The sequence below is a fragment of the Coturnix japonica genome, chromosome 7 (genome assembly GCF_001577835.2).
Source record: "Coturnix japonica isolate 7356 chromosome 7, Coturnix japonica 2.1, whole genome shotgun sequence".
NCBI classification, from domain to species: domain Eukaryota; kingdom Metazoa; phylum Chordata; class Aves; order Galliformes; family Phasianidae; genus Coturnix; species Coturnix japonica.
Window position 1 is genome coordinate 18,619,304 of NC_029522.1, and position 132,623 is coordinate 18,751,926.

Sequence of the window (132,623 nt, forward strand, 5' to 3'; positions counted from 1 at the left end):
GGGCTTAGAAATTTATACATCGATTCATCAAGAGGAGAAAGAAGAAATCTCCATCAAGAAAAGATGCCCATTGAAGGACATTGTCAGAAAGCTGAGAATTACAATGTCCTGATCATATCACTTCGCTTTTACCCTGGAAAAAGGCACGTGTAACACAGAGAAACAAGGACATAAACCTTAGTGAGAAGTTCCCATCAGTTCACATTCATGCCTATGTCACGAGTTTTATGAAAGACATCATGAAGTTGGCTTGCTATGTCAAGACCAGTATGTTAAAAGAAATCTCTGGGCTTTTTTGCTTTTGTTAATGAAGGAATAAAGTTCTCATTAGTTTTAGCTTGCTAATACTACAGGTACATTCGTTGTCAGGAAACTGAGGTAATTTTGCCTTCAGCTATTAAAAGCAATAGTAAGGTGTATCATGTGCTTTGTAAAAAAAAAACAATGCTGAAATAGTGGCAAAACAAGAAGCCAGTGTAAGCAAATGGATGAGGCAACAAAAACTGAATGAGTCGTTTTCAAACATTTAATGATTACATGTCAAAGCACAATTTAAATGTCACAGTATCTTATGTGTTCATGAACAGGGAAACAAAATGACTGAGAACTCCTGGCTAAAATAGTCTTGTTCCTGGCACTGATTGATAATCTTGAATGGAGGACATGATGGATTATGATTTTTGCAAGAGAATCATTACACGCCAGGTGCACAAATAGAGAAGTACAGCTTGTTGACACTTCTGTGCAAAATAAAGCCATTCTAGGAATTTTGATTCATTATGTCTCTATTAGGAATCAATCCACCTGACCTAAATTTTGCATCATAAATCAGATGAAGAACCCTGACTGGAACTCAGCAAAGGCTGCACATCCCTGGTTTAACATCACTCCACTATATCCAGTGCACCATTATTATTCTAAATTCAATAATCTATGCCATATAATTTAGGCCAACTTGATCTCAAAGTAGAGACAAGAACATTTCTACCAACTCACCTGCATAGGAATTTAATAATTTTAGGGTCATTATTAGGCTTTCTGAGCATGGGTTATTTTCTCTTTATTTTGATGCTTACTGCTGAAGATATAAAAAAGACACCCAACCTCACTCATAAAAATAGAAGAGGATGATCATAAAACAGTATGGGAGACCTTTAAAGTAGAGACATATCATTTTCTTCTTGGGGTACTCTGCAATTACAGTAAATGGGATTTGCTCAGCTGAGTTAGAGGCACCAATTTTCACTGGTTGGCCACAGCCCTGAAGAGGAGCCAGGCAGGTTTGTGTGATGCTGCCTGAAAGGCTCTGACAACTGAAAACTTCCCTAGGAAAATATCTAGGAGCACGTAGGTCTTGCTGAAAGTCAAAGGGATTTGCATCCACGTCTGAGGTGTTTTTGAAATTAGCCCTATTGGCATCAACCTGGAATTTGGTGTCAGTTTTAAAAGAAAAGATGGCAGCATTTGCTGCATACAATTAGACAAGTTCATTAACTGTGAGGATTTTTTGTTTAACTTTGAGGAGCCGCGTCGCTTGGTCCTCTTTGAGCTGCAAAAGCAAACCCAGGGGTATGGCCTCAGCCTTTGAGCTACGCACAGAAACAAAATGGGCTTTTGAAAGCTTCAAGCCCATGACAGCTGCGAGAGAGCAATAATTCAGGAAATGTCTTGGGTAAAATCAGCTCAAATGACTCAATGCTTTGTTTTATCATTATGAACATAAAGGAGTTTATTTTAGTTATCAACTGCAAATTCTCGAGGGGCTCCCCGCAAGATTTGATAATAACATGCCTTGAATAGGAATGGCTGCAAGTGGTAGGAGAGTAGCAGTAGAAAAGGGACGTTTTACTCATCAGTGTCAGTTCTGCCACTAACACATGAGATTCCTGGCACAGCATTCACAATCTATTCCCAGCCCTCTCTCCATCCCCAGCAGGACAAGTCTCTTCCGGCCTTCAGTGCTCTCATCCCTAAATGTCAAGGCTGGTTATTTACCTTCCTATGGAAAATTCCTCTCCCCGTAGCGTAAATGCATCTGAATGGTAACATAAAGGCACCTGGTTCCTTCCTGACCTACTCTTCTATCTGGCATTGTGGTGTGGATGGAGTAAGTGAGCACTATTAATCTTACCTATTCTGTATTCTATGAAATAATACCCTACCAACTTCCTTCTTATCTTCTAACACAAGACAATGAATTCTCTTTGGACTTTTCTGATCTTTTCCAAGTTCTCATGCGTACTTTCTGAACAAAGAAAACTAAGTCTTTCTACCAAAACTTTTGGAATAAATGACAAGATCGGATAACAGATCATTCATAAAATTTATTTTCATCTCCCTTCAGCATACACCTACTCACTGACTACCCATGGGAGGAAGAAGATATAAGCTTTAGAAAGCTATAACAACATTTTTGCACCAGGAAGAGGCAAAGAGGAGCAGACATTAAGCTGCAATGGGTGGTCTGGGGATGCTCTGCAAGCACTGCACCAGTGACACCTAATATTCTCATATTAAACACTGTACCATGTCCTGATCACCAGCAATATCAACGGGTATTTCACAGAAAGTAAAGACTTTGCGATAGACACGATTTAAATAATACAGTTTTGGCTTTTTAAAAGGGAAGGAAACAAGCCATTCAAATGTGGCATGATTTCTTTCTCAGAATATTTCAAAGTCATGTCAGCCTATCTATTACCCAAGACAAATTACTTTGACAGCGCTATCTACTCTTGACATCTGAGTTGTCTCTCCAGCCTATTATATTTTAGCACAGGCATAAAATATTGTTCAGACAGTACGGTTAGTCTAAAAGAGTAAATCTAACTGCTTTGAAATGGCCTATTAGGAGATGAACTCTCAGTTTGGCTGCAGGCAGAGAATTAATCCAGTGCTTTTCTTAGTTCTTCAATGGCAGTCTTTTCTTCCCCACTAACTACACGCTCTTTATTCTGAGGGATGTAAAAAGGGAGTAATCTTCAGAAGGAAAGGGGGAAGCAAATTAAACAGAAATTAGAGAGGAAAGCATCATTAAGAAATCCTGATAGATGAGATAGTTAGAGGACACGAATCTGGGCTCACCTATTATTGGAGAAATAGAGAGGAGGGTCAAGTTTAGACTTCAGTCCCAAGAGCAATCATGCATGCAGCTTTCTCAGCTCTGTGCATGCCTAAATATTGCAGTCTGTCTCTGCTCCCTGGCAAGGTGCATCTTGAGTGCTTAGGAGCACAGAGGGAGATCCTTGGGGACCCCTTCACAGGAGGCAGATACAGCCCCAGACCTTGTCCCCCCTGCATCAGCACAGCAGAGGGATGCTGCTCAGCTCAGCAAGGCTTTTGGCTGTGTCACAGCTTAACCTTCAGCTGTGAGACTGGTGCGAGCTTGTGTTTGGGCACAGCATCCTCCCAGGCATATCTGTGTATGTGTTTTTAATAAACAAACAGTCCCAGCTGCTTCAGCACAACTCATTTCAATTCTCCCCTGGAGCTGCTCCTCTCTGTAGCACCTGCCTTCTCAGTGCTTCCCTTTGTATGTTTGCTGTTTGGCTAGCCAGGGCGATTCAGCTGCTTTTATTGTAGCTAATACATCCCTGGGCAGCTTCTCCAGGAAAGGATCTGAAAGTAGAGCCATACACGCATCCACAAAGCCCAGTTAAACATATCCCAGAAGTTCATGTGTGTGATGGCATCTCACAGGCCTAGTGGATTGTCCCCACATCCCCACGGAGCTCACTGGCTGTGATGGAATGGGCTGTGCAGATGAAGGCAGGCATTGCCACCCTGTGGAGAGAGAAGGGGAGCAGCCTGCTCTGCTGGGGAACTACTGTGCCCCTCTCCAGCCAACCACCCCATTGCTGAGCCCACAGCTATCCCAAAATGCCAGCATGTAGGGGACTTTGGGGGAACTGGCTCCATTCCTGCCAGATCCCAGGTGGCAAGTTTTCCCTATTGTATCTACTTGGTCACCCACCACATTCACTGGCTCAGAGGTGTCATAGAGGAGACACAGTCAAAAGCCCCACCTGGTCCAGAGAACTTGGGAATCAGCCACCTACCAACAGCACCCAACCTCAGTGAAGCAGCACCCAGAACCCCTAGTTGCCACCTTCAAGGCATCCCCTATAGTATGTGGTGAAACTGTCTTCAGCCCCCTTGCTCCAGGGGGGTGGTGAGGCTTAAACTCTGCAGTGCTTCCCACACCACAAAGTCACTTCTTGTTAAAACACATTTATTGCCATAACAGCTTCACTTTGTGTAATTATCTGTTGATCAGCCTACTCCTACTAACAAGCTTAGCTCTCTTCTTTTTTATTCATTGCCCCTAATTAGTCTTGAAGATAAATGATAACAGGTGAAACAAGCTTCCTGGACCAATCAATCAGCCCTGAAGATAGTGTCTTGCCTTGCTCAATGAAAGCCCCCAGTAGCCCTCCCTGTTCAGGGTGATTGCCTCTCCTTCTCCTGGGACTGCAGCAAAAGGATCCTGGAGGCATTTGTTTTGCTTTTTTTAATTGAAAAGTGAAATTTCTCCTAATTAATGATCCACCTACTAGGCCTCATTGTGTCATTACTCCTTATTGATGAAAAAGGAATAACAGTCATGGGATAAATTAGGGTAGGCAGGCACTCTAGGACCTACGCAGTTCTTCTAAATGGCATGTGCTCTGTTGTGAAGGACAAAGTAGCATGAAGGGCACTTGGTAAGAATAGGTGGGAGACAGGAAGGGATACCCCAGAACTACTGCTATTGTGTGTGTCTGAGGTACAAACCCCATTCATAAACCAGGAGGAGCTTGCACTCATCCTCACATTCCCTTGGGAGCTGAACCAGAAGCTCTTGTGCTGGTAAGTGGATAAATGAAGTGCTTTGGGCCATTAAGGAAGCAGCATTTAAAAAAATCTGCCCCATGACCTACCTTTGAGAAGTATCTTCATTAAGATCCATCCAGCCTGATACTTCTCCTTTCAAAGTTCCCTACAGTTGTCCATCTATAAACTGATTCTCTATTGACCTTATTTTATTCTCCTGTTTAGAAGCAACTTTCCTAATTTCACCAAAGCCTTCTCATAAAGTACTTTCTATGGAGTGTATTTCCATGAAAGATATTTACTGCACTTGTGTTGAAGGTGTTTGTTGGCTAAGCCAATGTGTGAGAGAAGTCAGATTAATCTGGTGCAAAGTTTTTTGGCAAAACCTTGCAGGATTTTGCCTTGCCAAACCACTTTTAAACTGCTTGGGACTCTGATCCTTTGTCTTCATAAATCAAAGCAACCTTGCCTACTGTCTCCACAGTCCACAGATCAAACCTGTCTCTGAAATGTCAAATGACTTGCCATGGTCAAATCTTCCCCACATCTCTACCCTGTGAGGTGCTACCTCCCATTTCAGCTTTGTACTCCCCTGAAAGATGGAGAGGACACTCAACCCCTCCAAAGTTAGGAAGAAGAAGTAGGAGAATAATACCTGCCTTTCAAAATATGTACTGAGAGACTTTCTCCGGTCGCACAAAACCAACCTTCATACAGAAAACTGGGGAGCTGAAAGACTTGTGTGGCTCTGTGCTGATTCTGCCCCAGCTCAGTGAACGGTGTGTGCTACAGCAGAAATGGTACAGGAGAGGCTACAGCAAAGTTGGACCTAAACTTGGCTCAGATGAAGATGGCATCTCATACAGTAGCGAACAAAAGGCAGATTAGAAGCTTCACTGGAGCACAAACAGTAATCATGAAGGTGTCTTCAGGGCACATGAGCTGTATATGCACACACTGCTATTTAATTGCATTATAAAATGTCTCACCTCCTGAACCACTCCAAACAAGCCATGGGAATTCTGCAAGCCCAGCAACTGTAAAGGAGAGAGACCCATGAAAGACTGGCATTTTTATATAGGCAATAAATCCTACTTCGTGAAGAAACATGTTGAGGTAAAATTGCCAGTGGCTGTTTTAATAAGTATTTATGATACATAAAGGGATTTGATTCATAAATGCAGTAATTATGTCCTTACTACAAAGCAGTACAAATATAAAGCCTCCTACCTATTACACTGAAACTGTAATTGCATCTCATTAAAGAATATAAGCAAATCAAAATTAAAATCTTGGGGGGGAGGGGGCGGGAAGAAGTGTTACCCAAAGTCTTGATGGTTAGACATTATGGGCTTTCTGTTGTGTCATTCAATCTGTCTAAATACCTCATAAAGTTCAGTGAAGCCCTGAAGATCTGGGTGGTATTTATGCAACTTAGAAGAAAGCTTTGCTCACCTTGGACTGAAGTTTCCAAAGAGACATGTGCACTTGAAAGGCTTAAAAGAAATCTTGGCTTTAACCTCAGACAAGTGGGAACTCCACTATGGCTTTCCATGCAGCCTCAACAGAATGGCTCCAGCCATGCCAGAGCCACAAAGGGTGGTTAAGGCCTTCCTCATCCAAACACATCTGATAGACTGAAACAAGCATTCAGCTTTTTTAATCATGTTTAGGTACACACATCTGAAGAGAGAATTGTTTGCACTGCAGTAACAGAGAGGTGTAACAACACTGTGTTTCCATACTGTAGGCACCAGGTGGGTAGAGGGTAAAATAATGTCATGTAGAGGAATAACATAATTGGGGATCAGGTGTGGGTTGCAAGAGTACAAGAGGATATCTCAGGTTGGATATATGGAAAATTTTCTTCTCAGAAAGAGTGCTAAGGCATTGGGACAGGCTGCCTAGGGAGGTGGTGGAGTCACCATACCTGGAGGTTCTCTACATATAGATGTGGCACTGAGGACCTGTGTTAGTGGAACATCATCAGTTGAACCCCTGATCAGTCAGCTGCAAGCACGTGTCCGGGTCCGCTGCCTGAGCACAGTGAGAGTATCTAACTGTGCTCGCCTGAAGGGGTGGCTCTTCGCGACTTCCACTTCCCTGAGACCCTGCAATTAGGGCCTGACCACCACCTGAGCAGCATCTCTTGGCGATTGCTTTCCCAGTGGAGGACTGCCTCATTATCTGTCAAAGTGATTGCTATTGGTCGAGTTTCCTTACTGGTAAACTTATCTATTTATTACCGATCTGTCAATCATCCTTTATAATTTCGCCCCTTTACACCATGTTAGTGGGGATGGGGGGATTCGGTTGGGTTGGACTAGATGATCTTAGAGGTCTTTGCCAACTTTAATGATTCCATGATACTACAATTCTAAGAGTCTGGTGAAATCCCTGATGCTTTTGTTCCCCTCCGAGATAACTTCATCCCACACAGCCCTCACCAGGATTCCTGTGGCTCCTTGTTGTATCAGTATCTCAGTTACTTTCACTTAAGCAGTGTGATTTTGGGGCGAGGAGTTCTCTATCTCACGTACACTTAATTCCTGGCCAATGAGAGTCTCTGAAGGTATCAGACTCCACTTAGGTTTTAAGGTGATCTCCTTATGACCCATGGCAGCTTTTGTTGTTCCATACCAGAGACTAGCCTTGATACAGGAGCACCTCTGCAGCGTGTGGGAGCAATGCTGGACTTATTGATGCAACTTCCCTACCAAATGTTCTTTGGTCTAATCGCTTTCTTAAACTACACAAACACAATCTCTGCACCATGATCAATTATTTAACAGAAAATGATGCTTCAAGTTAGAAACTAAATACCATTTAATATGCTCTAGGAATTCCAATTGAGAGATTTTGCTGTATTGCTAATGAAAACTTTAACTTTGCGGTATTTTTAAATCTTCCTTGCATACAGATAAGCCAATATCTATATGCTTTCTTTTAATGTCTGGAATTATTTTGGTATTTTAATGTAATCAGTCTTTCTATTTTGAAGAGAGTGCCCTTGCAGGTTATTTGTTTTCTTTCTGTTTTGCAAATTGTTCCCTTTTCAAGACTGTTTGTTTAGTGTCAAGAGGTTATTAAACAAACCAAGCACAGTCCTTAAACTAATCAGCTAGAAGTGACGATAGAGATCAGGGATAATTCAATATTAAAGAGGTTACTTTTAAAACCGATCTGAAAGTGTAACGTGTATGGGGGGAGGGGGAGGCACACACACATCCCTACGAAAGTTGAAAGGATGAGCTGGAGAGGATGCTTGGCAGCACAAGCTGGGAGACCCCGGCTCATTGCCTCACATTCTGCCCAACCAGAATGGCTCAAGCAAAACCATCAGGGGCTTTACAAAGAGGCAAGAGCTGCCTTTCCACTCCTTTCTTCAGGAGTGCCACTTCCACGCAGTTTTCTCAACAGCCCCTTGAAGTGCAGGCAAGCCTTGGGCACAGTGGTATTCCCCTTGGTTTGCTCACTTTCTCCCCTCTCCTTCCACTTTCTTGCAGCTGGCCAAAACCAAGAAAGGGAAGGAGAAGGAAGCTGCCCACTAATGGGACTTTTTGAAGGACTTTTACTCATTTTGGCAGGGTGCTGATCCTTACACTGTAAATGCCTCTGTGAGGACCCAGCCACCTGCTGATGATGTATGTTTGACTTGGATTGTTCAGTTTTTAGAAGAGGAGGCTCAGGGAAGATCTTATTCACTCACTACAACTGTCTGAAAGGAGGTTGTGGTGAGGTGGGAGTTGGCCTCTTCTCCCAGGTAACAGTGATAGGATGAGAGGTGATGGCCTCAAGTTGTGCCAGGGGAGGTTCAGCTTGGATGTTAGGAAGCATTTCTTCTGCAGAAGAGTGATCAGGCTCTGGTACAGGCTGCCCAGGAAAGGGGTGGAGTCACTGTCCCCGGAGTTGCTCAGGAAACAGAAATGTACTGAAAGACGAGGTTTAGTGGCAATGTTGGTGGTAGGTGGATGGCTGCACTAGATGATTTTAGAGTTTTTTTCCCACCTTAGTGATTCTATGATTTGAACTGGCTCTTGACACACTAAGCACACCATGAAGCACAAAGGAGCTGCACACAACAGCACTGCATGCAATCAAGCATGTCCAGGTGCTCACATAGATAAGGAGGGAGGAGACTGCTGCTGCCTTGAGCAGTAGTTGATGAAAAGCCAACAAGTGAAGTTTTGCCACCAGGAGGTTGAGAGGCCACACTTCTCCACTTTCTCAGTGTTTTTCCTTCTAACTTTCATAGATGAAGCAGCATTTTCATTGGGGTCTAATCCAGGCAGAGGTTAAAGCTGCCTCTGTGCATAAAGCACACATCTGTCTCCAAAAATATCAAGCCAGACCACAACCTGGGCCACAGAAGGGACTGATTCACCCTTCAGAGGAGCACAGCTCCCAGCCTTTGTGTCCTTTGAGCAGCCACAAGCAGCCCTTGATCAGTTCCATCAGCACAGTGCTGCTGACAGAGGCAGAGCTGAATGCACTGGGGTCCTTGCTTGGAGAGATGGCTCATGGAAAAGCTGACATGTTGAATTAATGTAAAAACTCCCTCCCATCAGCATTTTGGGCAAAAGAACCCACAGCCAGACTATTTATACCAGGGATATGCATGGCACTTGTCTTCTGTCTGGGATGCTTAGCCACTTTTTCATCTTTAATAATGAGGAAACACCTCTGGAGGTCAGGAGAGGTGGTCAGGGTGGGATACCACCAACCCAAGTGCAGGAGCTGCTGCCCAGGTCCTTCTGCTCTAATGGGTCTGTGTTGGCTTTTCTTCTTCTTGATGCTGCTTGAAATCAATTTTAAGCTGAAATGAATGAAATAAGCTGCTCCTCTGCATGGATCTGGTGGGTTTACTGGTCTCATTGTAAGGTACAACTTCCCTGTCTATTTTTTTTTTTTTCCTGAGGGGAAGGAAGGAAGGGTGGGAGGCAAAATCTGGCAAGAAAACTGCTGCTGTCAGCCTGAGTGGGGGATGCTGTTGTCTTTACCACAGAGGGGGGATCCGAAAAGCAGAAATGATATTACCACTGGGCCAGCCATCAAGTAAGTGCCACTTTCCTTTCTTAAGCTATTCTTGTTACCACTGTCTTCACAAAGGGGAAATAAAATATTCAATCAAAAATCACAAATGAGGAATAAAACATTGCAAAGAAGACAAACTTTCTTTCTTTGTGACAATCCTGGAATAAACAAAGTTTCTTTATAAATATTTATATTGTTTGCTTATCCTGCCTTTGGAAATAACAGAATGATTCTTTCACCTCTTTCCCTCTCTGGACAGATTTCAAGCTCAGCACCCCAGTATCATTATTCAGAGAGAGCTGGAAAATAAATCCACACAACCACAGAAAAATCCATTATGGTGTTTTCAAGTGTTTAGCTGATAACACTCATTCCTCAGTTGTAATACCTGGGAAAAATCAAGGTTTTCCATGCAGAATAGACAAAGTGACTCAAGTCGGTACCAGGTTTTTGCCCAAGAGGTGACCTCAGCTTCAGCTTATTAAACACATGTGTATGTAAATACTGAAGCAAAGCTGCAGTGTAGGGTGTCCCTTGTGGTCAGCAGATCGCCCCACTGGGAGCTGTGACATGAGTGTCTCTCACAGTGCATTCACAAGCACACAGAAGCCACCACAACGATGGCCAGGGCACAGTTAAATCACCCCCTGGCTTCCCTCCTCCTGCCGTCAGGAGCCATTAAGCCAGACTTAACTCCAGCCAGCATCTCCAACCCACTGCCTGCAGCCACCACTTCTTTCCCTCTTGTCTCCACAGGCAAGGACGATGCTCCCAGCACCAAGGGTACCATTGTCACGTCAAGCGGCTGGCTGCCAGCTGGATTCTGTTCTCAGCACTCTGCTCCTCAACTCTTTCCAACAGGGGACATCTTGCTGGCTCTGGTTTTGCAGGTTTCTACCATCATGACTCTGAAGATCTTTCTTCCAGCCCAGAACTTCAAGGATGTAAAATGAATGTGACCCTGTCCAAGGCTATTGTCCCAGGAAGTGGTGAAATGATGAGGATGTCCCAGGTCAGCTGCAGTACAGCACCACAGAGATAAGGAGTGGTGATCAATAGGGTTGGTTTCCTCCTTGCTGGAGGAGGCAGGGAGGTTTGGAGCTGGCTGCCATGAGTTGTTCGGCTATTTTGAGTCTTACCCAGGGCTTGCAGCACTGGAGCTGAATTTTCTCTCCTTGTTGTTGTCGTGAGGTTGAATTTGAGAGCAAAACATGTCACAGAAGGAGGCACCTCCCACTCTGGCAGGTCCCAGCACAATCCAAATCCCCCACCTTGACGTCTGCTCATGTCACCAGGAGCTGGAGGCAGCTCCATCACCAATCCACCACAACTTCATTTGAAATAACATTATTTTTCCCCTTGAAATATCTCTACTTCTCCAGGGAGGACCTGAATTTGTTAGAGAAGAGGCAAAAAAAACAAATCCTGATCCAGAATAGATAAGGACAAAGGTTTCCCTGCACATCCAAAGCACTCTGAGTTGAGCCCTAGGACATCCATATGATCTACAAGGCTCAGGCCAAGGTGAGGATAATCCATTACAAAATCCCAGCAGAAGCTAATGCTAAACAGTCCCTGTGGCACCCAACCCTGTCAAGGCTTTGCCAAATGCTGGAGGAACTGACCACCCCATCCTTTCACACCAGGGCTGAGATGAGGAGTAATTCATGAAGCTTCTCTGTTCTCCCTCCATATAATTTTTTAGTGCTTGCCACACTTGTTTGCTTTCTCCAGTAGTCAGATGATGACACAAACCACTAAATAACATCCTTAAAAATGTGCTTGTTTCTCTTTAACTCTCTTTAAACTACACAGAAGAGTTTAATTATGACTTAGCTCTAGCAGTTGCTGCTACTGGCTGTGTATCTTATAGTAAATATGTCAGTGCTTGGTGAGGAACTGAGTGCATACCCGGCCAGTGGATGCACGATCTCTGCTCTGTACCCTCTCCTGCTCTGCACCTCCGATATCACAGAGAGATGTGCATTAAGAACATTGAGATTGCTTAGCACCATTTATTCTGCATAATTTTTCCCACCAGCTCACCATCTTCTCCAGCGGTGGAGAGCCACATTGCATTTCGCAGCCAAGCAAAAATTAACATTCAGATGCAGGTAGTACAAGAGGTAGGAGATAACACAACAATATTTGTTCTCATGCTGGCCATGCATCATCCCTCCCCAGGCTGCTGTCTGAGACAGCACAGATTTCCTCTGGAGCAGCAGCCGGCGTGAAACCATCATGCATGGTCACTGCCTGCACAGAGCACCACGCAAGCATGGGGCATGAGCTCATTAGCAGGCACTGCTTGTTGCACCCCCATCCCCATCCCTGCTCCTCAGCACTCTTTGCACACAGTAATATCTACTTTCAGCCCTAGTTTCTTGCAGGTCACAGACCCCAGTGCTCTGATCCCTCTGGATCATGCTGGTTCACTTCACTCTTGATGTGCTTGTTATCCTTCTAATTTTGGGGTGAGATCAAGGATGAAATTGCACCTGAGATACCCAACATGAAGGATAACACTGAACAGAGGGGTGGGTGTTTTTCTGTTTTAGTTTAGCTGGCCAAAAGCCTACTGGGAATATTGCAAAAAAAAAGCTTTACCCTGAGGATTGCTATCAGCAGGTGATTCTCCACTCTGCAGCAGAACTAGAGAATCACAAGACTAAAAACACAGCATCAAATCCTTACCTTTCGTCTCCCTCCCTGCTCTGTGAAATGAGGAACAGGCTTGTGTTGGTCTGAATTAAAATCATTTTAACTAACACATCACGCAGACCACTTTTGCTGTCAGTGGGGTTCTGCCCATGCACCATCTCTGTGCCCACTTCAGCACCTGCTGAAACAATGTTGCTCCATGGGATCACACCCATTAGCTGTTCCTGGACGTCTGAGACTGCACCAAAAATGCAAATTCCCAGCGTGGTTATTTGGGGTGAAGTTGCTTTCAGTTCCCTATTTCAGACAGGCTTAGCCTATAGGAACTGTAGCACTGTAACCACACTGGTGACTGGTGTTGCTCTGCAGGTCCAGGCTCACAGTACCCTTTTCTGCATGGAGTTGGAAGAGGAGGGAGAAGGAGCAAGTCAAGAAAGCCCCAAGGCACCAACACTACATGTAGCCAGGGAAACAGACAAATTCCTGCAGAAAAACCAAGCAGAAAGTCACTTGCTCAGGCTCAGGAAGAGTGATCCCCATCACAGCAGGCTGGGAGCAGATTTGGGTTAGGGTTGCTGGATGAAGAGCTACGAGATATGGTTTAGTAGCTTGTGGTACCAATGGTAATGGGAGGGTGGTTAGACTAGATGATGTCGTAGGTCCTTTCCAACCCTGTGATTCTATGATTCTGTGCATCTAACAGGAGTATGCCCCCTGTATATCTAACAGTGATGCCCCCATGGCATCACTGCAGGCAGAGCTGTCCCAACCCCAGGCTGTCAACCAGTGTCATACAGGAGCAGAGAATCCCATGCCCCAACCCCATGTCTCTGTCCCTGTCACCTGCCCCAACACCATCCCTGAGCAAGTATGGGAAACACAAAACAAAGGGACCCAACACACGTTCTCTCCCTTCTCTTTTATATTCCAAAGCCTTTCTTTCACTGAACACCTAGAAAAGCACAAGGACCAGGACATGCAGCTCACACTAGTTTGCCATTTCTTCAGTCCTACCTCTGTCTCTATCTCTTTTTCTTTGTTTGTTTCTTTTTTGGGGGGGAGAGGGAAGAATAGTAGCGGGAAAGGAAAGAGGAAATTTGAATTGCAGTTCCCAGAAAACATCAACCACAAATTAATTCAGCAGCTATTTATCTGATTTGTGCTATTCTGGAGTAAAAGCACATCCATCCCACACTCTGCTCTGCCAGCTTCAAGGAGCGTGTATATCAATACAAAGGCCTATTGATTATGCCAAGACCAAATCAAATAACTTCATGAGATCTGAGAAGAGTAACAAAAACCACTACTACCATAAAATCCCATCCAGAGATTAAGCCTAACCTTGACCCTGCCCCATTAAAGGCCTGAGAGCCTGCCCACTAGCTCTCATGGGGATCGGATCAACCACATGGAGGACGTGGTCCACCTGCTGCACGTCTTCCCTTGGGTCCTGCCACCAATGGAGTACAGCTCCTTCAGACATGGGGAAGCTCACTGATCAAAAGGTGGGTCAAATGGCAACAAAATCTCATTCTAAAGTGTTTTGAGACTGAGAGGCGATTATTTCATATAATGACCTCCCAGAACTGCCACTTTAGGGAAAGATACTGGAAAAGATTGGAGCTGAAGTATTTTTTCAGGCTCAGCTGGTGTACCTTTCCTCTCTGCCACCTTAGTCCTCAAAGCAATGCAATGTGCAAATGTATCCTCAGCAGTGACACACTTCTTCATGGTCTTCTCATCCCCATGCCAGCAGCCTAGGCGGTGGTAGAGCAGGTGCAGCATGGTGACTGGGAACACAGTGGTGTCTTTTGGAGGCTTTATGGTGCATGCTAGCAATGCTTAGTACCAATATGTACTAAGACTGTGCAATGTGAGTTATAGAGTTGCTGGAATCTATGAGATTTTGCATATTAATTGCAAACCTCCCCCCCTCCCAGTGCTTCAACTTCCCCCCAGAAAAATGACTTAAAAGGGTTTTATTGGCTTGATTAGTGTTTCAGCTTTAATAAAGTTCAAGTTTCATCTTCATACAATTGACAAAGTGCAGCAGTGTTACTGCTCCAGGATGCTCAGCCTTCTCAAAGGGAATGCTGAAGCCTGCGACAGCTCCAAGCTCTTGGCTGCAGCGAGTGCTCAGTGAGGACTCAGAGGGGTTGAGCTCTGCAAATATTTGATACCTCTCTGAAGGAGGTTTGCTAGAGGCTGGCAAAAGGAGCTGCTTGACCCTCTCACAGATGCTGACAGTGTTTTCCCAGTGAGGTGTTTACACAGTGACACTTACTGGGCAAGGACACAAAATGGACCATTTCTACCACTAGGTACAAAGGGTGATAATTGTTATGGCCAGCCCCAAATACTGCCTAAGAGGAACACTGCTGTTGCACCGTATGGTGGCTACATGAACTAAAGGACAGAGCAAAATTCGGCTTGAGAATGGTTAGACTGATGTATCTGGAAACAGAATTTGTGCCTTGGGCTCCCAGAGTCCAGGAAGGAAAGATGCATGGAAAATAATGTACCAGAAGACAAGAAGCAAACTTCAGGAATTCAACTGTACACCAAAACAAAACAGAGGGAACCCCACTAAGGATCTGATCCCCATCACCTCACACATTGACATGCTGCAGCACAGCACTATTAATGCAACGTTTCAGAAGGAACGATCTGTAATGAGGGAAGATCAGGAGGATACCTGAAGAGCAGCTCCCTCCCCAAGGAGTTAAAACATTTTCTGCATTATCATACCATAAATATTGCATCCTCAAACTAAGATTGGACAAAGACTCACTGTTCATGAAGCCTGCTCAGAGGGGAGCTCATGTCTGCAAACACGTTATCCTCGCAAGCATGCTTCCCCCCTCCTCAGAGGCAGATCTCCTCTTTGGGATGGCAATCACAATCCAACACTCAGGCAATAAGCAATTTGTTGACAAAGAGAAATGCCAAAAAGGAAACATTTCAGCTGCATTCAAGACAGTATTTTTTATTATTTGCTTTTCTGGACATGATTTGGCAGCTGTGAGCAAAAAGAGGAAGCAGGATGCTGCATGTGCCCTCTCCCCATGAGAAGCACAGACAATGCTGCAGGTGAGCCATGCTCCCATGTCACCGTGCTCACAGTGCACTGGAGGAAATAACCCTGCATTAGCAGGGCAGCAGATCACAGGGATCAGGCAGGTCTTTTCTGGTTCTGACCTAGCCAATGCCAAAAAGCACAGAACAGGAGCAAATGAAACAGCCCTCTGCTGTGGGCTGATTGCCACTGTATGGAAGTTGCTAAGTCAGAGCCTGAACCAATGATTGAACACCTGGTGAAGGGACACAGCCAGCCATGGGAGCACAGGTGAATTGCTTTCACCTGTGTAACCAGAAGGGCTGGAACCAGGTTCCACCCCTCCCTAAGCCTCATTTAAGGGCTGGCTGCCACAAGGGAAGCATCTCTATCTGGGGAGCCTTCCTTTTGGAGTGTTTAGCAAGTCTTGGACCTTGGGATGGGTAAGCAAGTATTTCTTTCTTTAACTAGATTGTGATTAACTAGATTGTGACCATCAACCTTTTTTGAATAATTTAGAGCAGGCTATCTGTGGTTTTTGTTCCCTCTGGTCACTCACCAGTTCAGGCTGCCTAGGGCCCCATCCAACCCAACCTTGAGCACCTACAGAGACAGGGCACCCACCCACAGCTCTCTGGGCAGCCTGTGCCTGTGACTCATCACCCTCTGAGTAAAAAGTTTCTTCCCTGCATCTAACCTAGATCTCCTGTCTCTTAATTTAAAGACATTCCCCCTTGTCTTATCACCATGTAATCATAAAAACAAAAAGCCTGATTTTTCTCCAGTTTGTAAGCTCCCCTCAAGTGCTAGAAGATAACAATGAGATCTCCATGGAGCTTTCCCCTATCCAAGCTAAACAAGCCCACCTCCCTCAACCTCTCTTTATAGAAGAGGTGCTCCAGCCCTTTGGTCATCTTTGTGGCCCTCCTCTGGACCTTCTCTAATAGCCCCTCATCCCTCCTATGCTGGGAGCCCCAGTCCTGGATACAGTGCTCTGTATGGGGCATTGCGGTAGATATTCAAGTCTAGGTTACCAAATCACATAGGGTGTTTGCAGACAACCAGCATTGCCCTCTGCTGGCCTCCTCATAATGCTTTGATGACCTGTGACAAACAAGCTGCCCAAGAGGATCAGGACAGAGCCTTGTATCAGTTCCTCTGGTTTGTGATGCTTGCTGGGTGGAGTGTGGTGACCTCCAGGGAAAACCAAGAGGTGACCAAGGAACATGTATTAGAATCAGCATAGACCTGGCCTACAGAAACAGATCTGGCTGAGAGAAGCAGGCCCTGTTGGCATGTTAGCCATAGCTTGCCATCAAGCTGCTCATCTTGGAGCTCAGACATGGAACAGCCCTAGAGGCGGCTCTCACCACTGTGCCAGTGCCCATGCGGCTGCCATTTGTCTCCCATCATCAATCTTCCCCATCTCTGTACAGTAAAAAAGGACCAAACTCTTTGGAGCCTCAAAGTCAGTGAAGATGCATTTAGTCTTTATTTCATTCTGACAGGCTCCTTTATCCCAGAGATAATACCGAGACATGGGATCTTAGCTGGAGTTCTTCCCAGAGTCCAATCCAATAAAAGCAGGGGGAAAAAAAAAAAGCCATGTGTTAGGAAAAAAAAAAGGTATTTAATAGGAACATAAATAGATTTACATGCCTTTTTTGTATTAGTCCTACACAGATTTTGTTAATGTGTGAAAAGAAAGAGGCCATGCGAAGGCTCAACAAACCCAGCCTCCCTGCTTTGTGCGTTCACAGATTGAGCTCATCAGGCACTGGGAGCCCTGAAGGAGACAAGCAAGGAGATGAGCAAGCATTAAATCTCTGAGAAAAATGGCCACGGTGAGTTCCAACAGTGGGAAGCCTGAGAGCAACGTGTGGCTCAGTGCACGTGTGTAAAGCCACAAGGCACATAAAGCAGCACCAGCAAATGGAAGGGAAGAGGAGCCAGGTCAGGGTCTCTCCTGCTCCACTCTGCAAGAGAACGATTGAGGAGGAACCTGTGGAAACCTTCCCTTCCACAGCACAGGGTAAGGGATTCCCACCAGGGGCACAAAGATCCAGGATTTCTTTCTGCAATGCCTTGCTGTGAGAGCGCAAATACCTACTTTTTTAATTATTATCTGAACTGCTTTTATCATTATTTTGAGTACACAGCTGGTTACAAAATGAGAGGTAAGGACTCTACGTTATACCAGGGAGGTTCAGGTAGGATATTAAGAAAAAATCCTTCTCAGAAGGAGTGGTGACGCAGTGGCACAGCTGCCCAGGGAGATGGGGGAGCCACCGTCCCTGGAGGTGTCCAAGAACCGTGGAGATGTGGCACTGAGGGACGTGGCTAATGGGTATGATGGGGATGGGTTGGGACTGAACCAGGTGATCTTGCAGATCTTTTCCAGCCACAATGATCCTATAATTCTATGGATGAAGGTGGGAAAAAAAAACACAACCTGCACCTCGAGGTGCCACTAGGAGATCTCTGTCCCAACAGTTGTGGTGGGAACAGCTTCCACACCCCCCGAGCCATCGCAGAGCTCTGCCAGGAGGAAAGGAGTGGAAAAACACACGAGCAGCCAGGAGATGATCCTTCCATCGATTGTGTAAACTGTCAGTGGAGTGGCAAGGAGCATTTCTTTTTTTGTTTCTATCCCAGGGAATAATCCAGCCCGATAATTAGTACATAAGAGATAAGTGGAAAATGAGACATCTTAGCGAGGGTGGTTCGAGGCTCCTCATGACATTGATAATGTGCAGATACATAGATCACTGTCGGGGCAAACCGCCACCACGAGCCTGTGTCTTCCTATTGCCTCATCAATCCATCATCTGCTTAGCTGCTGACACCTTGGCAGGCACACACCACCAGCCCCGCATTAGAATTGCAAGGAGCGGGCTTCACCGGGGAATACAGATTTAAAAATCTAAGATTCAAATTTGTTTAAGTATTGTGAACAGCAATTCCCTTGCAAGGCATCTTCATTGCCCTTTTGCCAAGGGGGAACAGTCGGGTCTTTGTTAGAAGTACAAATTGCTTCTTAATGCAAAGGATAAAGCGGAGCCCGGGCACCTCCTTAGAATTCCTCCTGGCTCCTGCTAATGCTGCTGCATGTCAATTTTAATTTTTTGAAATTTAAACCGAGGGCTTTGTGTCTAAGCTCCATTTCGTCGGGAGGAGGGGAGGGAGGAATAGTCAAAAAGGATTACAGATCCAGAGGGAATTGGGGATCCATAGCAATTATACTTCATTTGGGTCTGAGACACTGCTTTTAATCATATTCTAAATGGTACAAATCGACAAGGCGTCGGAGATTGATAATTGTCAGATGTGTGTACCTGGTTATGAACTCTGCTCCCCTTGGCCGGGGGAGGCTGGAGGACGGGATGAAGGCAGGAACTGCATCCTCCCTCCTGGAACGGGACACGCTGTGGCCCTTTGCACTGCCAATGAGGGGACGCATCCCACCAAGGGCTGATAGGGGACTGTGAGAGCACAGCCATCGCTGGACTGCCCAGTGTGGAGCTGGAGCGAGCCCATCCCAGATGTGAGTCTGGACAGGGATACCACAGTTGGTGGAAGTGAGAGCAAGCAGGGAGTAAGCTTCTGTAACTCATTTAACTCCCTTGCAGTTAAGAGATCCCATTTTACTCAATCAGGGCAGTTCACCCATTGTTCATGGAAGAGCCCAGGGCTACTCATGCCATTACACACCTTTACAACAACATGCTGTGCCCAGGATTCACCAATGTAAGCAGTGTGAGTTGGGTCCCATTGAGCTTCCCTTGTCCCCATCCTGGAGCTGACTGTCAGTGGGGCTGAGCCTCACATCTGCACTGATCTGAGGGGCTCACCTCTCCCCCCCACACACACATTTGCACTTGTCTAACACAGTGCTGGAACACAGCTTTCCCTCACTACCAACAAAATGATTTTTCTGTTCCTCAGCTCCTGTGGGTCGGGCTCTGCCCCTGTGTGTGTTCAGGAGATCCGCTCTGCACACCCACCTCCACCCCTTACTGATGCTGTGCCTTTTTTACAAAACTACATAAAGGTAAAGAGCTTTTTTCCTCTTTCTCCTTTTCTTCCCAGACCTCTTGAGCCACAATCGTGACCTAGACTAGGTGTCCCATCCGAACTTTTAACATCACTGCAAACCTAAAGGGCTGAAGCAGCATCTCCCACCCCCTGCCACCAGCACAAGGCTCCTCTGCAGCATGAGAAGAGACACACAGCGAGAAGCCATTGTCTAAAAACATAATTTAATGTGATATTTCGGTGAGTGTGGTCAACGACTTGAGTTCTTTTGCAGACAGGAACAGGTTTGACGTTAGTGACATCATCATTCACACGAGCATCGCATTGCACAGAAAAGTTTACATTTGACCCCATATGAATGAAGTAGCAGAGGGAAAAAACATGGTCCAGTGCCACATCATGAATAATCCATCTGAAAATTCATCATTGTAATTAATCTTCATTGACAAAAAAAAAAAAAAATCGAGCAGTTCAAATGCTGTGTATGGCACAGGCGGAACTCTGAATCTCTGATACAGTGTAGGAACCGCTTGGGTTTCTGGCTGTGGGTTTCTGGCTGTGGGTTCCTGGTGTGACACAGAACACTGACATGGGGACGGGGGGTCAGGGGAAGGGGGCAGCCAGGGAGGGGTCGCGTTGTTCACGTGTATTTTGTTTCCACGGGAAAATTAGAAAGAAAAACACAGAAACCGATAACGAAGCTGAAGTGACCCGCGGAGAGCAGCAGGGAACCGCGGCACAACGGGGGTCTGAGCGGATGCGCTGGTTCGGCTGAGCCACGTCGCTCACCGCGCTTTAATCGGGGTATAAAAGAAAGCCAGAGAAAGTGCTGTACTTATTGTTGTTGCCCCCGTGCGCCTTGCCTCCGTCCAGCTTGACGTACACCTCGTCACCCGCGTCCAGGTGCAGGATGACGCTGTTGCTGGCGTAGTCGTAGTTCTGATCCGCGTCCTGCGCGATGGCGCTGGCCCGAACCTGCGGCACAGCTCTGTCAGCCCCATCCGTGCCCCCACCGTTCCCCGCCCGCTTCCCCCTTCCCCCCATCGCGGTCGTCGGTGCGCGCCGGCCCCGACGGCGGGGGCCGCTCGGTGGGAGCGCGGCGGGGCCGGGACGCGAGCACCCACCTGCCCGTTCTTGCATGAGGTCAGCCCACATGCTGGTGCCGTCTCCGCCTCGCATGAGGACGTGGTAGGTGAAGAAGTAGATGCCGGGGAGCGGGCAGGTGAACTTGCCACTCGATGGCTCGTAGTAGTTGCCCACGTTGGTCACCACGTCGTCGAAGCGCAGCACCTCGTAGCCCTCGTGGGGACTCTTCAGCCCCACATAGAAGGCGATGCGCGGCCCCCCGAAGGCAGCGCTCAGCCCGCCCGCCGCCTCGCCGCCTGCAGCCGCCCCTCCGCCGCTGCCGCCGCCGCCCGTCCCCGCCAGCGGCAGCCCGGGCAGCCCCGGCTTCCCCGCGTCCCCTCGCTCCCCCGGCGGCCCCCGAGGGCCCGGCGGTCCCGGCTCTCCGGGGGGGCCGCGGGGTCCGGGCTTGCCCGGCCGGCCCGGCTCCCCCTTGGGTCCCTGCGCGAAGGGCGGCGGGGGGTTTGCCCCCAGGTCCTGCAGGGCCTCCACGGCGGCGGTGCTGCCGGGGCCGGGCGGGCGGGCGCCGCTGTAGGGGTCGCAGATCATGCGGCAGGTGCCCATCATCTCGTAGTGGGCACCGCTCTCGGCGGGCGCCTGCAGCAGCAGCAGGGGCACGGCGACGAGCAGAGCGACGGCCATGGCCAGGGCGAGCCCGGCGGCGGCCAGCAGCCGCCTCCTCCTCTGCCAGAGCCGGGCGGCGAGAGCTAGCAGGTCCTCCTTGCCTCCGTGCGAGGTAATGGTGGCGCGGGGGCCGGCCGCTCCCTGCGGGGGGGGACGGCGAGAGAAGGCGGTGAGCCCCCCGCCGCCGGCGCCTCCCCGCTCAGCCCGCTCGCCCCGCCATGCCGAAAGCCGCCGCCCCGCTCCGCTCCGCTCCGTTCCTTCCGAGGGGGCGCGGAGCCCGGGGCGCCCGGCGGGGCAGGGCCGGAGCGGGGGCGTCGCGGAACGGCCGCCCCTCGTCGCCGCCCCGACGTGCGGGGGGAGCGGAGCTGACCCACCTGCGGGGCCAGCACCGCTCGCCGGGGCCGCGTGCGGTCAGCTGCCCCCGCGTGGGGCGGGCCGAGGCAGGGGAGGGGCGGCGGGACGCTCCCCGATGCCCCCCTGCTGCCCCCCCGGATCCCTCTCTCGTCCGCCCCGTCCCGCCCGCCCCTCGCGGCTCTATTCGGGGATTCTCAGGCGCAGCCAACGAGCGGCCGTCTTACGCGCGGTGACATCGTCCCCTCGGCTCCCGCTGCTCCTCCCGTCCGGTCGCGGCCGCGCAGAGCCGCGCGGAGAGCAGCGCAGCGGCACCGCACGCCCCTTCCAGCTCAGCACCCCCCCCCACCTGCCGGCTGCCTGGTGGGAGAGAGGCGCTGCGAGGAAATACCTTCCGCAGGATTCACGTTGTGTGGGTTTCCCTCTGTGTGTTGGCTCCAAACCAAGCGCTCGTGGGATTTTTGTGGTTTTTTTCCCACCTCCCTTCCCATAAATTGTAATTCGTTGCCTTTGATTTTCTGATTAAGTGGTGGTAGTGCGGTGGGAACTCTCCCAGCATTGCGTTCCTCCAGGGATCTGGAGTATGCATCGTGCACAGCAGCGGGGCCAAGGTGGGGGCATGGGGACCGTGTGAGGTCCAGTGAGACCTCTGCACTTGGGTGGGAGATGGGGGAGTTCAGAATGGGTGCTGCACGGCTGAACACAGCGCTGGGACCATTCTGTGGGCTCTCCTTGGAGTTAAGGAGGGGACAGTAGGGCTCTCCTAGCAGGCATGAACCTGAGGATTGCATCTCTCGCTCTCCCTAGTGTTATCTTGGAGTCTCTCAGGTTTCGCTGCACTGCTGCTGAGGTTAGGATTAAGCCCGGGCCCTTCAGAACTGTCTGAATCTTCCATGTCTATATATGTAAAGCTGGAAGGGGAATTAATCCCACAAATGCAAAGCCTTTCCCCGTGTGTCGTACTGGTAGTCTATGCTGGACTAAGGGTGTCTATTACACAGCACAATGCCGCTTAGTGTTTCAAGAGGCAAAGTTGTGACAAAGCTGTAAATCCTCTTCCTCTCTTCTGAATTAACAGTTGCATCCTACAGTGTTATTATCAGCTTGTCCAAAGCCTCATAACGTGACTTCTAATCAGTGTTTGTGTTTCAGCCTTAGTCTAATTTTCCATATATTAACGGCATTAAATACAAATACATCCGCCAACAAATCGCACTGCTTTGTTGATCATCCCTACTGATGCATCTGCTAATTTCCCTTTTGTTCAGGAATTTGTCACTAGCTCGGCTCTCCCTGTGTACGTGAACCCTCCCTGTCCCCCCCACAGTGTTCTGCAGCCCTCACCAACATCTCTAATCTCCTGTTTTCCAAAGGCAGCTTCCACACTGTCGTTTTGCTAAACCTTTTTCTGAATAATTAAGTTCCCATATCATTTTGGCTGTGGTGCGACTTCCCTGTTTCCATCGGCTCCCTCCTCTAATGAGGTGGCCGGTGCTGAGAACTTTATTCCGAGCGGAGCTCACAGGTCCCTCTGCAAAGCCGCAGTAATTTGTAGAGCAGCATCTGCTTTGCCTGTGGATCAGCACGGGCGGAAGCAGAAATGTGCTCCAACTTCCAGCAGAACAGTTCTTAATAAGGGAAGTTAAGCACGCAAACAAGCAGGCAGAGGAGATTACGAAGATATCGGCGCTGAGGTGTCCGATTCCAGCAGTTTTGTTTAGGAATAATTTAATCACTGCTCTGTAATGCAGTGAGAGGGACTGAGCACCTCGTTAATCCCACTGTCAGATTGCTTTAAGGTAAAGAGTGACTTCAGCATTGTCTCCGGAAGAATCTGTTTCAGCCCTAACGCAGCAGGTGCCCTCAAGGTAGCCCTGTAGTGGTGAGGTGGTTGCTGCCATCAGTCCTACACTGTGATGTATCAGGGGTAAAAGCACTGTGATCTGGAGATCCATTTTTCCACCTGGAACTGCTGCTTCATTGGGTCCGTGTCCTTCCCACAGCAGCTGGCTTTGTGTGGCTTTCTGCAGCCACAACTGATGAAGGTTTTTGGGTGACATTGCCCTCTGACCTCCTGAAGTGCTTCATTCTTCCCCTTTCTCATATCACAAGACTCACAGGTTTTTGTCATCGACTGAATAAACTGTCTGAAACTTTGGTAACACATAATGTATGCACTCCTGATGCTAAAGTGCTCAGATCTCACTAGAACTAGATTCAGGGTGTGTATGATATGATTTCCATTCGCAGCGTATAGAATGCAAAGATACTAATTGCTTCTACTTGATAACATGAATAAGTTTATTTATCACCTGCTGCCATCCATCCCCACAAACATCACTCTCTTGGTTTTGACCCACCCTGGGGTTTCTGGCAGCAGCACGGTGCTGAACTGAATGCCACTGAATGTGGAGGTACCCTTAGGGGAGGTCTGGGTACCCATGCCCTAAACAGACTCAGAGTGAGGGCAAATTCAGCCCTCCTTCCCTAGTCCTCTGCTTCTCAGCGTGCTCTCACAAACTGCTTGAGAAGCAGGTTGGCCCTAGATTTGTCTTGTTCAATTTGTCTCCTTGGATAACTAACGCTTTTCCAGTGTGACTGCTGGGATAACTCCGCACTGACGATACAACCAAGCATCTGTTTCTGTAATTGAGCTGGGGCCTTCTGTACAACATACAAATGATGAAAGCACATTTCTGGTAAACATCAGATTAACTCCAAGCGGTGAAGACTGACATTTTAACAGGCAGTTGGATATCAGGGAATTTGGAGATCTAGCAGGAGGGAAAGATCCTCCCGTGCCTTCTGAATGTAACACGTGCACATTTGGTCAGTGTGCAGGTGGATGAGACCAAATCCATGGCAGAGTCTCTTGCTGAGCATCTCATGAGCAGTGCTTCGAGCCTCTGTGACTTCTGAAGAGGGAATGGGAAAGCTGGAAGGTCGGAGAGCTAAAATCAGCCCCTTTATGCATATCCCTTGTCTTCATTTAGCAACGTTTCCACACCCAACCATTAGGCTAATTATTTCTATTCTGTGAAGGGAAAAATTGCTGCGGGGATTTGATGTGCAAGGGCAGCTGGTTTAACCGGGATGAAAGACAGACATTATAAACACTTCTGAAGCGCATTTGGGCTTCCCTCTGGGAGTCAACTAAACCTGCAGTCAGGTACCAGAGAGAATTCATCCCCTCAAGACAAAGACAAGAATAAAATTAGGAAGGAATAATAGCCAAATCCGCAGGTGTGACAGATGGCATTGAGCGGACATCTGTGGCATCACGTTCTGCATCCACCATCAACTTTTCCCATACATCCCTCAAAAATTAAATGCATCCCTCTGTTAATCGGGTAGCATAAAAAGGGAGATGTGAGGGTCAGAGAGCCAAAGCCAAGCATGTTGGGACACATGCCTTTGGGATGCTCAGCCATCAATAAGCAGGCTAACAGAGGCAGATATATTTGAAAAAGCCTGGTTAACTCAAGAGAAAGGTTCATAAAGATGGCTCCATGAGACTTAAAGGTTTGATTAAAGCGTAGTAAAATTATCCCAATATATGTAGTCATCAATGATGATTGATCCGATATGAACGCAAATTAAAAGCATGACAATGGGCTTTATTTAGAAGCATTCTGACCTTTCTCGTATGACTTGTGTCCTGCCGTCTCGTTACTTGTCACTCTCAGTCACTGTATCTCGCTTAAATGAGAAGTGTAAGCTCTCCAGGGCATAGGACTGCATCTTTTTTTCATCTGCTCTGTACAACAATGCGGCAGGGAGACTCCTAAAACTGTTACACAAAACACAAACAGAACATTTTAGTTCCAGCTTTGCACTTGAGTGAATTCATTCCTTTGCCAGGAAAGAAAAATACAAACCTCTTGTGTGGGTATCAGCAGGAAGTTCTTTGTTCACGTAAGCCAAACGTAGACTAAATCACAACCATGGAATAAGCAGAGATCTCCTTGGCGATGAGGTTTATTAGATTCTGGTGTGTTTCCTGAGGGAGAGCAGTGGAGGCTGCAGCGCTTGGGGTTCAGAGGGCAAGGCTGGGCAGAGCCAGTGATTGCACTGCAGGGCTCCATCCCCACTGGCAGGAAGATGGATGCAAAACCCAAATGGTCTTTTCTGTTTTGCTCCTCTATGATCCTTATAAGAGAGATTGATGCTGACAGCATCCAGGTGGCGTGCCCATGACTCAGCTGTCACGTCACTGCTTACAGCTTAAAGCCAGTGAGTCAAGGAATGAAAAACAGGTGGAAGGAGGAGGAGAGCCCTCCTAATGTGCTCACCTCCAGCCATCTCTCATCGAGCAAATGGAGCCAATTGCAGACCACGGAGGCGAGGAAGAAGGAGAGGCAACGACAGAAGGAGCGGCTGGTCACCTTGCTCCAATGTTAGCAAGCATCCTCCGTGCCCTGTATGGTGTGGAAGATAAGCCTGGAGTGAGTTAATGTGCTTCTCTGAACCAGAAGTGCCCAAGTTATGTGGTTGGTCTGGGGCCTGCTGAGACTTGTGAGCATACTGTGGCTGAAACAAGTATTAAATCCATCAAGTTCAGCTCAAGTTAGGCAGGAAAGGTAACCTCATGGATGTCTGGCTATGTTTTTTCATCAACACAAGGATTAATGCTACATGTCTGACTTCAAATAACACCCTCAGTTCTTTCTGAGAACGTGTCCTCAATGCACTAGTGATAGCAATGACGCTTTCTCCAAAAAGACAGCAACAAGACTCCTTGGAAGCAAACTCTTAGGTTCACGTGTGCTTCTGAGACATGGCTGTGCCCAAGTTCTATACGTGGGCCTGATTTTTCACTGCTGCCTTGCCTACAAGGCATCCCTTTTGTAATTCATGGCAGCAGAAGGTCACTAACATCTCTAGAGGTGGGTACTCCCCACTGTCACTGCTGTGGGCAAGATCAATGACTAACACATGGGAATCTCTGCAGGAATGGAAACTCCTCAACTTCCCCAAACCATCTGTCCTCCCCAAAAAAGCCATTTCACAATGTTTGATTTTAATTTTCCCACTGCAGGTAACCTCTGATTCCTTGTCTTATCCATTATGAAGAGACAGCACAGGTGATTCCCAACACACACACACAAAAATGCCAGCTCCATCCATGTTGAACTTCCCATTGAAACACCCAGGAAAGGGCAAGTCTTCACTCTGCTAACCCCTTTTATCACAAAACAAGGCAACTACTTCCTCCTGAGGAGCTGCAAACAAGTGGAATATCGGATTCCTGGCATCATCAAGAGTCCTAGCTGCATCTCGATTTAACCACATTAAGCCTTGCTGGAGGCTAAAAGACATCATCTGTCTGCATGCCCCTCGCTGCCTGCTCACTCACTGTCTGTGCCACCTAGGATGCAAGTCAGGCGGTTCTTTGGTTTTCAAACCTGACTGCTTCCAGTATGAATGACACATCGTGTGGTGACACAACTGCTACAGGGTCTGCAGGAATTGTCTGAAAGCCAAGAGCTCTGTCCAAAGGAAGGAAAAGTGGCAAGGATATAGTTATGTGAAGTGAATGTGTAAAAGACATGGACTCTGAGTCTGCAAGGCACAGGAACTGAAAACGTGTACATTTTGTACTGTCCCTGCCAAGTAAGCCCATTTTAAAAGTGCTAAATCATGGCACTGGTTGTGGTGAGTAATGAATCTCGATCTTATTGTGCAGAGCTGTGATGTGCAGAGGAACAAGGAGAGGAGCTTTCAGGCTCAGCTCAGTTTGCATGGCACTTGGGACAGCAAAATGTGAACCAAGGCTTAGCACCAGTGAACGCTGCTTACAAATGAGAAGTGTTTGCAATTAATTACAGCTTCATTCTCTATTCAAGTGTATTTAAAATTACTGTTTATTAATGTAAAGTGGACCATCTTCTTTCCAGCAATTCAGAGGACATTCAGAATATCTGGAAACCAAGGTTATTAGTGCAAGTTTTAACACTTCCAGAGAATATATCTCATAAGCAGCAGAAATATTCCAGGCAATGGCCGAGGCATCCAGCATGAAACAGATGACATGGGGACCTCAGTGCTGTGAAAATGGCTTGATGTGAACATCTCCGTTCTGCAGACAGCCATGGACTGCTGCTTGGCCTCATGTGTTTCAACACAGGTTCTCAGAGGCCCAAACGGGCCAAATGCTGATTGAATCAGGAAGTAAAATTGGATGCCAGTGATTTATGGGGCGTGCAGGTGGTTTCCCACTTTAATATATGGCACGTATGGCATGAGAGTGTTAATTGAACCTACACTGTAAAAAATTATCTCTATCCAAAGTATGGAATTACCTGGGAGGATTTATGCAACAGACATAAAATCCACTGGAAACAGTCTAACCTTTGTAAGGCTTAATAAGTTTTCCACTTATTTACAGAAGTGTCTTAATTTATGCAAAATGAATGCCAGAGAAAATGCTATAGATTTAGTTGGAACCAATCTCTTGCTATTTATAGACCCACATGGTCTTATTCTGCTCTGGTTTACATCAGGAGTAAAATCATTTGATTGGTTCCCATTCAACCTCTTTTACATTCTTCATCCATCAGCACATCTTACTCGGTGCACCTACAGCCCACACAACATCACCCTGTCGTTTTCCACAGCTGTATCACTGAAGCATCTCAGTTTCTGCCATATGCTCATGAATGCAACCTTAAAATAACCCCCAAAACTCATGTGGGGTTGTTAACTGCAGGTGCTCAATAAATGAACTCCAGCAAATCTTGCTGGACATCTTTCAGATGCCGTCATCCCATCCACCTGCTTCTCCCCAATGTCACAGAATCATAGAATCATTCGAGTTGGAAGGGACTCTTTAAAGGTCATCTGGTTCAACTCCTACTGCACATTTGGCAGAGGGAAACTGGGGCTCCTCCAGTTCCCAGCCCACATTCCCCAAGCAGGCAAAATAATGCAACATCAAATCCTACTGCTTCTCCAGAGGTGGGTATATATACTGTGTATCCCCAGCAAAGGTGCCAGTGACCTGTGATGTTGGGAAGGCTCAGGCCTGGTGCAAAGCATGTGCTGGCACCCAGGAAGCCATCCTGTATCCCAAACCATGTAGCCATTTGCATTTTTTGCTCTCCCTTCTTCATTTGTTCATCACATATCTCTCAACTTCCTTCACAAGCCAGAGCTACTGCTGTCTCAAAGGGTGACACAAAGGACTTCAAGTGCTCCCTGGCAAGGAACAGCCCTCACCTTATGGGCAAGTGAGAGCACAGGGTGGGGGGAGCGGGCAGGAAGGGGACTGGAGATGCGGCCGTTCCGGGCTGCAGGCCAGCATAAAGCACTCCTTGTGCAGCCCCTAGAGGGAGTCCCTGTCCCAAGCTTTCTCTGCCAAGAGACTCAAGGTCAGTACCAACCTTTTGGAGGAGAGTCCTCTACCACGTCGTGGACTATCTCATCTCCTCACCTTCACCAGCATTTCTGCTTTTTTTTTTTTTCCTTTTAATACTGCTGGTGTCATTTTCCCCACCTGAGCTGTGTTTCATTCCTCCTGTCCTCCCTTCTCTCCATCCCCTGTTCCAGCTCCACCAGGGTTCCCTCACATCCCCAGATCCTAACCCAGAACTTCTGGGCCCTGCTGGGTCCTCCTGGTGCTCAGTGGTGTGACAGATTTACCAGGGCTCAGAACATCACCCAATCCAACTTATGAGATAGGGCCTGCAGAGCTCCGCTATCAAATTAGAGCTTCACTCCAAAGCGTGGGGCTTCTTCCACCCGAAACAATTTGTCTAATATAGATAAATCATCTGCTTTTCTATAAAATTATTCCCAAGTGTGACTGCTTTCTTTCAGCTGAAAATTTACATTGGTACATATGAGCAAATCTATGTGACCATCTGTACACATCAGCCACGGGATGGAAATCTTTGAAGCGCTGATGTTTGACAAAGTCCTCATCAACTGGAAACTCGAATCTCATCATGGAAACCCTTCAGAAATCTCAACTGTAGACATTGCAGTCTGTATTACTTAGGATGGTAAAAGGACTAATTTGGACATCGTTCTGAATCACAGAGAAATTTGATAGCAATAATATTTCATTTACTCTTCACTCTACCAAAACTCCCTTTCAAAGCAAAGTGGCATTAGCTGAAAGCAATGTTTTACAGTTAAAGAATAATAACAATAATAAAAAGATCTTTGGGTTTATTTTCTCAACCAAATGGCACAGATCTGGGCTGTGTTTTGAACCACACCAAAGCCTACCCTACTGTATGGGAAATCACAGCTTGAACCACTGATTAATCAGCTGAGGCAAGTGTCGGGTCAGCTGCGGGAGCACAGGTGAGAGTAATCTAGCTGTGCTCCTGGAAGGGGTGAACTTCGACTCCACCTCCTCTGAGACCTCATTTAAGGGCCGACCACCACTGAGGCAGTATCTCTTGGAGATTGCTTCCCTGTGGAGACTGTCTCAGCTGTCCAGTCCAGGCATTGACATTGGTGAGTTTTCTTTACTAATAACCTTTGACTATTAATGTGGTGTAGGGAGCCTGCTTTGGCAGGGGGGTTGAACTTGATGATCTCTAGAGGTCCCTCCAACCCATACAATTCTGTGATTTATCACCATCTTGGTCAACATCTTTATATTAGCCACCTTTACACCTACACCCTGTGCAGCACTGGGGTGTCACATTGTCCTTACAGGACAGCAGCCTACTGGGGCTGTGCCACACCTGTGCAGCAGAAACCAGAAAAATCCAAGTATTCAGGTCCTTCCCTGTGCCTTCCTGCCAAACTGGCATTTGGGGACCTCAGCATCAAGCAGTTTCAATACTGCCAAGTTTATGCAGCATCTCAGTTATCCTTTAATGGTGTACTTACTTTTTCTCAGAAGAGAGTAGTGTCTAATCATGTCAGGATTTTCTTAAGCAATTCTGCCTCGGGGTGAAGACTGTTTTTTTGTACCACAGCAATAGATCTGTATGGCTTTAAGAGGCAGATTCTCCTAACACTCAGGGCCTGGCTTAGAGGAGGCTCCTGAACTGATTCTGTCAAGAAGGGTTTGCATTTTCTCCAGGGCTAGTTAGGAAAGGGGAAAATCTAAATGCGTTTTGACATTTGTATTTCGAGTGTTATCTGTCAAATATGCCAGGGCCAGATCACAAATTTCCTGAAGATTGCTGTGGTTCTCCACAATATCAATAGCAACCTGGAGCTCAGGCATGACCCGAGCACAGGGCACATTTGCCAAGTGAAGGGATAGATGCTCCCTGGATTGAATCCCTCAGGTCTGTTATTGATTCCTCCTGTGACATCAGGCAGAAGTCCCCATCGACCACAGAACAATGGGGGAGGATTTCTGGTAATCCAGCAGCACCTGATTAGATCTGCCTTGAGATCTGCCCACTTCATAACACTGCCATTTCCAAAGCACCGTGCCCTAGCGCTTGGGTTTAATGTCATGCAAAATCCTAGTGTTATATGACATTAAAATTCATTGTGTTGGATGCATTTCTAGGTTTGATGTATTGGCACTGCTGGCAAAACAGGGAGAGCTCACTGAACGCAAGATGTGTTTAGCTACATTGTATTAGCTACATTGATTTGTAGACAGGCAGCACACAAATTGATGGCACACTGTACTTGAACATTGTAAGTAAAGCACCAATGAAACGTAATGCTGTGCAGAGCTGTGAGTTGTTACCGGTATATTAATAGCCAGGCTGGACTGGGGTGAAGAGATGTTTGTGCTTGCTGCTGAGTGCTCTTGGGCTCCTATGCAGCAAGGTGACACTGCTCTGTCCAACCAGGGGGGACAGTTGATGTGTGCTCATCCCAGGGTTGTCCAAGGATCGTCAGTTCCCTAAGCCTTGTTGTAAATGCCATCAGCCATTTAATTAGGGATAATTAGTCACTGCCCCTCATCTCCTCTAAATTTGTGTGGGCTGCAAAACCAAAGGTTTCCAGCCTGTGCATTGAGCTCCTGGGTAGCTTGGATTACCCATAAGTACTCTTGCCCAATGAAAACCTTCACATCGCATCCAGGTCTTCTCCCTCCTTGTTTAATCTCAATCAGTCCCAGCACCTCCCACTCCCCAGCCTGTAATTTACCCTGCATAGAAGCACTGAGCCACTGTGATCCTTCCTCCCCAGGGGTCACAGCATTCATCACTGCCACTGTGAGCAGGAGGCATTGGCCACCACAAGATTGATGGAGTCCCTGGAGTGTAGGTGGGACAGCGAGGTGGCACACAGCACGACTCTGAAAACATTGCTACCATCCATTTCATGGCACTGATGGATCTGAATACTGGCTGTGTTCCTGTTATGAATAGTCTACTAAATTTATGGGACTTTTAAGATCCATGTTTTAGCTATAATCCCCCTTTCCTACCAAAATCAAATGCCTTCTGAATCCTCTGTCATTGCAGACATCACAAATAGCTAAAATAACCCATCAATAATAAGGAAATACAAGGGGTAGATTCATTTTTTTTTTTTTAGCATCAGCAGGATGCCAGGATGCAGAAGCAGCTGCGAGTGCTGCACAGTGACCCCATGCCTGCACTGCTGGAGGCATTGCTGCAGAGCCAGATGGAAGCAGTCCTCTTTTCTAAACTCGGGATCAGAAGGTTTGTGCATCCCAGACACTGCAGATGAGCCATGAGGGACACGAGGCAGCAAGGGTGTAGGAACCTCCCTTGTAGAACAGCAGGGATGTTCCTGGAGGCAGATCATCTCAGCACACAGACCTGAAAAATAAAACAAATGGCATTCCTGCACCAGAAATGCTCCCAGCACATGGCAACACAGTCAGCAGCCCCTTGACAGCCCCAGTTTCAGCCCAGGGTCATGAACAGACCCAAGATGGATGCATGCCCACTTCGTAGAATCACCAAGGTTAGAAGAGCAGTGAAGTATAGTGGTTTGCTTTAGCTACGGTAATGGGAGGACGGTTGGACTAGATGATCTTGTAGGTCCTTTCCAACCTTGTGATTCTATGTGTCTGCGATTCTAAGTGTCAGCTATGGGATGTGTACCAACAGACTGAAAGAAAATTAGAGCTGAGGGTCTGGGACTCTCACTCACTGTCACTGTATCCAAATACCATTTGCAGAACTTGTCCTTCATCTGAGATCCTAGAATGCAAACTCATAACTTCAGACATTCCCTTCCATCAGAGTATCTCCAAGCAGAAATGAAGTCATAATCCCTGGAGGTGTTCAAGAAATATGTAGTTGTGGCACTGGGTGACATGGTTAGTGGGCACACTGGGGGTGGGTTGGGGTTGGACTAGATGATCTTACAGGACTTTTCCAACCTTAATGATTCTACAGTTCAAGTGTAGCTGGGATTTAACACCTTCCTGTCAGGGCTTGTGATGCCAAGGCCACAGTGCCTGGCATGGTGAGAGATGCTCAGCACTGCTGGACCAGCCCTGGAGGGCAGCTGGGATATGGCAGGGACAGTTGGTACATGGCTGTGATATGGTGGGACACGATGGGGACATGGCTGGCACACAACTGGAACACAGCTGGGACACCCTGTTGGCTCCTCTGCCTCCACTGGCTACAGCCAGAGACTCACTGAGGAGTATTGCTCTTTGCCTGTAAATACCTCAAAGCATTTCCCCTTGATGGACGCATTTGCGGTATAAATAGTCATGTCCTCTTTATTTCACTCCAAGGTTTAATTAATATATAAATCAAATGCTTATAAAACTCACAAATGCTTGGGAAGATGTAAAATTTAATTAGTTTGCCCACACAACTCCATATGTCAACTGTTAGCTCAATTACTCTTCACCATGAAATACTGACTGCGCTTTCCCATATTAGTAATTTCCTTCTATCTCCGAGTCATGCTTAATCAACACCCTGAACCCAACACACACACTCCTGTTAAATTAAATATTGAGCACAAGGAGCGGGAGCCTCCTTAATGAAATCACAGCTGGATTTTGTTCTGCAAACTGCTCACAATATTGGAGCAGATCATGGTCCTAAGGGCATAGGGCCCGTCCTCCCCAACCCCAGCTTAAAGTGCTCCCAAAGTCCCTTCCCCTGGACACCATGGGACATTGTCCTGCCTTCTGGGGGGGCACAGGGATGGGGATGGGGACAGGAATGGGGATGGGGACAACAGGCACCAGGATGGGGATGAAGATGGGGACGGAGGTGAGGATGAGAATGAGAATGGGAATGGGGATGGAGGGAAGGATGGGAACAGGGATGGGGATGGGAATGAGGACTGGGATGGGGACAGGGATGAGGATGGGTAGATGGGGATGTGCCCATGGCCTCGTGGCCAGCAAGAGACACAGCCTGAGCCACTGGGAGGAGGACACTGGTCACTGGATGTGCTGTAGAAAAGGGTGTAGCTGCCAAGAGGAAATTAGGAAACCTGGAGAAAGCGCTTGAACTTCAGCCTTTCGTTTCCTATTAGTGCTATGAATAAGAACTATTCATTTTTCCTAAAACTATTCCCTTACCAACTGTGCTTTCAGTAGCTGGTGCATAAACTGCCAGCATCACCTGCCCCATGCACAGCACAAAGACCCCAGCCCCAGCCTGCTGCACCAAAACACCCAATTCTGACACTCTCTGGACAAATTAACGTCCTTCTGTCAGCAGCAATAATGCTGGGAACATAAAAACACTTTATGAAGCTCTCGCATTTTCCTATACATGGGCTAAATAAACTCATCAGATTGGATCAGGGCCCCATTTCTCTATGGTTTGCAACCCTCTTCCAGAAAGGTTACAGTTTCAATGGGAATCACTTTGGGTAGTTGTTACTCTATTATTTATTTATTTATTTATTTAACTGTCCTGATATAAACAGAACTGGAACCCAGATACAAAATAATATGATTTTCACCCTCCAGTTTCTTTCTCCAGGCAACTAGCTTGTTTCTTTAATCCAAATTAGCTCTTCATATTTGAGTCTCACTTTATTTAATCTTCTTTTTCAATTAAATTCAATTGTCTGTGATCTTCTTAACTTCCTATGCTTCCCTGCATTGCTAATACAGACAAATTCTGCATTTGTGCCTTTCACTTCCCTTTTATTTTTTGCAGTTTTCTTTCAGCCTGGTGATGTGCTGCTGAACAACAGCTCTTCCTCTCCCTGATGCCAGCCAGAGCAATGGCACACCTATGCCATCCACACGTATGGAATGGTTGCTACATTGGAGGTATTTGGAGGTGGGATGCCTTTTTGCACCAGACAAGCTCCTCTGACCCAATGTGGCACCAATGCCAAAGGAGAAGACGTGTCCCACTGCTTCTTGAGGAGTCCCAGGCAAGTCTCCAGGCTCAGCTGGTTGGCCAAGGGTGGATAAGGGATAAGGTACGAGCTGGTTGCCTCTATGGAAAGGCACTGATGTTGCTTTTTGCCTTTCTAGATGATAAAAGGAAGTGTCTTATGTAAAGCATGGTTTGAACCATTGGTTACCAGTACTGATGAACTTCAGGCAAGATGATGCTCTGGACTTTGGGTGTCTAATATGTAAAACACTGAATGCTGAATGCACCATGGCACAGCTCCGTGCCATTTGTACTTGTTCTTAAGAAACCCTTTTCTTTGGAGTGCTCCATGACAGTCAGCACAGGAGCACAGCCACCATCCCACATCAGCTCCACACCTACTGCAAACATACACCACCCTACAGCCCCCAGGGATCCCCACCTGGATAGGGACCTCAGGGCTCATGGAAACTATGACAGAAAGATAGAAGCGACTCCCATGTGCATTTCAAAGACCAAAAGACCAGAATGCAAAGAAGCAAAGCCCACAGTTTTGTTATAAGCAGAATATATAGGAAAGCAGATGCTGTCCATAGCTTGCTGCCATCAGGGATCGTAGATTTCCAATAAGAAATCCATGGGGGAATCAGACATCACTTTGATGGTTCACAGGGATGCACCCACAGTCAGACCCATACCCTGAGCCACCACCTTCACCAGGAGCAGGAAATTTGGGCACACTCTGTAAATCCCTGCAAAAAACAGGTCTGCATGGGAAGAACAGCCCCTTCATTACTGCAGCACTTGTGGAAGCTCTGATGATTAGGAGGTTCTGGTGTTCTGGAAATCAAAGTGATTTCTATTCTTTTCTTTAATTAATTCAGGCTTTTATCTGTGAAAGTGAAGTTGAATCAAGGCTCCGCTCCGGGCAAAGAGCAGCAATGTGCTGTTCTGGGCATGGGGAGTCAGCCACAAAGAGAGCTGGTTCAAAAACAGCGGTCCAAGCCATGTATTATAATTCACCCACACAGGTAATTAACAGAAAACAGCCCCAACACTGTTGGCAAGGAGCTGCCTGGAAATGATGCTCATGAAAGTAAAGCTCTTTTCAACTTCCATGTTTTATTCTCAGTGTTTTCTCTTTTCCCTACTAGATGGCGCCTGCAGACAGGCAGCTCCGGGCTGAACATCGTACAGGGTCCACCAGGAAGGGCTGATTGGTAACATACTTTTTTCCTCCAAAAAGCCACGCAGCTGCCATAGTGATAACTGGAGCAGAGCCACTTAGTGGCAGGAGTCCATTCTCTGGCAGTGCTGCATTCATTAACTGTGTTCTCCCACTGACCTCTCCGAGGGATGCCAGAAGCCCCTGGCTGAGGATGGAGGGTGACACAAAACAGAGCAGAGTGGGGATGGTCGTAGCACTCCTTAAGCTACAAAGTGGTGCCAGGGATGAATGAAGGGGCACCTAGGTGTGTGTTATCCTGTTGGGCACTTCTAGATCAGGCATCCCCCCAGGTACCACTTGGGTGCACTCAATGATGCTGAATCTCTGGATGGTTCACCCAGAGCTAAAAGGACACCCAGAGCAAAATGAAGAGCATGTCCCTGAGCGATGTGCTCATCAATGTGCCCCTGGTCCTGGAGACAGGGAGCAGCAGAGGGGAGGATGAAGCGTGCATTATCTCTTGTATGTGGATTTGGGGAAGGTGGAAAATTGGATGATACTTTGGGGACACAAAGGAAAAAAAAAGAAGAAGAAAAGTTTACTGTTTTATGAAAAGGGAGTGAAATTGCAGAAGTCAGAGGATCTCAGCACTTTGGGATAAAGGAATGTCAGAGGAGAGGGTGCTGCTAAAGGCAAAGATGGGAATTCACTGCAGCCCTGAAAGTAGAAAGGAACCAGGTAAAGGGAATCTCAGTGACTGAGGGAGGGAATGGCACTGACTGAGGGTTCTATAAATAAACTAAAAGGGCGAGAAAAGGGCAAATGTGTCCTTTATATGATCATAGAATCATAGAACAGCCTGAATTGAAAAGAACCACAATGATCACCTAGTTTCAACCCCCTTGCTATATGCTGGGTTGCCAACCACCAGAGCAGGATGCCCAGAGCCACATCCAGCCTGGCCTTGAATGCATCCAGGGATGGGGCATCCACAACCTCGTTCCAGCAATGATGCAGGAGGACAGATAACAAAATCCTAAAGGTGCGACCGATTTCAACGATTTCTTCCCTCGAATCCGCGCCAAACGCCGGCTGTAGCACGGCAGTCACATCACCAAGACACGCAGGACAGCTGGCCACCTTTACCTGCTGCTGGAGAGTCCCACAGCCCGCACCGTCACCTGTGCTACCGCCGCAGGACGGCAGGGGCCTCCGAGATCAGTTTGAAAAGCATCAGAGCGGCGGATAAAGACATAAATAAAGAACCTCCCGGGGAAGGGGCTCCAGAGGGGTCTGTGTTAAATCCCCGAGGATTAATAACGCTCTGACCGCGTTATTCGCCCTCTCTCTCCCGGTAGCGTGGCACTGCGCTGCCGCAGGGAGCTCTGCGCCGTCGGGGCGAGGCCGGTTATCAGCCCCGCTCCCCGCTCACAGCCCCACGAGCAGGTGCACGGCCCCTGATAGCACGGCCACGGCCGCACCGAGCCGCACCCTCCATTAAAACGAAACGCTCGCCGGCTCCGAAACGCCCTTAAACGTGGAGAATTAAGGAGTCCTGCCCCGAACGGGTCCCACGTCCGCCGCGGTGCCCGGCGCTTGACCTCGGCGCGGGGGCTGCAGCGGGGACGGGGCTGGAGGGCGTGCGTTCCGCATCCCCCTCTGCTGTGCCGAGCAGCGGCACACCGAGCCGTGCCCCCGGGGCGGGCCGGGCCGGGCCGGGCCGTGCCGTGCCGGCTGATCCGCTCCGCCGGCGGCACATGGGCAGGAGGGCGGAGCCGCGGGCTGACATCAGCGCGCCTCGCTCGCCGCCAGCGGCCGCTCCGCTCGCCCTCCCGCTGCCCGCACGGCGCAGAGGTGAGTGACGGACGGAGCCGTGCCGTGCCGTGCCGGGGGGCTGCAGCTCCGGGTCCTGCCGTGCGCCTCAGCCCGGCGTAGGTGGGGGGGGGGACGGCCCGGTGTCGGAGCTGGGCGCCGGATCGGGGCGAGGGGCCGGCCTGGCGGCGTGGCGGTGCGGTGCGGGGCTGGGGGCTGTGCGCGCACAAGCATGGTGGGGAACGGGGCTGCAGGTGGCTGCTAAGCGGGAGCATTGCAGACGCTTCATGGATATGAATGACTTCTTCCGGCCCGGGAAAAATCGGGCAGTGAGGTATTAAAAGAGACAACATCCTGGCCGGGGCCCGCAGGGGCGAGCAGCGGGCAGCTCTGCTGCTTCAGTGCCCCCGGGGGCTGCTATAAGGAAAAAGAGTCGGATGCGCTGCGCTCTGTGTGCTCCGTGTGGCTGTGCCGCAGAGTGACAGCTGTGACGGACTTGGAGGGGTGAATTTGGAGCAGGGCTGCCCCATAGGTGGGGTGGTTCGACGCGTGCTGTGCCCGTCGGTGGGACGGCCTGGGAGTGGGGACGGCTGCGGGCAGAGCACCGAGAGCCCCACAGCAGCAGCCCAGAGCTGCAGGCTGAAACGGTGCGTTGGAAAGTGCTTCGTGGGGAGAGAAACCAGAAACCAGAGACAGGAGATGGGGAACGCCACTCCTCCGGTATCAGTGTTCCTGCAGGCTGAGGAGATGGAGAGCTAACAAGATTGAGCTACTTTAAATACTTTAGATTTTAAATCAGGCTTTCGTTTTCTCCTCTTTTAAAATCCCATTTACTATAAAACAAACGTAAGGTAATAGGGGATCCAATACTCAGTGCGCGGATTCGATTTCCTTCATAATTGTGGAGCAGAAAACGTTGGTGACTCAACAAGTCTTTGTTTAAAAAGAAAACGCAGCAAGCCCCAGGACAACGTGCTTCTTGAAAGCAAGATGTGTGTTTGCTTTGCTTTTTACTTTTGCTTTTGTTTGGTTTACTTCTTATTGTTAGGAGCTCTGATTTGGCTGCGACCTTGCAGCGCTACAGCCATAAATGAAAGCAGCTTTAGGTTCAGGGGAAACACATTTTATCCGGTGGTGGACGAAGTAGAGCAGCAGAGGAGCTCTGAGGTGATGGGGTGGATGGCTGTGGCTGTGAGATATCGCATTATGGGATTGAAGCCCACCAATTTGTTATCCAGATGTTTACCATCACTGATTAGAATGAGGTTTCCTGACAGTGTCACAAAGGAGGGCAGATTTCCAAACTTTAAGTTAGTGCTTCTCCATAGGGTGCTTCCCGTCTTCAACTAAGTGGATGTAGCTTTAACTGAATGGCTAAAACATTTGGAAAGCAGTAATGTTTGAGCCAGCATCCCATCTCAAAAGCCCTTGGGTTCTCCAGAGCCCAAATCAATGGAAGATTTTGAAAAATTTAGCTCAGGTTTCAGGAATTCTGGGACTCCTTCCATCTTTTTCCAGATCCTCTGACTTCCAGAAAGTCTGAAGCCTGGATTTGGTAACACTTGCATTTCAGTTTAGTTCACAGAATGGCCTGGGTTGGAAGGGACCTGTTCCAGCACCTCACCACTCTCATAGTAAGGAGCTTCCCCCTCAAATCCAACCTATATCTTCCATCTGTCAGCTTAAAGCCACTTCCCTGTGTCCTGCTACTGTCTGCTCTTGTAAAGAGTTGACTCCCCTCCTGTTTGTGGGCTCCCTTTAGGTGTTGGAAGGCTGCAATGAGGTCACTCCACAGCCTTCTCTGGGCTGAACAAGCTGACCTCCCTCAGCCTGTCTGTGTAGAAGAGGTGCTCCAGCCCTCTGATCATCATCATGGCCCTCCTCTGGACCCTCTCCAACAGCTCCCTGTCTTTCTTGTACTGGGGGCCCCAGACCTGGACACAATACTCCATATGGGGCCTCACAAGGGCAGAATAGAGAGGGACAATCATCTCTGCAGCCTTTGCAAATTGTCCTAAGAGCTCCCCACAGACCATGGTCTGCCAGTATGGGTCTGTAGCTAATGCACCCGCAGTGGTGTGCTGATACCAACCACTGCCCATCACTAACAGGTACCTGCTTGAGTCAGGCGGCGTCAATGAGCTCCTTACTGCAGGGATGGGAGGCAGCTGGGGCCCTGTGTACACCGTGCATGCCTGGACCAGATTTCTCTCATGCTGCAGAACTCACCAGGCAGTTGTTATGTGCTGCTGCCTTAACCGGAGGCATTTCCTCCCCAGAAACTTCTGTGCCCATTGCAGCTGCTCAGTACAGAGGTGTGTCTGTGGCATAGCATGGATGTGCCTGAAGGGCACGCAGTGTGTTCAGGCAAAGCAAGGGCTGCACTCAGGAGTCACCATATGATCTCTGTGGGCACTATCCTTCATGCTCCTTTCCCTGTGAAGCTGCTTACCGCCTTCTTGGGCTACCCTCTGCCCCACAGGGCTCTGTGCATCTCCTGAGTTGTTGTGAGAGGCAAAACTAGAGGGCATGCTGATCTTGGAGGCCCTTCTAACAGGCAGCAGCAGCCAACCCAAATATTTTCCTGTACAGGCAGTGCAATTCCTCTGCGTCCTTTCTGGAAAGAAAGAAGTTTTTGAACAGCAGGGTCTGGCAGCTCCCTGGGGGGCTGCTGGACTTAGGGCTCACCCTGCTGCTCTGCTGCAGGAAGGGGAGAGCTCAGAAGTGAGCGAGTCACTGCGAGGTAGTAGCTAGCATGGTAAAAGCAGCAAGTAAACAAAGATCCCAGTAGAAAGGAATAAAAGCCATGCAGGATTCTGCTACAGCACTTAAAGTTCTTGTCACCTGTTCCTTGATGCTATGTCAGCATCAGCACTGCTCCACCAGCACCTCATGGTGTTTCAGGTTTGTGCTCTCCATGGCCTTAGGGTGAGACCTCCAGGCTTCCCAAACCTCAGATTCCCAATTAAGTTCTGTCCCAGTCTAAGTCCCTGTCAGGCCTCTCCGCACTGTATCAGTGTGGTGGGCACCAGCAGCGTGGTCTCTTGGTATGCCAAAAGTTTGTTTTCCAGGTTGGTCAAGCCCCAGCCAGTACTTTGGATGGGTGATTTTTCTGCCCAGCATCAGTGTTACTTGTGTAGCCTCACCAGGCACCCACGGGCTGGTGCATCTCTATGGGAAAACTGTGGCCAGGATGTCTGAGTTGGTGTGGGAAAAGCAGAGCATGGAAAATTCTGGGAAAGCCTCCACTTTCCCCTGTTTTGAAACATGTTTTTGAGTTCTGATCACGGTGAAGAACATCCTGTGGTCAGGGACATGCCTTTGGCTTCCAAAGCCAACATCCTCAGTATTTATCAATGATTAAACTGGAGGGGTTATGGAGTGGGGAGGGGGCTGGCAGCTGTGTTGTCATCAGTGGGCAGTGGTGCAGGGAGGGATATGCTCACCTTGTGGGTGACATAGGAGAAATGATTGAGAGAGGGGCTCATTAAAGACTGAGACAAATTGGAGTGGAGGTGAGAGAGAGCAGGGCATGCGCTGTTTCCCATTTGGCTGGACTGACTGACCGCATGGACAGCAGGTGAGGGACCGGCCAGGCACCACAGGGATGGGGTTAGGGGCATGGCACAGCAAGTCAACAGTGCTGTGGTTGTGCAAAAGCAAACAGCGTGCTGGGAGGTAGGAACAAGGAGAGGGATGAGGGTGAAGCACGGTGCAATGGTGGGGGCACACTGCAGTGCTGGGGCCCCTCAGCAGCTCTGTTCCCACCATGTGGCCAGGGACAGCCTCAGCACCCAGCAGAGGGGGACCTGGGGCTGTCTCAGGGCTCTGCTGTTGGCATTTCCTCATTCTCACAGCCTGGTTGGCATCCTAGGGAGGTTTGCGACATCGCTGTTGTGGCTGAAGCAATACAGACGGTTGGTTTATGGCTTTTGCTGGTTCCTGGTTTGCAGTGGTGGGGAGCTAGCTCTATTTGCTTCAGGAGAAAAAGGGAAAGAGGTAGCAAGCCTGTTTTCTCCTTCCCTCACCTGTGAGCTATCTGCAGGGCAGACGTGTTATTTCCAGTCAGCCTGGGCAAGACTGGGGGAATTCCTGAAGTGTGAGCAGAGCTGAGATTGACTGGCTTTGGATAAGCCCTTTTCTTGCTTAAATCTGTGCCAACCTCAGCAGGTACATGGTACTGGCTGTGCTTTTTGGAGGGCCTCTCTGGGTACAGCAGAGACTTAACGTGCTTTATTTCCCCTGGAAACAAAGCAGCTGTAGCCAAGACATTAGTATTTCTGTGCACAGCAAGACCTGAGCAGAGACTTCAGGTGCTGAGTGCATCTCTCCAGCTGAGACTAGTTGGTGCATCAACTCCATGGAGAGCACCAGGCTCTGCAAACAGGAGCTCCAGGGCTTCAGTGTCACGGGCAGCACAGGAGGTGCAAAGGTCTCTGAGTGCAGATAGATGGCCTGGGGGCAGAGATCACCCCCATCCATAGAATACAGGGGGGAACCATACTCCATGGCATACAGGAACTGTCTTGGTGCACACAGTGGGACATTCCCCTCATTCCACCCTGGTGCCCATCTGAGGATGCAGATAATCTTTATCTCAGATAACTCCCAACACCGAAACTGAAGCCCTGATGTGGCTCTGTAAGGACGTGCACCACAGCTATTCAAGGCTCAGTTGTGGTCAGTCTAACTAAAACCTGACCCCAGGGTAAGACACCGAGTGGTTATTCTGGCAGGTGCTGCCTGCTAAGTCTATATATGAGCTGAGCTCATAGATGAGGTTTGGGGCAAACAGGAGCCAGTCTCATTGTGCTGCACAGCACTGTGGCGAGGAGCTCATTATGAGATTGCTGCCATGTTCTTCAGCACAATTTGACTCGGTGATATGCTTAAGACACTTCAGTTATTGGACCTATTACAAAACCAAGTTGTCTTTTATCTGATAAACCTGAATACTAAGGCACAGAAATGGATCTTGATTATTTTTGGTCCAGAACTGAAGCAGAGCCTGTGCCATGCCTCCATAGGGACAACTTTATTCAGGGTTTATATGCCAAGCACCAACTGCAAGTTACAGGAACCACGAGGCTGTAGTCCTCTGCCCAGAATAACTGACAGGGTCCTGTAAAGATGGTCTCGTTGTTAAACAAGTGGTCAGGGATATCTGTCTTCCCAGGCAAACTTTCTGGAGCCCCGTTATCACTGGTATCTCCTTCCCTGTGTCTGTGGAAGGAGGATAACGATGGCACCAGCTTCCCAGATAATGCATTATCTGAGTGCAGATTGACGGTGCAGGGAGTGCAGCCGCACCTGGAGGGGCTCCTGCAGCAGCTCAGCCCAGAACGGCCGTCCTGCTGGAAACCACTCTGAAAGCTGTGTTTGCTTGGCACCCAGCCTAAGCTAACAGCCTGCCAAGCCTCAGGTGCAAAACATGTAGAGTTATCCCTGCTTTTCTTCTGCAGAGCCCTCCCACCCTCTGCCTGTGCAGCAGAGATTTGACTGCTTCGGTTCACCCAGCTTTTGTCTGTTTGATCCCATTCTGCCTTCTGTTTTGGTGTGGTGCCTGATCTTGCTCGCTGCTATTGTACTGCAAATAATACAGCCACTGAGATGGCAATAGGTGAACCACACAGCAACAGGCACGCTGGATGTGGACATAGCATCCCTGTGCAGTGATATAAAGGTGTCATTAACCATCAGTCTGAAGGGCAGCTTCACATTGCACTTGGTATTTTAATTATGGAACTGCAGCCCACTTAGGGTTGAAACTAGTTTACTTCCACTGTGCTGGGCTTTAAATCATTGTGCAGCTTCCTTGCTAAGACACTGCTCTCCTTGAACTTGGTGTGCTGTAGCTCAGCAGGGGTACAGTTTCCTTGACAGGGAAGATCGATAAATGAGGTTTACCCAATGCTGCAGTGCTTGGGCTGTGTCTGGCCTCTGCAGTCTTCCCCGTGCTGATGGCTTCTCTGCCTCAGGGTGACATGGCAGTAGCATGGCCCCCTGGAGGGGCTGGTGGGGCCTTGGGGAACAAGTGGATGCCCCAGCCCTGGAGACACTCAAAGTGAGGCTAGTTGGGGCTCTAAGCACTTGACAGAGCTGTAGGTGTCCCTGCTCATTGCAGGGGGATTGGACTAGATGGTCATTAAGGGTCTCTTCCAACTCAAAAGATTCCACGTTTCTATGAAATCTTGTCACTCTGAGCTTTGCTTTCTGTCCCAGTGGCCGGGAGCCAGAGACATCTCTTTATTGCAAGACAACATTTCATGCTTACAGGTTGCTGAAAAGCAGAGGGTTGTGTAGGCAAGAGAGGTGGTTAAGCTAAACAATAGTGTGGGCCCTAGAACAAATCGCTGTGGGCATGAATACACCTGGGTGGAGTAAGGAGGTTTCTTAAAAGTAAAGCAGTGTTTTTGATAAAGCGTGTGATAAGCAGGGGCCAAAAAAGAAAACCCAACATCTCTTCAGATAGAGCTGGAGTATTTACAGTGGGATTTTGCAGCCTAGCTGGTTATAGCTTCACTGCACTGTTCTTCAGCCTGGATGGGATGAGGGCACAAGGCTTGGCATGGACCTGAGCTCCACCTGTGGGCTTGCTTCTCATTTGGGGAAGTCCCAAGTGATCTTACCTTCATCCTCATCTAAGTGTTTCTGTTCTGTGTTCAATTTATGTGTTTATAGTGTTATACTTGTGTTGTTTTGCAGCGTCTGTGATCTGTATGGTCTATACCTAATGTAGGGGTGTGTGCACAGGTAGTAGCCTTGATTAGACCACTGACATAGGTGCAGAACCAAATCTGCCTTTGGGCACACAAGCCCTTCCACAGGTCTGGAGCAGACGCAGAAACCTTCAGGGTAAAATCTGAGTAATTCTCTTACCAAGCCCATGAGAGGAAGCTGTATGATATGAGTTATAGCTCATTAAAGTGTACTCGTAGTACTTCTTATGCCCATATGCAGCCCATGGCATTTTCCAGTAGTAATTTTGGTGCTCAGGCACTTTGCATGAGGATTGCAAACTGCTCGCAGTAAAGACTGGCTGTTCTAAACAGTTATCACACCCAAGCTTGATCTTCTCTTTGTCTTTCCTAAATCTCTTATAGCCTGTTGGAAAAACACAGATCCGTGGGGAAATCCCATGACAACCCATTCTTATTATGAAAATTATTTGTGCCATTATTGCTTCAATCCCAGAAAAGCATCGGATAAAGAGCATTTCCAAAAACCTATGATAAACAAAGCCCTGTGACTAGGTCACCCTGTCCGACTGGTCACCCTCACTTCACCAGCTATAAAGCAAGTCTGTACTCAGCCAAGACCAACCTCTTTCTTTTCTAAATGTATTGCCCATCTGCTAATGCTGGTCTTTATTACCATTTCTATTAGTGTGCCCAAATCAAAAGCCAGGTGTCCTGATGTATGAGCTCCCCGGGCCACCTCCTGAGCCCTTTAAAAGTCTGGTGTCCCTTTAGCCATCTGCCATTCTTTAAGCAGGTTTGAGCCGTAGGTGACACATCACAGAAACAGCCTGGCAGTTCCCTGATTGAGCTCCTCCAGAGCTCCAGGCTCAGCTGGTGTGGTGCTGTTCGTTTTATTGATTTGCTTAAAGCCTCTTTGTGGCCTCAATATCTGATCTGCTATGGAGAGCAGAGTGTTACAGGGCAAAATTCATTAATGTTTGTAAAGCTCATCAAGATCAATCGTGAGCAAATCCCATCATATTTTAATACCTTGTTTGTTTTTTTTTAATGTCACGAGAAAGTTCTCCTTGAAAAGATGAAGCAAACAGACCCAAATATTGGAACAGGCAAAGGCCACAGCTCTCTTCATTTACCACTCAGAGGACACTTTCATTCCACCTCAAACTCCCTGCTTTGATGCTGCTCCCACAAATCAAAAGACCCCCCCCAGCTCTCCCAGTTGTGTGCCCAGAGATCCCCACACATAATGGGGCTTTTCAAAAGATCTCCCCTGTTCCTATAGGGCTCCAAGAGCTCCCGTTGCTGGTGGCTGTGAGGACTGCTCTGGCTTTGCAGTGTGAAATGCAAGTAAGAACAGCAGAGGATGGCTGAGTGCAGGTGTTTGATCACACAAACCTGTGAAACTTGTCCCTAAAACCATTTCTGTGTTGATGTCTTGTCCCCCTCCAATGGTGGCTGGACGTCACTGCACTCATGCTGGTGGGTTTAGTAGGTGGGTCTGGGCTACATGGACCCAGCACTGTACATTTACAGGTAGGCATCAGGGAATTCCCTCCTTCCCAGAATCTCATGCACTTCTATTCATGTGGTGTTAAGTGGCATTTTCCCCATGACTGCAGATGTGGTCTGAGTTTCAGTGAGAGCTTCACAATGAACTTGCATTTCCCCTTTTTTTTCCAACCAGGATGTCTGGAGGAGACATGGCCAAGCCTCTCCTTGGCCACAGGAGCACAGAGGGTGAGCCCAGCGTGGTGCCTGCAGCCGGCCGCACCATCGGCGTGCTGGGGAGTGGGGACTTTGCACGCTCGTTGGCCATCCGCCTGGTGTGCTCCGGCTTCAAGGTGGTGGTGGGCAGTCGCAACCCAAAGCGCAAAGCCTGCCTCTTCCCTTCTGCAGCAGAGGTCACCTTCCAGGCTGAGGCGGTGAAGAAGACAGATGTCATTTTTGTGGCGGTTTTCAGGGAACATTACTCCACACTCTGTGACCTGGCTGATGTGCTGGCGGGCAAGATCTTGGTGGATGTCAGTAACAACACCGAAATCAACCACCACAAAGAATCCAACGCTGAATACTTGGCCTCTTTGTTCCCAGCCTGCACTGTGGTCAAAGGCTTTAATGTGGTTTCTGCGTGGACGCTGCAGTCCGGTGCCAGGGATGGCAATAAGCAGGTACCGCTTTCTCCTGATACGTGCCACATATCAGCTATTTCAGCAGCTGAGGTCTGACATTAGTAAATGGCCTTAGGCTCATGAAGAAGGGGCATCAGTACTGGTTTTGGCATCATCAGTACTGGTTTTGGCATCCAGAAACCATCACACAGCTTGCACATTTCTTTGATCAGAAAAGAAATACCTCTCTTACTCCATGCCCTGTAGTCTCTGTGTAAGTGAAAGACATCATTTAATTGCGTCTCTATCTAAACACAGCCAATAAAGCAAAGTGGTGGTACACATAAGAAAGAAAACCTGTCCAGGAGGGAGGTCTTTGGCAACCACAGTAAATCCCCATCAGAAAGTCTGCCAGAACACATGATGCTCTGCCATAACGTAGGCTTCCTTCAGTGCAGCATCCCTCCTGCTGCATTTGTTCCCACCACTTAATCTCTTTGCCCAATGTGTATCTTTCCATTTGTTGCAGGTTCTGATCTGCTCCAATAGCCAAGAAGCCAAGCGTACAGTTGCAGAAATTGCTCAGGTCATGGGATTCACCCCTGTAGACATGGGCTGCATGTCCTCAGCCTGTGAGATTGAGAACATTCCCCTGCGCCTCTTGCCAGCCTGGAAGATCCCCATCTTTTTGGCTCTGGGGCTCTTTCTTTGCTTTTTCACTTACAACCTGGTACGTCAGGTCATCCACCCTTATATCAGGGAGCAGCAGAAGAAGTTTTATAAGATCCCCGTCGAGGTGGTCAACACTACGCTGCCATGCGTGTCCTACGTCATGCTGTCTCTTGTCTACCTGCCCGGCGTGCTGGCAGCCTGCTCACAGCTCTACTATGGCACCAAATACAGGCGCTTTCCAGACTGGCTTGACCAGTGGCTGCAGCACAGAAAGCAGATCGGCCTCCTCAGCTTCTTCTGCGCAGCCCTGCATGCTGTGTACAGCCTGTGCCTGCCCATGCGTCGCTCCCACCGCTATCAGCTGATTGAGACGGCTGTCAAGCAGGTAATGTTGGCACCCTTCGGTTGGCACCTGTAATGATCTTGCAGGCGCATCTAGAAGTTGGGTAAGAGGGCTTTGATGCCTTTGTGTTCGCTTTCCAAAGGATTTGTTTGCATAGGAGGTGTGTCCTCACCACAATGTGCCTCCAGTGCTGTAACAAAATAATGCTGAAGAGCTGGGCATAGTCTAGGGGAACAAGGAAATGGGAAAGCACCCTACTGCCCTATTGAGGCTTTCAGCGGTGTTTATCCAGTGGTTATATTCAGAGATTGCTACACCTTCAGGCAATTCAGCTCTGTATCTCAGCAGTGCCATGGAAGAGTGTGATTCTGCCTTTCTTTGTCCCTGGCTTCTTGCTGCTCCTCTCTGCCTCTGGTGCAAGAAGCTCTGTGCAGCCCAGAGGTGAACCAGATCAAGGAACTGTCCCCAGATCTGTCTGCTTTCTGTGCTGGGATGTTTCTCAAGTGCTCCTCACTGCAGTCACCCAAGCACTTTGTCCGTGCACAGAGGCATGGAGGCAGCTGGGAGCAGGACAGATGGTTCTGGGAGCAGTGCCTGCTCAAAGCGTCCATCAGATGACATCCCCAGCCTCTCAGTTCCAGCCTGGCACAGCCCCTTCTCAATTGCTACAGTCACACATTAATCTCAGGAAAGCATCCTGTGTCCATTTCCCCTCTACCTCCTGTTTTCTAGCAACATCTTTGTTTAGTAAATTAAGCCCACTTAATGGGCTAAAGAAGATGGTTCTAAATGTTGTTCTCTGCCATGAAGCCTAAAACCCATCTTCCTTTCCATTAGCATGAACAATTTCCCCCACTAAATGCACTTAAAACGAAGGTTATTAGGAGACTACAGCATATTCAAGCATCTGTATTTGTTTTCATGGCTTTGAACTGACTTCTCATCCAATTATCTTTCCAAATGCAACTGTGGGGCTTGCTGCTGTGGTTACAGGCTATGGGAGCTGCGAGCATCGAGCAGCTCTTCCCAGCAGGCTGCAGATCTGATCCAACTGGGACAAATGGCAGTGGCACCTCCCAAAGGCAGAGGCCAGTAGCACTGAAGGTGGGATTAGGAACCAGTGTTCATCCAGGAAATCTGCTTCCAAAACCAAAGTGAATACACATAAAATTCAATTCCTCTATTACTACGCGCTCCATTTTAACAAAACTTCATTGTCATGCCAGGCTATGGAGAAGAAGAAGAGTATCTGGGTAGAGGAGGAAGTCTGGAGGATGGAGATTTATATCTCTGTTGGAATAATAGCCCTGGGCTTGCTGTCGTTACTTGCCATCACCTCACTTCCATCCATCGCAAACTCTCTCAACTGGAGGGAATTCAGTTTCATCCAGGTAAGGTTGACATGTGCCAATGCCAGAGAGTGGTTCTGCAGTCAGCTGGTGTTAGGAACACTGCCACTTGCCCTGGAGGACATCTCAGGGCAGTGGGACAGTGGTGCTTCCAGGGAGTCACGCTGGACTCATGCTCTGCTGTGTCTCAGGGAAAGGAAAATGTAATGCATCATGTGCATCCACGTGGAGCTTAGTGGCAAGCTTTGCATGAATGAGTCTTTAATGTGCTGGTGGAATTTCTTTCTCACCCTGCTCTTAATGGTACTAGCTAGAGATCCTGAGCAGAACCAGTACGGGTTTGCTTGTGTGATGCCCCCTGCAGAATTCTCTGGGATTTTTCCCCCTCAGCCTGCACCCATGAGCAGTGCTGTATTCATGCCTGAAGCCACACAAGGTAGAAAGCTGTGTGGCCATTTAGAGAAGGCAGGGTTATTCTCTTCTGTAAGGGAGTTGCTAAGTCAGGGCCTGAACCAATGATTGAGCACCTAGTAAAGAGACACAGCCAGACCTGGGAGCACAGGTGAATTGCTTTCACCTGTGCAACCAAAAGGCATAGAACTAGGTTCCACCCCTCCCTAAACCTCATTTAAGGGCTGGCTGCCCCCAGGGAAGAATCTATGCTTGAGAGATCCTTCTTTTTTGGGGTATTTGGCAAGGCCCGATCCTTGGGATAGGTGAGAACGTTGTTTTTTTCTTTAATTTGATTGTGACCTTCACCTTGTGTTGAGTAATTCAGAATTCGTTATCTGCCATTGCTTTTCCCTATACCTTAAATGTTCATGGTCCCCCTGGGAGCTAGCTGTTATGGGGATGTCATGGGGAGGCTGCAGAAGGTGGATGGATAACCTATGGGGACAGCCAGTGCAGGATTCAGATCTGAATAATCAGTGAGGGGCATGTCTTCTAAAAAGAGGGTTAGGAGTGTCTGGGTAGCTTTTATTTCTCTCGGGTTGCCCAGTGGCTTAGGAGCAGACTTCCCACTTGCAGGGACGTCTAGGCTCATGAGGACAGATCTCCACAGCAACCCAAGTAGAGATCCCAGACCCTCAGCCCAAGGGCTGCTACTCTCATTGATACATACAGAGCAAGACTTAGGGCTAACAGGGACAGCAGGGAAAAACTTCAAGTAGCCCCTGCACTTCAGAGCTCATTTTGAGGCCAGATTCCCTGAAAGACACTCGCCTGTTGTATCACATAATCCCATCATTAACTGTGCTTCCTACAAGGCTTCTGCTTAGCTTGCACCAGGCTCCCAGTGATGCTGCAGTGCCACCCAGCATGCACAAACCCCGTGGGTTCCCCCACAACTCCTCTGTACACTCAGGGGTTGGAGCATGCAGAATTAGGGCATGCAAAGGTGGATATCCATCACTCATTCTCCCTTGCTGAAGCTCTTCAGCTGCACATAAATAATTCAATATTCATTAGAGAGCCTGCTCTCCCACAAGTGCCCTGATCTCCAAGCTAGTAAGTCAGTTCATCTCTTTTTTTCTCTTCTCTTGCTGTAAGCTGTTGAGTAGTTATTTACAATGCATAAAGAAGCCTCACCTGGAGAGCCTGACCCCAGGAGATTCTCCCTTGGGGAGAAGGGAGACCTGGCTTTAAATCTCTCTTTCAGATCAGACAGCAGGAGCATATTAATTCTCAGCTCCACATCTCAGGGGAGCACTGCAGCCACTGGGACATCAGATAAATTCCTGTCCTGGCTTAGGCATTTCATACCAGGAATCTGAAATAAAGGGAAATACTTCCTTATTGCCTGGAACGAGGCTCTGAAACCTCCCTGCATCTCTTTCTGCCTCCCCAGGCAGCTTTCCTGGTGGGTGTTGTTGTTGTGTCATGCAACACATATGGTATCTTCCACCAGCACACATTCCATGACTGTCTCTTCTGCCCTTTAACATCTTTCCCTGGGTCTTTCCAATGATATGTCAGCTCTGGCACCAACTACGTGACACTCTACTCCAAAATAGCTCCTGGCTGCCCCATAGAGCTGCTGGCTGGCTTAGGGCATGGAAAAATCACTCCTACCTATTTCTGTAGATGTGAGGAGAGGCAGCACAGCACCAGCTCCCAGTTGATGGCATGCAGGAGGTGTACAAGTGGCATGGTGCCCAAGGAGAGGATTAGAGGCTCTTAGCATGTTAGCTTCCAGGTCAGGTATAGCTTGTTTGGTTTTTTAATGAGGAGTGTTTTAGATGATTTTCTTCAATAAGTTGCTAATGCCAACTTGAAGAAATGAGTTACAGATACATCTGCTGTTCCCAGGTGCTGGAGGGTAACATTCACATACAGCAACTCAACTCTCCTTAAATTAATGCACTGCGACACTGTAATGTAAATACAAGGGATGAAGAATGAGGCTGTACTCTCAAGCCCTGGGGGTGTCTGGCATTTGACCCTATTACAGTATATGAGAGATGTCATGGCTAGTTGTGAAAAAGGAAAGACCTGGAAAATGCAGAGCACAGCAGTCCCTGATGAGTATCTCCCCAAAACTGCATCTGTTTGCTGCCATCTCTGTTGAAGAGGCTGCTGTGTTTGAGAGGGGTTGCACCAACAGCCACATTTGAGCAAGGGCTGGGGCTTGCTAAAAGCCAGGAGCCACTCTGATCCACTCCTTACCTGGAGTTTCCCACACCTCACATTTTCCAGCAGCACAATGGGCACCTCTCAGCACTGTGGGGTAGTGCCATTCTCTTAAAATACACATCTGTTGCTTGACAGGCCAAAAATCACACCTGAGGTATTGCTGAGGTTTTAGAATGAAATCACATATGTGATTTTGGGCTCCCAAATACAGCTAGCTGAAATCCAGCATCCAGGTTTTGACTAATAAAAATATATACAGGATCTAGACACTGGATAACAGGAACAATTCATATGCAGTTCAAATTACAGGAGAGATTTTTAATGTTCCCCAGTGATTTATAAATCAAATCTAATTGGCGGAGAAGTGAAAGTGCATATGATTCCCTTTATCTGCCCACCCTGAAAAATCCTCTTGGAATTTGAAGGTTGGGTTGACCTGATTTCCTTCTTAGCTCTTATACTGCGGGATACAGAGTATCTGTCATTAGTCACTTGTAGCCCTCCTGATGATGAAGCGAGAGAGAGCTACCACACAGCTAACAACTCTACAGGACTAATGGCGGAAGTCTGAAACCTGTATGGGTTAGGAAGGTGCCTTTTGCCTTGGATGCTGCACAGGCATTTATAAATGAGCCGCTTGTGACAGAGTCACCTTCACTGATGCATTGCAGTACATCTCCTGGATGCTGAGGAGAGGTGGGGGAGAGAAAAATCAATCCAGAATGGGCAGTGCAAGCTAAACCTGCATTAGAAAGATCCCATCTTCACAGAGCCAACTCTCAGGGGGCTTTACCAACTTACCTTGGCAGTAGCCCTGCATTCTCCATGCTGTAACAGTGTAAAAGCCCTGCTGGCCCCAGGGAGTCCTGGTTTTCCTCACTGCAGCGCTCTGAGGAGCTGCCAGCACTGTGTCCAGCTGCCACCTGTTCACCTGCACATTTATTGCCAATTATCCCTTTGTTCTGTGTGCCCTGCTGCTGAGCACAAAGGTGGGTCACTGCACAGCTCTGATGTTTGGTTGTCTTTTGTCCTACTAATTTCCACTTCTGCTTTTCCCTGGTGCCAGCAGCAGTTGAAAGAGAAACTGTAGAGGAACAAACTAATTATCTCCAGCCCTGACACCTCTGCCATCTGTGGAGCCCCATCTGGACTATATCTGAAGGCACCCTGCACCCAGTGCCAAAAGCACTTGCCGCTCTCAGCCATCACTCCTCACCTTTTCCCCAGCCCTGCCTTACAGCTGTGCTGTGCTGCACAGCTTCCTGCTGGCATCCCTGGCCTCATCCCACCCAGGGATGTTCTACCTGTTGGAGGGGAGCTGAGAGTTGATAAATGATGGGTGAGCCATGGGTTGGTGCCCATTGTTAAGAGCATTGTCTCCTTCAGCTGCATGGTGTATCCCAGCAAACACCTTCATTTTCCAAGTGAAGTAAATTTTTACCCATTTAGGCTTGTTTTGGGCTGAGGAACCAGATATGGCTTTCGGGTGGATATGAGCTTCAGCTGATGGGGTTGCAGCTGGCTCTGGGAGTGACCTTGAGCATTGCTGGTGCAACACAGAGAGAAGAGCTCCCTAACTTGGCAGGGCTTACGGATACCCATATGATGGCTGGAGAGGTGCTGTAAAAATGAAGTGCATAGATATGGGGTGTATTTTAGAGATCTTTCCTTGTCTGCTCAGTCCACTCATCTGCTCCAGTAATTCACTCTGAAGGGTAGAGGAGCCTTGATCTAGTTTGTTGTTAACAACACAGTATGCATTGAAAAGTTATCTGGGTTTTAAAATGGTTTGTTAGCCATCAAAACCAGGAGGGGGTGTTTTGAAGGAAGTAGTTGTCCAGCTGACAATGTGGATGACAATGTACTACATCCACTGTTCTCTCTGAAAATACAGCTGGTAGCCTCTGGGGAGGGCTCGTGATTGGAAGGAGCTCAGTCACCACCTCTGATGCAGGTAGGAAACCATAGTTTCACTTGTAAACCAGCACCCATCTCTAGGATAGAGAAGAGAAAGAAACTCATCAGGGCTGTTGCTCACCTCCAACCTGAGTGCTTCTATCTTGGCACACTGCAGTTTTCCTGTAGGTGACAGTAGGTCTCCAGTTGCGTTTTATTCTATAGGAGAAACACAGGAATACTCACTGCTTTCTCTGCACTGCATACTCTTACAGGGGAAAACAGGTACAAGGTCCTCTGCTGACTGCTTTGTGTTTCTCTTCCTTTTAGTCTACCCTGGGATTTATTGCCTTGGTCGTCAGCACCCTACACACCCTCACATACGGCTGGTCGAGGGCCTTTGATGAGAACCAATACAAGTTCTACCTGCCTCCTACCTACACCCTCACGCTGCTCGTCCCATGTACTGTGATCCTAGCAAAAGTCGCCTTCAGTTTGCCCTGCATCCAGCATAGACTCCTGCGAATCAGGAGAGGCTGGGAGAAGGGGAGGTATGTCAAGTTTGTTCTGCCCAGTGCAACAGGAGAGTATTCAAGTGGGGAGACTTCCAGCAACGTCTGATGGAACCCCAGGGGTGGCAGAGGATTTAAAAGCACTATCAACATTTCTATAAAGGTGTTTCTTTTTCTTAAATATATGTATGTTTTGGAATAATTATATTGTGGGTAAATAATAAAATCTGGTGACTTTAGAAAATGGACTACCATGAAACTAGTTTAGGCAGTGGTATTTATATTGCTGGTTTGCTAGGCCAAATATTGCCTTAAAAATCACTGTGAAAGCTGAGCTAGCAACACAAATATACAGGAAAGAGTGATGGATTCTGTCACTGGAGATGCGGGTTGGCAACTCTACAGCAGCACTTCTCTGTTGTTTCCTGATCTACTCTCATGAATGTCAGTGGTTTTGTTCTTTTTTTAAATATGAAGAAGCACAGATTTTTCTGGGCTTTTTGACAGTGAAGACATCCTGCTTCTTGAGCATCTCGATCAACATGAGCAGTGAGCTTTAGAAAGACAACTTGTCCCTGGCTTTGGTCTCCTTACTGAAGTAGCCACGTAAGCAGAACAATGTCCCTGTTATGTAGTGTCTGCTCGTTTTACTAAAGGTGTCCAAACTTGACAGCAAATCCAAGTATCTGCTTTCTCAAATACAGGCAGCAGTTCTGGTCCTGTAGACTATACTTGGTGCACATTTATAGGCTGCAGAAATAAACCACCTTTGCTACCAGTGTGAAAGCATTTGGAGAGAGGGATGACCCTAACACCCACACTCCCCATCTGCGCTGCTGTCTCTGAGATGACAACTACTGCTGCTGTACGTTCTCTGTTTTACTAAATCCTTTTCAGGCAGTATTTGATGGAAATAGAATGAAGAGAAAAAAAAATAATGTGCCACTTCACAAAATTTTACAAAGAAAACCAAAGCCCTACATCAAATAAGAGTTTGAAGCTCTTAGAAATCATTGTCACCTGAATGCATGTGTGTAGACAACAAAACAGCAGCTCTAAAACTACTGGCTTCACCAGCAGTGATGAGGTCTTTGAACTGTCTTGCAAAAGGGACTGGTGAGTCTTGACCACAGCTTGAGAATACAGGAATTGTACACGTGGGGCACCACCCCACACTGCCTTGCACTTTTAAAAGTCACTTACTAGACCACAAAGCACATATCAAATGCTTTTCTTCCAACTTCACACATGCTTTGGATGAGGTCCAGGGCAAGAATTCTGCCCTACTTTCCTTTGCTACCTTTCACTTTCCCATATTCCTTCAAGCTTTCGCTCTTTATCAAAATGATTCTTTAGGTTTTGGAGATCCAAGCCATCCATATAGAGAATGGACAGCCATTCACAAAAGCTCATTTAAAAGCAAGCAATTGAGATGATACAAGAAGACTACCTCAGCAAGACCAGACACAAGGATATGGGTGGGATAGCCTAATTTCCGTTAAGTAAAAGTCACTACTCAGCATACTGCTTTGCTTTGAAAAACATGTCAACAAATGAAATGTTGTTTGTGGGACCAAAAAGCACCTTTTAAAAGACCAGTTAATACAAATGGGAAAACATGGATCAACTTCAGGGCATATAAGCCCTTCTATGAGCCAGTACTGCTCTTGTAGACTGGGTGATTTTAGGCAGAGGAACTTCAGAGCTCCCTGTTTAGCCTTAAACGACAACGGTGAGTAATACTCTCCAAGTACTGCTCGAGCTGCCAGTAATAATATTGAGGGGTTTTAGGTTTTGCATAAGGCTTACAGTAAAGTCTCCAACCACCACCTCCTTTCACTAAGCAAAAGGAAATCGACGCGAGGGAAATGCCAGCTTTGCATAATCATCTGGTTGTTATTTTTTTTTGCAACGGAGGGAAAGGGACACTGTGAAAGTGACCCTTTCCAAAAGCTGCTGTTACTCAGGTTTCCCCATCCACCTTCACAGCCTCACCCAGGTCAGCACCTCATTGAATCACTCACCAAGCAGATTGATTGTGCAGCACTATTTAGTTGTGGATGAATGGTAGGCTAAGTTTCCATGTCGATCTGATGCACTTCCACATGAGTATGATTCCACCCACTCCAACGTAACTCATGCTTGAGGGAAAATTGGCTTCAGCAAGCTTCTCTTCTGTTTCATCATCAAGCAAAGTCAACATAAAAGCACAAGTTTGCACATTTTATGTTTACAATAAAGTATTCCAATGTCTTTTTTTAAAGAAAGCTAAGCTGCTTTTCATGTCCTTAGGTCAGGCAAGACAACTGCCTGTTGGCCAAACACAGAACAGGAAGGAACAAGCATTACAGAGGCTTGCAGGCTTTGTATTCAGTGGGGAAGGTGTGGTTTTACTGTGGGATGCTTCAAGGCTAAAGACTCACCATTTAGCCCAGCAGAACAAAGGTTGCACTTCAGCTTTATACACACAACTTTCACACCTACCACACCTACACATCCTATTGATGGCAAAGTGGCAGTTTTCACAAGCAGAAGTAGAGCTGGGCATTGGATATACTCATGAAGCAGCACAGTTCTTTCCAGTTTGATGCCAACCTGTGACAGATGAGCCAGCTCAACAACCCCCAGCTCCACAGCATCTATTAAAAGATCCATCACACTGCTCCAGGTAACGCCTGTGCCAACATACTGACCAACTGGTATCTTTTGAAGACTGAAACCAATTGATTTCTAAACACAGAACCACATTTCAGATGGTGCCCTATGTACACACCCAGTCTCTAAAACCTTTGACATAGGAGTTTGGATCATTTATTTTGATTCTGGAAGACTGAAAAGGAATTTGAGGTGGTTTTGAATGCTCATTCCCCTAGGCAATTTTGTGGAGAGGGGATTCTGTGAGGTTAGCTTAAAATTCCTCAATGAATTGTTTTTATACCTAGAAATTCTCTGCATATATGCACATACACAAACATATATATTATTGCAGAGTATGTAGCTGGAATGTAAATTCTTATATTTTCTGTACTGCCTACAGTGTGCCTCTGTGATTTGTAAGAACCAACTGAAGAGCTGTAAGGCCAGTTTTACTGGTCTCTATAGTTACATAAAAGATATTCTGAACAAGTCTATAAAACTGAACTCGTTTGCATGTTTTCACCCCCTCCAACTAAACAAGAATTTATTTCAATGGCAGAGAGCAAGGGGATTATGTGCAATGTAACAACCCAGAGATAAAACACACCAGCAGGTAGGTTCTTGCTATCAAGCCAAGTGAAGATGATCCTTGCTGTGACCCAACATGCCAAGGCCTGTATTACAGAGCTGCTATGGACACTGGAGGCCACAAGTGCATACAGACCATTTCATGACATAATGCTGGAGGTATTACACAGCAATTGCAGCACTGGAACAAAAATAGCTTCATTCAGTAAACTGAAAGTGCTGTTGATACAGAGTTCAAGGAAGAGGGACATCCCAATGAGGTTTATGGGACTGGAAACTTAAAAAAGGAGTTTTAACACTATCATTTTGTTCTCCATTTCTTAAATCACTTCCTCACAGAAGTGGGATGCCAGATCAACCAACTTCTGGATCTGCAGCACTGCATTTTAATGAGCTAATTTGTAAGTTGATTTTAATGAGTTCATTTAAATTCCTGTGCAGAAGCTTAACCTCTGCAGGTACAGCTCCCTCACTCCTCCTGGTTTATAATGGAAGGCTTTTAACAGTGCAATTGGTTTCTTGCTCTTTGGGGATTTACTTACAAAGTGATATATCAAACTCCAGTTAAATCTTTAGAGGAATGCAGCTGCTTCAGCACCTCTATACAACGTGTTTCCTCCAGGATGTCCAAGATGGCTTCCACCCCTGTGTGAACTGCTATGAGCAAGCAGCAAAATACCGGTAAATCCCTGAGCTCAAAATGTCCTGCAATAAGCTAGTGGGATCATGCTTCAGCTTTGAGATTTGTTAAAAGGGCACCATTTTCCTTCACCTGTTTATTGCACCTGAATAAGAAGCATCAGTTTTTGAGAGTTTCTGCACAGGCACTCAGGCCCACTCTAAAGCTGAGCGGGCAATGCACAGCAGGAAGGTGCCATCTGTGACAAGAGACAGCTCTTGTTGGCAGAGTGCACAAAGGAGTTTATTATTCAAAGCCTAAAAATAACTTGTGTACAGCCAGCCAGAAGGATCACATAATACAAGCCACAGTATTAGAGGAATCTTTCAAAGACTTGAAGTAGAACTACAGCCATTCCCCTAGAAAGATAATCTGCTTTAGATTTAGAAACCTCAGCAGTGGGAGATCTACCACAGCTGCTGTTCAGCTGGTTAGTTATTCTTGTTATCTGTTTCCCGTACGTGATCTGCAATTAGCTAGCTTCAGCTGCTGCTGCTGCGTGCCAACCTGCTGGCTTACGGAGCCATCCACAACCAGAAAGCTGCTTTCTCACAGCGGTCTCAAAACAAAGACACTGGGTGAGAATCAAGTCTGCTTTCTGGAAGACCAGGTTCCTTCCATTTGATGATGGGGAAGCATGGAGAAATTGCCACAGTACTGTTAGGGTATGAGGCTGACACTTCTAGATTGCTGCCTTGACTCTAAAAGCAACAGATGTGCTCCAGTTGGTTGGATGCCAAATGCATGCACAGAGCCAAAGGTGTGACCTCAAAGTCTGGTCAAAAACAGACTGCTGCCATACCTTCCACTTAAATCATCTAGATCCATAAAAGCAAAGAGGCTTCCCAAACTGGCCTTAAAGATTATGTTTGAAGCATAGAAAAGACAAAGACAAAAGTAACATACTCTGAACGTGATTTCTTATGCTGTGCCATTGGCCCTACTGACTCTCTGGATAGCAGAATTAAACCTTCCTGTGATGCGAAATGAGAGCAGACAGACATGCTCTTGCAGTCCTTGCTGACATTCCTGGTACACAGCAGTACGTCACCTGCCAGAGGGCAGAAATGGACACACAAAGATAAATTCTATTCTTAACCTACACTGTCATACTGAGCTCCTGAATGTGTTCACCACCCACAGAAACTCTCACTTCTGGCATGCTTTTGGCCTGCCATAAAGAGAACAACCTATTGCTAGAAGAGAAAGAAGAAGTCAGCAAACAAAAAATACAATTCATTATCTGATCACGAATATCCTACCTACAGGCAGACACGAGTTTTATGGTCCATACTCCCCCCCCACCGCTGCATCACCAGCCCAAACACCCACCCACCTCTCCTCTCAGCCATCTGCCAGGCTTCAAGGGGAGCTCTCAGCAAAGCACAACCAGGTGCTGTGCAGGAGGATAAGTGGGAAAAACACCTCCCAGGCAGGCTGCACCGCACACACAGCAGGCACCCTTGCAGCCAGGCAGCATCTATGCACGCTTCAGTCATCCAAAGCATAAAACTCTGAACAGTGCTTGGGTTTGGGCTCCAAAACTCATCTCCCATCTCAGCTCATCACAGCTCAGAAAGCGTGGCACAGTGCGAAGTTCTCTTCCTCCCTTGCCCTACAAGGAATAGTAGGAGCTTAGAGTCAGGAGCATGGAGGGCACATTTGTTGTGTGCTTAAGCTGTGTCGCTGAAGGTTTTTTGCTCTGTTTTGCATGTGTGTCTGTTCCAGGTGGTTTTCCTTCTGTTTAAAAAATAAATAAATAAAAATGACATATTTAAAGTCTACTTTACAAAATCTCAGCAAATTAACACTGATCTTTTCCAGACAATTCCTCAAATGAATGTTCAGCAAATGCCTCCTCGCAGCATGCAAAGATTTAGACACGCTGGAACCGGCTCTGCAAAGGATGCTCTCTAACAAGAGGAATTTAAGCACTGATACCAGTTCAATTTGCCGCTCTTTGATTTTAATATAAAAAGAAACACTTTCCGCAAGGAAAGCCTCGGCTTTCATCACCCCGAGCCCTAGCACAGACTTTTGCAGGCTAAACCAATTCACAGATAAGCACTCTTCCTAAATATTCACCGTCTCTTGGCTTACACGGGTTCTGGAGAATGAAAGAACAGACTATGCTGACATCTGGTGGCTTTGCCTGCAGTCAGAGATGGTTTATGGCAACAGGCTTTTCACTGGAGTTTTGCATCTCTCATGCAACCTCTCTCCTGTTTCCTTCTAAAATACAAAGCATTATAATAAAAACATTTTTGTTTTCACTGATCAGTGGACAGTGCTGCCCTGTGCAAGTCCTTTCATAAAGCAACAGAAGATCCTTTGTTATGCAGAATTGGCTACATCATAGAGAAGGTCTCTTCTTCATTTCAAAGGATATTCTTCCACTAATCTAAAAAAGTGCATTCACTTCCACAGAAAACACTGCTATTGCATAGCACTAAACCACTAACGTACTGTAACTATCAGAGATGGTAGCACAAAGGAAGGGGAAGTGGCAGGGAAAGCAGGCAGCAGGAAAAATATATCAGTGTCTTCTTAACGTGAAGAGTGGCAAAATTATCTGCTGGCCATATTTGGTTGATTCATTACTCATTTGCAAATCCTTGCCCTGTTGTACTACAAGAAGGAAATCCTGGAAGGAAGATCTGGTGCCAAGTGGTGCCAGTCAGCAAGGCTGAGCTCAGTCCAACAAACTGTTCAATAAGCAGAAGCGTGCACTTGCCTTAAGCATTTTTAATGCCTCCAGCCAGCTGCCAGTGCCTCTAAAGCCAAGATTGTATCAGTCTTACGAGACCAAAAATGAGTATCAGATGTTCTGTTTTCTCATTCTTGTTCTTTGAACATTCAGGATTTCTTAGCTCCCAAGGACAGAGCCCACAAATGTCCTGTCATCGCTGTGTCAAATGATGGACTGTGACCTGCAAGTTCATTTCTAAGTGAACGATCCATGGGGATGTGCTGAATACTCGGAATGAAAGAGAAACATCACAGCTGATCTCTGGATCAACTCTAAGAATGTTTTCATCAGATAAAGCAGTTCCCCAACTTTAATGGTGGTGATCTCTGAGGACTCTTCCATGTCACTGGCAGCATTTCATTCCTTATTAACCCCACAGTGTCTAAGAATAACAGTAAAACTATATAATCCATCCCATTATATATTGTGGAGAAGTCACCTTTGATCAACAGCAATTGTGAACTGTTTATGGCATCTGCCAAGTTAACAAAGCACAGTATCAGCTATTTGGGTGGTTTCCTTTAATATACAGAGGATTTCATAACAACCAGAAAGAGAAAGGAGGCCTGGACTGAAAGAAGAGGGATGTATTAAACTCTCTCCATAAATTCATCAGAGCACACACATCAGTATTTAAATACCAAGAGTACACAGTGACGTGAGTCTGCTTACAAGATAGATCTACAATCTCCCTTTTAATAACAAACAACAACACGGCAGATCTCTTTCACAAGAGAATAACACAGTTTGAAGCAAAGCTGTTGGTAAGTGTGGTAGAAACACTGTCACAGCTTGAACCAGTGATTGAGCACCTGGTGGGAAGGAAGGGTGAAACCAGGGGAGCTCAGGTGCATGCAATGTACTGAGTGACTGGAAGGGGTGGATCCTGGCTCCATCCCTTCCCAGACCTCATTTAAGGGTCAGCAGGGGGAAGGTAGGATTATTTTGTTTGGAGACCCCTGCCTATCTGAGGACCTTACAGGCCTTCTGAAGGTAAGCAGCTTCTTTCTCTTATTTTTGTGCTTACTGCTGTTGTGTCTGAGTGGATCCTTGCTTGCTGTGGCCTGGGATCTTGTTGCTCTGCTGTCTTGTTGCACTTTCCATTGCTTTACAGTAAGTAATAGCAGCTACCTGAAAGGTCTCCAGTCTAAGCCACAGAGTTGTCAGGAAGTATGAAGAAAATGAAGTGGGAACAATGCATTGGCCCTACATCTAAAGCAAAAAGAACTTTTGTTTAGAAGCTTTGGTAATCATACATCTGCTTTCACTGTCACATCAATAAAAACGTAACAATCAAAGTTCTAGGAAACTGTAAGTTTACTTCTCTGGAGAGTCCCTAGTGGAAATGGTGTTGTCAGCTCTGACCCAGAACTGAGGGTAGATGCATGGGCTTAAAGCAATTGCACAAGGTCTCATTTGATTTAGCAGAGCAAAGGCAGAGAGCCAGAATCATTTCTATTTCAGTGAAGAGAGGCTTAAAGACACAGTCCCAACTTGGCAAATGCCTAGAAAACAGTTTTGTAACTGTCTTTCAAAACTAGAAGTATGACTATTTCTTCTTGTTCTTAATTTAGTTATTGTTTTTAATTTGGTTAATTCCAGGAAGGTCTGGAATTACCAAGAACTACCAGATAGCAACAGAATATTTGGCGCTTGGAAAGCAGGCAAGAATCAATCCCAGTCTTATGGACATCTGTTGTGCAGACTGGGCCTTTCTTTGCACAAAAAAAAAAAAAAAAAGTTGTTTTTTGGTTTTATTCTTAAAACCTTGATCCTTGAGACTACTTGGAACAATGCCCAACTGTTATTTGCTGAACACTGCACAGTGAAGACCTGGCAGAACTCAGGTTGCTACCTTGGATTAGAAGGTGTCCTCATGAAGCAGTGTAGTAACAAGCAAGCTTGTCCTGAAACACAAAAGCCTCCAAACAGTCATTTTCTGTTTCAGCATGCTAAAGAGGGCTGGGAGAAAGTATAAAAGAAAGCTTTCACCAACAGAGAGCCTGAAACACTTGCCAGTCTGTACCATTCAAACAAAAGAGCCTAAACAAAGTGAGTGGAGTAAATCTGCTACTTGAAACACAGAATTTCTCTTGTCAAGCTCTCTACAACAGTCACAAAAAGATTCCATTTTCATTAGAAGTTACTACCGGGAGGGGTTTTTACTGTGCGGTGTATAAGCTCAATATGGAGCTGACATAATACTGCTGTGGGATCATACTGGGAATGTGTGCCACAGGTCAGAGCATTTGCACTGCCTCCATTGTGAAAGGCAAGCAAAGGGAAAAGAAATGTGAGAGCAAGGGGGGAGGATAGGGGGGGAACCACGCATGTCCCCCAGCCTTCCCTCTCTCAGTCTCAGCATATTGGCAGAAATTAATTTCTATAGGAAGGGAATTGCACTGTTTGCAAAGCAATCCTCAAGGATTTATTGATCTTTTAAAGAAAAAGTCATTAAGCAGGGCAAGGAAGATTTACAACAAGTATGGGAAAACAAAACAATCTCTTGGGATCTTCACCAGGCCGAAACAGGATTAGCTTTGTAGTTTCTGTAATCTTCCTCACAGAAGAATGCTAATTCGGTCTCGTTTGCTAGAACAAATAAGAAATTGAAGATTTAGCACATCAGACAATGAACCACCACCAACAAGCAGCAATTTGGAGCCTTAGAAGACAACTGGTGACTTGTTGGTCAAAGACAATTATAAATCACCAAACATTTCCTCCCACCACCTCATATTTTTGCTAAAGGGATTCGAGTACTAAATGTGCAGCTTCACTGTGTCATAAGAACAAGAACCTGAATACATCTAAGTACATAAACAAGATTCCTCAAGATTAGTTTAATGCAGACTACAGAATTGTCTGTGTTGCATTCAGCAAATGAAGTGATTGCATTTCAAATGCCAGAAAAATAATGAAGCGTAACTTTCTCTTTTTTGTGCATTTGTCTTTTAGGGAAGGAAAAGGAACTATTTTCTTCCATGAAATTAGCCCGTAGGTATAATAATCTAATACTTAGAGGATCAGTAGAATATTTTACAGATCACTTTACATTCTCCCTCATGACCCATCAAAATATGTGTCTGAAGAAGTTAATTTTTTGCCCTGCTGATGATTAATTCATGAGGCTTCAACAATATGCAAAGTGAAAGACACAAATTGGCTTCTCCAGCAATACCTTCAAATACCTCTAATTATTCACAGGGGATATGGCAGAGCTAAAGGACCCGCAAAGGTTCAGAGCAGTCACAATTCTTTCAACCCAGTAGGTCAAGGACTTCCTCTTCTAAAACAGTAAGTCAGCAACATTACTAATTCAGAACAGAGACAAATCTGATGGAAAGCCTTCACAATTATTAAATGTGGATTTCTTTAAGGTGCTGAGCCAATAAGTTCCACGCTTGTTTTTTAAATTAAACCTGAAGTTAATGAAGACTGCCTGCCTTGTAAAAAAAGGTGGAGGGAAAAGGAGCAGAAGGGGTTTTAGAAACTCAACTAGAAAACAGACAAGACTGTTAGTAGTGAATACTGAATGCTTTATTACATAAACCCTACTTGGGAAAAAAAGGCAAGCACCAACTTTGCTGACTATATCATAGCTGTAATAATTAATAACCAGGGCCACAGAGGCTTTTCCAAGGATACTTATCTAATGTCCTCATAACTTATAACTCTCCTAACCTAACCCTGTAAAGTGCCAAGGGTGATCAATTGCAGCTTAGAAATAACAATCTGCAGGTGTCCAAATTTCTCAGGTTTTCTAACAGGGATTTTTTTATTCTAGAAAATCTTACCCAGACTAGATAATGGAAAAAACATAATACGCTCATAGGAGGTTTCAAGTCTAACCAATGTAAGTGTATGAAATGACAACTAATGGTATGTGCTATCATGCTTCACGTTGTTCATTTCCCATTCTTCCACTTCTTGTGGAAGGATTGCTTCAAGATTTTAATATGAAGACCCAATGCCTAACTTAGCTAATTTTCTGGTCTAGGTATGCTGGAACATATCAAAATTGTATAGTAGTCTAAATTGTTTCCTTAATAAGCCACCAAGCTCTCTATACATAGGCACAGAGCAGTCAGTTTTCCTCTAATTTTCTTTCACTACAATATTTACCTTGATGTTCTGATGCTTGTTTTGAGATCACACTGAACTGTTTCACTGCTGTAGATGCAGCTATGGATAATGCCAGCTCCAATGTAACACTTGGTGCTGTCATCACTCCCTTGCCTGAGCTATATTGCCTCTTACATCTTAGAATAAGATAGATAAGAATCATGTTAGAATGAAGCTTCTGCTAACTACAAATCTACAAGGGTGGGGTGCCAACAGTCCTCCTTCCTGAGGAATTATTTTTCTCCCACCTGAAAAGGTCTGGGTTAGTTTAAAGATAGCCAAAGAAGATGACAATGTTTGGGAAAGGCATACTGAGGCAGGTGTGGTACATCCCAGAGAAAAGCATTGAAGAGATCATTCCCCCCCATATCGCTAAAAGTCAAAGAGTAAATGGCCAAATGGCAGAAGCTCCACAATTTGGAACCTTTCAGACTATATGAGGCAAAAGAGCCAAGAAACCCATGAGGAAAAAAATGTAGGTATTATTTCTGGGAAGCAATCAGAGGGCTTCAGGAGCAGGAGGGAGCTTTCTTTGACTCCTCTGTACTTAGAGTGCAGGGAGTTATGCACCACAGCTAGGCAAAGCACAATCAAATGTGTGTGTGTCCATGTCAAGGTGGAATGCGACTACATTCCCTGAAGTGCCCTGCTGCCACAAAGTCATTCAGCCACATTTATGAGAAGCCCAAAGGACATCCAGGGACCATCAATTTCATCATGACAGATATTTCTTTACATTATTACCAAATGACATGCCCTATATGCAATCCCCTGTCAAAATGTGAGAAATCAGGTCAAGCTTCAACTTCATGCTACGTTCAGCACATTCTCTAAATGACGTTACTTGAGCTTTCCCATTCAATCCGACTATCAAGAACTGTATGTTGCACACTAAACAAATCTAATTTTATTTCATTATTCCAGATTGGTTCCACTACTTACATTACTAACCAAAACAACAGTTTAAATGTTACCGATAAGACTAAGCAGGCATTGTACTAATAACCTATCTGCCAATCATTTAAAATTGCTCTCTGCAGAATTATAAGTGTACCCTCTAAAATCACAATTTGCATTCTGAACATTTGGAGCACAGATACCTGCTGCCCCCAGTTCAATGATTTGAATGTATATTATCCTGCCTTCTTCCCAGAATAATTATCAAGTAGTGTAAAGAGCATCAGGAATACCATTTACTTTTCAGCAGGCTATCCAAACATAATCAGCCAGTTATCAGTTTAATGACAACCACAATGAACAGCACCTTCAGTCAATATAAGCGTCCTCATACCTACTCCAGCTGCTTTCAGAGTGCTGTCTTCTTTCAAAATCAGTTTGTCATCATCTTCCAAACTCACTACTAGATCGCCAGTCTACAAATTAGAGAACCAGAATGCAAAGATAAGAATTTGCTGTCTCTGCTCCAGTCTTGTTGTATAGCGCAGAGGTCTGCCTGCATTGAAGTATGTAAAAGGGAAGAAAGTAGCAAAGGGCCATACCTTAGATTTGTGAGCTTGGTGAATAATCTTCATTGTATCTGAAAGAAAATACAATGTTTTCCTAAAATAAGGCTTAATATGCAGGTGATGCTGGAAGTTACACTTAGGGAAGAAAAAAAGTAACAAAAAAGTAACAAAGTAACAAGATTGAAAATTTCTTTATTATTAACAATTGCACGTATTCAGTCTGAAAGAGAAAACCTTTTGCTTTCCCAATCTTGCAGCCAGTCATAATCCAGTCATTCTAGTGTTAAGGCGCAACAATTTGAGGGGCTTCTGCCTACTGCCTGAATTTTAATAACTAAGTAACCATCCTAACAAGCAGTGAAATTACATATGTTGAAATGTCAGTTGGGGTGTTCTAACCAAACAGGTTTTACACATACAACTGGGGCAGGACAAACAGCATTAATGTGCTGTCAGCTACTACAGCTAAGTGGACAAGAAGCAAGTGATGAAGACAGTAACCTGATGGCTTCAGACCATTCCTCAAAACCTTGATCTTGCAGTTCAAAAACTGCAGCTTCTTCTCATCATAGCTGCATCCTTTCAATTGCTTTTGTTGTTTCATCTCAATTTCGTTCCAGTCAATTGTGTTCCCAGGTTTTTTTTCTTTTCCTTTTTTTGGAAGTGGATCCTTCATGGCGATAGATAGGAGGTGGCCTTCTGTCAGTGTAATATTTACCATACCATTCCATGTTTATGGGAGGAAAAAGTGAAGAAGCCATCTATGAGACAAGATTGCACTCAGACCAGCACTGTCAGCAAAAAGGAGGCAATGGCAAGGTAGAAAGTTGAGAAGATGGCCCAGACCTCTTCTCAGGCTAAAGACAAGAATGGTGTGTACCAAGACGTAAGAGGAAATTTTAAAGTCATAAGCTTAGAGATCCAAGTTAGAGCACCAGCCATGAGGAAAAAAGTGACGACTGAATATATGAAATCAAAGGAATGAAGAGCTGCTGGATTCTGGAGGGATGGAAGCCAAAGCAGACAAGATGTTTCTCACAGCCAGGTCCAACTGAGACTGGCACTACTAAACAAAGAAGATAAAAAAACCCTAGCTCCTACTAGCACTGTTCATGCAGAAGTCTTACTGCCCTTTCATCACCAAATACAATAGAGACAGCAGAACACACAAGAGATGCCAGAATCACGAGCCTGGAGGGATGACTCACAGCCTATGGGGAAGGTGAGGAACTTGGGCTTGATTTTTTTTTTTTCTGTGTGAAAGTTTCAGCGTAGCTGGCGCCATCCCACAGAAATAGGCCCCCTCTGACTCGCCTAACAGGTTATAAAGTTCTGTAATGTTTTCTACCTGCATTATGCACAGTCCTACGCAACACAATCAGGTGCTCAGCCACAACACATGCTCTGGGCAAAACTAAAAGTGATGAAAGAACTAACACCAGGGACGGGCAGCATCAGGCATGTAACTGCAGTCCTAGATGGGACTCCCTCATCCACGCAAAGCAAGAGATATCAGGGAGAGGAAGGGCACCTCCAAATTCATACTATTAGGACATCAAGTATTACATGAAAAACAATAATATTCAACTCCTTGTTGCTGACAATTGTAAATCTTAACCCCTAACTTCTGTTTTCATCTCACACCATCTGCTATGAGCAAGAACACAATTATGTGCTTGGCCTTTTCTCTTTTTAATAGGCCAAAATAGTCAACTATTTGCATGTATTAAATAGGTTTCTCAGTCAGTTCTTAGAATCACTGAAGAGAAAGAAGCTTGTAACTCCAGCACATGGGAGACAGGTGAGCACTTGTAGCAAATCTCCAAGGGAGCTTCCAGAACTGTTGAACTGTGGAGAAGGTACGTGACTGATGTCTGAGTTACCACACTCCAAGAACTGAAATAACTCAGTTTATTTTGAAAGCATGTTCTGTCCCAAACAGATAATAGCATACAATCATGCAAAGCTTCATATAAAGAAACACGAGTGTTGTTTTACATTAGAAAATAGACTGAGCCTAAATTTGATACCAGGCTATTTCACTCTGTCAGCTGTTACTGAAGAGCTTTCTTATCTACTTTGAGCAATGTTCCCCTGCTCCTCTCATATTATGTTAAGTATTTAAGAATATGAGCCTTATGCATTTTCCTTCTACTGCCTAAAGCTCCTGCTTCACGATCCTTTTTGACCTCGCAGCTAGTAAAAAGACACTGAAATACACATGCACAAACAGAACTACAATTTCAAAGTGTTTGAGGTCACAAGCTGCTCTGTAAAGTAAAAACAATGACCAAAGAACACATAGCATTCAGCCTAGTTCAAATGAATAAAGAAGCTCAAAATAATGGTCAGGTTCTGCAGGTCCTGGAGGGATGATTCCAACTTCAAGTGCTGCAGATACAGGCAGGTGCTGTAACCAGTGTGATCATGCTAAAATAGTTGTCTCCTAAATTGTCTAAACTGGTATAAAAGATTACAGCTGCATTTTGATGGGACAAATTAAGAGAAAATACCTACCGTACTTGTAAGTTTTAAAAGGAGGAGGAAGTCCTGTTCTTGAAGGGACATCTGTTTAAAATAAAATCACAAAATTAACATGAAGTTATCCTTCTAAATTTCTGGTAATGAACATGAGTGCAATGCACACACACTGGACAGCAAAGTAAATCCTCAGCATAGAAGAGTACTGAATATGGTTTGAATATTAAATACTGAAATATGGCCTTTGGCTCAGATTCTGCAGTTAGTCCATAATGGCTTAAATTCACTCAAGCATGAAGTTCCTCTGAACTGAACGATCCATGCAGACAGCAATTCAGTGCAATTAGGTTATGATCACAGGAGTCTGATCCATCAGAAATCTGCCAGAAACATCCTGTTAATGGTTCATACAGTTCAAAGTTCAGCATCTCTCACTACTTTACACCTCCAGCATCCTAACAACTATCATTCCTAACTGAATTGTTCAGTAAACGCAGCTTTGCTAACCAGTCACAACAAGGAAGCCAAACAGAAAATTAACTCTTCGGGTATATGCAGTACACAGCCTCCCTGGTGCCAGTGTCCCCTGTGACATCTAGGTATTTAACCAGGCATTGTGAGGCCCAGCTGCTATCAGTTAGTTGGCAGCAATGTGGCTGAAAGCAAAAATCCAGCAGTTTAGAAACTTATCTCAAACTCCTCCTTCAAAACAGATTACAGAAAAGGAAGGAAACATGGATTTTGGACCAGGAACGGTACTACCCGTCTGTGAAATACAGCTGGCTCAAGACAACAGTTTTGTCTCAAGTAACAATGAATTACAATACTGCACACATCAAAAGCAAGAGGGTTTGGGGTTTTTTGGTTTTGGTGGGGTTTTATTTTTTTGCATTTTTCTTTTTCATAACTGTAGCTGTACCATATGTTCTGAAAGTGCTTGTAGTTTTCTTTCTTTTCTAAGATCTAGCCATGTCAATCACTGTCTACTAGAAAGGAAGTTGCTGAAAACACAATACAGCTGTGACGCCCAGGGCAACATCCCAGAAGTTGCTCAAATGTGATCAGTTGCAACAGTTCCAGACTTGTTTAAGCTGACATCATGCAAAAATCAAAGCCTGTTGATCTGCACACTTTGAATGTCTCCATTTAGATGTGAAGAAATATACCTGCAAGATTAGTTAACACCCTAACTAATGAGTTGCTACATGGGCTGGTCTGCATCTATTAACCTTTAGATACACTGTCGCTTTCAGCCAGGCTCTGGAAACAAGGTCTATAGAGGAGTAAATCTGCACCACAAAGCTCAAGACAGGACAGAAACTCAGAAGCAAGCATGCAGACCTCACTGTGTCAAAAACAATTTTTCACATTCCCCTCTCCTTTCACAAATAGCAAACAGAATTTCATTCCCACATCCCACACAGTGGTACAACTCCTACGGATCAAAAGCTCCTTAAAATCTATTGATTTCCTCCAGTTAATTTCTGAATAGCTGCCTGACAGCACCGCTCAAGGAGCCCGAGGCATGGAGCCAAGTGTAGCAATGCCCTTGTCTGGCAGTCAAAAAGGACGGAGGATTTAGGCAGACAGAGCAGTACACTCAAATGTGAGCATGGAACACCGACCATGGAAGCTCTCATTAGGGACAGACCTCTCATCCAAGGGAGGAAAGCACAGGGGACAAAATACAGATCTGGCACCTCTACCAAAGCCACGGAATTCCCACATTTTTTCCACTTTGCTTTCTAATGTAGGGACGACATCAAGAAGGACAAGCAAATAAATAACAATCCCTTACCCTTCTGCACAAAAGCAATGAACTGCTTCACTGTCTGATCCAAGTTAACTCCATGATAAACCACAGGCCTGAAATTCCGGTGCTCAAAAGAGCGAACAAGACGAACTGTGACGGTTGAGTTTTCTGCTGACATGAGAATCAATTTTAAATGACCTGGGAAACATCAAAGAGATGAACTATTTACTTTCCTCTGTGCATTAGCACAGCTGGAAAACAAGGTGTGGGTAAGCCTTGGTGAAAGACTCAAACATGGGGAGACATTGAATAGAAGCACGACTCTCAGGACTTGGATCTTAGTGATTCTATAGAAGCAGCAATGGAATCTCAAGCAGTAACCCAGGATTTTATTGGCACTGCACGTGAAGCAGCCCAGTACGTGTGAGCACTGCCTACTACAGCACAAGAATGTGTTAAACAGACAAGAATGCTAGAGCTAAATGTCCTATGTGTGACCTATATGTGACCTGTTTGTTGCTTAGGTGATTTTACTGGCTGTACCCTTGTGCTCTAAAGGTACATACCCATTTAAAGCCCTTTTAAATGGATTCATGTTCTGTTGATCCCTGGGCCGTTACACAGTGTTCCTTCTCACATCCTTTTCAGGGACTGAAAACCAACCCCAACATCATGTCAATAATGATCCCGGCATACTAGCAGCACAATGAATGGGGTTAATTTATAACGATAGGTGGACAACATGGCTCTACGTGCTTCACACTCCTTGGATACAGAGCAGACCTTTCACTGGCTCTGTTTTACCAGCCCAGTCCGTCTCTGGACATGCCGCCCCCCCCCTCCCCTCACACACCCACGGACAAATGGCGCCTGCCCCGGTCCCCAACCTTACCGCAAGGCCGCACTCGGTACTTCCGGGTTTCGCCCTCCGTCCCGCCCCCTTCGCACAATCTAACCAATCACATCCGAGAAATGATACTGAGCCTGACCAACCGAGCCGCGTGATTGGCTGCGAGGCGCCTTGTCCCCGCCCCTCACTCGGGCAATGTCCGAGCCCCGTGCCGAGGTGGGAGGCCTCCCGCGCGGCGCTGCTTTTCCATTGGCTGTTTTCTCGATTCTCCCCGCCCACCGCGAGCTCCGATTGGCTCAGTGCTAGCCGCGGCGCCGGGATTGGCCAGCGGGCCGGGTGGCGAGGGCTGAGGCGGCAGAGCGGCCGGGGCGGCGCAGCAGTTGCGGTGCGCGGCGTTACGGGCTCGTCGCCATGTCTGAGGTAGGGGCGGCCGCAGGGCGGGCGTGCCTTGATTCCCCCCTTCCTTCATTCCTTCCTTCTCGGTGCTGACCGTGGGGTCTTTTTCCCCCCAGGCCGCGTTCCAGAAGGCAGCTGAGGAGGTGAAGCAGCTCAAGTCTCAGCCTACGGACCAAGAGATGCTCGACGTGTACAGCCACTACAAGCAGGCCACGGTGGGCGACGTGAACACGGGTACGGGCCGGGCGCTCCGTCAGACGAACCCGGCCCTGGGAGCCGGGGCTCAGGGCCGTGACTTAGGGCCGTGACTTAGGGCCCACTTGGCGGGGGGTTGTGTGCACGCGGGGCCGAGCTGACCCGCAGGGCTGCAGATAAAGGCTTGTGCAACGCGGGGCTGGATGTGCAAAGCAAACTGCAGCTGGATGAGCTGCCTGGGAAGGGCTGCGAGGCCTTCGTGGTACCGTATGGCTTTGGGAGTATTTGGGCATCTCTGAAATGCTGAGGTCTGTAGCTGAAGTACTAAGAGGGAGTAGGGTTCGACAGGCTGAGGGAGTTGGGTTTGTTCAGCCTGGAGAAGGGAAGGTTGCGGGGTGACCTCATTGCAGCCTTTCAATACCTGAAGGGAACTTACTCCCAGGAGGGGAGTAAACTCTTGGAAAGGGCTGACAATAGCAGGACACGGGGAAATGGTTTTAAGTTAAAAGAGGGAAGATTTAGGTTGGATGTTAGGGGGAAGTTCTTCACTAGGAGAGTGGTTAGGCCCTGGAACAGGCTGCCCAGGGAGGTTGTGGATGCCCCATCCTTGGAGGTGTTCAAGACCAGGTTGGACGGGGCCCTGGGCAACCTGATCTAGTAAAGGTGTATGTTTGGTGGCCCTGCCAGGCAGGGGGGTTGGAACTACATGATCCTTGAGGTCCCTTCCAACCCAGGTCATTCTGTGATTCTGTGTGATTCTGTAAGAGGAAGGTTGATAAACTAGAGTGCTGAAAGTAGTACTAAAATGGGAAAATAACACAGGGTGTGTACGCGAGGAAGAAGACTCGGGAAAGCTGCAATCAGATGTTATGCAATCAAATATCAAGCTGCAATCAAATATCATGGAAAAGCTGCAGCAGAAATTCCTCTGCGGAAGCGCTGTGCCAAATCCTCGCTGCTGCTTGTGGTGCTGCTTCAGCTCAGATGGTGATCAGCGTTTAGAATGAACCCTGTCTCTAGTGACCTTGTGTAGCACTTGAGAAAGCAGAGCTAGGAAGAAAAGGGGCGTTTGGTTGGAGCTCTGGCCTTCTGAACTGGTTGCTTCCAAAGGTTACTGGGTGTTGATTGAATCTAAAGCAGGCAAGGAAATGTACTGGAAATGGCAAGTGTGGGTGTATGTAGTTGTTTATTCCCCCTTTGGCAGACAGCATCGGGGACTGAGCTTGATTTCAAGATGTAAACCTTTCAGTGCGGTTGGATCTCAGTGCTTTTGTTTACCAAAGTGAAGTGGTGCTGCAGAGCTGTTGGTGCACTGACATGTCTGTAAGTCATTGCATCACAGTGGAGCAGTAGCTGAGTTGGCTGGGGAAAGTGGTCTGAGTAGGAGTAAGCTGATAGGTTTTTGTGCTGGAGGAAAGTACAGCTGCCAGCTATTGCTGTGCACAGCACAAAAGGAGCACTGTGGCTAATGGTTAGGCTACTTACAAGTCCTGTTCAATTGATAATCCCAGACACTGTATTTACTGAGACAGAGGAGGTAAAGACAGAATAGATGTCAAATGAAGACTGATTATATACACATCCACACCTAACCCTGTTCTTCTCTATTTGGCTACAGTGTGGCTTGTAATTGAGTTAGAATTCAGTGCCTATACCCATAGGATAACAGAACAAAGCAAGTACTTTGTTAGAAATATACCATTAACTTGATGATGATATGTTCTAAGCTGTATATTACTGGCTGTTGATTTCTTGTCTTTGGGCATTTTATGACCTTAGGACATTGCTACTTCACTTTAGAGCTGGTGTTTTTTAATCAGCTTGTTTTCATGCCACAGTATTCTTTTCAAAAAGTGCAGTGAGAAACCAAATGGCACCATTTGATGCTTTTCTGTTCAAATGCTGCTGTCTTAAGGGAATTTGACAAGAGCTTTTCCATTGCTGTCAGTGGCAGGTGGGCTTCTGACTGCAGGTTAAGAAGTGGTAGCTGCTAAGGTGAAACAGAGTACTTTATCATGGTTAAGAGTTAAATAGCCTTCAGGAGAAGAGTCAGTATTGTCTACAGCCAGGCCACATAAACTATTTGTGCTGCTTCTTCTTTCTCTTAGATCGCCCTGGTATGCTTGACTTCAAAGGCAAAGCAAAGTGGGACGCCTGGAATGCATTGAAAGGTAAGTATCTACTTAAAAATTAAAAGTGAATAAATAAAACTAAGGGAAGCCAATCAGAAAACCACGTGGTTCAACAAGAAATCAAACTAAACTTTGCCTTCTCATATCTGTTGAACGGTTTTGTTCAAAACTTTGATACTGGCTTCATAGCCACGTGACCCTATTAAGCTTCTCTGCTTTGTGTTACTATGCTGCAAAGTGGTATAGCAGGGAGCTGTGACTTGCGTGTAAGTAATATCTTAATGCTGAGGACTATTTTAATTCCAAACTCAGAACCGAGTGACTCTACACTTGTGCAAGGTACTTTAACAAAGGCTCAGGGATCCTTTATGTAATGTAATGTAATTGTACAGGTGCAGACTGAGATACTGTAAAAGATGCCTGCTGAGGGAGTTATTCTATTGCTGATCATGTTTCTTCTGTCCAGCTACAGCAGGGAGTTCTTTTATTGAGCGTGGAGAACTTGGCAGTGATTCTAGCTGAGAGAAAGGCAAAACACGAGCACTGTAGTAAGTAACATGTCAGAAAGTTGTTCCTTTAATAGTAACTTGAGGATGCATTTGTATATCAGCAACATCCATATAGAAGAGAGTAAAAACCAAAAAATGTTCAGGTATGTGTCTCAATAGTCAACAGAACTGTGCATAGACATCAGGCAAATAAACAGTGATGAGGAACATAGCGTGGATGTATTTGTAGATGAGCAGGCTCATGAATCTTGCAGGGGAGAGGAACAAGAAGTTACAGCTGTTGTGAATCAAGCTCTTAACTGATGAAGCTGATAAACTGTTGTCACCAGGCTTCAGCTGTCACTGCATTTGCGTGTACCTGCGCAAATAAAAGCTACCTCAGGGCGTTTTGTTGAACTTCTGTATATGTTCTGACTGCTTCCTGTGTTTATCTTCCAGGAATGTCCAAAGAAGATGCAATGAAAGCTTACATAGCAAAAGTGGAAGAGCTAAAGGGCAAATATGGTATCTGAGGACTGGATAGAGCAGCTGTTTGCACACCTGAAACATGCCTTATTCCTAATACTGTGGAAAACTGATTGATGATGATGATGGTTTTAAATATGAAGTATACTGTAGCCTGTTCTCGTAATGCCTGTAGTTCAGGGGGAGGTCACGTACCTGCCTAATGTACTGACACCATTTGAATTGTGAGAACAAAATAATCTGGAACTCATTAAAGTGCATTTGATACTTTAGCTGTTGTGATGGTCATCCTCTAGGAATTATCCTGAGCTCATTCACACGTGGCTGTGTTGCAGCTTTTCAATTCTTAAGGTTAAAGCAGTGGTTAGCACTCACCTCTCCAGTCGTGCCGCCAGGGGGCCTTAGTAATCTGTTTCACTTAGTACAAGCTTGCCTCCGCACAGTAATGCCTGGCACTCCTTACACTGGGAGTTTCTTGTGTGGATAAATGAGAACTCAGAAAAGCCGGAGCACAGAGATTATCACTGATGCTGTGTCTAATGCTGTGTATGCTCACAACGCGGTGCTTGGTCGTTGTTGCCTGAGGTGAGATGTTGTCCCTGAACAGCAGTGTTAGATATGGCAGATACTCAGGATCTGAACACAAAACTTTATCTGTGAAAGAGAGAGTTCTGCAGACAGATGAGCTGTTGATGCCCACAGTGCCTTACCACTGCAATAGAAATGCTTCCACTTTCCCTCATTTGTTGGAAGCTTATGTATTTGAACGTGCTTTGCCAACATGCTTTCTATCAAAACTAGTATTTGACTTTTTCAGAAACACTGACTTCTGAGGACAGTAACATCAGTGGTCTTTGTATCTAGTCTGCCCGCTGGCTATCAGCTGTACAACTCAGGAGCTGCAGAGTCGCAATAAGAGGTGGAAGGTACTGATGTCTGTATGTAGTGTTGGGATGAGAAGCAGCATCACAAATATTGATTGCACGGCCTTTAACTTGGGAAATCATTACTGAATGAAGTGCTGAGTGCTGTTCCTGAGCTGACCTGCTGCAGGCGCTCTCTCTCCAGGAATGCTGTATTGTCTGTGGATGCTGCAGCTTGGAAAAGGCTGTGAACTCAGTCGAGGTGCTGGTGGTTTGGCAGCAGGGTGAATGTCTTGTAGACGTGTGGGCTGTGCGGCTGTTCTAAATATACTGCTGACTTACAGAGTGCGTAGTGTGTGCTGGCAAGAGGGGGTAGGATATAATGCCTTGGCAATAGCAGTGCCACAGCAGGAGTGGTTTCAGGACATGTGAAGACAAATTTGTGGATAGAGGTAATTGCTTTTATTAAACTAACACAGTGGTAAAAATAGACAACTGTAAAGGAATGTAGCCCTTCTTGATATTGAAACAGAAGCAGCAGCAAGTCTCAAACCAAAATATAACTTCAGAATCACTGCTCTGCCTGAAATAAGACATTCTTGGATATTTCTGGGCAGTGCTGCAAAACGGGGGGTTGTTCTGACACCCATTCAGGCAGCTGCTGCTATTTCATCTGTGTTAGACAAAAGAAAGGACAACAACACCCCAATCCTTGCTGTGTTTGTGGAAGGAAAAGACAAGCTTTGGAACAAGCTGAACACACGGCAGGTCAGAGGCCAGCTGGCACACATGCTCTCAGGTCTGCTTTGCTGAGTTTGCAGAGCATGCAGAACGGAATCTGGACTTTGGATAAGGCAATAATAAATGCTAACTCGCATGTGTGATAAGACTTCTGTCTGTTGCACTTCTACTGGTAGTTCTTGCATAGAGAAATCAGTTGACTGGTACCCAATGCAATTAAAGAAACTATAAGGGGGAGGTGTTTGTTTTCACTTTGGTTGTTTTTTTTTTTTTCTCCTAAGTTTTGCTTGCTTTTCCCAAAGACTTGAAGATGTAACCCTCCTTCTGTAGCTCTAACAATTCCCTATCGTTATGCTTCGAGCCCATAACAGATTGTTCATCCTGAGAAGCAATTTCCTATTTGATTGAAAGGCAGTCTGAGGGGAAGTGCAGAACGTGACCATCTTTCTATCAAAACTCTCCAGTCCTATTCTGGAGTGACCGTGTTTCCTAATACCACTCTTTTAACCTTTGAACTTATTTGACCCTGGTGATAGTGCTAAAAATAAGTGACAGTTGTGTTTGCTGTTTCAAATACAGGCAGCTATCTAGAGCGTGCCCAGAGCTGGCAATACTGGGCAACACCAGTTTGAAGCGAGTATCTGAGCTATATGGACCATGTTTGTGGGATTGATTATTAATGGAAGGCTTGGATAGGTTTCTGAACACCACAGCTAATTTCTGAAGTTACTCTGTCTTGCAAGTTGTCAGTGCTGTGAACTAAGACCAGTTGATATCACATAGACACCTTGCAGTCCTGGAACCTCTGGTCCAAATACCTCGAGCTCAATAAGTCTGTGAAAGCAGTGATATGAAAAACAGCCTGAACGTGGAACTGGTGGCTCAGCAGCTCCTTTCTGCAATAGTCTTTGTGTGAGTAAAGATTCTTGTCGCTCCAAGATCAGGCACTGCAGTGAGAAGTTCCTTATTGTCGTGAAATAGAGCCCAAAGTCCTGACAAATTGGGATGTTGTATAATCTCTGCCCATTGGATTCTAAGTCACACACTTGTTCTGTTTGCAAGTCTGGACTGCCTCAGGCAGGTGATTCCACACCCTGACAAGCATCAAAATGACATTGCTTAACTGCCATAGCCAGAGACACCTTGCTCATCTCCACCCAAGAGTGCAAGACATGGTGTTCCCCACATAGCAGTGCTGGGAGGAGAAGGCACGCTGCTCATCTGAACTGAGCTCTGAATCAGAAAGGTATGCCCACTACTTCAGTGTACTTGGTATTTATAACTTTGAATATGTAGATGTAGTGAAATGAGTTTTGCAGCGTGTCCTAAGCCAGTGAGTTATTGGTAGAGGTCCCCACAAAGAGCTGAATGCAAAGGAGAACAAGCAGGCCCTTGATGTTGGGTCTCTGTAGTGTAACTCAGTGGTAGGTTCTGTAATACAAAGTGCCTCCTTTAAGTCAGTCCTGTTTAAAATAGTGTTTTCCAACCTTGATAATTCTGTGATTCTGTGAAAATATCTCCTCTTGTTTTTCACTAGATTTAGTCATAGAGGGATGTGGGAGTCGCTGTGATGGGCAGCACATTAACAACATTTTCCTACAAGTGATGAGAGCCTCAACAGCTGCTGTATCATTTGGATGAGCGATCCCAAAGCTCTGCAGCGGGATGTTGGCAATGCGTGATGGCCTCTGGCTGGGTGTGTGCCGTAAGGACGTTGGCAGCAGGGAGGCATACAGCCAGGAGGCAAAGCGAAACCATCTGGCCCAGGAGCCATCTCCTCTTTACACGCTCCACTACGTCCCTGTGCATGTGAGGGCTGCCCTGTCAGTTGCAGGGGCTTGCAGCCATGTGAGGAAAACTGTGAGCTGAAGCCTTTGTGACAAGGGGTTGGTATGAGCTGTAGGGCCCTGGTACAGCCCCAAACCCCCTCCTGATATGTTGGTCACCTGGGGCATGTTTTGCTGAGTATAACTGTGCTGAGTTCCCAGAAGCTGCAGGACTCGAGCACTTCTGCCAGCAACTAGCTGACTTGTTACCCTGTTCCAGAAGTTGGGTTTGGGTTGAACCCAGCCTGAGCTGGACACAGCTTCTCAAACTTGGATTTTTTACCTAATGGAAGGGAAAAAAAACAACACGATGAAGCAAGACAGCTTCTTCCTCCTTATAAAACTGCCTATGTTCACGTTTTTGGGCAGATGTGAAGAAAACCATCTTGTCCTTCATACAGCCCTTTAATCTCCCAGAGTGTCAGCATACAAGGTGTCGAGGACCAGATTGTCTCCAAGATCAGCTCAAGTTCTGTCTGGGAACTCAGCTTGAGATAGAAATCTGATAGAAACAAAGACTGAAATTCCTACCCAGGTCAGTTGCCACCTCAAGAGTTATAAAGAATTAATAGGAAAGGATTTTTCTTTTCAATGGACTTAGAAGTATCTTTGAGCTGCAGTGTATGTTCTTTGTGCTCCTGCAGGAGAAAAGCTGGATAAAGCTCTTTGGTGTTTGAGTCATTAAGCTGACGGAGCCAGATGAAGCTATTCCCATGTTTTACAATGAGCTCTGGTAATTTCCATTATTTATGAACACGTTTCCCTGAAAATTTTCTCTCCAGGGAGAGGATGTGAAATACCCACTCAAACAATGGAGAAATGGGACTTTATAAACAGAATAATGAAACTGGCTCTGTCCCAAGCCTGAGTGAATTAACACAGCTGAAACAAAAATACATTGAAAGTGTTTTAAAGGTCGTTTGCCATACTGTTGTGATGCAGTTAACATCTCCGCAAGCAAAACTATCAATTTCTTCTTTTCCTTCTTTAGGTATAGATCTCTTGTTGTTGCAAAATGCTTTTCGTGCAGAGCTTTCCAAAGCGATCATCCTGAGATGCTTTCCCACAGTCTGTCTTTTGAGGAGCCCCGATGTTTTATCTGGAAAAGGCAGAAAGTAGAATCGGTTCCCTTTGTTCCAAGGGGAAAATTGTTCTTCTGCATGAGAAAGATGCGCAGTTCCGGCAAGTTGATAAATCCCACATCTCTACCAGCAGGAATCTCCGGCCTCACAACGAGGAGAGATGCTGCTGGTAACTAATTAACACACCACTATTATCTGCATCCTCCTTTTGGCAACTTCTGCAAAGAGCGAATCCAAAAGGACGAATTTCATCCCGCTGTTAATTGCATTGCAAGTTTCTTTCTGGTTTGCAGTTTGTATTTGGGGGAAACCAAATTAAAGGCAGGACTTGAAACTGACTTTGTGTTTGCACGGCCACCACCCCCAGCCAGTCCTTTTCCCTGCTGAACCAACATGACACATAACACTGTCTGCTCAAGGACCCACGCATGCAATGGAACATTTTGGTTTCCAAACTAGCTGCTGTAAGTTCCTCCTTCTGCGAAGATGATGCATGTGTTCACTCACGTGCGCCTTCCCGCTGCTGCTCCCTGATGTGCGCTTGCTCAGCAGGACACGCCTCTCATCACAAAATAGATGGCTGAAGCCATTAGGGAAACACAAGTGTAAAAGTCAGATCTAAGCTTAATTATTTTGTTAATTAGGAGTCCAAGTGTTTTGCAGGACTGAGCCTTGTGGTACAGAAGCATCAGTCCTGCAGGGTGTTTGCTACTGAGTGTGGCTGCATTCCGCCTGGCTGCAGCCTGCGTTTGTGTGCACCCTCATGTGCAAGCAGGGTTTGTCTATTTCATGCAGCAAAGCATGCAGTATCCCAGGTCCAAGAGGGCCCATGAGTCCTACTACAGGCTCCAGAATGGACCTCCCTTATGAGACAGCACAGCCTGTGTGAGATTCCAATCCCCAGAAAGCCTTGTTAAATCTAGAACTCTAAAGCTGGAAATACAGCAGCAAGTCTCAGTACAGCTGGGGAAATACTGCTTAACTTGTATAACAAATAGCACGCTCACAGTGAACCTGAAATGAAAGGGACGCAGCAAGCATCAGCTTTGCTTGGAAACAAGCTCAGGAAGCAAAAACTGGCACAGAACACAAGGCCACAGAGGAAGCTTTAACAGCAGACCCTGCACAAATCCACTGAGTGTTGCAGAAGAGGAAAATCCCAAAGCAGTGTTTGATAGAAACATAATGCAATCGTGTATAAGGCTTGGAAGAGAAACTGCTTTTGTAGGACAAGAGGAAGAAAAAGGTCAGAATTATCATTCAAATGTGAACTGCAAAACCCAGCGTAAACATGTTTTTCAGAATGCTTTTCCCTAGAAGAAAAATACAAGAAATAATGCTCCAGGGAACTGCCCGAGCCAAATCCCGGCAGCGAGAGACACCTATTGCCTGTGTCCAGCCGACACCATCAGCACAGGATGGCTGCCTTGCTCTGCCAAGGACCTGGAGCGTGCAGTCACTCCTACACCCATCGGTGGTGGAGTGGGCTGCAGAAAGGGATCGGTAATTCATCACAAGATAGCAAAAACACGAGTAAGAAAAAGAGCCAGGGCATAAAACTTTACGAGCAGAGCCTTTTTGCTGACAGCACAGGTGGAGACAGGTAACGAGAAGTGCACTGGGAACCGATAAGAGCGAGCACAGCCACAGGTTGCGTGTGGTGCCAGGGCGGCTCTTGGAGCGGGGACGCGGGGCACAGCGCGGAGCTGCGGCCCCGGAGCGCTCAGCTGAGCTCCGCCCGCGCTGACTCAGCCGCGGGAGGGCCCGGAGGGCGCCCCGGCCCCGCGGGCGTGGCGGAGCGGGCGGGCAGCCCACCGCCCCCGGGGCCATAAAGAGCCGCGGCCGCAGCCCGGCCCAGCGACTTGGAGGCGAGCGGTGCAGGCAGCATGACGGCCATAGGGGCGCAGGTAGGGCTGGGCGGGGGGAAGGCGGGCGGGGACGGCAGGGTGCAGCGCTCGTTGCCCCGACGGCGGGCTCTTACTCCGGGCGGACCTCTGTGTGCTCCCCGGATTCGGTACTGCTTCCGTTGGTGGGGCTGCTTGGGGTTCCCAAGTCCCTTGGTGGGATTCGATGAGCAGTGTGCTGGAGCAGAGACCCAAACCCGGGGGTGCAGAGCCAGGCTTAGAGCCGACAACTCTCAGCCATCACTTTCTGTCCTCCCGTGGACTCTCTGCTCCCCCAGTCCTGCCAGGAGGCAGCTCAGTGTGGGACAAGGCATGCAAAGCTGGGCCCTGGCGTGCAAGCAGCCTTGGTGATGCCAGGGAGCCTAAAGGGCAGCCCCACTGTCTTATGCCTCGGGCACAACCCATCACTGCTTTGTGGCATGGTGTGGCCAACCTACAGTGCTTCAAACACTGGCATTATTTCTATGAATCCCCCAACCTCATCCATCTGGCCTCATTTCAGCTTAACACAGCTCTCATAACTGCCACTTTGCTCCTTCCCTTCCTCCCCTCAGGCACAGAGGCTGCTGGCACACAGGAGGCCCCAAAAAGCCTTCTTTGAAACCTTCATCCGGAGCCTGATCATCCTGTGCGTGGCCATCGCTGTGGTCCTCTCGTCCATCTCTGTCTGTGACGGCCGCTGGCTCTTGGCGAGGGGGGAGCTCTTTGGGCTGTGGCACTTCTGTGCCATCGGCAATGACAGTGCCCCACGGTGCGTCACCGACCTGCGCCTGGCCCGTGTGGAGGGGCTCAACGTGGGCATGATCCTCATCCGCAGCATGGTGTCCTCCGCCGTGGCCGTGGCTATCTTCGGCCTGGAGCTCCTGATGGTCTCCCAAGTCTGCGAAGACGCCAGCTCAAGAAAGAAGTGGTCCATGGGCTCGGTGCTTATCCTTGGCTCATTTCTACTGTCAGCCACGGGGGTTCTGAGCTTCCTGATCCTCATGAAGGATCATCTCACCTTCACCGGCTTCACGCTGACGTACTGGTGTGAGTTCATTGCTGCCTTCCTCTTCTTCCTCAACGGGATCAGTGGGCTCCACATCAACAGCATAACGCACCCCCGGAATGGGGCAGGGAAGATCTAGGTGCAAAGGGTGTGCTCTGCCTTTGCGCAATCAGCTTTGCCAATTAGACTGGAAGAAAAGGGAGCCTAATGAAGTTTGAAAAGGACACGGTGCCTTAGGTTGCATGAGCAGCATGGTAGGCACAGACTACAGCTGGCTGCATGTGGCTCTCTGGAAGGATGAACAGAGGAGGAGACCTCCACTGAGTGTGCCGAGGGATGGTAGGCTGCTGCCTACACCAGCAGGCTCAGCCCTGGGCCTTACCCAGCCTGTGCTGCTGTGGTTTGGTACCACCAGGCTTTTCCCCACACTCTGGAGCCCATGTGTGGTCCAATTCCAGTGTACCTCATGGCTTTGTTATATCTCAGGGATGGGTTACGTGTGCCTGGCTGTGTGTACTGGCACAGCTTACTGAAAATCTCTGCTGGGTCCTACTCCTTCTTTCTCTTTGAAAGTGAAGGCATGCAGACTTCAATCTGATCCCATGTTGTGTCCTGCTGCTGTGTTCCCTGCATCTGTCCCATTCTCAGTGGCCACCCCACAGCCCCTTTATATAGTTTGCTGTGATGGGACTTTACTCATCCTGGGTTCTTTTCCATCCCCCTGCGACAAGAGGAGCATGGTTGGGTGGGCACACTGGCTGGGCAGGCCATGTCCTGTCTCACGCCACTTGGCTGGGATGTTTCAGTCATCAGAGTCACTGTGCAATGAGCTCATCCTCTAGGTGAGTCTCCTGTTATGTTTCTACTGGGTAGAGAGAACTGTAGGTCCTCCTGATCAGAACAAACCCTTGATTAACCTGGGAGGAAGAGCTGATGGGAGGAGCTCTTGACCTGCTGCAGCTGGTGGAAGTCCGTGGAGGTTGGTCACTCCCTGCCAGTGTCCCAGTTAACCTCTGAAACTTCTGCAGCTTTGAAGTTCTGCGTGGTGTCTGATGAAGACCTCAGCAAAAGACCTCGTCGGTTGTTTGTCCCAAATGCAGTCAGCCCTTCCCACGTACACTGCTGTTGACCCAGAGCACATTTATCTCATGGTATTTGAGGGCTCCTGGTTGAATGACTCTTGTATCTGCTGCTAGAACAGCTTGTATTTCATTCTAGGACAAGTGATTCTGTGTGTTTCATCTCTGTAGTCTGATAGTTATTGAGCAAGATTCTCAATTCCCATGCAATCAAACTCAATTTTTCACCTGAGATAAAAGCACTACAGCAGGAAGGCCAAGAGAGACACAAGTGAGCAGCTTCAAATTGGGACTGTTAGGAAACAGCTTTAAGCCTTGGGGCTTGATCAGGGTTCCTGCCCTGAAGTCCATAAGGTCTGGTCCCAGATGGCTGCCCCTTGCTGTTATGGGATGGCTGAATGCCTGAAGGCACAGTGCACCAGTTCTGGGGTGCCTGTTGTGGGCAGGACAATCCTCCCTTGCTCAAAAACCTGGGTGTGTCCTCACTGAATGCCTTCCTGGTGGCATTTGCTATTAGAACTGAGCTGCTTGTGGGATGCTGCCTGCAGCTCTAGCCCTGGGGAAGGGTGCAGTGTGCCCCAGCGGGTGCCTCCTGCCCTGCAGGGGAGGCAGATGACAATTAGCCTTTATGTTCTTGCAAGACTTTTTGCAATTGAGAATGATTTGAGGATGCCCTCTGCTCGCTGCAGAAGAGCTCTTTTGTTGGGGGTAGGAGTCCTCAAGGGAAAACACCGAGCCTTTTTTTCTGACTGGTTTTGTATTGTACTGCTTGACTTACCAATGCAGGGTGAACGTGACTGTTCATTTTCCGAATCCTGTGGAAGTGCCGAGCAATATTCCTGAATGTTGTTTAATAAATGCCTTTGAAATAATGGAATTGTCATTCCCTCTTTATAGTTAGAGGTTGAAATGCAGGTTTAAGGGGTGGGGGTGAGCAGGGCTAATGTAGCCCCCAGGCACAGCTCTGTGTGTTTACCCAGCTGGATAGGAAACATGTCAGCCTAAGGCTTTGCTGAGCTCCCCAGAAGGAGATGTGGCTGCACAGCCACTGAACACCCCTTTCCATTCCCCTCCATCCCAAACACCAACCCACTCAGCCTTCTCGCTTGTGTTATGAAACAAGGGGAGGTCAGCCGTGTTTTGTGGGAAACAGAGATAACCTCGCAGGCCTGAATGATTTCCTGCTGCATGTGGTATGTTTACCAGCTAAAGAGCTCTTTCCTGTGTCCTCTTGTTTCCCTTTTCCCACACCGCACCCTGTGTCTGGAGCATCCTCCTTCTTTCTCCAGCTGTGCTCATTTGGCCTGGAGAAGTAGTGTCTGAGTATAGATGTATTTACATAGGTTTTGTTTAAGGCTTGCAGTGCTAATAGGTTTAGCTAAATGCAAGGATCGTACACTTCCAGCATCACCACTGCATTGCTTTATGTAATCTCAAGCAAGTTAATTATCACCTGATGCTGTCCTGATGGGAGAGGCCGTTGGTCTGTCTCATAAGGTTTAGTATCTTCTAAAAGCAAGGCAATGAACACCGCCTCCTGTTAATGAGCTGTTCTGACTTGCCGTGTTTCCAGCTTTAGTTGGAAACTTGTGCACAAACCATTGGTAGCAGATAAGAACAAAGAAATAATAGTCTAGGCCACACCAGCTAGGAATGAATGTATCCTGGACTGCTAATACCACTTTCATTTTCAGCCCATATCAGCTCTGTGGGCTGTGCTTTGAGGGATGCTTTGTTTGCAGGCTGAGCATTGCTTGGCTTTGTGACTCTGGAGAACACGTCACAGGAAAGTTGCTACCCATTACTTGGGTTTTCTTTCCCAGTGCTGAGCATGTAGAAGCCCTTCTAACCCCTCTCCTTCATTTGGTTTCACTTGTTTTCCAGCCAGGGCTCCAACCCCTGTGAACTGGCACAACCCCTCTTCTGAAACAGTTGGCTGCAGCTCCCTCAGTGCTCAGCAAAACATTGTGCAACTCACTGCAAAGCAGTACTGCTTCTTTTCTTTATTTTGCTTCTGATGGTTTTGTTGGGAACTTCCTTGTTGTTGCGCTGGGAGAAAAAAAAAATCATCAGTCACTTCCTCTTAAATTCAACCTTACGTTTCACTGCGCTGGTGTTAGGGCTGAAGGAGCTGCTGTCTGCAGAGCTGCACGATCTCTTAGGTGACTTGGAGTGAGTAGCCACAGATTGTCACAGGTTTTGCACCAGCATCCTAGGAGGATGTTAAGCTGCTTGTCTGAAAGAGTGCATGTTAATAACAAATGCCTTCTGTGCACTGAATATGGAGGACTAAGTATTGAGAAGGGGAAAATTGGTGAATGCTGAGTATGGAGTTCACGCTCAGCCTTTGTGTTGGTAATTTCAGGGCGTTGAAGCTGGAGTCTTTGTGCTCTGAACCCAAATGGGTGTTTTTTTACCTCTTGGTTTTTGCATTGCTGAGATTTACTTTCCTGTTACTCTTCATCTATGTGTAGGCATCTCAGAGGTGGGTGTCATAGATCAGTACCTCTTTTCTTTCCTGTTTATAGAATAATGGACTCTGGAAGAGACCTCTAAAATCACACAGTCCAACTGCTGACCCATCATAGCAGAAATGCTAAGTCACAGCTTGAAGCAGTGATTGAGCACCTGGTGGGAAGGCAGGGCCAGCCCAGGAGAGCTCAGGTGAAAGCAATGCACTGAGTGACCAGAGTGGAGCCAGGTGGAACCAGGGTGGAGCCAGGATGCATGCACCCCTTCCCAGACTACATTTAAGGGTTGGCAGCAGAGGGAAGGGTGTTTTGCTGTAGATCCCTGCCTGCTGGAGGCCTTCCAAAGGTAAGTAGATTTTTCTTCCTTTATTTTTACAGCTGGTTCTGTTTGGGCTCATCCTCATTAGCTGCAGTCTAAGACTGTTACCTCACTATTATGGCTGTGCTTTCCACCACATTATAGCATTACACTGACCCCCACCATGGTACAAATTAAGACCATTACCACTCATCTGTCATTAGTGCAGTTCATCACACTGTACAAAGTTGTACAAAAAAAACCTCGCAAACTGGACCACTGTTATTTTCAAGATCAACATTGTTAGAAGGGCTAAAGAAAGAAAACTTTGCCATCACTGGAGCATACCCAAGCAATGCGTGTATAGACACAGCTGAAGCAAAAGCTTGACCATGGTTTCTATTTACTGTGTCCATCATTGTCCTCCATAACTGAAGGACCTGGAACCCTGGTAAATTCTAAGCATGAATTGACTTTGCATATGAAACCCAAGGGCTTTACCAAAGGATGGTTTGTAACTAACATCTTGCAAAGCTGAATATCCTTCTAGCTTCAACATCAGAAGATAAAACATCTGAAACCCACCAGCCTGGCCTAGGATTGGGAGGGAGCCACACAGAAAACAAGGAGCTACATTTGAGGTACAAACAGCAACTTAAAAAAATCAGCGTGGACAGAAACGTAAATAACTGTGGTCAGAAACCCAAGGAAGAAAATAGTGTTTTGGCCCACTTTGCCTTGTAAAACAACACCGGTGCTACGCAGCATATAGATGAACAGATGTGCTTCAAGAAGTGCTGGTCTACAGCCAAGTCCTGCTGTGGGATATATACACAAGGCTCCCAGCACAGTCCATGAGATTTAACCATGTGTATCTGAGCATGGAGGCATCCCTTAAGTGCAGTGTTAAAGCACACTTGACCTTTGGGGAGTTGCTTTCCTGTCCTGTGGTGGGCTTGCCTTGGTCACCTGCATCTCTTGAGTTATGCCACTTCCTCCATTACTCGCTGAGGTGCTGAGCTGCTGGCGCAGGTGTTTGCTTAAGTGCCACTGCCTCCATTTTCTCTGAACTTCCAGCTGAACCTAAGTAGAAAGATCACAAAATGCTTAGCTTGGCTGGTTTGTCTTGGAGCCCTGCATGGAGGAGAGCAGTATAACAGGAAAGGGAGAGACTGTCACCTTTGCCAAGGTCTGGCTTTGTTTATTTAAGCCCCACGTAAGGGATGAGGGTAGGGCCTGTATCTTGTCACTTCTGGAGATAGCGCTGCTGCAGCTATGCAATTTTATGTCAACCTGTTTTTTTGTTTAATTATTAGTGAAGCTGTTTACTGAGACTAGCTGGCCTTATGAGAGTCCTAATAAATCAAGACCTGATACAGCTTTTTCTAAACTCCCTCCCAAAGATCAAGCAGAGGAAATACATGGTATGATAGATGATGACATCATATGTGAGGATTGGGCTCTGATTTTCAGTGTGACAGTGGGTGGGGTGGTACTCCCATCCTCCACCACCTAACAACGCCATCTGATTTAAGAAAGGGCTGCAATAGTTAAGCAGTGAAGTTTGCATGTGGCATAAGATGACCTAGGTTTGCCAGGTCTGGGAGGCATTTCAGGGGTGATGTTAAGTATCCAGGAAGAAAATCCCCAGATAAAATGTGTAACCTATCCTTACTAATTCATGAGATGTCCTTGAGCAACAGAAAAGAATGTTATCTATACAGAACTCACCTCACCGTTAAGAAAACAATACAGTACAGCCACGACAAAACCCTGAAAGATAAAAAGAACTGCGGTCACAGAATTAGAACTGCAATTTCAGCTTTTAAATTTGGAGGAGATATCTGAAAGGAAATCAGGCAGCTTGTTATTGCCACTAGGGCTCTGTTCTGTGCACAGCTACGTGTTGCTCATCTTATTGCCTTAAGAAGAGTAGCATGTCAAATATTACCTGGAATGATCCAAGAGCCAACTCAAAAAACAGCTGGATTTCCATTGTGCCGCTACTCGCATCTTCGGGGAAGAAAGCAAAGATGATATAGTGAACCCCAAAGAGTGGGATGAGGAGAAGTGTGGACTTGGCAAGTCTCCTGAGAGCAGAAACAAAGGGGAAACCTGGTGTAGAAGGGGCAGGAGGAGCCCAGAAGAGCTAAGATAGCATAAAGTCGCAGTGTGCAGGACTTACTTGTACTGGTTGAAATCACTGCTCCGTCCTTCAGGTGAGCTGAGCTTCCTCATCAGGATCCTTAAAATGTCAATAAAGAGAATGAAATTAACCTGGAGAGAGGAAAAAATAATAATTAAAAAAATAATTTAAAAAATATATATTATTAAGAAAGACAAGCAAACGATAATGCCCCATGACTACAAGTGCAGCTGCCAGGCCTCAGCAGAGCCACTGGGTGTGTTGTGGTTGAGCAGGGAGAATGGAGGGGCTGGCCTGTAGGTTAGTAGCTGTGTCTGTCTCCATCTTGTCCCAGCCTCCCTGGCCCCTCAGGGATTCCCCAGTGTTGGTTATCTGTGGCCACAAAGGAAAGGCAGGGAAATTCAGTGGGGGTTCAGGCCTGAGGATTCTATTGAGGGTGGCGGTGGTTGTTGCTTGGTTGGTTGGTTTTTTTAACCCAGAAGGTCCGATGTCAGCCGTGTAGGCTTTTTACTGATTAAAATCTGCTGGGAATGGGAGGATTCCTGCTGGAAGGAATTGCCAGGGAGCAGCACAGCAATGCACCTTAGTCAGGGAGCACAAAGGAGCTTATCAGTGTTGATTTTCTGCCCTTTGAACTGCTAAGGACCGTGTGCTGAGAGGAATAAAGAGATTAGATCTGAATTCTCAAGGACTGGCTGTTTGTTTGCTTATGTGGCTTATGGGCTTGAGAAAAGCCTCTGCTAGACGAGCAGGCAGGAGCATGCAGACGGCTCCGCCCGAGGCAGAACAGGGCTTCGAGGGGATGGGGGTGAACTCCAAGAGATGAACGAGGACTGGGGTTTCACCTTGCAGTCATTAGGAAAAGTAAATGCACAGTTGACCCCTGTGTGCTCCGCAGTTTTTGTGGGGTTGAAGGGACTGCTTAGTGGTAAATGAGCACGGGGTCAAACCCACCACTTCGAGTGTGTAAGTGTTGCAGTTTGTGTTTTGAAAACATAGTGGAGCCTGCTGGCAACATGGAAACCTCAGCAAAGCCCTGGGTTCTGGCTTGGGGTGCCAGAAGGCTGCTAGACTAGCAGCTCTCACCTTTCTCTAACGCAGCTTCAGATGAATCATTGCAGACCCCCAGGCACCACACTTGGGAGAACAACTATCTCCAAGAAGCAGTTCCAGTGCCTCGGTACCCACAGCTGCAAAGGTGAGCACCAGCAAATGCTCACACCATAGACGTAAGGTATTATTCGTGCCAAAGTGTTCTTTACATCAGCTCTGCCTTTCACCCGGCAGGTTCACACTGACTTTCAATGCCTGTATCTCATTTCAGTGAGTAATGCCTTAACAGTTTAATTGCAGTCTACTGACCTACAGTGTGTGAAACCTGTGAGCTGCTTTCATTGCCGAAAACAGAAGTTAATGGTCGTGTAAGGCACGTTGTTTTTGGCTTTGCTAAGAGGGGCAGTGACCAGGAGGCACACAGGCTATTGTACTGAAATGTACAGCATCTCGGTTTCTCCTCCTTCCTTGAAACAGTCCAAAACAAGCTTCCACAAGCCAGCCAAGTTCATATGAATTCAACAGGATGTGGAAACCTGATCTTCAGGCTCTTGCTTCTTGGGAGGACAATCTAGCGTTCCCTTGCAACTTAGCTTCAGGGCATTGGTTACTGACTAATCCCTGCTGTGCAGTAGTTGCTTAAGCAGTAATTCATGTGCCACACCAGTTTGAGCACATGTCTAAGACTGCTTCATTAACAAACTTCTAAATTATGTCGAGTAGATGATGTCTAACTTGACAATATTTGAAAATACACTTTGAATGCACTCGTTCCAGAAAAGACTTACAAAAATAGATGCAACTATGGGGCCTCTGATGATCCACCAGGTATTGGCATTCGTGTTAACATCCCAACACCTGCAAAAACAGAAGAGAAGGTGCATTCAGCTATCAAAACACTGGGTGTGTTTTCAAAGGGATTTAGTCTGTATTGTACTTGAGGTAGGTCCCTACTCCCTCTTCTGCAATGTGAATTTTCTGTCCCCACTTGTATGGTACGACATTTTGAGGAAAGCAGAAAACTACCCACTTGCACTGGACAAGAAGTGTATCCTGCCCTTGAGGCAGGATGTTTTTCCTGCTTCTAAATTTTATGAGGGAGAAAAGAGCAAAGCTTCACTGATGAAGCACAGGTGTTTAAAACTTCACAAGATGAATTCATACTTTAAAGTCATCTCCTGCCCCTAGAAATGCTCTAATGAAATTTGAACCTCCCTCTCAGCTTGCTCAGCTGGACTTTTCCTCTCCCCCTGTGCTTGGATCCAGTCATGCACCACAATTAAGTGGCAATTGATTTGCTTGGCTGCCAGTGGTGGGGAACGAGCAGGAAATCCCCACAGCAGTTGGCACAGGTTGGCCCTTTCCAAGCAGCTTACCCCACATTTTCACTGAGCTGTCTCGCAGTCGCCCATGCAGCAACAAAGACGGTTGGGGCACCTGCAATTGAAAAAGCCAGTTACTGCTCCACAAATCCATCCCAGAGGCACAATGGACTGACAACTATTCTTACAAAAAGGAGAACCATTACCCCATCCCAGGGCGATGAACCACCAAAGGAACTTCCTTTCTGAGAAGAAGGAAATGACCAGGAGAGAGTGGAGGTACAGACCCTCCACGAGGAGCCAGCTGTAGTTAGACATGATGCAGTACTGAAAGAAGACCATGGTAAGCTTACAGCCAGCCTGAGGAAACAGAGGGTAATTAAATCTTGCTGTCATTCGTATCTGTTTTCAAGAGAGTTTAAAGCACTGAACTTGTTTTCCAGGACACTGATCCCAAATACCTTCAAGATATTTTGCTGTCGCTTAAAAGAAGAGGAAAAACACATTTCCAAACTTATGCGGGCCTTTTCCAGATCCCGAAGCTGCAAACCTATATCTTACTACCAGCTCTCTGTAAGTCAGCAGTATTTAATGCGTTCTCCTATTTTCCCCCTGAGTACCATTTACCAGGATCTATGAGCCATGTAGGGATCTCCACCCTGGTGGTGTATCCCATGTTCATGGACTGTGGCACCCACATTTAGGTGCCTCTGTGTCCATGTACTGAACTCTGGGTGCCTTCTGTGGACACTAGTCACTGCTGTCCAGCAGATGAATGCAGACACCTACTTCTGAGCAGCCTGGAAGTCCTCTGCTCCAACACTTGGTGGGCTCCTAGATACCTGCAAATGGTTATCTGCAGCCATGAGGAAGCACACCTGAGTTTGTGTGTTTGCTCCAGCCTGGGCTCCTTTTTCATCCTCGTACCTCCCCCAGTATGATAAACAGAAAGCTAGGACAGAGATTTCATTCCCTGCATGCTAACTACAGATGGGATCCTGCTTGGAAGCTGAAGCATGGAGCAAGCAGGAAGGCAGGGGATTACCGTGTATGCCTCACAATAGTTTGTGTCTTCAGAGGAAAACAGAACATTATCTTTGATGAAATTTGATGAGGCTCGCAAAATGAACGATGTGAAGAGATGCATGTGGATGTAGTTCCTTGTACAGCGAAGTCTCCTGTAACAATGAGAGAACTCCTGTGAAGTTATTTCCTAGGAATATTACATTCCTAGACAAAGCATATCTGTTTTTTAATGCTGAGCTGACAAAACACTGGGTTTTGGGTTTTTTTTGTCTCTGGAAGGAAGGTTTGTGCATTTCCAAAGAAGGACACCCTAAAGAAGGCCTTGAAAAGCTAAAGTCACATCTGCTCTGCTCAGGTACTAAGAAAAGGCAAACACTGCCAGAAGAACTAGGACTTCATTCCAATATGCTTGGTCTAGCATACTGGTCACTGAATAAGGACTAAAGTGCAAATTCCAGGTTATAAAAAAGCATTAAGATAAGCTCTGTGTCAGGTCACTGCTGTAAACATGCAGTTCTTTTCCAGAAGTCAATACAGCAGTGCTTAGAGCAAAGTTTTAGTCTCATGTGAGGAGAAGAACAGCAGGAGGAAAGGGAGCCTGCCCCAGAGACACTGACATCATGGCAAAATCTCAGCATGGAGATGATGCAAACTTCAGCTTGCAAACTATGTTCAGCTACATTTTGGAGAAGACAGAAGGACATAAGATGAGGAAAATCTCTTACATGTTTTGGGAAACAGAACTGAGCTCATTCCTATCACTGATTTATGTGATTTATGTCACACTTACAATGTTTAATCTGCTGTGAAAGACACCAGAAGTGTTTGTGTTTGCAGAGATGACCAGAGGTCTTGATCAAACCCAATCAGTCATGCTTCTCCTCACCTTAAAGAGGCCAGGACCACCAAGGCTATTGTCAGCGTCACCAGGGAGGTGCAGTACCCAACGGTGTACATTGTCTTCAGGGTCATGAAGTAGGAACGCTGCAGGAGAACAGATATTCTCATCTTCACCTTTGATCATCTGTTAGAAATCAGCCTGCAGCAAGAGAAGGCTGTCCCTCCTTTCTTAACAAGTAGATTTTCTTGTAAAATCAGCTGCTGAAGTTTTAATGTCAGCAAGCCTTTGAAGAAACATTTGTGCTGAAGAAAACCCATACACACAATCCTACCTGGGGTAAATTACATTATTCAGTCTCTATTTATCAGATTGATCACATCCCTCCCCCAGGGCTCTAAAGAAACAGGCACTCAGACTTACTCTCGCCTCGTTTGTTGTGTCATTGACGTTGTAGCCACAAGCAATATCTGGTCTTGGATATGGATCGGACCAACCCTCGCTGGTACAGTTTCGATAGACGAAACCTGTATGTTAACAACAAAAAAGGTAAAACCAGGTATAACCATTTCCAATTGTACCTTTGTTAGACAGTCACCAATGTGTAGGGTTGCTTCAAGAGCAATGGGACACTTTCTCCCCGGGCAGTGCTCTCTGCATAGCTGGAGGTGAAATGCAGCTGAGCTGATTCTGTTGATACTTGCCCAGTGTGTTTGTGTGGGTCATAATATTGTTTGCCAACTGAGGGATGACTGTGATAGATGTGTTTTTATTAATTGCAACATAAATAATAGTGTTCGGTACATCTGGTATTTCTTGGCCAGTGTTCCAAGATCAGCAAACATACGACTTGTTCAATCATGGATTCATACTCCATACAAATTACTCAGATGTTCCCAACTCAGATTTGTATCGTGTTTTGTCACAGTCTGAAAAGAATGCAAAAGGTTAGAGGGGCACAGCTCTTATTGGTGAGATTTAGATAGAATAGATGCCCCCACAGTGATGTCCAGGCATTACCTTATGCTTAATGGAAATCAGAGGCTAGGCTAAGTCAGTGAAGTTAGACTTCTGAAAGCAAAACATTTAGGTTCACTGAGTCCTTTGTGGCTGTCTTCCCAGCCCCTGGAGTAAAAGAGGCTTTTGCAGAATTCATCTTGCTTTCAGACAGATGTCCTCAGACGGCACTTTTCTCACCTATTTGGGCATCCAACTTCCCAAATCAAGTGAGACTTGAGCCACCAAGTTGCACATGATTAAGCAGGACCGGTTTGAACGTGCCCACATTCATGTCCTGCACTAATTGTGAAAGCAGGTAGTCCTGCCCTGAACATCTTGCAATCTCTATGGCAGAAAATGGCCCTACCATGCAGGTATAGGCTATAGGCTGAAGAGAAGCTTTCACAAAGAAATAACACCACTGCCTGCTGTCCTAATCACATACATCTGTCCAGCAGGAGACACCCTTTACAGTACCCTGTTTCACTGCTGTTGGGAATGAAAACCTGAATTTGGCAGCCCTTCTTAGTGGAAACCTTGATAGAAGATGCTTTAAAAGTCTATTTTTGTGTACACAATTAGCCACAGGGACTCTGAGGCATCCAGTTTCTGCAAAACATCCCTGCAGCGTTCAGAGAACAGAGAGAGATATGCACACAGCGGTGTTTGACAGTGGTTTATGCTTTTTGGAGCCCTGCCGGGGCTGTCAGGACAGTCAGGGGCTCCTGCTGCCTCTGAACTAATCCTGGTGACCTGAGAGTGATCACGCTTGGTTTGCACCCACCTCTGTACAACTGCAAAGCACTGCAAACGTGCTCAGATTGTCGTGTGGGAAGAGCTCAGGGTGTGTCAGTACCACATTATTAATCTGATGCTTTTATGAACATCTTGTTCCAGCTTAGCATCACCGGAAGGGCCAGAACTGTTTTTCAAACTAGGTTTTCCATATTCTGCTGCAGTACAGCAACAACAAAAGGAAGAGAATGAGCTCTCCCAAACATCTATCCCCTCTGTTCTGTCTAATGTGGGGCTGTAAAGGTGACCAAGAGACAGGAGAAGTTTTTATATGAGAAAGCTGGGACTGCTCAGCCTGGAGTAGTTCTGTTTTGAGCTCTGTCGCTTTGATTAGTGCTTATCAGAAGTGGCTCAGCTCTCAGCTTCTCAGTCAGGAGGGCATCTAAAGTTGAAAGCTGTTAGCCTATCTGTCTCCAAGATAATGCAGTGCTCATTTGACATGTAGCTATGACCTTTGGATGTCCAAATTCCTGTTTTCCTCCCGTGCCGATGCTGGCTGCTCGGGCAGAGGCAGGGAGCGGATCCCTCTAGTGGCTGCACCAGCACGAATTGCTCTGAAGGTATTTAAGGCTCAGTATCGCCGGGCTGAAGATTTGTGAGCCCGTGCCCGACAGATGATTTTTCTCAGCAATCTGTGGCTTTGTATAGTGTTTCCTCTGTCCTTGTGGAAGATTATAGGATTCAGTGGGCAGCTGCTGTTGGCGAGTGCAGAAAGCAACATAGTATTTCTTTTGATTCAAGCAGTTTGTGTCTGATTGTATTTAAAGAGCATTAAATGCTTATCCTCCTAGATATCTAAACCCTATTAGACAATTTAATATGTTGTCTCCTGTTTCTCCTTCCACAAAATCAATGTCTGCTTTTCTGTAAGCACTGGACATCATTAATCCACGTCCTATAACCAAAGAAAGCCGAGCTCTCCTCCTGGTTTGAATCATTAACTCATAAAGAGAAATGGAAGCACGTTTCTCAGACGTTGTTCAAAAGCAGAACTGAGCAGAAAGCAGGCAGAAACTACTGCTTAATGGCTCAAGATTACTGTATTGTACTGGGACACTCGTACACTTCTTTGTATGGAGACTGTCACAGCTAGTGGGTGAACCCCAGAGCAGATTGCTTATTGAGGAAGGCACAGAAGGGATCCTTTCCCCCTGCCTGGCGGGTTGGTTCTGCCAAAGCATGCATGAGCTTAATGCTGTGTGAAATTCTGCTCTCTTGTCAGGCTTGGTTGAGACCAGCCAAAGAGTTATTTGAAATGGAAAGACAGACAGACTGAAGAAAGCTTTGTTCCCTTAAGAAATTAAGTGATAAAGCTGCTTTACATGATAGCATTTATTTCCTATGCTTTTCTTTGTCTGGCTAAGAAAAACAATCTCTTGCAACATCTTACTACTTTAACTCCAGGCTTTCTCACCTTCAGCTTAGTGATGGAAATGGAGCTGCTAAGTGGTCATCCAGCTTTGAAGGGACAGAATTTTCTTTAAGTTCAGACCTGATGATGACATCTCTCTAAACACCCACACTGAACAAACACCACTCAGGAAAAAAATGTACTTTTTGGTGTTACCTTGTTTCCCAGTCAGCATCTGGAAGAATTTGGGGCAGTGAGCACTGACAGTGTATCCCACAGCAGACGTAGGCCAGCAGCTCATGTTATCCCACATTCCTGCACATCTGCCTGAAGACAACAGTGAAATACTGTGGAGCTTCTCCCAGCAATGAGACACCATACAACATCTCACACCAACGAAACACCGTGCTACATCTCCCAGCAATGAAGCACCGTGCAGCATCACCCGAGGACCAAAGCAGCTACAGGAATAGGGATGTTCTGCTGGGTGAGGTGGAGTCCTTCCAGGAGCTGCTGAGAACTGGATGGGACAGAGCAGGTCCTGCTGGCTACAAACCAACCCCAGCATCCCATTCTGGTCCTTGACAGCTCTGATCTACGGCAGCCAGACACAGAGCAAACTGGGCTGTGCTGAGCCTACATCAGGCCCTCCTCAGCTCCCAGTCCTCCCAGTCTGGGAACAATTGAATGGTGCTGGAAAGGTAAAGGAAAACAGAGGTGAAAAATTTAGCTCACATTTCAACTTTTCTAAAGCTTCCACTTTGAATCAGCCTGGTGTTTTCTTTGCATAATCCTTGTGTAAACATAAAGAGGCACAGCGTGGCAAAGAGTTTAAACAGCTTCAGAATGATACTGGGCAAAGCCGCTCTCTTTCCCTGCGTGGTACACCGAAAACAGGCACGAGATCCACAGAGCTTTGGTTTTCTTCTCCTGCAGGATTTCTTTCTCCTGCAGGATTATCTCCACACAGAACTCAGACATGCAGATAATTAAAGGATGAAGAAATCTGCAGACTAAAAGCATTATTTCCCGGAATAAAACCATTATTTTATAATTCACCAAGGTAACAGATCCTCATCGAATAAAGACCAGCAGAAGGAAATTCCTCTGCTTCTCTTCAGAAACCATTGCATGAGGGCAGCTGTGCACCCTGTCCTTGTTTATTTGGTGGGAGTTTCTCTGCCAAGAGAAGGTGTGTTTGCAGAGAGGAAGGCTTTGAAACTAAGCAAAAGCCTCAAGTCTTGATCCAAACAGAGCACATCTCATGGAGCACTGTCACCGCTCATGCTGATGAGGATTTTGCCACCTCATGGTCTACAGAATTCATCCAGGATCAGTTCAGCCTGCAGGATGTAATGGATGACACAAACCCACCCCCAGAAGTGATGGCTCATCAGACACAATATCTGTTGCTTAAATAACTGCTTGTGTGCCTCCTGCTGGAGGAACATGGGGGTACTGAGCCACCCACCTGACCGAAGAACAGCTTCTACCTTTCACATTCACCCACCCTTACCTGAGCTTAGGAGATCATTTTCAGGTGTTCTGTTCCTTGCCTCCAGGGACAAAATCTCAGCACAGTTTTCTTCCTCCTTTTTCAGGACACTCAGGAGGTCGCAGACAGGAGGGACAGCCCTGATCTGCAAATATAAAAGCAGCAGAATTACTTTTCCTCTTAAAACTTTCTTAGCAGGAATTGCCTTCTTGTGCTCCTGTTCTCCATTTGATGCTGTCAATTGGTTGTGGGCAGTATTTTCTTGAGATACAGTCAATTTTCTTAATTAAATCTGCTCTTCTGTGATAGCAGTAGGCAAGTACAGACTCAGTTCCTGCCTTCTCCCATTTGCTGACATTGTTATTGAGAGAAATGAATCTGTTACTCTGCTAAACAAATTAAGTGCCTACTGAGCAAGGTGCTCCTCGTAAGGACTGAAGAAACATCCAGGGAACTGCTGGACTCCCCTGCAGCACTTAATCACCCACTTCTGGCAGTGTTAAACCACAGACCTTCACTGTTCATTTTCCTAGGTGACATTCACTTGCACAACCAGCCCAAATATGTCCACTGGCTGCAGCCCACCCAAGCCTGCTCCCCTGCTACCGATCATAGAGCTTCGGGAGCCAAGCCAACAGCAGCACCTCACTGAGACTTCTTGCAAGAAAACTGATTGTAAATTGTCCTGTGCTCATTCTCTCACCAGCCTCCTTCCCTGGCCTCCTTCCTCACAAGGAAGGGTTAAAATGTATGTCTTAACTCAGTCCTGATGTAGTCATTGAATGTGCAGTTTATGCTACATGCTGCTGAGCCAAAATTAACATACAGAACATCAATCTGCCATTAAAATGGCATATACTGAAAATCATCATAAGGTAGGATGAGATCTTTACACCTTGCAGTATGCTTAATGATAACAAATCCCCACACACAACAACATGTCAGCCTGATTCCCATTTGTAACAGACCCGCTTTGTCCCCAGTGAACAGGAAAAGCTACTTGCACCACTTTTGCCTGTTTCCATCGTTTTAAACAATGAAAGCACAGGTTACACCCAGGTTCCCATTATGACAAACCGCATAGCTCCTCATGAGGTATGAAATGAATAAAACCAAAATAAATCTTTTTTTTTTTTTTTCACAGTGAAATGATTTTTTTCCTTGAATTCCTTGTGCAGATAATTCAGGTTAAATAAGTTGTTCTCTGGTACCAGGATTTAAAAGCACTGAATCCATTTGATCTTGGGAAAAAAAAAAAAAAAAAAAAAAAAAGGAGAGACATACAAATGGAGTAACACATCCAAGGAAATGTAATTGCATTTAGCTGCTTCTGTTGTTGGCTGAAGGCTGAATTTGATCATTTCTAAACACTGACAGATCATTTAAACGTTATTTATCACTCCCTGTTGCTGAACATTTGATTACCAATAGTAAAGCAATTAATGTTTTCATCATACACAAGAACAAATGCAATTGTTCAGACCTAAAGCAGACATCTGTTGCATTATTCCCAGGAGTTACCTCGGAAATATGTTAAAAACCAACATTAGTGTTAAACATTCAAAGGGATCAACAGAACTGGCTTGGTCTGCATGCGGGTGGCTCGTTGTAGTATAAGCACATGTAAAACAAACGTTAGCCACCATGTTAGCTACGCTTCTTGTTTCTTTAAAGAAAATTTGACATGTCAAATCAAATCGTCTCAATCCCGTTCTGAGCAGAAACAGTTGTGCTAACTCGATGCCCAAAGTGCATTTCTTAACCTGTGAAGGAGTGGATCTAAATGCTATTTAATACAAAGAATATTTGCAGCTGCTGAATTCCCAGACAGTTTAATCTGAAAATAAGTGTTCCAAGCTTCACAAGTGGTTTAAGGGAGAACAAAGAATACCAGGCTGTATGCTGTAAACAAGATCTGTATTCTGAAGGACTGGAAGGAGAGTAAGCAGAAGGAGATGCTCTCAGGCAGCAGCCTGATTAAAGACATCTATTTACAGAGCCTTTTGGTGGTACTTGAAAATGAGAAACCCAAATGGCAAGAAAACCAGCACAGTCAATGTTTTAGTATGAAACACAATCAAAGCAATGCAGACTGCATTCCCTATGCAATTAAAACATCTAGGCAGAGCTCACGTTTTATCAGAGGGCAAGACAGATCCCCTGCAGGGACAAAGAGTGATTTTTGCCAATGCAGCAGTGATTCTTTATATAGACCGAAGGTTTGTCTCCTAAGTTCTCACAACCAGGCTGGACAGATTTCAGCCTCAATTTTCTGTGCTTTTCAGGATTGGAAAGCACTTGAACAGCATTCAGAGATGACACTCCAGGTTCAGCTGTTTTTCTGATGGTATTGGGCGCCTGGAGCACAGCAGCAATCTGCACATCAGTTCCCAGACAATGGGGAAAGCTAAAAGAAAAAAGCATGTGTGGGGCAAATATCACTTTATATTCCTTCTGCCCCAGTCAGGGGAGGCATTAGCAATGGTGGGCATTTCCCCTGAGGAGATTCCTCCCTGAGCTACCAAAGCAGTAACACCGTCCTCTTTGTGCAGCTGGGGAAACCGAGGCAGCCAGCATCTGGCCGTCTGGACACTGTCAATTAGTGTGGGAAGCAGCAGAAGCAAGAATAAAAGAAAATAAATCCCAGCTTACACACAGACCTTTTAAAGCAAAGACGTGATGACTTTGTGGGATAGAGGTGCACTTATTCATTCAAAACAGTTCCATGCAATTGGGAATAAATAGCTTCAAGCACCTACCAGAACGGCTGAAATCCAGAAGATGATCACCGAGATGGTCCACATGTTCAGCCACAGCCCACTTCCCGCATCCCTCATGCACCAGAGGTTGCTGGGCTGTCTGTGCTCTTCAGCCTGGCTCTCAGCTCCCCTCACTTTGTCCCTTTCCCTCCTCGCTTTTTCCCTTCCCAGCTTTGACCATCCTGAGCCAATGCTTCTCTTCAGCTGCAGAGCCCCAGCCAGCATCAGCAGTGACGGGACCCCCCCATCCACCCTCCAAGCTCCCCTCCTCCTCCACAGTAGCCTCCTGTCCCAAGAATAACAGCACCTCTGTGGGGCATGTTCCTGCTATCGTCTGCCTGCCTTCCTGCCTTTTACTCACTGCTATTGACCGGTGTCGGTGGGGAATGATCATTCCTCACACTCCCATGATAAGGGACCAAGCAGGGCTCCAGTGTGAGATGTCAGCTCCACAATGGCACAGGTAATCTATTAAGGGGAAATTGTCATTAGTGTAGAGCACAGCCAGGGGAGGACCCAGCCCTGGAATAAGCGCCCTGCTGGGAAACAGGGTTTGAGGAATGCAATTCAGGCTGGCTGTGCTGCTGGCTGCCGGCAGCTCTGCACATGCCTCCCACAGTGAGCACGCAGCACTCAGCACTGGGGGCTGAGGGATGGTAGAGGTTGCTGTGGGGAAGCTGGGGGGCTGGGGGTGAGCCAGGGCTAGGGGTTAGGCATGAGGGAAAGAGCAAGAGGACCTGGCTCTTCCACACCTCCCTAAGTGGACACTAAATGGATCTACCTGCCAAGACATTGACTGTGACCATGAGATACCTTGCTTGTTACTGTGCACTGAAAATCCAGTCACTGCATTGAGGAAGCCATCTCCTAAGCAGCATAATGAAGGAATAAGGGCTTCTTAAAGAGTTTGGTGCCCTTCCCATGTCTGCTCTGACCACAGTAGCTCCAGCTCATGCCTACCCGTACTCCCTAAGGCAAATTGCAATGCTCCTTGTTTCTCCTACACACCACCCTCATCTCTCAGTGTCCCCAGAGCAGGAACTGGGCCAGAAGCTCCAAGCTGTAGCTGTCCTGCCCAGCAGCTGCCCAGTAGGCGTCACAACAAAAACTCACCACATACTCAGCATTTCCCTTGCAAAGGGCGAATATTTCTGCATTCCTTCCCTCTGTCCACACTAAACTTGTAGGAACTTTTGCATAAGATCACAGATTTTGGTTGAAATTGGTCAAAGGGTTAAACAAGCTGTTAAAAGGGGGTCTGAGAGGCAGCCAAGCAGAGAGGTTACAGCAGTCTGCAGAAACCACATTGGCAGTGCTGCGTCACCTCAGTGGGAACAAAGTCATTCTGCCTCTTCCCTGGGCTAAAAGAGTATTCTGTTATTCTGTTCACATTGTCACAGCCTGTCCTGAAAGCCAAAGCTTGTGTGCCTGTGGCACCAAGGGAGCTTTGCTTCTGGAAGCACTTCTGGGTGGGGGGTATTTGCTGACACAGGCAGTGGTTGCCCAGGGGCTTTGGGGAGCTGATGGTGAGTTTAGATGCTGACAGGTGAATGGACACCCTCACATTGTGTGACCCTCGTATTATACTTCTGTGCAGGCTGAGGGCTGGACAGGAGATGGATGCAAGATAAGAGCTGGGAAACTCTCACCTGTGCAAACCTTTGCATCTGATATCCATAACGGAGATAAAGAAACCGAGGTGAGAATCACCTGTTTAAATCTCAGTTCCCAATCCTTATTTATCTCAACCATCCCAAGGAAACCCACGGCTCTGTTAGCCAACAACCCTCTTTTCTGCCACCTTTTGCATTTATGTGCTGCCTCTCCGGTAACCTTACAGAGCGTTTGCCAGCCGTGTATTGTACTCAGTCCCCTCCGACGTGGAGGCGGATGTGGATTCAGGTTTACACTCCATTAAGACCGTGCAAACAGAGCCGCGTTTCCGTGGGAAGAGAGCTATGTCAGCACACTGTTTGCTCCGCTATATTCCCACAGCCTTTTTCCTGCAAGACCCAAACAAGCCCGACGTGATGGAGCCCTGCACCAGGAGGTCCCATTTTTGGTTCCAAAGGGTGCAAAGACGCTTTGCCCCCCTCCTCCCCCGCTGTCCCCGATGGAGGCGGGTGCCCCCCTGCCTGGCGGAAGTGATGCAGCCTGTGTGGATACCCGTTGCCCGGTAACCGGCGTGGAGGTGAGTGATGGGTCGGGGTGGGTGCACTCGTGCACGGCTCGTCCCGCAGGTTTTCCATTGAATGAGGGCAGTGTGCGCTCAGGGTCGCGGAGTGGGGAACAATACTGAGGCAGGGGGAGTGGTAGCGTGTGTTGTTAAGCCTCTGTCTTATTTGTTGGTTGATATTACATGAGGTTGTAAACCAAAGCGATGTTATGAGCTTGGAAAACCTCTCAACTTTTGGCTGGAAAACCTAAAGCAGGCTAGAAGAACAGACAAGTGCCAGGCTTGAACCCGCAGAATGCAGTGTGGGATCTCGTCAGCCCTCAGGAGTGCCAACCCAGGTGTGTGGGGTGTTGCTTTGCCTCTGCCCTCCTTCCCTCACACCTGTAATGACCTGTGTTAATTACATACTGGGGCCATTTAGGGCCGTTCAAGCCTGCAGAGTGACAAAGCAAAACAAGGATAATATTGCTCTGAGGTTTTGATTTTTGGTACTAACAGTTCAACTTTGGCAGCATTGGATCTTGAAGCACTGCTGTAGTGTAGGTAATATAACCAGCATAGTTGTCCAAGCAGCTAATAAGCCGTTGAACCTCTGTTCCTGAATAAGTTCATAGACTCATTAAGGTTGGAAATGGCCCCTAGGACCACCCAGCCCATCATGCCTGCTGACCACATCCCTCAGTGCCACATGTCCATGGTTCTTAGACACCTCCAGGGATGGTGACTCCAGTGCTGTGCCACTGCAGCACCACTCTTTCAGAGAAGAAAGTTGCCCCATGACATGAGCCTGGCAGGAGAAGTGTCTGTTAGGTATAACACAGAGCGCGTTCAGGTGTGCATTGATACTAACTTGGCATCATCCTGAGCTGGGCACTCAGCTTCCTATTCGTGAAGAGCAAACATGAAATGAAGCACCTTAAGAGGTGAAAAATCCAGAATGGCTGCTGTTGAACTCAGAAGTATCTTCTCAGGGAGTTGGTGGAGTCACCACCCCTGATGGTGTTTAGGAACTGTGGAGATATGATGCTGAGGGACATGGTTAGCAGGCATGGTGGGGATGGATCAGTGTTTGGACTTGTTTATCTTAGAAGTCTTTTCTAAACCTTGTGATTCTCTGATTCTCCTTCTCTCCCTGCAGTTGCTCATAGGGAAACCAATGACTGTGTACTATATTTGGGAAGATAATTTCTTGTGGATGGGTAATGTCTGGTGTTCTTGTTGTACAATGTTTGCTCTTTTCATTACATAAGTTTATGTCCTGATAACTGTGCTTACTTAAAACAAGATTTATAATAATCTTGGCCTTCTGCTTTTTTAGTTATCATCACTAAACAAATAACCCAACTGATGCTATCTAAACAAAAGTTTCAAATGCCAATTTCCTTATCCCTCATATTAATATTTAAAAACTAAAGATGAATCAGCGAGTTAATAACCCAGACACTCAGGACAGATTAGAAGAACATCTCTGCACAAGTCGGTTTGGATAGTGGGCTCACTAGAAGGATCTTCTAATGTCCTACAGCCAGTGTCCCTTGTAAGCCCTAGAACAGATGAAGTTCTAGAGCTTGCCGTGGGAGTGAGGCTCCTGGAATCACACATGCACTTAGCATACACGGTATCTCTGCAGCAGACCTTTTGGGGCATGCTCTGGGAAGCTGGGATGAACCAAGTTTCCTTAAGCTCAGCTAACTTGCTCAAAGGTGTTCTGACCTGTTCCAGTGCCACGCTTGTACTGCTAACCCCACCTCTGAAGATTCATGGTCTTCAGGGCAGGATGCAGCATGTAAAATGTTGTGGGTAGGTTTTAAGAAATGGTGTGCAGAGAGGTAGATAGATAGTGAGGTAGATAACTGAAGCATTTGTCAAGTATTTGGAGCACTCTTACACAAAATAGGTTGTGTTAAATGTAGAGTCATTTCTGACTGCAGGTTTGACTTAAAGCACAGTGGTGGGGTTTTGGAGTGTGTCATTGCTTTCACAACTTGCCTTTTTCCTGCCTTAGCCATGCTCTCTTCTGCAGTGGGATGGACTTTCTAGATGCAAGCTTTCTTCTGAAGTAGTTGCTTTAATTTGACCCTAGGTGCTGATGAATTTTAGTACCATTCAGATTCCAGCTGTGTCCCAATATGGACATGGTTGAATCAGCCTCCACAGAAATCGCCAAGAAAATACCCAGCATCCTTCTAGACAGCCTGGTGGAGGAACCTAAACAGAGACGTCCTGTCCCCAATCACCTGCTGGAATCAAGTAAGTTTGTGTGCTCTCACTGTTCCCCAACCTTGAAGCAATCCTAGGAGTTACTTTGAGGATATTAGATTATTTTTCTGAACTCACAGGCCAGGCTCCCATCCTATGTCTCCCTCAGAGCCCAAATCATGGAAGAGGGAGTCAGGAAAAAAATAACAGCTATATTTATCTTGGCTGACCCAAAAGTTTTGTGGTGGCCTATTGAAGAGACAGATGCCATGAGATAAACTGGTGAAAGGAGCATGAATCTGCTGGGGTAGTAGACATCACCTTAACCCTCCATTTAAAGAGTCATGCCTGCTTACCAAGACAAATAAGCTGTTTCCTTTTTCTCTATATAATACATTGAGTTCAACATAAATATACTTGCTAAATGTGTCAGTCAGTGTTTGTGTGTTAGTTGGTTGTTTATTCCCTATGCTTTACCGTCTTTCCCTGTAGAGGTTTATTCAGAACGTAAGAAGAGCAATGTTATACAGGCAGAGCCTGCTGTATTACACTATGGAGGGTATGAAGTTGGAAAACATCACCAGCAGACACTGGTAAGTGTCAGGGCAGGAATCCTCTTGGGGCTTATAAAAGGATAACAGAAGCTGAGTAGACTGCTTGTGGTCATGAGGCCATTTGCTCTTTGAGCACTCTAAAAGGCAGCACTTTTAGAATCAGTGGCTCCATGGTAACAAGTACCATGCTGTACACACCACTCTCCTTTGGGGTCTCTATTATACTTCTTTTCATGTGACTGTGTGTTAGAGTGGCATGAGACTTGCAAGTCATGGATAAAAGATTCATGCTTTAACTTCGGGAAGGACTGTTATCAACATGTACTTGGGCAGACCATTGCTGAGTGAGAACTGTCTTCTCTGGTGCTCGGATGTTTAAAGCAACCCTAACCTTCTTCCAGGAGCAATATGATCTAAGAAACAAAAGTCAGGGCTTAGCTTTTTTGGTCTTTCCTGTGAACAGTCTGAGCATTTCCTCTTCATCTGTCTGCTTTCCCTTTGTCTTCTTCTTTATTAATGTGCCTGTGGATGGTTTCATAAAACATACAGTTGGCTTTCTCAGTTGATCTCTTATATTGTAACATTGTTTTGGTGATTTTTTGTTTTACAGAAGCTGATTAACATTTCTGGCGATGTAATAAACCCTCACATTATACCACCCCAGACAAAGTATTTTCTGATCAAATACAACAAAACAGTAAGTGTCAGAAAGCCTTCACATGGCTGTTTGCAGGCAGCACTGTTTCTGTTTGCAGCTTTTACATGTCTTCTATCTTATTTTGGGTCACTTTCTAGCATCGACTTGTCCCTGGCTTGTCATATGTGCTTACTGTTGATTTTTGTCCTGATGGGTGGCGTTATTACTATGACTGCATCCGAATTCACTGCCAGGTGAGGATTTATTATAAGAAAATATACCTGAAGTTCTAATAGAGTGAAGGGACTATTTGAACTTGATGATTACAGTAAAGGTAGAGTTCATCACCTAGAACTGCCTGGGTTTTATTCCCAGTGAGTCAGGATTTGGGTTTAAGGATCTATTTTCTTTTTTTCTCCATAAATATCCCTGAGCTGTGGATACAAAATACTCATTATTCTGCATTATTTTTGCCCAGGCTTTATGCCATACTTATACAGTGTCTTAGCAGAGAAGGACTGGAGGTGCTTTAGATAGCTACTGAAAGTATGATAAAAAAAGCAAGCAGAATATCAAGATCCTAAGCAGCCACAGAGATGATACTGAATGTACTCTGTGCTCACTTACCTATCAGCTATGACAGAAACTTTTACTTGGCATAATGTTTATTCACTACAATAAATAAATATTCACCCCCTTATTTTCTTGCAGGGAGAAGATACATTAGTTGTTCCTATGCATGGTTACCCTACTGTCAATGTGTTGGAATTTCCATCATTTATAAATATGTCTGATGTAGCAGTTGGTCAGAGGTGAGTTAAGGACAGAAGTCTGTCCACTTTTTGGACAGCACCAAACCTGAAAAATCTGATTTTCCCTTGTTTGTACACCTTAAGGTCTTAGAAGCTTTAAGGAATTCAGCTACTATCTGGACTGCAAGACAATTCCGTATATGAACTGTTTCAGGCACACATTCACAGGAAAGTGGATGCTGTACAAACTAAACATGCACGTAGTTGAAGCGAGGTTTAGCTAGTCTACACTGGCGCTGATTCACTTCATTCATCATATGGTGAAACAATGTAACTATTGTCTATAATCTGTACACTTCCAAGTACTATGTCTTTTTAGCACTAGTAAACCCTAAAAAGGACAGATCTTCCTTATCAAGAACAATAGTTCTGGAAATTAAAGTGTGAGCTAGTAATTCTAATTGTAATTCAGTGATAGCAAACAGCTACCTTCAGTCCAAAGATCAGTCAGACATTAGATTTGCTTCTTCTATTTGAAAATACTTAGCATGATCTGATAGCATAGACTTCATCTTATTCTGTCTCTTTGGTAGACATGACACTGACTGCTCTCATGAACAAATTAGTGGTAATTGTTAACAGAAGCTGGAAAGGGGAAAAGGAGAAAGGAGAATCTGTTGATTAGTGTCTAGTTGTGCCGTGTTTAAAATTATGTTGATTTGTACTAATGTAGAGCTTTGTACTATGTGAGATACCTGTTACTGTACAGAATTGTATGGTAACTGTAGAGTCAGCCTGAGCCACTGATTGAGCACCTGGGGAAAGGACCTGATCAGCCCAGAGAGCACAGGTGAAAGCAATTCACATGTGTTACTGGAAGGGCTGGAGCTTGGCTCCACCTCTCTTAGACCTCATTTAAGGGCTGACTGCCGCTGTAGAAAGGCTTTGGAGATGCCTCCCTTGGGGAGTCTTGATCTTCAGATATAGGTGAGTATTTTTTCTTTGTAATGCTTTTCCATTCTGCTAGTCCCTTTGTTACTGTGTTACCACTCCACTGTGTTGATCTTTCTGATTGCTACAAGAATCCCTAGGACTGTGACCTGTGGTCCACTGATACCAACAGAAAGAGTCTCTTTTACATCCAGAAGTGTAGGATAAGTCCTACATTCTACCACCCAGATTTCTCTTTAATCTCAGAACAGATTGCCTGTTGCCTAATGGATATTAGGCAACAAACAGAATGACTGCCATGTTTTTAAGGCACTTTGGTTACTGTAGAAGCTGTGCTACACCTAAGACAAATTGCTTTCCCAATCTACCGTTACATCTTCACAAACAGATTATATTAAGGCAGAGAAAAAAGACCTTGCTATTATTGTTTATTTCCCTAGCCATTTCAAAATGCACTTTACAAAAGAACACTGTGTATAACGTGCGTTCTTTGCTAATCAGTAGGGTAGGATTTCAGTCAGTTTACAAAAAGCAGGAATAAGCCTGGGTAAATTGGACTTAGTTCCTAGGTTGATGGATGGCATTACAACAATGTTTTTGTGTTTCTGTTTGATACTTAAAAACAGATACATATGAAAGCAAGGCAGCTTGATAAGATATGCGGTAATACCCCTCACACAACCACTGTGAAGCATAAAAGGCCTTTATGAAAATGAAGCCTTAGTGTGATTGTTTCTGGGGTGGTCCAGTTGTACTGGAGCATTCATCCTTCTTGGAGACTGCACAGAGTCTGGTATTTTTTTCATCCTCTTCCATAAGCAGGGCTATGGGATGAGACCAATTTCTGGTTCTGTACTTAATGTGGCTCCAGTTTGGACTGTTTGCACTAATTAGATATTGCAGTGTACAAGAATGTTAGGATACACAAAGATAACTTCTGGAAAGTAAATTGTATTAATTTTTATGTAATGAGTTTCTGTGTGGGTCTGAGGAAGTAAATCAATATGCAGAATACCTAGTAAGTATCACGAGATGTATGTCAACTGTAGTTTAACTGTTATTTCTTTGTTATTCTCTTTTCAGTAAGGAGTATGTTATCCCGTTACAGTGCAGCTGCCCAATAGACTTTGCATTCCACATTGAATTTATTCAGCCTCACAGAGCGTTCACCGTCCAGCCAATATCTGGTAGCTTGCACTTATTTAAAGTTATTTGATATTACTTATTATAAGCTGTCAAAGTGTTAAACATCACTGTTCCTGTCAATGCTGACTGCTAAGTTGTTAACATTTTAATTTATGTAGTTATCAAATAATTTGATATTATAAAGTTTCTGTTGTTTCCAACCTCCCCCAATGTAGAGAGGACCTTAGGAGAATAGAATCTTGCCTGTAGTTACGGAAACTTTGATGTGATCTCTGAATATTTTAAGTTTTCTGATGTTTTTGGTTGTGTCACCCCTCTTCAGAAGTAGTATTTGTTCTCTATCAGATGTGTGGTTCACAAAGGTGAACTGCTGCTTTGGTTTGGGTCCTTCCTTCAGGATAAGATTTCTCCTGACTGTATGTTATAAAAAATTTGGAGTATACTAAGGGAGAACAAGGGGCAGTGGTTTTAAGCTAACTGGTAGTACTGGAAATACACTTTGAGACCTGAAATATCTTTCAGGCCTACTGCCATCAACTTAAACACTACTATTGTTTTACTAGTGCAGAATTCATGTGAGCATACTTAAGGGGGCTTGTGTTAGATGAACTCTTACTGTTTTTCTTCTCTAATCACAGGAATCATTCCAGGAAATGGGAAAAAGGAAGTAACTGTGAAATATTCCCCCCTTGAGTATGGAATAGCACAAATGAAAATGCAGTTACTGATTTCACAGTTCCACTCAAAACCCTATGTTTGTGTGTTCACAGGAACATCGATACCCCATCTGAGTCAAACGTATGTGTGGCTGACTGCTCTTTGCCCAGTTCTGAAAGATACCATGTTATAGGATTTAATGCCATTTTGCTGTGATCATTTGAGGCATGTGTATCTGTGTTGACTTAAAATGTACTGATGTCATTAAGAAGTTAATGTTAACAAGTGTTAATGCTTCTACCTGCTTACTTACATCATTCACTCAACATGCACTTCCTCTGTATGAACTCAGACTGTTGCAAAATGATGTTAAATATCCTTTAAGAAGTGCTGAATATCTTTAGCTTATTATGCCTGATCTATGTTATTCTTATTGCTGTGGCCTTTCAAGATACAGTTTTTTGAGCAATTAGGTCCTTTGAGTTCCACCTGATTTTTATTTATCTATTTATTTATTTATTTATTTTTGAACTATGAAATTAGCAAGGTTAGGAAGTTTGATTCCACTTGTACTTTGGGAAAGTATTTCCAGTGTCCTTATATTTCTAGAAGGGATATATGTATTTTACATGCAATAGGATTAGATGTCATTTACAGAGTACTTAGAAGAGCGATGTTTTTCCTTCTGCTGCCTAGAAAAGAACAATTTGAAAAACAACAAAGACGTCCAGAGAAAAAAATAATGTCTGTTGGAAAATCACTGGTGTGGAGAAGAGACAAACTCAGCCTACCACAGTCCAAGACTATTCAAAAAATAAAGGTGTGAAGAAATAATGGGTGCAAGTTTTTTCCTGGGCTGAAAATCTTTCTTGTTTCTGTGTCTTCCTATTAATTTATATTTCTTAGGAAATTGAATACCAGAACCTGAAATTCCCCACAGACTTGTCAAATCCACATGCTGTAGCTACTGTTTTGAATCAAGAACCAGGCAAACTGAAGATTAAGAACATGAAAGAAGGTAACATAGTTAAGCAGCATAAGCTCGGTCTTATCGGTATTTCTAGGTATCTGTTCAGAAGCTTTCATTTAGAATTGCTGAGGTTGTGATTGTTATTTCTGTAACAAATTCACTTCAGCTGGAGTAGCCTGTGTATCAAGGAGCTCACTTATCACCATGGGTGTTATTTCCCAATTAAAAATTCAATCTAGTTTGTGACTTTCTGATATTCTTGCAGTCCTTTGCCAAGGCAATGAGGGAATAAAAACAAGGCAGATGAAGGAAGCTGCGTTTGAGCTAAAAGTCAAACAAAACATTAAGGAAGAGGAAGCAAATAATCTGAAGTGGTAAGTGTTAATTAAAACGCTGATATTTGCTTGACTAAGGTTTCTGTGAATGATGTATGCAATATGCACGGGGTTATAATGCTGCCATTTTGTGTCCCAATAGACTTGTTTTACAGTTAGACTGTTTTCCTTTTCTTTTCATCCCTCCCGCTTAAGAGCAGCACAAATGGACTCAGCAATACCTTTAATTGTATTACAGTTGCATTCAAAAACTTCCTGAAAACCTTATTCATCTAACCTCATACATCCTATCCTGCTTTATGCCCTTAAAGGTAAAGGGAGATTTTGTTATGGTTGTCAGTAAGTCAAGGCTAAAATATGTAAAGGTGTGAATGAAACTGCACATCAAAAGGTGGAAAGCAAAATTCATACCCGTGCATAAACATACTGGGGTTTAATTTGCTGTTGGTCCTGCTCTTATGCTGAATACTACAGACCCTTAAACACCATGGGAATAGGAGAGTCCGCCTTTTTAAAACTTTAAGTAAAACCAACAGTACATTAAGTAAAGCAGTTCTCTTGCTTCTGCTGGATATGCAGGCAGGTTCGTAAAGGCGAAGATCCAGTCTCTGCAGAATTTAGAAGAGAGGTTATTGAAAACCGACAGAGGGAAGAAGAGCAATATAAGGTTAGTCTGTTTTTCTGCAAATTCAGAATTAAACTCATACTTTCAGACTATATGCACTGCACTAGTGAATTGTATTATGCTCCCTACATCTTCAGTTTTTCTTAATAAACTGGTACAAACCCCTGCTAGTTGAATTTCCTCATGCGTTTATATCGTTATTATTTCTTTGTATCAGTGTTACTGAGATAAGTGTTTTGTTTTGGAGGTGGACAGAGAGAAGGGTAAGTTACTAATGGAAATGTAACTAGATATTTGCTTAACCTGGTAGTTTTCCATCTAGCTACATCACAGTGCAGCATTGCAGCAGTTCTGTCAGTGCTGTGGACACATCCAGCCTTCTGTTTATGCTGTACCTTTCTGAATGACTCACTATTGAAGGGCTAAACCCAGTCAGTACTCTTGTGCAGTACCATTGGAAGATAATTCATCGTGTTTATCTGCTACACATTCATCTCATGGCCTTTTGATTCCTTCCAGTCACCCCAGACCGCAGTCTATCTTCTGTGGAGGTGACAGCAACAGTAGGTAGTGACAGACAATATTTGTCTACATACAGCACATCCCTCAGGGACTGGTGGGGCTTGTCCCTCCTGTCTTGCCTTCTAGACATACATGTGGCTTCTGATTCCCACTGAGTTCCAAGGCACTGTTTATGGTAGTAAAATTATTTATAGACAGGGTCAAGACTTAATTTATACACCGAATTAAGAATGAATAAATTCAGACAGTATTTTTAATAATGGCAAAGGATGAAATAGGTAAAAAAAAAGAAACCCACAATCTAGAATGTGAGCTTGTTGTATCATTGAATTAGATGTATAATCAACTTGTTTAGAAACGTTTGCATGCTTATCTGTTAGTTGTAGTGTGTGTGGCTATCTCTTGATTCTAATAGAGCATTATTTTACCTTGTTTAACCTTCTACAGGGTTGTAATAATCACTCACTGAAAGGGAATGTTCTGTGAAGTACTTGTTACATTGTGAGTGTCCGTTAATTGTAAATGAGGAGAAAAAATCACTGAATGCTTAGCACTAATGAGATTGTTCTTCCTGGTGACAAATTAGATTCAAAGAGGAGATCCTATCGTAGAAAAGGAGTTTCAAAGGAACAAAGTAAAGGTTTCTTCCAGACGTGTTTTCCGGCTTGTTGAGCAGGTTTGTTTCTATGCTTTTATCACTGGCTAAGCTAAAAATACAGCTGTATGTACAGATCCCTTTTCCTCCTAGTATGGTCATTTCTGAATCAGCATCCTATTCCCCATTTTACTGCAGTAAAGCCAGCAGTGAGCTGCATGCACAGCTAATCCTCTCACTCTGATCTTCTAATGTGAGAGACAAGTAGAAATCTACAGATATAAGCTGAGGTTCATACTGCTCATTCCTGAAAGCTCTCACAGGAGTAGCATTCTTATACTTTAAGATTAAGCAGAGCACAAGTTTTGTGAGCTTTTCCTTGCAGATTGAATTAACAAGAACTTTTCTGGTAACTAGGGTTGTTTTTTTGTTTGTTTGTTTTTGTTTTTGTTTTGTTTTGTTTTTTGTTTGGTTTGGTTTTTTTTTGTCTCTGTGGTTCATGGTAATTGCTAAGATTCATTTCCTGGGATAACTGGGAACTTTGTTTAATAAATAATCTTGTATTAAAGGAACAATGGATGAATCATTGCTGTCTGCTTCTTACAGAACATTACAGCTGTGGTAGCTGATATGTTTCTGTTCTCTTATTGCTGTTAAGCATTGGAATCGTTTGGCAAGCGTGGTGTGGGGTTGTGTGCAGTTCTGAGCACCTTGCTAATCTGAATCTAAAGAGATTAATGCGTTGACAAAGAGATTGACTTAGGTTCAGAGAGCATTCAGACAATTCAATGTGTTAAATGTAGATATCACCTCTGTCTCAAGTATGTCCAAAGCAAGAGGTAATTTTGTGAGGTTATTCTGGTGAATTGTCATTCTAGTTTTACCCTTATCTTTCACCCTCCTGTAAGTTTGGATTCCAGGCTAATATTGGAGAGAAATGCTGAATTTGCTGGGCCTTCATTCTGAGCTCTTACAGCTGATCCAACTGCACATTTGTGCAGGGTGAAGTGTGTACCCACTAGAGACCTCGTCTGCTCTTCCTACTGTCTGTCTGCCCACACATTGGATTCCACTCTTAATATGTGGCTGTCCTTTATGTGTGAATGCAGAACATGCTACACTACCTCTGCACTCACCATGTCATATCTGCAGTATTTGATTACTTCCCTTTAAGGCCTGCAGTGAAGAATCCTGCTTAAATGCTAATAGAGTGACATAGACTTGGAATGAAGTAATTTGATGGAACATTTTTGCTTAAATAATTTCAGTATTAGAAGATAAGGTAGGGATTCTGGCCAAGGATGGAAGAAATCCATCCCTTGTCTAGTTTTAAAATTGTTCTTTTTTTTTTTTTCCTTTTAAATATCATGCAGCATCCAAATGTCCATCCCACATTTGACTTGTTCCATAATGATCCTTGGGCAAACAGAAGCAGGATGTTGAGGAAATTCCAACAGGCAGCATATAAGGTAATGTGAACAACTAGAATGCAGTGTGATAGCATAGTGCCTTGGAAACAGCACAAAAGAGCATGCAAACTAGCACATAAGAAGGCTTTATAGCTAGCTAAGGATTTGATGGCCTGTTAGTTGTCTCTGCTTCACCAGAAAATGAGGATCTGAAGTGAATATTGTCTTTAGCTGTTGGTTAATGATTTTTTTTCTTTTCTTTTCTTTTTTTTTTTTTTTTTAAGAAAAAACAGCTATCAATCAATACTAAGGAAGTGTAGAAGTATTTAGATTTTTATTTATTTATTTCAAGTAAAAAATACTTCTGAACAAGAAGAGACTTCAAAATGCACACAGAATACTATGCTCAGTTTTGGGAGCCCAGTATAAAAAAATATATCAGTAAAATGGATGGAGTTCAGTGTAAGGTTACCAAGGTGGCTGGAGTCTGGGTAGTGGGGAGACACTGAGGTAACTGGACTTACTGAGCCTGAAGAGGGGATGCAATGGGAGTGGGCAGCACCTTTCAGCTCCTTTGAGGAGGTTGCTGAAGATGGATCCAGCCTCTTTGCTGTGGTGTATGGTGGGAACACGGGAAAAACTGGGCATAAATTCTAATAAAAGAGGTATGGGCTGTTTATAAGGAAAGCCTTTCTCACTAAGAGGAAGATCTTTGAAATAAATGGCACAGATAGTTTATATAGTCTGTTTCTTTTATGTAACGTTGCTGTGGATTTAAGTTCCTTTCAAAAGCTTTTTTTTCTCCATTTTATCCCTTCTGAACAGAAAACTGTAGCAAGAATTCTGAAACAGATGGTCTGGGTGACCTTTGTAGTATACAGTTGTAATGTATGTATATTGCTGACTGTAAATCTTAGGTTGTTAAAGTTTAAGTTTAAAATAATTCCTTCAGGTTGTGATTCAGTCCCGTCTAAATCATTTACTGCTTCTGTGCCGTGGGCAAACAAGGGAAGCCAGAGGTTTGAAGGAAGGCTCTACATCTGGTAAGGAGCAGAAGTAGTTGTTGATAGGTAGATTGATAGTGAATTATTGATAATTTGTGTTAAGCCATGGTAGGCCGAGTACATCAAATATATGCTGATGTCTATATACATAAATAGTCACTATAAAGGGGCCTTCAAGCCAAAAAAAAAAACCAGCTGTGTGACACAGTGGAAATGACTGTAGTAAAAACACATGCTTTTATACATGTATATTACACGTTATTAAAGATACCTTAATCTGTTTTTAAGAGTCTTGGAACTTATCCACTTAATAATAGAGCAGTTGGTAATAGTGGAGGCTGAAGAGAATTTGTGTTAATTACTTCATGTCCCCTCATTCATGAACTGTGTAACAGATGTTGGAACACCTTTCCATATCAGCCCTTCTATCTCTGTGAACAGGCTCTCTATTTCCCTATGTGCAGGAGTTGAATGGGTGCTTGGAGCAGAAGGTTTAATGGCAGATAACGTAATAGAGGTGTTCTGACTTGTTTGTGCCTTGTTTAGTGAAAATAGATAGAGCACCTTCCTTGAATGGTTGAGCTGTAATGTCCTTCTTGAAAGGAGGAAATAAGATCTGTTTATTAGTTGAAAGTTTTGTGCACACTATCTCATAGATGGACTTTAGGAAAGATTACCTTGCTTTTTGTATTAAAACGAATAAACATGCCTTGTGTTAGGAAGATCTGAAATATGTTTTGTGTCTTGATTCTATTTCTGAAGCAGTGTATTGAATTCTATTACAGAATCTTAATATTTGCCTTCCATCCTTGACAGAAAATGAGAGCTTCAGCCGAACAGAGAAAAGTGGAGAATCCAAAGTCATTTCTTCCAGCATATCTGAAGATCGAATGTTACCTTCTCAATTCCCCTTACGTGATTCCCTCAAATTACGCCATGATTTGGTAGGTATGGTAACCAAAATGGTGGCCACTACTCAAAATCTTGTTGATGGCGTTGGCCCCAGGCCTACTACAGCTTTTTTTTTTAATCCTTTACAACATAATTAGTTTTGTGGAGTTCCAACAGGTTAGTTTGGGACTTCAGATTTATTGAAAGTACTGCTAAAAGCAGTTAAAATATTTGTGCGCTATTTCATTCTAAAATTCTATTTAACACATTAATGGCCAAAAATAGTTGAAATCTATGATTTTGCCCAGGAAATTAAATTTAAAAAGTAATTGAAGTGTTCTAGGAAGGGCAGGAGAAGTATTAAAGTGTTTGCATAATTATTTAGTATGTTTTCAGATAGCCACACTGATGAATTACTGCCAGTGCAAAACAAAATGTCCACCAATTTAAGGTGCTTAAAATACTGTGTTCTTCCAGGAACCTGATGCCCTTAGCCCAGTTCCTGTCAAACCTGCACGTGTGAAAAAGAAACGCTTTCTTCCCTTTTACAGCTTGAAGGTGAGTCAGTACAGCTCCCTGTTTCCCTCTTGCACCAGTCCAGTTAGATGTGTTTTCTACCGGATTCAACGGCTTCACTGTGCAGCCCAGTAGAAATGTTGCCTTAAAAAGGCTGTGCTATTAGCATGCCCTTTTTTAAAGAACAAATCTTATATGTTTCCATGAGAAACAATCTTGCAGTCAGCACAGCTCTCTCCGGGCATAGATGAATGACTTCAGCTGAAATTATTGTATCTCAAGCAACAAGATGCATCTCTGAATGAGGATACTGCAAACCTTCTATGACTCATAGACTTTCCTTTGATTTCACAGATCAAAAATACCATCCATTATAAAAGTGTCCTTCCTTTTAGGAAGTGATCAAAATTGTCTGTTCATTTGGGGTACAGTTCTTTATGCTTAGTTCCTGGATAGAGATTATATTACTTAATAGAGCTTTTCTCCACCCCATTAAGTTCAGTATATTTGATCACAAAAATGCTAATCCCACAGTCTTTCATAGAAAAGAATTGTTTCTTTATGCACTCATTCAGCTTGCCCTGGTAAGGTATGGCTTCTCAAAATGTTGGTCATGTTCTGCTGGTAGAATGGCAATCTGAATGTCTTTTCCCACATATATGCAATGTGTCTGTGATAAAGCTGGGAAGTTCCATCTGAGTTTATTGAAAATGAATATTGTCATCTCCTGCAGCATGTTTCTCTCGCTTGTGCTTAGGTTCCTCAACACATCAGCATTATAAAGTTTGAGCCATTTCGTGCACTCCGTGCAGCTGCAAGTTACAAAACTCAAAAGCTTTCCCAAATTCTGAGACAGGGAGCCCAGGTAATGAATCATCTCTAATACGAACTTTCATTGCTTAAGTCATTTCCACTTGTTTCTACAATTGCTTGATAAACTTTGTTCCAACATTTTGCAACAAAAGACTCCATATGCTCTGAAAACCTTTAATGTCTGTGTTTTTCAAGGATGAGTTGATTCAGGTGGTTGCTTCTAAGGACTATCACAAGCCATCATCTGAAGAAGAAGCAGGAAGAGATATCAGCCTTTTAAAATTGGTTCCTCCCCAAACCTTAGTCTACCCTACAGAGAGCAACCCTCTTCGCATTTTTGTAAGTAGAAGTTGGCTTCTACAAAATAGGAAAGAAGGTGAGAGGGTGTTAATTAGTAGTCAGTTCTCTTACACAAGTTGGTATGTATTTAAAGCTACATGCCAGTGTGAGTAATCCCTCATGGTGCAAACCCTGGTAGGTGGGAACCACAGCACTCATCCCACAGAAAGTGATTCCATTTCATTTTGAGGTGGGATTTGGATAAGTTTAGGAGTGAGGGCGGTAATACAGAATTGCCTATGAGGGCAATGAACTGGTCCTACACTCCACAAATGCTCACTGATCCCAGGATTCCCCATTATACCTTGGGGCCTCCTTCTCCATTTTTTTCCTTATCTGTACATCAGAAAAGAAACCATGATCTCAGCATCTCAGCCCTTTTATAACCTCTTGCTCTTGCCCAAGTTAGTGGGACAGAAACAGTCTGGATACTGTGTTTCTGCCTGGTCCTTGAGTAGACTGAGAAAAGCAAAGGTAGGCGGTTTGCTCACATTGCATCCTGCTGACTTAGTTTCTAGTAGTTTTCATAGCATACCAAAGCCACATTTCCAATTAGCATGCACAGAGATGCAAGAACTTATAGCCAGGTGTGTGGGAGGATTTTCTGTTACTTACTTGGCACCAACTGCAGGAGGTATTTTCCACACAGTGCAGCACAGCCTGGAGGGTCCCTAGGAGATGATGAGAAGGCAGAGACAGCTGTATTGGCTCAGTGAAATGCTGTGCATGGGTACAAGCAGTGTCTCTATGCCAGCATGGCACTGTGCCTGAATTGGGTGTCTCAGTCTTTCAGTGTTATTTAACTAAAATGGCCCAAAGCCAAGTGTGCTAGTCTGGTGGTCTTGGCATAACATGTTTCCCCCTGCCAGGACTCCAGTGGACTTACTGATGAGATCCACTGTGCATCCCTCATCCCTTTGTTGTACTGGTGTAAGAGCCAGGCCTGACCCCATGCTACCCAGCACTGAACTGAATGCAGAAGCAGATGCTAATGCAGTGAAATAGTTGATAAAATGCTCACATACTTCCACTACAGCAAGGCCAGTTTCCTCCCTTGGATTCTGAACTGTTCAGAGAACCAGCGTTAGATCTGGGAGTAAATAAATTGTTGGATTTTGGACAGCAGAATATGAATAAACAGGCAGATTTTGAGTCTGTGGTGCAGGGAAGAGACAAGAGATCAAAGGATTGCACTGAACCAAAAAATCATGATGAAAATAAGTGAGTTTAGGAAGACTATATTAATGTAAGACCTGAATTTTCATCAGTTTAATTCTTTGTTGTGGTCATATATATAATTTTATATATATTTTATATATGTATATAGTAATAATTTCTTCTGTTTTTAGAACCCTACTCCAGGTTTATTTCCACTTCTACTTCCTCTATCTTACTGTGAAACAAATATTGAATATCATCTTTGTCCTCATCCAAAATATACCTTTACCAAGGAATGTCCCAAAGGATCCAGTATTCCAGTTACACAAAAAAAGTTTCTGCATCATACGGTATGGACTTTATATTTTATTGTATGAGTAAAAACTGTGTTCACCTAAATAGTTAGTGCATGGATCAGAATAATTTGTTATTAGAGTTTAATTATCTCTGAATATTTCTCTGCACTTTCTGATTTGTTTCTCAACCAAGAAGTTAGATGCTCTGTCCTGTGAGCTTTTCTCCCCACTGCATTATGTGTTAGAAGTCTGATTGCTATAGCACTTATAATTACAGGAAGTGATTTGTGGAGTAATGGACTGGAGACAATTCTCACCAGTGGTGTATTCGACCTTTCCTAACACTCCCATATCAACAAGTATAACTTCTAGGTAAGAAAAACATTGACTAGACAGGGCCACTCATCTGCATTTCTGTTGCTTGAAACTATGTGACTGGTGACCTGTCCTACAGGTAAAAGTGGGCCTATGGGTTGACTTGTTTGCTGCTCAGCAATCTGAAATGGATGATAATAACCCCTACTCGCTCTCTTTGGAGGGTCATATAAGATTAATGCCTATACCTGGATTCAATCTGGACATCTAGTAACATCAGCACTGAATGCATTTTGATTCAGTACCAGAAGACTCTGGGAAGAACAAACTATTTTTGTCCTGCAGAACGATGAATAGTAAAACCTTTTAATGTGTGGGCACCTGCACCCGGTGGTAGCCAGCATCTCCTGGGCTCACACTGCATTCATTTCTGGTGTACTACTTTTTTCTTCCAGGATTATTATAAAATTCATTATCCACTTTATAACTTCAGCTACTTCTGTCAGTATAGCTGTTGACTGCAGTTACTCTCTGCTCATCTTAAATACCATTTCCATCACAGGGATCCCTACAGTTTAGCTATGCTTCCAAGAGATGTACCACCAGTACTGTATAGCTTGCCCAAGAGAGACAGAGAGAATATCATTGACCTGTAAGTTTCTCCTCTTTTATGTTCAATGTGACCTATTGCCTTAATTGCTTGTGTGGATGTGCCTTAACATTTTCTGAGAGATTATTAAAGGCAAAAGCACAAAATCTGTCTGGAATAAGGCATATTTTTGTTTTTGCTGTCTATAAAAACAATGCTTTTAAGTACTGATTGTTCTTCATATTAATGGTTTTAGTGGGATGGATGAAACTGAATTTGAAGTGCATCTTACTCCAGAGATGCTGAGTGCTGAATTTCCGCAAATTGAGCAGATGCCCTCAGAAGAAGGCAAAATAAAGTCAGCAGAAGAAGAAAGGTAAGTAGAATTTGGAATTAGAGAAGAGGGATGGGAAGGACTCTGAAGATGTCTCCTTCAGAACTATGGAGAAAATCATATTGAGATGCTGTAGAGGCTCCATCACTGAGTGGGATGCAGATCTGGCGCTTTGAGCAAACAGGAAGACTCTTATATTACACTTTGCACTGTAAATATGATCTCTGAATTGGACTTATTAAAGTAGATATTAAAATGACACACTGGCCTTATACGTCTCTCTAACTCCAGTTTTATCATGAAACTAACTTCTCACAGGGACAAATTCTGCCAGCTGCCTCCAGTGCTGTCAGGCTGATGTACTTAGTTTGCCAGAATGTGGGGGTTTGATATAGCCTATGTAACAAAAGAATCACCCTTTTTCTCCACAGTTGTACAGTGCTGGATGGTACTTTTTCTGGGTAAGTGTAATCATAAATATAATCATAAGGTTAATTCTTTTAATGTTTTCTTCAAAACTGAAAATACTTTTCCATATTAAACACCTCTAGCTGTCTATATTTCAGGTATTCATTTCATTCCATTTTGTCTGTCTGAATCATTTGAGCAGTCTTGCTCTAGTTGAGGTTCTTCAGTATATGTTACATCTATTAGGACGTGCACCAAAGTGTTAGCAGTGAAGTCCAAGTCCTTTCCTTTGTCACTGGAGGGTTCTTCATTGTTACTGATGGGGTGGTGTTTCACTGGAGGATACCTTACTGCTCCACCACAGTAGTTTCCATGCTTTATCCATAAGGCAAATCAGTTTTTTCTTGTGAATTTTCTTGTTTTGGCTATTGCAATATGCTTCTTTATGGGGAAAAAACAAACAAACATAGAAACTCAACTTAGCGTGTGTTTATTTATCAGATGCTTTAGCTGGCCAGTTAGAAAAATTAAGAGTGAATGCTTTTTTCATAGTTTGATTCCCTTTGCCCTTCTGTGTAAGTAATGGTAAACAGCCTGTGGTCAATATTAAATACAAAAAAGAGAGCAAAAATTATGTGTGTCTCTTCCTTTGTTTTTACCCACATTGCTGAGTAGCTTCCCTGGCTATTATAAATACAAATAATCTTTTAAACTTCTTGTAGAGACCCACACAAACATCCTGATGGACGTTTTCAACCCCAAGATGACGGACTCAGAGAAAGGCTTCAAAAACACATGGAGAACATGAAGATAAAAGCACTAAATAAAGCCCTTATTCTTGAATAAGGATAATTTTATGGAGTCTGTGGTTTGGTACAATTTATCCTGTGAACAGGCAAGGCCCTCTATGTCACAGTTATATCTGCTCATATTCAGCGAGTTCAGCAACTTCTTATGCAAAGAAAAGAGAACCACCAGCAATGTTACTTCTGCCAAGAACTCTGTGTGATCATTTCCTCAAACACAGCAACAGCAACTGCTCCTATGACAACCCTCAGCCGTGTGCCTGCTTCATTTTTTAGTGGTGTGAAGGATCAGAAAAACACAGTATTACCTTGAAAACAGTTTAGTAATTGATCTATAACTTATTGGTTTTAAATAAAATTTGAGAAGCCTTAATGAGTAAATTCATCAGATTTGTTGTTGGCGCCTATCCTTGGAGTTTTGCAGGTATGTCATTAAAAGTGTCAGTCTTGACTCTGAATCATAAACTTGAGTTCCTTAATGAAAGGGAAGACTTAAACACTGTTACTCTCCATAAAGATAATGTCCAAGGAGATTAAATTAGGTGTTCAGGTGTTTGATTGAATGCACAGATCTCTTGACAAAAGGGGTGTGGATTGGAGTGATGAACTCCAGAGCTTCAGGAGAGAATTCTGATGCTCAGGATGTATTCTGTAGGAGGGCAGATTTCTCAGTATGTCATTTATCAACTGAGATGACAACTACAGCTTGCCCACAAGAAAGAACATAAGATAAAATTGTTTGGGTTTTTTTGCAGTTAATGGCTCATTTTGAAGAGCAATTCAGGCTATTTGCTCTAAAATCATGCATCTGTACTAGAAGGGATGGAACATACAGCAACACTTATGCTTTTCTAGGAAGTATACTTCTTTCCAAGAGCCCCTAGGAAAATAAATTTATTTCAGAGAGGTCAGTGTAAACAAACTAAAAAGCTGAAGGAGATAGCAAATGGGAAAAGAGTGAACATAAAGCTGCAAGCTAGCTTGTATTGTACTATCTATATGATGTCTCTGCTATCTTTAAAACTTGTTAGAGGAAGTGTTTAGAAATAAGGATGATCAGCGTAACCAGAGTCAATCTCTTTCTTTTTACAGTAGCCTCTCCTCCACGGTTTCATTGTCATCCCAGTGGAAGTTAGTCAAGCTTCTCTATTCTCCACCAGTAGATGCCAGCCCTTCAAAGAAATGAAATTCTACTTTATGTAAGTGATACTCCTTTCTATGCGTTAATGCTTTTATGAGCCAGGGTTCAGTGTACATGAAAGTAAGAAAATGCTTTTCTATTGTTTTCTGAAGTTCTAAGGGACTGTTATCACAGCCAGTAATGCACAGACCTCTGTCCATGTTCCCTTCCAAGATGACTCATATTATTATAAGACTGACTCTTCCCTATGATAGTCAAAGGAAATCCAGGTATGTCTAAAACCCGGATTTTGGCTAAATAACTGGAAGCCCTAGGTTTTCATACAGGACACCACTTAAGTGTTCTCCTGACTGACTACACAGCACTTTCAGAGATGAGATAGAAACAATAAGAATTCTAGCTTGCAATTAATGGTTATTCACAGTTCTACAGATGTTCAATGTTTTATGGAAAGGACTGGAGGGTTACAGAAAGTAAATGGGGGGAGGGAAAAAGATTCATGTGAGGAGTGAAGTAATGGAAGTGTAACCTTCCCCTGAATATTTTTGAAGGTTGTTTTTTATTATGTATAATGGATTCAACCAGAGTGTGAATTTTGGAGTATGTTTCCATGCATGTGTATAGTTTTGTACATGTATGTGTATAGTTGGCTCTAAAAGGCTGCTAATTGTTAGTGACCACTGACATGCTTTTTAGGGTCCTTGCTGAGGTTTGGCTGGCAGGATTCAATAGCAATAGCGTGAAAGTCAACATGCACAATCAGTGGCGTATACAGCAGCACTTGTGCAAACATGAGCCTTAAGGCTGTATTTTTACAAACCATGGAAGACATTTTATTGAGGCATCTTTTTACGTGCTTTCTTATGCTCATGTTAAAAATGCAAATCACTTTTCATGGAAATACATAATTCTATTCTGGATTAATTACATGAATGTGCAGATTGAGTTCAGTGCTTCACACTGCAAATTGAGATAAATTATTATGTTATATAGCAATATTCTCACCTATTTTAATGTTAATTTTTGGATTGCTTTCTTTCGAGAATCAAAGGGCTGTGTACTTATCGACTTTAATGGTGAAGAAAGAATGTGTAAATTGATGTGCAGAATGTGACAAGTTTATTTCCATCCACTTCAAATAAAATTGCTACTGCTTCCCTTGTTTGGAAAGGATTACTTGGCTAAATGACAATGCATCTGTTTTACCAATTAAGATATATCCATCCTCTCTCAAAAAGCCTGTCTTATTAGCGAGGTTAATAACCACTGATTCATGCTTTATCTCTTTTCCCTTTTATTATATAAGAAATAAGCGTTAACATCTGAATAAAATAAAAGTGGCATTTCTCAAATTAAAAAAAAAAAGTAATGATTTTATATGGAAATTATCTGTGAGCTTGAGTGCTCAGTAATTGGGTATCAATCTCACTTACTGTTCCATGATGAGAGAAAACCCATCAAGGTCTTTAAAACGTAGATTAATTATGTTTTATAAAATGGCTGGAAGAAAAGCAGCAATCTCTGTATCTGAGATAAGTGGATTAAACTATATTTTTCAGCTCACAAAAACAGCTTAATGAGCCTCAATGTAAAGAAACCCTGAGACCTCTGGGTTTGTAACAAAGCTGCAGTTATGCCAAACTCAGTTTGAAGTTTTACCTGTGGTTTGTGTATTTGGTCTTTCTTCTGCACAGGTTTTCTTGTCTCTAGTAAAAGCTATGCTCACAAGGCAACCTTTGCCTTGCAGGGGCTTGACGAAGGCTTCAGTTCAGCTGTTCAGTTCATCAAGGATTTTAGTTCTCACTGAGACCTTCTGTTTAGTTGGAAATAGCTGGCAGGTTTAGAAATTATCAGATGAGATGTACACAAACTGTCATTTCCTCAGGAAACCAGATGAAGGCAGAAAACCAAGACTTTGCTTTGTGCCAGTGTAGGTAAATGTCTAAAAAATACAAAATATTGTATTTGTGAGTTGCTGCTGGGCAGTCAGTAAACACGTAGTTCACTGAGTTTCTGGGGGGACCTCAGACAGCTGCAGTTCTGAAGGCTTTTGTGACCTCTGAAAATGGGAGCTGTTGCTGATATGCTTTGGTTTTGCATAGAGATGATTTTAAGGCAGAATTTTCTTGCTTTCCTTTTTTTTTTTTTTTTTTTTTTTTTTCTTTTTTGGTGCTGTGAGCCCATGTGCTGCACAGCACCTGCTGAGAACGAGCCCCTTTCTTCAGATAGTTGAGGTGATATGAAAGCCCTCTCAAGACTTCAGAGAACACTTTTAAAGCAGCAATAGGTGTCTATAGCTGATTGTGTAGCAGCACAGAAGTCAGCTCCCCTTGCTTGCATCCTCCTTCCATGAAAGAGATCCAGAGATCGTGATTTGGTCAAAAAGCCCCAAACACATCTAATAAGGTTATATCTTGTGCCACTTAACACCTGCAGAAGCTAATTGTTTGTTAGGGACTTTCTGGTTGATTTCTGTGTGACCACAGCAGGGACTGAAAATTAAATCAAGCATCTCCTGAAAAACTCCAGGTGACTCCAGAACACCTGCAGGAAGTATTTTTCCAAAGCAGTGGTACATCAAAAAACATCTTCTGATGAGCTGCTCGCTTGTGCCAGGTAGTGCTTAGTTCCAGCAAACTGTTTTACCATCCCAAGGTTAAGCTGTGTCTAAATGAGTGAGAGCTCTCCAGGGTGAAGAGCAATATTGCTTGATTACATCTTTACAAAAGATTTCCAGGATCCAATCCTACTGTTTAGTTAGACAGACTTTTAAATGCATACCATTTTGTGGGGTCTTTTTCTGCTGTTAGAAGACCTTTCCTACCGCTTCAGTCAGGTTTTATGAGTTTCTAATCGCACAAGGGACTGAGTTAACAGTGCTTTATTATTCATAAGCTGATTTTTATTTGGCTTCAGAACTCTGAACCAAATTTATACCAGCTAATTACTGGTTTATAATCATTTCACAGTGTGGAGTCTCCAGTTATCCAATATGCACTGCCTGTAAATCAGCAATGCACCTTGTCACCTCAGGGATACTGACTGTATGTATTATTGGCTGAGCTTCAGGGCACCAGATGAAGAAACAAAGGCTTATATCCCTCGAGTTTGGATCTGCGTGATTAGTTCTCTGTGCGTTACCCTGAAAATGGGCAAGTATCAGGAGAGAATTGCTTTCAAACAATTCTTCCTTCGCTTCCCTGCCTCAGTAGCACCTTCCATGTGCTCTTTATTCATCTACTATGCCACCTTATTAACTAGTCTTCTTTCAAACCTACCAGGAAACAGTGTGGATCTGAGACCATCAAGACTTTCCTTTCTGTAGCTTTCCCTGCTCATCGACTGGAAATACCAGTTTATGGAACCACAGTTCCATAACTTCAGTGCAGTTTCCAGCGCATCATCCATCACTTTGCAATCAGTAAATTCAGTAGAATGACATTCTTGCCTTGTCAAAGGTAGGCTATGTAGAAGCTATAAGCTTCTGTTCATGGTGTGCTCAAGCACATTCCCGTTGAGGAGCATGATTCAAGTTAAATGACGGTGTAGTTCAAATCCAGCAGGAAAGGCAGCATTCCATTCATACCCATCTCAGACATCTGTGTCTAGTAGCCAAGACACATCTATCCCTGTCAATCCACTGGAAATGCTAGCTTATAGAACCACAAGGAGCCATATGATAACAATAATAACAATTATTGTCTGATATGTAATAGGCAGAATAATGGAAGATTGATTTTTGCAGAATTGATGTACTGAGTTTTTTTCAGAAGTTTTGGATTTTGGCACTGATCTACACTGTCTGTAAACAAAGCATCTTGTCACTGTTAGCAGTGCCATTAGTACTGGCTCTTTTAGCCTATACTGTTTCTTGCCATACTAAATGTTTGCTCCAGAAGCATAATCTGAGATTTATAGTGAGAGATAGCTTGGAACGTGGTGCCTGGGGGACCACTTCCTCCTGCTAGAGTGGGATGGCACACCAGGGGCCTGACAGTAGCCTGCATTCCTTGAAAAGCCTTCGCTTAGTTCCATTGTTAAATGCTGTTAAATGTTCTCTTTTAAGTTCTGTGGGTTTCTAATGGCATCAGATGCCACTGGGAATCACTGAGGGACCAGACGGGAAGAAATTCAAGTTCCTAACTCCCTCTGGTGCCACTGGCACTGAAGCTTCCACTATCTTCATAGATTTGAGAAGAGAGCTATGTCAGAATGCAAACAAGGGAATCTTTAACCTCAGACATCGCAGCAACTTGCTAATTGTGGACAGAGTCCTCCTTTCAGTCTCTCAGGCCCCACAGATTGTTTATTCTTGCTTCTCTGGAGTGCGTTAGACTGCCAAAGGGACAGAGTGACATTACTAATTTATAATAATCACTCTAAAAATAACCAGAAGGCTCTGGAAAAATATCTGGGAGGAGGCAATGCAAAAGCACAGCTATCCTGCCTGTTTTCCCAACCTCACAAATGTACCAGACCACAGCGGAAAATCTCCTTTCTAATAAAACATTGTGAAATAGTTTTGTAAGTGCCATAAAAGAGGACAAATTTTTCTACCCTGTGCACTGATGGATCAGGATAAGGAAAATAAAGTATTCCCAAAACTTGTAGTTGAGAATAGATACGTTCTATAAGAGCGGTCCAGTTGAAAAGTGTTTTCTAAAAGAGGCTCTGCATTAAATCAAAACAGTACAACTCTGATAAAGTGGTGATAAAGGAAACCAATGGCAGTATCTGCAATGGAAAGATGTGTCTGTGGTTGGTCACAGACTTCTTTTTGGCTCTGAGCAAAGAAAGGTTACTGGTTGAGGCTGAATACATTGCTGTGGATCTGTCTTATCATTCAAATAAGTGAATATACTGGTCTGTCTCTGTTAAAGTATGCAGATGTGAGAAAGTGAAGTTCACAACCTGTTTTCAGGTTCCTGAAAGTAAGGAAATCCAGACACTGTAACGCAGCAACAAAAATAACTATTTACGTCAACCATTATTTGTTTAACCTGCAGGCATGTCTGATATCAGTTTGAAGTCATTTATATAGAGTTTAGCACTCCAAAATCTGATATATATATATATATATATATATATATATATATATGGCTCTAGTTTTGGTAATTTCTACGTTTTGCCTATCTCTTATCTCATTCCCTTTGAGTAACTGTTTTATTTGCTATGTTTAACAGAAAAGTGACTAACACAAACTACCTACTCAGCAGAAAAGTGACTATTCGAACAATACGCTTCCCAAGCAGATAGGCGCTTAGGAACCACCGCGAAGCTTTCTACTGACAAAAGGGATGGGAATGAACAGTGGGGGCCTTCTTGTCATTGTTTAGAAAGTGGGAAGGTCCCATTTAAAAAAGGCAATTATCACCTACGTCAGTTGAATTTCCTTATACCGAGTGAATGATCATTAAAGATGAGATTGTTAGTGGTGTGACAAGAACCAACTGCTCTAATATTTGGACTTTAATTAGCTAGGCCAATTACTAAACCACTGGTTTCACTTAAATGAGTCCGATTTCTAACGGTAAGACACTCTCAGACAGCTGCTATGGCGAGCGGTTCTAATGGACTGTTCGCCTGTCAGCTGAGGATTCCCGCCTGGACCCATTTGTTAAACACTATGAACCAACTGGACATGTTTTTGAAGAAGTAATTGCCCTTTACAAATATTACCCTTTTTCATACACTGTGTGTTTTCAAAACTGTGTATCTTACCTCGAACTTCATGAAAACTAATCACTTTAGACGCAATTCTCTATATCGTATACTAGATAACTGTCCCATGGGATGTTTTAGTTGCTTATAAACCATTCTTATATTTCTATGCACATGTAAAGATTAATAACCTTCTCTGTTTCTTCTTCATGGAAGAAAAACCCTGATCATTTTCAGTCATTCGCCCACGGCTTTGTTTTTCCAGATCATTAAATCTGGACTGTAGTTATTCGTTTCCTTTGATGACATCTATCACCAAACCAGCTCCAAATTCTCTAAGACACAGTGCTAATTGGGACCATGCATTATCACCCTTATTCACATCTTCAGGTAAGACTTGAGTTTGTATTAATGACAAAAAACAAACACACACAACCAGTAATCAACAAGCAATTGCAGCTGTGTGGATATAGGGTCATAGAACAGCTCGAGGATATTTTCTTATGCACAAACCAGTTAGAAGAAGGTAAATTATGGCTCCACAACCAAGAGTGCATGACAATGGTACTTCCGAGCTCGGGCAACGCCCATCCAAATTCATATCGTTTGATTAGCCATTTCAATTAAAAAGCAGTAATTTGGGTAATCAATATAGACGCTAGCTTGAAGAAGTCTTGCTGTTAAGCCTGACTAAGTAGGCAACGCCTTCGCACTTTGAACCTCTTTTCAGGGAAATCATAGACATGTTTGGAGGTAGAAAAGCGGGACCTAGTCAAGATTGAGGATTCAACCTTCCTCTACCAATAGACAGGCGGATTCTTGCCCCGATACTACCCAGGCTGCTTTTATCTTCATTATTTTAGTTTTTCTGCAGCTACTTGAGTAATATAAGAGGGAATGGCTTGTTTCCTGTGAGTCACTGATCCAAAGAGAAAGTGCATCTAATGTGCACTCAGGAAAACTGCAAGGAGAAAATCACAGTTTGTTTGAAAGAAAACTTTGGGTTTTCAAAATCTGGCAACATTAAAAATGAGATCTTCAGCTACCCCGTGAAATAATAAACTCCTTTCTTTTGCTGTGGTACGGATGGCATTGAAATCAAAAGGTATCTGGATTGTCTGAAGTTTGGCATCTTAAACTTCTTAGCCAAATTTAGTCCCTTTTAGGAATAAGTGCAGTATGAAGTGTTTGCTCCAGTCGTATGTGATTAAGGGCAGAGCCATCTATCTCCAGAGTGGGAGGGGATCTGGCAGTAGAGCATGCACAGATTGCAAGTGCAGGCAGTGGGACATCAGGTGCACACCTAGAACAACCCTTTCCTGAGCATGCCCAGGGTCTGGTCTGGCTGTGAGGCTGAGGTGGAGCCAGGCACCACTTCTGCCTGTGCGCATCTATTATTCCTTAGGACTGCAGGCACTGTCATATGAAGTACCTCTCACCCCAGGAAGCTCAGAGCTTGAATCCTGCACGCCCATGCTGAAAGGCTGCGCTGCTCTGAAAACACATAAAACCTGTGGGCCAAGTTAAGTCCTGAAATTCAGCTCCACTGAATTCAGCTGATGATTGATCAACTGAAAGTCCTCCTGCAGTTTGCTGCTTTCAACTGACAGATGTCATTGTAGGTTTATTTTTGTTATAGTCAAAGTCAGAGACTTCATTTTAGAATCATTACTAGACATGAACAGTTACAGCCTCCATCTTTGGACTATGCATCTAAAATTGTAGGATAACTCTTTGGAAGAAAAACATGTTCTTAATTGTTGAGCTCTGACTGACTCAGGACAGCTTCTGTTCAGCAGAACATTATATTTTCCCTCTCCTTCAAGACCTTTTCATTGTGTTCTGCCAGCTTCAGGCCTGCCCTCCAGTGGATATATATATTTTTTACACTTTGATCTGATGAGAAGAAAAAGTGTTACTAAAAGCAAACAACAAAAAACAAAACAAAAACACTTCAGCAAAGTCAGTTATTGTTACAGTGCAGTGGAAGACCACCATCTGCCCATAGAGGAACAAAGAGAGTATCTGTTTATAATGATATGGTAACAATATCCTTCCATCAGCAGCTTGAAGATTTCTTCCAGCTTTAAAGCTTTAGGAGAGTGAGAAGGAAAATATAGTAAGCAGGAAAACTGAGCTGACACTGAGTTAGGGAGAACAGTAGGAAAGCAGCTCTGGTTGGGGCTGTGGCTGGAAAATGGCAGACACGTGCTTTCTTCAGTCTTTCTGGCAGGATCTCTCAGCTGAAGTGCTGAGTAATCAAATGGTATTTTCTGTTTCTCTGAGAGCACTTCTGTTCACACCTCTATCATAAAACTGCTCTTCTTGGAAGAGCACATTGCTCCCAGCCATGCACGCTCCCAGTCAGTGTCTTCTTTAGTCTCCTATAACACAACCTAAAGCTGAGGGTTCACCATATGATTCAGTTTTAAGTCCAAGCACATTCAGAGCTGGGCTTCGATGATTTTCATTTATACCATTCAAGAATTTAGTTGTTAGAAATACAATTAATGTCCAAAACAAGGAGTTATAGTGGAACAGTGAGAATTTTATGCTACCATCAGTAGCAAACTGATTAAGTATATAGGAACTGTGTATACATGTGTATGTATATATATAACACCAGCTCTGTGTTTTCTGGCCTTGTTATATACCAACCTTTTATGCAAAATACCACTTTACTTTCTGCCCTTTATCTTTACCAGTACTGCCTTTATTTCTAACATACACTACCATCTACAAACCTCTATTGCTTTTTCATCTGCTTTTTGGAGTAGTTATCCTATCTTGATCTAAGAGTGAACCATAGTGTGATTTGGCTCCTGTCTCCCACTGATATTGTGCCTAGTGGGTGAACAGATGTGGAACAGTCTATGAGGATTCACGTTTAAAAGTGCTGACAAAAGCTTCCTCAGAAAGAAGTTCTATTCCTTAAATTGTATGTGTGTTAAATCTGACCAGCCCAGTAACTCATGGTTATAAATGAAAGTTATGTGCTTGAAGTTTTAGAAGCAGAGTGGCAGAAGCTAGCAGTTGATGTGACATCGTTCTCCAGATAAACAGTTTATTTAGTGCAAGTATGCATTGAAAATGTATGAATTTAACGTCCAGGGCTTCAGGTGGCCACATTGAATGCTACTCCCTAAACACTCACTGTTTGCATTTCAAATGCAACAATAGAATTTACCCTGAGAGTGAGCAGTATTGGCCATCTGAAATGAAACACATAACAGAGCAGGACCCAGTTTTATGTCTTTTTTAATACTAGTAGTGTAAGCACCGAAGCAGGAAATGGTAATTCCAGTTAATGCAACAGCAGAGGTAATGCTGGCTTCCTTGATTGAATAACACTGTCTCTCCTGCTTTCTGAATAAGACTGGGGCCACAAACACTGAAAACATTGACTGGAAACCAATGACCAATTAGGATTCCTCATTATTTGAGTGAACCAGTTGTTAAACCCAAATTTCTGCTCCTGGAAATGAGCTTTAATGGCATTAATGTTGTGTGTGTTGAACTGCAGGTCAGACAGGCAGCTCCTCTCTATTAATTTGGCTCCAGTAAACTTAATGGAGCCTAAATAATTCACAGCAGTGGATAATCTGTTTGTAGTCATTTACTTTGCTACCCTCAGTGCTACGTATTTACTTGCTTTTCTATGCATTTATGTTCATGTGCATAACGGCATACGTCGAGCACTGATCTCAGTATATCACCTATGCCCCTCACTTACACACTCTGACCACTTACAAAAGATTTGGTTGATAGAAAAAGCCTTCATCCTGTATTAAGCTTATATTAAGCTACTTCCACAGTACCATGCAGTTCCTTTAAGTCTTGAGTTTGTGCTGCAGATACTCATGACAAGCTAAGAAAATTCATCTGAAAACTCACCCAGTGCATGTCTTCAAGTCCAAAACTCTGGCACTGAGCAGAGCTGCCTTCTCAAGGAGGCTTCAGGGCACTTAACTATTAGATTCAGCGCTGCATCTGGTATGAACAAGCTTTTCACTGAACTTTCTGGAGCTTTGAAGGCAGCACTTTCCAGAATCCAACCCTTCATCTCTTTCTTGAATGCACACCCTGCAAACAGGTGGTAGGAACTCTTCAGAGGGAGTCAGTCAGGCTGTGCACATTTGTCTTTCCCACAGAAAAGGCTAAACATGCAAAGCAGAAACCCAGCAGGAGCTCAGAGGCAATGTGCTGTCATTGCTCCTTGGCAATAACTTGGCTCTTAGAATATGGCTTTTGTACAACTGAATTCCCAACATTGTGCCAGCCTGGCTGTGCCACTGCAAGCTGTGCCTGTGTCATCTTTGGCAGCCACTCTCCAAATGGGACACAACAGGCAGGTGTTCCCATGTCAGGATCCATTATGATGAAGGGGATTCTGAGCAGGCAAAAATGTAAGTGGCGTTTCTCACAGTCTCACATGTATTCCTGCTGTTGCTAACTCCATGTGCCCCCATCTGATCTGTGTCCCACGCTGTCAAATACACACTGAAGACATGAGGAACACTCAGGCAAGTCCTCACTTCAGGTGGACTTTACTGAAGGTGCAGTTAAGGCAGCCTTGCAGCAGAAAGAAAGAAGAAGAAAATGTCAGGGTTTACCTCCCTCCTTTCCTTTTGGATGATATATCTATTAGTTTTTCAAAGTT

The 132,623-nt window shown here is 45.1% G+C and overlaps 7 protein-coding genes and 1 long non-coding RNA gene across 21 annotated transcripts; 5 read left to right on the forward strand and 3 right to left on the reverse strand.

The window, feature by feature from the left end:
- Nucleotides 1-15,947: 15,947 nt before the first annotated feature.
- On the forward strand, nucleotides 15,948-20,059 carry LOC107316759. The gene is made up of 3 exons (XR_004308049.1): nucleotides 15,948-16,005; nucleotides 17,323-17,594; nucleotides 19,652-20,059. It is a non-coding gene; the product is annotated as an uncharacterized LOC107316759 (long non-coding RNA).
- C1QL2 (complement C1q like 2) lies at nucleotides 19,802-21,772 on the reverse strand. The gene is given in 3 exon segments (XM_015868613.2): nucleotides 19,802-20,572; nucleotides 20,722-20,733; nucleotides 20,735-21,772. Coding segments are annotated over 3 exon segments (819 nt in total). The 5' UTR covers nucleotides 21,362-21,772; the 3' UTR covers nucleotides 19,802-20,392.
- Nucleotides 21,773-37,827: 16,055 nt separating this feature from the next.
- Nucleotides 37,828-56,814, forward strand: STEAP3 (STEAP3 metalloreductase). Of its 3 annotated transcripts, none has more exons than XM_015868837.2 (5): nucleotides 37,828-37,930; nucleotides 46,274-46,757; nucleotides 47,227-47,754; nucleotides 48,939-49,103; nucleotides 53,922-56,814. In XM_015868837.2, the coding sequence occupies exons 2-5, from the start codon at nucleotides 46,275-46,277 to the stop codon at nucleotides 54,210-54,212; spliced, it is 1,467 nt and encodes a 488-aa protein (XP_015724323.1). In that variant the 5' UTR covers nucleotides 37,828-37,930; nucleotide 46,274; the 3' UTR covers nucleotides 54,213-56,814. The 3 variants fall into 3 exon arrangements, with proteins under 3 accessions (XP_015724323.1, XP_015724321.1, XP_015724322.1); XM_015868835.2 differs by lacking the exon at nucleotides 37,828-37,930 and adding an exon at nucleotides 38,138-38,222; XM_015868836.2 differs by lacking the exon at nucleotides 37,828-37,930 and adding an exon at nucleotides 41,361-41,468.
- A 5,999-nt stretch (nucleotides 56,815-62,813) lies between these two features.
- On the reverse strand, nucleotides 62,814-71,540 carry C7H2orf76 (chromosome 7 C2orf76 homolog). 4 transcript variants are annotated; one of them, XM_015868808.2, is made up of 6 exons: nucleotides 71,474-71,538; nucleotides 70,627-70,779; nucleotides 68,865-68,915; nucleotides 66,381-66,418; nucleotides 66,173-66,254; nucleotides 62,814-63,348 (listed from the first exon to the last, which is right to left on the reverse strand). In XM_015868808.2, the coding sequence occupies exons 2-6, from the start codon at nucleotides 70,757-70,759 to the stop codon at nucleotides 63,272-63,274; spliced, it is 381 nt and encodes a 126-aa protein (XP_015724294.1). In that variant the 5' UTR covers nucleotides 70,760-70,779; nucleotides 71,474-71,538; the 3' UTR covers nucleotides 62,814-63,271. The 4 variants fall into 4 exon arrangements, with proteins under 4 accessions (XP_015724294.1, XP_015724293.1, XP_015724292.1 ...); XM_015868807.2 differs by lacking the exon at nucleotides 71,474-71,538 and adding an exon at nucleotides 71,148-71,171; XM_015868806.2 differs by lacking the exons at nucleotides 62,814-63,348; nucleotides 66,173-66,254; nucleotides 66,381-66,418 and adding an exon at nucleotides 66,523-67,046 and having other exon boundaries at nucleotides 71,474-71,540.
- A 106-nt stretch (nucleotides 71,541-71,646) lies between these two features.
- On the forward strand, nucleotides 71,647-75,400 carry DBI (diazepam binding inhibitor, acyl-CoA binding protein). Of its 2 annotated transcripts, none has more exons than XM_015868809.2 (4): nucleotides 71,647-71,851; nucleotides 71,944-72,061; nucleotides 74,131-74,193; nucleotides 75,102-75,400. In XM_015868809.2, the coding sequence occupies exons 1-4, from the start codon at nucleotides 71,843-71,845 to the stop codon at nucleotides 75,173-75,175; spliced, it is 264 nt and encodes an 87-aa protein (XP_015724295.1). In that variant the 5' UTR covers nucleotides 71,647-71,842; the 3' UTR covers nucleotides 75,176-75,400. The 2 variants fall into 2 exon arrangements, with proteins under 2 accessions (XP_015724295.1, XP_032301917.1); XM_032446026.1 differs by lacking the exon at nucleotides 75,102-75,400 and adding an exon at nucleotides 74,621-75,062 and having other exon boundaries at nucleotides 71,725-71,851.
- Nucleotides 75,401-81,420: 6,020 nt separating this feature from the next.
- Nucleotides 81,421-84,483, forward strand: TMEM37 (transmembrane protein 37). Its single transcript, XM_015868803.1, has 2 exons — nucleotides 81,421-81,547; nucleotides 82,099-84,483. The coding sequence occupies exons 1-2, from the start codon at nucleotides 81,527-81,529 to the stop codon at nucleotides 82,669-82,671; spliced, it is 594 nt and encodes a 197-aa protein (XP_015724289.1). The 5' UTR covers nucleotides 81,421-81,526; the 3' UTR covers nucleotides 82,672-84,483.
- A 2,174-nt stretch (nucleotides 84,484-86,657) lies between these two features.
- SCTR (secretin receptor) lies at nucleotides 86,658-100,714 on the reverse strand. 2 transcript variants are annotated; one of them, XM_032446024.1, is made up of 13 exons: nucleotides 100,165-100,714; nucleotides 97,427-97,550; nucleotides 96,127-96,237; nucleotides 93,189-93,292; nucleotides 92,814-92,911; nucleotides 91,947-92,079; nucleotides 91,108-91,228; nucleotides 90,956-91,016; nucleotides 90,368-90,437; nucleotides 88,566-88,657; nucleotides 88,332-88,470; nucleotides 88,112-88,153; nucleotides 86,658-87,463 (listed from the first exon to the last, which is right to left on the reverse strand). In XM_032446024.1, the coding sequence occupies exons 1-13, from the start codon at nucleotides 100,387-100,389 to the stop codon at nucleotides 87,287-87,289; spliced, it is 1,497 nt and encodes a 498-aa protein (XP_032301915.1). In that variant the 5' UTR covers nucleotides 100,390-100,714; the 3' UTR covers nucleotides 86,658-87,286. The 2 variants fall into 2 exon arrangements, with proteins under 2 accessions (XP_032301915.1, XP_015724288.1); XM_015868802.2 differs by having other exon boundaries at nucleotides 91,108-91,261; nucleotides 100,165-100,711.
- Nucleotides 100,715-100,971: 257 nt separating this feature from the next.
- On the forward strand, nucleotides 100,972-121,534 carry CFAP221 (cilia and flagella associated protein 221). Of its 7 annotated transcripts, XM_015868797.2 has the most exons (26): nucleotides 100,972-101,863; nucleotides 102,160-102,355; nucleotides 104,424-104,590; nucleotides 105,032-105,132; nucleotides 105,704-105,790; nucleotides 105,889-105,984; nucleotides 106,442-106,542; nucleotides 108,517-108,620; nucleotides 109,218-109,377; nucleotides 109,933-110,056; nucleotides 110,143-110,254; nucleotides 110,472-110,580; nucleotides 111,121-111,208; nucleotides 112,275-112,364; nucleotides 113,657-113,752; nucleotides 114,645-114,735; nucleotides 115,513-115,640; nucleotides 116,065-116,145; nucleotides 116,861-116,968; nucleotides 117,112-117,255; nucleotides 118,605-118,763; nucleotides 118,987-119,081; nucleotides 119,587-119,676; nucleotides 119,870-119,989; nucleotides 120,379-120,408; nucleotides 121,078-121,534. In XM_015868797.2, the coding sequence occupies exons 3-26, from the start codon at nucleotides 104,470-104,472 to the stop codon at nucleotides 121,199-121,201; spliced, it is 2,559 nt and encodes an 852-aa protein (XP_015724283.1). In that variant the 5' UTR covers nucleotides 100,972-101,863; nucleotides 102,160-102,355; nucleotides 104,424-104,469; the 3' UTR covers nucleotides 121,202-121,534. The 7 variants fall into 7 exon arrangements, with proteins under 7 accessions (XP_015724283.1, XP_015724286.1, XP_015724287.1 ...); XM_015868800.2 differs by lacking the exons at nucleotides 100,972-101,863; nucleotides 102,160-102,355 and adding an exon at nucleotides 102,392-102,678 and having other exon boundaries at nucleotides 104,451-104,590; XM_015868796.2 differs by lacking the exons at nucleotides 100,972-101,863; nucleotides 102,160-102,355 and adding an exon at nucleotides 102,393-102,678.
- The last annotated feature ends 11,089 nt before the right edge of the window (nucleotides 121,535-132,623 follow it).

Coding starts and splice junctions, on each gene's coding strand:
- STEAP3 (XM_015868835.2), top strand. CDS start 38,176: ATGGATATGAATGACTTCTTCCGGCCCGGGAAAAATCGGGCAGTGAG. Junction 47,755..48,938: donor TTGAGACGGCTGTCAAGCAG/GTAATGTTGGCA, acceptor TTGTCATGCCAG/GCTATGGAGAAGAAGAAGAG. Junction 49,104..53,921: donor GGGAATTCAGTTTCATCCAG/GTAAGGTTGACA, acceptor TCTTCCTTTTAG/TCTACCCTGGGATTTATTGC.
- C7H2orf76 (XM_015868805.2), bottom strand. Junction 68,916..70,626: donor CATTGCTTTTGTGCAGAAGG/GTAAGGGATTGT, acceptor TATTTTAAACAG/ATGTCCCTTCAAGAACAGGA. Junction 67,047..68,864: donor TTTTAAAACTTACAAGTACG/GTAGGTATTTTC, acceptor TTACACTGACAG/AAGGCCACCTCCTATCTATC.
- DBI (XM_015868809.2), top strand. Junction 72,062..74,130: donor GGTGGGCGACGTGAACACGG/GTACGGGCCGGG, acceptor TCTTTCTCTTAG/ATCGCCCTGGTATGCTTGAC. Junction 74,194..75,101: donor CGCCTGGAATGCATTGAAAG/GTAAGTATCTAC, acceptor TTTATCTTCCAG/GAATGTCCAAAGAAGATGCA.
- TMEM37 (XM_015868803.1), top strand. CDS start 81,527: ATGACGGCCATAGGGGCGCAG. Junction 81,548..82,098: donor TGACGGCCATAGGGGCGCAG/GTAGGGCTGGGC, acceptor TCCTCCCCTCAG/GCACAGAGGCTGCTGGCACA.
- SCTR (XM_015868802.2), bottom strand. CDS start 100,389: ATGCTGGCTGGGGCTCTGCAGCTGAAGAGAAGCATTGGCTCAGGATGG. Junction 93,293..96,126: donor GATGCTGACTGGGAAACAAG/GTAACACCAAAA, acceptor GTTAACATACAG/GTTTCGTCTATCGAAACTGT. Junction 91,017..91,107: donor GTTCATCGCCCTGGGATGGG/GTAATGGTTCTC, acceptor TTTCAATTGCAG/GTGCCCCAACCGTCTTTGTT.
- CFAP221 (XM_015868797.2), top strand. CDS start 104,470: ATGGACATGGTTGAATCAGCCTCCACAGAAATCGCCAAGAAAATACCC. Junction 114,736..115,512: donor GAAGGAAGGCTCTACATCTG/GTAAGGAGCAGA, acceptor CATCCTTGACAG/AAAATGAGAGCTTCAGCCGA. Junction 116,146..116,860: donor TTCCCTTTTACAGCTTGAAG/GTGAGTCAGTAC, acceptor GCTTGTGCTTAG/GTTCCTCAACACATCAGCAT.